Source organism: Ictalurus furcatus, chromosome 4 (genome assembly GCF_023375685.1).
Source record: "Ictalurus furcatus strain D&B chromosome 4, Billie_1.0, whole genome shotgun sequence".
Classification (NCBI taxonomy): Eukaryota; Metazoa; Chordata; class Actinopteri; order Siluriformes; family Ictaluridae; genus Ictalurus; species Ictalurus furcatus.
In genome coordinates, this window is record NC_071258.1 from 33,853,572 (window position 1) to 33,997,750 (window position 144,179).

Here is a 144,179-nt window from a genome sequence, read left to right on the forward strand (position 1 = left end):
TAATAGCTGCCGTAATCCGCTGATTGCCGGTGTGAACGCGTGGAGGAGAAAAAAAAAAAACCGAGACGCTGTTTAGGCGAATAAAACGCGAGCGAAGTTTCGCAAACAAACGGCACTCTCATTATCCTGACGGTTCCAAGACAAACGGTTCTTTCTTTTGCAGGCGGAATTCTTCGAGTTCGAGTTTGTGTGCGGCAAACGTTTGTTTTTGTTTTCGTGTGTGTGTGTGAATATTCAGACGGATGTGAATAAACACTGAGACGTATTTACGTCGTGTTCGAAGACAAACTGCACGAGCAAGTGCTAAACAACAACAACAACAACAACAAAAAATGACCATCAATTTGTTATAAAAATGCCACTGTCGTTTACTTCAACGTGAATAAGATTCAACTTGATTGTTTGTCGATTGTTGATTGGACTATGGAACCTTAAAACATGTCATACCCACCCAGTGTACGCCTTTTATTAATCCTTATTCATCAGTCTGTCAGTCAAGTGGCGTGTAAACGCTTTCGTACACCGAATCCGAGCTAAAACGCTTCTGCAAGTCTGATTTTCTTCATGATAAATTGACTATATTGATGCTTGCCAAACAGCCTTAAACTCCCAAGCTCATTTAAGGCACATTTAGATTTAGCCACTCCCACAAAATTCCATAAAAGGCAAAGCTGACAGAGAGCTGAACATGACCAAATGACAGCTCAGAGGTGAAAGAGCGCCCCCTTCCAGTAATGCAACTCATCCACTGCAGAGTGTAGACTACCATTCATAGTGTATACTAACTGTTTTGTTTTTTCCCCCCCCTTTTATAGGGTGCCATTAGTTTTTCATCGAATTGAACAGCTAGTACTATTTGTCTTAAACTACGGATTTTTTTCGGGTTTCTTTCTTTCTTTTCTTTCATCTCGTTTTTTTTTTTTTTTTTACACAGATTTGGGCCAAGACGTGTCATGTGACGTCGTCACAGCGATGAGCATGAACGTTTACCAACAAACCTCGCTCTGAGAGACCGTGCAAGACAATTTCGTGTCGTTGCGATTTCACCAATTCAAGCAGTTTTCTGCAAAAGAAAAAAATTTAAAAAATAAAATAAAGAAAAGCACAGAAATTCTGAAGAAGAAAAAAACACAGCATCAAATATTTTTGGTCGCAACGATCACAAAAAACAAACAGACTCCTGGGCGGACTGATATTCACATGAACGTGCAATTTAGCATGCATTTTTTGGGAGGTGGGAGGAAACCGGAGGACCCGGATGAAACCCACGCAGACACAGAGACATGTGAAAGTTCATACGGAGAGAAACCCAAGCCCAGGATTGGAGCAGTGATGACCTCGGCTACGCTCAGAAACTGTACACCTGCAGCATGACCTTTGGGGTAGATTACCCTGATAATACATGTAGTGAGTGTAGGGTTTAACTGAACAATGAATGCTTTCACGTTCATCATCCTCCAATGTACTGATGTACTGATTTTATATATATATATATATATATATATATATATATATATATATATATATATATATATATATATGCACTTTCCATACAGAGCTTGTGGGAAGATTCAGAGCTCCAAATAGGCACACGCCCACATCTCTCTCTCTCTCTCTCTCTCTCTCTCTCTCTCTGCTATAAACTCAGATGCTGAGTCGATTTCTCCGCCACACACCGGACACCGAGTTGCGCAACGCACTTTGGCACTCCTCCGCCGCTTGCACGCGCGCACGCGGAGATTTCTCGATACCCAAACACGCTGGTTCTCGAGGTGGGTTCTCTTGTTTTGCCTCCGTCAGGCGGGTGGTGCCCAGTCTCTCTCTCTCTGTCTCTCTGTCTCTCTCTCTGACACGACACGCGCGGATCCGTATAGAGAGATTAGAGATCAGCAGCAGATTAGACCACAGACGTGAGATTGAGCGGAAGCGGAACGAAGCGGAGCGGAGCGCGAGCGCGGCGAGAGGCGTGGATGTTGGAGCGCGTGCAGCCGAGCAGCGGCTCGCGCTCTGATGGTGCTGAGGAGAGGAGACGGAGCGCAGCTTCACTTTCTCTGCTCATATGAACAGGTCAGTGTGTCTGATTTCTACTGCAACTCCACACAAACACCTCGTCTTCGCCGCCCCGTTATCCTCCGGTGATCCATCAGAAACTATTACTGCATAGAGTCCATCCATTACTGCATAGAGTCCATCTATTACTCCATAGAGTCTATTCATTACTGCATAGAGTCCATCTATTACTGCATAGAGTCCATCCATTACTCCATAGAGTCCATCCATTACTGCATAGAGTCCATCCATTACTCCATAGAGTCCATCCATTACTGCATAGAGTCCATCCATTACTCCATAGAGTCCATCTCTTACTCCATAGAGTCCATCCATTACTCCATAGAGTCCATCCATTACTGCATAGAGTCCATCCATTACTCCATAGAGTCCATCTATTACTGCATAGAGTCCATCGATTACTCCATAGAGTCCATCTATTACTCCATAGAGTCCATCTATTACTCCATAGAGTCTATTCATTACTGCATAGAGTCCATCTATTACTGCATAGAGTCCATCCATTACTCCATAGAGTCCATCCATTACTGCATAGAGTCCATCTATTACTCCATAGAGTCTATTCATTACTGCATAGAGTCCATCTATTACTGCATAGAGTCCATCCATTACTCCATAGAGTCCATCTATTACTGCATAGAGTCCATCGATTACTCCATAGAGTCCATCTATTACTCCATAGAGTCCATCGATTACTCCATAGAGTCCATCCATTACTCCATAGAGTCCATCCATTACTCCATAGAGTCCATCTATTACTCCATAGAGTCCATCTATTACTGCATAGAGTCCATCGATTACTCCATAGAGTCCATCTATTACTCCATAGAGTCTATTCATTACTGCATAGAGTCCATCCATTACTCCATAGAGTCCATCTATTACTCCATAGAGTCCATCTATTACTCCATAGAGTCCATCTATTACTCCATAGAGTCCATCCATTACTCCATAGAGTCCATCTATTACTGCATAGAGTCCATCTATTACTCCATAGAGTCTATTCATTACTGCATAGAGTCCATCTATTACTGCATAGAGTCCATCCATTACTCCATAGAGTCCATCTATTACTGCATAGAGTCCATCGATTACTCCATAGAGTCCATCTATTACTCCATAGAGTCCATCGATTACTCCATAGAGTCCATCCATTACTCCATAGAGTCCATCTATTACTCCATAGAGTCCATCTATTACTCCATAGAGTCCATCTATTACTGCATAGAGTCCATCGATTACTCCATAGAGTCCATCTATTACTCCATAGAGTCTATTCATTACTGCATAGAGTCCATCCATTACTCCATAGAGTCCATCTATTACTCCATAGAGTCCATCTATTACTCCATAGAGTCCATCTATTACTCCATAGAGTCCATCCATTACTGCATAGAGTCTATCTATTACTCCATAGAGTCTATTCATTACTGCATAGAGTCCATCCATTACTCCATAGAGTCCATCCATTACTGCATAGAGTCCATCCATTACTCCATAGAGTCTATCTCTTACTCCATAGAGTCCATCTATTACTCCATAGAGTCCATCTATTACTCCATAGAGTCCATCCATTACTCCATAGAGTCAATCTATTACCCCATAGAGTCCATCTATTACCCCATAGAGTCCATTCATTACTCCATAGAGTCCATCCATTACTCCATAGAGTCCATCCATTACTCCATAGAGTCCATCTATTACTCCATAGAGTCCATCCATTGCTCCATAGAGTCCATCGATTACTCCATAGAGTCCATCTATTACTCCATAGAGTCCATCCATTACTCCATAGAGTCCATCCATTACTCCATAGAGTCCATCTATTACTCCATAGAGTCCATCCATTACTCCATAGAGTCCATCGATTACTCCATAGAGTCCATCCATTACTCCATAGTCCATCTATTACTCCATAGAGTCCATCTATTACTCCATAGAGTCCATCCATTACTCCATAGAGTCCATCCATTACTCCATAGAGTCCATCTATTACTCCATAGAGTCCATCCATTACTCCATAGAGTCCATCCATTACTCCATAGAGTCCATCGATTACTCCATAGAGTCCATCGATTACTCCATAGAGTCCATCCATTACTCCATAGAGTCCATCCATTACTCCATAGAGTCCATCTATTACTCCATAGAGTCCATCCATTACTCCATAGAGTCCGTCTATTACTCCAGTGTTTTCTCTTCTACAGTACACTTTAATCCGTTCAGTTACTCCATTACTCACAGTTCACTCGGGTTATAATAATAATAATAATAATAATAATAATAATAAAATAATAATAATGATAGTAATAATAATAATAATAATGATAGTAATAATAATAATAATAATAATAATAAAGTCTTGACAGTAATAATAGACTAATACATTTTTATTTAAAATGAGCTGATTCAAAGTGAGCGGGATTTTGACCGTTGGATTGTTGCCATGGAGATGGAGTTCGCCTTGCACGCGCGATATTTGTCCTAAGGAGAAAGTTATATACTAATTTGTTTACTATTTTTCTTTTCTTTAATTAACACGTTCAATTCATTCATTCTTTAAATAAAAATGTAACTCCGGTATTTATTTAATATCACTTTTCCACACCTCACATTATTAACCGCGACATAAAGCCATGAAATGTTCTAGCATGTTCTGCTAGTTTCAGTTTAAATAAATAACCATGTTAGCACATTTTCTATTAAACGCCATTACAGATATTCCGTTTAAAATACAAAAAAAACCCCCAAAAAACACAATTTATTAATGTATATTATCGGCTAATTGTATTTGTTTTGTTTTTTATTTTAATAATCACAGACGTTTGTTTCAACTTAGCTGTTTTAAACCGATTTTGACCGGTAGATTGTTGCCATGGAGATGCAGTTCGGCTTGCACGCGCGATAGTCTTCTGTGTGTAGCTAGCTGTACACAAGTTTCATGCTAGGTTTTTAGCTGTAACTCTAACGATACTGTATTTCATGGTTTTTCTTTAAAAAGTGGCCTTTAATCAATTCAACTGCTCCATTAGTAAAATAAAAAAATTTAAAAAAAGGATTTAATATTACGTAGTGGAAACTGTACATGTCAAAACACTGTTTATCATGACAAAAACTGCATATATATTAGTAGCTTGTTTAGTTAGTTAGCCTACAGTTAAAAAAAACAAAACAACAACATCACTTGACAATAATTTAAAATAAATCAAAATCTAAATTTAAAGATCTTGATACATTTTTTCCTTTTAATTGAACAGATATATATGGAATTTTGATTGTTGGATTGTTGCTACGGTGATGAAGTTGTTATTATGCCAGATATCTTTGTGCTAATCATTTCAGTAAATAATCAGACTAAAACTGAAGAGATAGGCTACAGATCAATGAATAGAATGTTTTCTTAATGATACCATAATTATTTGGCCTCATCAATAATATCATATGAAAAAAGCAGTTCAGCTAACTCTGCTTCTAACTCATAAACTAGCATAAACGTATTTAGCGAACTAACTTAGCTTAAAGGAAACATCCGCCCTGAACAACGTGATCTTTATAATCAACGTGTAACCTTCAGTGACGTCCAAAATGTATTTTAATAATGAACACCCGTGTGGACTTTCATCATGTCGGAGTATTTTCTCTTTAATGGTTTCCTACGTTACCCACAATGCCGGACGACTGACTAGCATCGCAAGCCAACGATCGCACCCGTCATCTCACAGATCTCTGACTAGCCAAGGAGGATCTCGTATTCCACTTCTTCACTACTTTTCACTGGATTTCTCATGAATATGACGCCGAATGTCGGTGGGACACGTGAGGACGTCACCACACTTAAGGCAAACATCATGTAAAAGCTAACGAAGGGGAATTATACATGAATACACTTACTTACGGTACATAATTATTTCAGTTATTGTTAGTATCCTGTCACCTTGCTCGTGTACAGTGTGAGTAGGTTGTATGTGGTGTATAATTACACAACTAAGGGAAAGTTAGCTGTAATTAATTGTGGTCATTTATAGCTCTTTCAGCCTTTATACCCAAGGGAAAGAAATCTGTAATTAAAAACAACACACCAACAAGCAGAAACGTCTTCAAGGCTCTCTTCTAGTGCACGTGGGATTTTCTTGCAAGAACTCCAGCGGAATATTAAATTTAACAGTGTCCAACTCACTTTAACAGCGTTTAATTGTGTCCAGTCGGATTTATTAAAAAAGATGCGAAAGTCCATGTGCTACTGTAATTACTGTAATAATCTGCACATGACCGCCATTAAAACTCGTAATTAAAACTCAGAGCTTTGGGACTAATTTTGATTTCGGAGCTTCGGCTCATCCGTGGTCGGTTGTAGTACTAAATAAAAAAAGTACTACTTTTATTTTCAGCAGTCACTGTTGTTTGGGGCGTAGAGACTGGGGCATTTTCATTTGGAGGAAATATTATGGTATTAATCGACCATTTATAAACGGTCAGAATGCAGGTACGGACGCGAGTGCAGGTGTTCGGTGTTTATTGTGAACACAGACGGAATCCAAAGTCAAAGTCAGTATTCAGGAGAGCGTCCGGTGATGAGCAAACAACGTCAACTAGACAAGGCAAGGGCGAAAACGAGAGAAACAGAAACTAAATCAAAACCCGAACGTGGCTTGAGAGTCCTTATATATAACGTGAGTGTGTAAGTGAGTCCAGGTGTGTGTGATCAGTAATCAGATGAGTGTGAACGTGAGAGAGTCGGTGGTGGCTGGGGCTGGGTCTCAATCTGATATCTAGCTCAGTAGTCAGGGCGCTGATCAGGGAGTCGGCCATTTTAAGGGCTGTCTCAATTGCAAAATCTTTCCAGTGCACTGAAACGTTCGGTCCGTAAAAAAAATCCCACAATGCACCACAAAAACCAGGACGCATCGATGCTCGGTATGTTCCCTTGGTGGGAATGACGTCATGTTTTCTGAAGCCGCTCAGCTCGAAAACAATGCCAGACGCACTCTCAGCCAACTTCGTCTACAGAAGCTTGTTATCGTCGTTGTGGCTCTCGAATGATGACTTTGAACTTTATTTGACGTTTATTTGATTTACGTTTTGTTTAAGTCTAACGATTTTTAAAAATCCACCAGCTAGTGAACGATCCTGCCTGAAGTACCATGACAGAAACACCCGTGATTAAACTAACAAATTTATATATCGGTCATGCCTGTTGTTGATGAATGCCAGTGGTGACAACGCGAGTATGTGGTGCTGTCGCTGGAAATTGAGTCATCAGTGTCCCAGTGTGTAGTGAGCCAGGGTCCTTACCAGCGCCCCAGCTCGTGTACACCGTATACTGACTCACCAGCTAGGGAGCTAGGAGCTGATTGAGACGCACCCTGGGTGTTTCAGTCCTCGGCAGCCATGTTTCTAGGCCTCGCTGTATTCTGGGAATTTTACTGTGAGGCCGATTCCAGCGTCAGCGTGACAGAATCACAGTCCGGTGGTGAAAATGAAAGGAAAGATGTAGTACAAAATCTTTTCACAAAAATGTTTTTTGACATGTTTGTACATATAACAAAAAAAGATAAAGTCCCAGATTGACATTTCTATCAAGTCTCTCACACTGTTGGTATCTATCACACTGTTGTTACAAGCTGAAAGAGCGAGAAGCTATGAGGAAGGGAAGTGTGCAGGCCAAAAATCATCCAAGATATGAACAGGCTAATAGTGAGAGCAGAGGCAGCAATGCAACGTGTTTACAACAGCAGTGGATTAAATACAGACAAAGGGTTTACAGTGCCGTCGTGTCTCTTGGGAACGGAGAGTAATGTGATTTAGGACACGTCCAAAGTGAGGGGGCTGTGAAGAATTGGAGAAAAGAGAGAACCGCTGGAGGAAGGAACTTGATGTGGTTTTAAAAAAAAAAAAGAACGGGTAGAGGGTAAAAGACAGAAATGCGTTTTAATCAGTATGTAGAAAAGGTCATCAGTGACTACGTTTACATGGACAGCAGTAATCTAATTATTGAGCTTATTCTGATTAAGGTAATAATGGGATTAAGGTGTTTACATGAGTCGCTTTTAGAATACTCCTGTCATGTTCCCGTTTTACACGTTATAGAACATAATTAGATTAACAGCCCGCGTCGTTACGTCACCGCCGTCCGACGTCCCTCCAGAATTTCACGTATCAACATATAGTTCGTCTTCGTTATGGGACCGTATATTGGGTGTTTTTATTTTTTTTTACGAACGCTTTAAGTGCAGTTAATTATTTGTCATGCTATACATGCTATACGTGCTAATACACAACTGCTTGAAGCCGTGGGCTGCGTCTCAAATCGCGTAGTTACCGTCTATATAGTAGCCGAGATACATGTATTTTTCCCCACTACAGGCCTATAGTAGGAAAGTATGCGATTTGGGACGCAGCCGAACTCTCTTGTTCGCCGTAAAACGTAAAACTGCCGTGTGTGATCGTGTCCTGTCGCAAAATGCGGTGAAAACTCTCACACGACGCTCATAATGTGATTAAGGTGTTTACATGTCTGTAATACACGTCCATAATGCGACTAAAACAGGAATACTCCACCTGTCTTAATTCGATTATGACCTTAATTAGATTAAGGTAAGTAAAAATGGCTGTTTACATGGTAGTTTCTTAATCAAAGTATGGTCTTAATCGGATTAAGAGTGGATTATTGTTGTCCATGCAAACGCAGCTAGTGATGTCACCGTCTGATGAAACACCGTGACGATCTGTGAAGCCGTGACACCGTGACACCCCTAGTCATGAAGATACCAAAACACACCAGGCTAGTTTGTTAGCTGAATGCAAGAAGCTTTAATTCCGCTTTTCACACAGGAAAAACGCTGATATATTTTTCCCGATTTTGCGGAGGAGCTGTGTAGCAGAGAACCCTGACTGATCCTAAACCCACCTTACACATTTATTATGGCTGCTGCTGGCTTCACATGAGAGCTCATTAGAAATCTTCCTCTCTTGAATGCACGCGAATCAACTGTTTTTAATGCATCCTGCTTCAGGCTGACTCTCTAGCCCACAGCCACATCCTCGCTGCCGAATTAAGTCTTTATTTAATTTTAATTCACTTCAATTAACTCCAGTGACGGCTGGCGGTGATATTAGACGCCGGGCTAAAATCTAATATGTCAACAGCTCGAACAAGTATTAGTGCTGAGCATTAAATCACGAGGTCGCATTGATGGCGTCATAAGAATGATGTGGTGCAAACACACACACACACACACACACACACACACACACTCAATAATAATCGGATTTATGATTTGTTCTTTACTTGGACACTGTGTGTTTAATGGATCTACTTTTAACTCAGGGATTTCACCCTCATCCTCAAACATTAGCTGTGAATTAAACGTGTCGGTTTCATTCGGACGTGAGCTGAGGTTTGGTTCAGGAGGGATGAAAATCCCACAGCTATATGGACAAAAGTTTGTGTACACCTGACAATCACACCCATATGTGCTTCTTCCACAAACTGGTGCCACAAAATTGGAAGCTTTCAACGTTGAAGGACATTTTTGTATGCTGTAGCGTTAAGATTTCTTTTCAAGCATGACGACGCCCCTGTGCACAAAGCGAGCTCCATGAAGACATGGTGTGTTAAGGTTGGAGTGGAAGAACTCGAGTGTCCTGCACAGAGCCCTGACCTCAACCCCACTGAACTGAACTGTAACTGGACTCTCCTCGACACCGCAACATCAGTGCCTGACCTCACTAATGCTCCTGTAGCTGAATGAACACAAATCCCCAACAGCCACGCCCCAAAATCTAGTGGAAAGCCTTCCCAGAAAAGTGGAGCTTATGAGAGCAGAATCTAGAATAGGATGTTCAACAAGCACATAAGGGTGTAATGGGGAGGTGTCCAAATACTTTTGACCCTACAGTGTATAACACAATATAACACCAATGTTTGCTAAAAAAATCCTAAATGAGTTTTGCTGTGCAGTTCTCGACATTACTGAGTAATTCTGGTGGTCTGTTATTTCTTAGCAGAAGCCTGAAACCGCTGATGAAATCATTTCGAAACAGTATTGTCTCTCAAATTAACCCCTAAAACCCCAAAGACCCATCTGAGGCACCTCATTTCCATTCCTCACTCTCTAACTACATTTTCACTGCATTTACTGAATAATTTATAGTACTTTCTGTATAATATGTCTTAAGATGAATAATTGAATACTAAGTTGGAAACATTTTCTTTGATAAGTAACTGTATAATAAGGAGCGTAATAAAATTCCTCCATTTCACATCGGGGTCATGATCACCCATTTGGGATTAATTATCTCTTAAATATGCACTAAAGAGAGTTTATACTACTTTAGCCTTACCCTAACAGTGTGAAGTAAATGCTACAAATAATCTGTAGGGTCACAAAGTCAAGGGCCTTAATCTGGTTCACCAAACACTGGAGGCCAAACGAACACTCAATACCAATTACATCCCAGTTCCATCCCAGTTACATATCAGGTACATCCCAATTACATCCCAGTTCCATCCCAGTTACATATCAGGTACATCCCAATTACATCCCAATTACATCCCAATTACATATCAGGTACATCCCAATTACATCCCAGTTACATCCCAATTACATATCAGGTACATCACAATTACATCCCAGTTACATATCAGGTACATCCAATTACATCCCAGTTACATCCCAATTACATCCCAATTACATCCCAGTTACATCCCAATTACATCCCAGTTACATATCAGGTACATCCCAATTTCAAATCAGGTACATCTCAATTACATATCAGGTACATCCCAATTACATATCAGGTACATCCCAATTCCATCCCAGTTACATATCAGGTACATCCCAATTACATCCCAGGTACATCCCAAATACATATCAGGTACATCCCAATTACATTCCAGTTCCATCCCAATTACATCCAAATTACATATCAAGTTATATCCCAATGACATCCCAACTACATCCCAAATCCATCCCAGTTCCATCCCAGTTACATATCAGGTACATCCCAATTACATTCCAATTACCTCCCAGTTACATATCAGGTACATCCCAATTACATATCAGGTACATGCCAATTCCATCCCAGTTACATATCAGGTACATCCCAATTTCAAATCAGGTACATCCCAGTTACATCCCAGTTACATATCAGGTCCATCCAATTACATCCCAATTACATCCCAATTACATCCCAGTTACATCCCAATTACATCCCAATTACATCCCAGTTACATCCCAATTACATCCCAGTTACATATCAGGTACATCCCAATTTCAAATCAGGTACATCTCAATTACATATCAGGTACATCCCAATTACATATCAGGTACATCTCAATTACATCCCAGTTACATATCAGGTACATCCCAATTACCTCCCAGTTATATATCAGATATATCAGGTACATCCCAATTACATATCAGGTACATCCAAATTACCTCCCAGTTACATATCAGGTACATCCCAATTACCTCCCAGTTATATATCAGATATATCAGGTACATCCCAATTACATATCAGGTACATCCAAATTACCTCCCAGTTACATATCAGGTACATCCCAATTACCTCCCAATTATATATCAGGTACATCCCAATGACATATCAGGTGCATCCCAGTTAACTCCCAGTTATATATTGGGTACATCCCAGTTACATCCCAATTACATCCCAGTTACATCCCAATTACATCCCAGTTACATATTAGGTACATCCCAGTCACATTACAATTACATTCCAATAACAGGGATGGACGCATCACTTGGACAAGCAGTTTACATCTATGAAATTTTTTTAAAAAGTCCCTATTTGCCAGGTGCTCATGTTTACTCGACTGCTCCTGTTTCATCTCGTCTCCAAAATCTGAAGAAAGAAAATAAACCCCAGTGCTTATGTTTTCAAAAAGTTTTCATTCAGTGCATATCAGTGCTTTAAACTTAAAGGAGTATTCTGGCATAAATCTAGAAATGAATAGATTTTATTTTGGCCATGGCATGTGGTATTCTGTTGCGCTGTATTATATCGCTTCTTGACAGTATTTTAACAGCATTCATCATTTTGTACTGTTTTCACACATCGATGTAGCAAAACTACAATACCCAGCATGCAACACGCCAATACTGTGACGCTCTGGCACGTCGCCCTGACACGTGACTCTGACGTTTCTACAGGAGTCCGTCACGTTGTGCTGTTGGGTGTCAGAATCAGAAACGTGTTCACAGACATATTCCTTTTACAAAGATACTAACAGAAGACGGTTGTAGTTACCTACGGTTAACCAGGTAACATCTGGTCGCTAGAATAATGCGTGTTTATTTGCGTGCATCTCTTTTTGTTTACAAACACTAAAGGAGTCTATACACTATATGCTTCATGATGGTGTGATGGCCATTGATACTGTAACTACACTCACCGAGCACCTTATTAGGAACACCTACTCATTCATGCAATTATCTAATCAGCCAATCGTGTGGCAGTGGTGCAATGTATAACATCATGTAGATACAGGGCCAGCAGTTCCGGGTAATGCTCACATCAAGCATCAGAATGGGGGGAAAATGTGATCTGGGTGATTTTGACCGTGGCATGGTTGTCGGTGCCAGACGGACTGGTGTGAGTATTTCTATACCTGCTGATCTCCTGGGATTTTCACACACAACAGTCTCTAGAGTTTACTCAGAATGGTGCAGTAAAAACAAATCCCGTGTGTGGCAGTTCTGCAGACAGGTCAATGGAGAACGGCCAGACTGGTTCGAGCTGACAGAAAGGCTACAGTAACTCAGATAACCACTCTGTACCATTGTGGTGAGCAGAAAAGCATCTCAGAATGCACAACATGCTGAACCTTGAGGCAGATGGTCTACAACAGCAGAAGACCACATTGGGTTCTAGTTCTGTCAGCCAAGAACTGAAAGCGGAGGCTGGAGTGGGCACAGGCTCACCAAAACCGGTTGAAGACTGCAAAAACGTAGCCTGATCTGATGAATCTCGATTTCTGCTGACGCACATAGATGGTAGGTGCCAACAGCACGGATCCATGGACCACGACCTACCTTGTGTCAACAGTCCAGGCTGGTGGAGGTGGTGTAATGGTGTGGGGAATGTTTTCTTGGTACATTTTGGGCCCGTTAACGCCAATCAATCACCGCGCGAACGCCACGGCCTATTTGAACATTGTCGCTGACCGTGCATGCCCCTTCATGGCCACAATTTACCATCTTCTAATGGCTCCTTCCAGCATGATAATGCACCATGTCACAAATAAAAAGTCATCTCAAACTAGTTTCACGAGCATAGCGTTCTTCACTAGCCTTCTCAGTCACCGGATCTGACTACAACAAAACACCTTTGGGATGTAGCGTGAAATCGCACCTGAAAATTCTGCAGGAATGACGGGATGCAGTCATCTCAGCAGGAGGTAGAATCTCAAAGGAATGTTTCCAACATCTTCTGAAATCCATGCCATGAAGAATTGAGGCTGTTTTGAGAGCAAAGCGAGGTCCTAATCAGTATTAGTATAGTGTTCCTAGTAAAGCGCTCAGCCAGTGTATATCACGCTTCTCAATCACAATCCTACCTCCTGCTGCACTACACACATCAGCCATCGTTATTAGAGAGATGTTGTTTTCAGAGTGTAGGTATGAAAGAGCGATGAAACCAGAACAAAGTGCTCGCACAACACGCCTTTGAACATACCGAGAAGAGAATTAAGACACTGACCAGACTCGAATAATATCTTTTACATGTGACGCGAGGACAGAGCACCACAGCTCATAAACATGACGTGCTAAAGTTGAGGGGAAAAAAAAAGTGGATAAGGATTATGACGACGCACAGATGCTCCTTTCCCGGGAATCTGTGTACTCATTATTTTCCCTTTAGTCTGTATTAAAGCACTTAACTAGCTTCGCCATGCCTTATTACACTACTCTTTAGCCTGGTCAGTTAGGTTTCCAGGCAACCAAAACACAGGACCGGACATGCACCAAAGCTTTCATTTTCCCGGTGGGCGAGCTAATACGTTCGTGATTTGTCCGCCTCTGCAATTATATGTGCACGGAATTTCAAAAGGCCAGAAGAAATCTCATCATCTTTTATTTTTCCGAACTTTTTCAGGGATTCAATATAGCCGGGTCTTACTGTAAAATCTCTCCAGGCACAACTTTATCATCAATATGAGCTGTTTTATGTTGTAGCTTTACTCTCCACACACACACACACACACACACACACACTGCCTGTGCGCTCTGAATTTCCCCCTTAAACACCACACGGCCACCAGAGGGCAGTGCGCAGCTGAAAGGTGTGCACAGGTACAGTAAATCTTCACACACACACATTTATTGATACAGCGTCCTATAAACACCCCTCAGTCGATAAGTGTTTTCCTCGTAGATCTAAAGTGGGTGTAAGATGATATTGTGGTAGGAAGTATGGACTGATCACTCTCAGACTAGATCATATATCCTTCACATTTCATCTTCTACTACTGCGCATCTCTATTCGATCTTTTTTCAGCATCGCTCATATTCACGTCCCAAAAACACATCATGATATAACCGTAAAAGAAGCAGGATGTTGAAGCGAATTCACCAGAAATCGACAGTCGACGTGCTCCGGAGCTTGTGCTTGTGATGTTTACACTCCCACTGTGCTGCATGTGAAGGAAGAGGAAACAGTGGATGGACGTTAAAAAAAAAAAAAAAAGAAGGTGTTTGGTTAATTTTGTGCAGCAGCAGTTCTGACAGTCGTGCAGCTGCAAATCGCAGGTTTATATGCTATTAACGCTCGTTCTGATGCACCTTCGTTTCCATAGTAACGGCTTACACAGGGACGTTTCGCTGGAATTACTTTGAGGAAACTCCTTGGTGATATTCCTGTTACATTCCTGTAAGGGTTAAGGATTATAAATTGTGTGTGTGTGTGTGTGTGTGTGTGTGTGCATGACATGACAGATGACGCTGCTCTACTTCATCACTGTCCAATCAGGTTACTGTCTAACCTGCTCTGCCTCAATAACACTGTCATTCCTGCTGAAGGTTTCCACTCGGTGACGTCCGTATCGGATATTACACACGTCTGTACGAAGACGCAGGAAACGCTCCTCGGGAGACAGGTGTCAAGGTCAGGACTAGACAAGTCAGGCATTTCCTAATGCAACATTTTACTCCTCTTTTAGCTGTCACTTCTAAGCAAAAAAAACCAAAAAAAAACCCCATAAAGTAAATGTGTACGTTTTAAGTAAATGTGTATGAGTTTCAAGCCGCATATTATGATCATTTCTGACTTTCCATTATTAGCATGTTTTACAAAAAATTAAGACTCAGCCTTATTATGTTACTGGCGCACTGTGACATCAGCTCATCATGGAGCAGAGCTTATTTTAAAGGATATGTCTGTAGGTGACCCCTTTTTCCTAGTGATACAGATGGTTTTTGGACACAGGGACATGAGGACACTGGAGTTGCTCGTTAAGGGCTCTCTGGCAGTGCTGGGATTTGAACTTACAACCCTCCAGTCAGTGATACAGAAGGGTTAGCACGTTCGCCTCACACCTCCAGGGTCGGGGGTTCGATTCCTACTGTGGCCCTGTGTGTGCGGAGCTTGCATGTTCTCCCCGTGCTGCGGGGGTTTCCTCCGGGTACTCCGGTTTCCTCCCCCAGTCCAAAGACACGCATGGTAGGCTGATTGGCGTGTCCGAAGTGTCCGTAGTGTATGTGTGTGTGAGTGTGTATGTGAATGTCCAGGGTGTACCCCGCCTTGTGCCCGATGCTCCCTGGGATAGGCTCCAGGTTCCTCGTGACCCTGAAAAGGATAAAGCGGTATAGAAGATGGATGGATGGACTATCACAAAAAAACTAGACGAGATCCTATAAGCAATTTACCAACAATTAGAATTTATTTATTAATTTAAGAGCCTGGAATTTGTACAGAAATCCATTTATAGTTACATTTAATGTCGTGGAACATCTGTGAAACAAGTTCCCACCGGTTCCCAGTGACGTTGCAGCAGCTGTAAATGTCACGTTACTGAGAATCCACAAAGCACACAAAGAACCGTCTGTCCTGAAGATGTGGGAGAACTTAAAACTACAGCTTTACCTCTGACGGTTAGAAAGCGCTGACACTGGAGACTCCTTCCCTAAATGTGCAAATGCAAGGTTGATGCAACTAATAAAGTGGCCACTGACTGTATGTTTGTATGAAAGTTTGTATACAGTATAAAAGATGAGATTTTGTTATTCAAAAGTAAAAATCATTTCTGAGCATTTCTGTATATCGCACCAATGCATGAAAACGGAATGGAAAGTGAAATGAAAGATCTTTAAGTAGCCCAACAGCATTCAGCCTCCTAGCTGAGCGTCTCCTTACAGAAAACTTCACCATATCAACATGTGTTTGTTATTAGTTTTTTAGTTCGTGTGGAGCGTCCGCTGTAGATGTCCCTGTGAATGAGCTGTTACTATAGATATGATTATGCATTTATAGAAATGTGCAACTATTGTCAGAGCTGCTGTTATAGAAAATGAATCAACGCCTTCTGACCAATCGGAATCCAGAATTCAACAGAGCTGTGGTGTAATAATATTAATACGCTAGCATAGGGACTGCACTAGCATGGGACTACACTAGCATGGGGACTGCACTAGCATAGTGACTGCGCTAGCATAGGGACTGCACTAGCATGGGACTACACTAGCATGGGGACTGCACTAGCATAGGGACTGCATTAGCATGGGGACTGCATTAGCATGAGACTGCACTAGCATGGGGACTGCACTAGCATGGGACTATACTAGCATGGGGACTGCATTAGCATGGGACTGCATTAGCATGGGGACTGCATTAGCATGAGACTGCACTAGCATGGGGACTACACTAGCATGGGGACTGCACTAGCATAGGGACTGCATTAGCATGGGGACTGCATTAGCATGGGACTGCATAGCATGGGGACTGCATTAGCATGGGGACTGCATTAGCATGGGGACTGCACTAGCATAGGGACTGCACTAGCACAGGGACTGCACTAGCATAGGGACTGCATTAGCATGGGGACTGCATTAGCATGGGGACTGCACTAGCATAGGGACTGCACTAGCACAGGGACTGCACTAGCATAGGGACTGCACTAGCACAGGGACTGCACTAGCATAGGGACTGCATTAGCATGAGACTGCACTAGCATGGGGACTGCACTAGCATGGGACTATACTAGCATGGGGACTGCATTAGCATGGGACTGCATTAGCATGGGGACTGCATTAGCATGAGACTGCACTAGCATGGGGACTACACTAGCATGGGGACTGCACTAGCATAGGGACTGCATTAGCATGGGGACTGCATTAGCATGGGACTGCATAGCATGGGGACTGCATTAGCATGGGGACTGCATTAGCATGGGGACTGCACTAGCATAGGGACTGCACTAGCACAGGGACTGCACTAGCATAGGGACTGCATTAGCATGGGGACTGCATTAGCATGTGTTCAGCCACTGAAGGTTTGGCATCACTGCTGCTCTTCAGTACCAGTAAATGTGTTAGTTCTTGTTAGCATGGTGCCTGCTACACCACCAGGCTCTGACGCATGACTCCTCTGAGAGCCTGTGAGCTCATTTGTACTCTTACCAAATGTGTGTGTGTGTGTGTACATTCAGTGTGATTGTTTTTTTATCTGTCTGTGTGAGAGTGAGAAATGTGCATTTGTGTGTGTGCTTTGAGAAATAAAATGTGTATTTTTTATTTGTTCATGTGATCTTGTTTGCACAGAGGAAGTGTGTGTGTGTGTGTTCGTGTGTGTGTGTGTGTGTGTGTGTGTGTGTGTGTGCTGAGACTTTCAGTACTGGCATAGTCCCAGCAGGCTGAAACATGCTCCAGCTCTACAGATGGCTGTGCCGGACGCCTCGCTCTCACAAACTCGGGACAGAACCGACAAGGTGCATGTGACGGAGATGTGAGAAAGAGGCAGAGAGAGAGAGAGAGAGAGAGAGAGAGAGAGAGAGAGAGAGAGAATATATAATAGATATTTGCCTTGCTTTTGTCTCCCGACCGAACAGTCCTGACCTTCTCTGATTGAGCCGTACAGTCCGACTATTAAAATAATCAGCCTCCAATTCAATAATCAGACCCACATTCAGCTGCTAAGGATGTATATTTTGTAAAGCAAAAGGAAAATAATGTTCAAGCACGAGTAACATTAGTGCTTCGCTCACCTGCTGTAATTTTACAGAAAATGAACGAAAAGCGTTTGGTGAGAAAACGCTTTCAGAACAAGGTTCATTATTCTCTTCCTCTTTCACACACAATTATCATTAAGTGCCTTTTGTACAGGATAAAACAAACGGTCGCTCCGTAAACGCGCGTTTCTTCATTTGACCGACTCGAACGATGACGTTTTAGAGACTTTAAGTAAATTAGGAAAAGTGTTACGAGCCAGAGCCAGATGTTTCCGGGCTCCTGGAGAACCTGAAGATCAGCGTTTTCCCTGCTCCGACTCTCCTGATTCAACTAATCAGAACATTCAACTAATCAGAGAAAGTCTCCTGTACACTCTGCTCAAACAGATCCGCTTCCAGAGTGAAGTAGAAAAGTCTTCAGGTCTTTCTAGGACCTAAGTTAATTTGATCAGTGCTTTATCGCAGATGTGGGCGTGGTTTAACGTGGGTCTGTACCAGCAGGCAGGTGATTGTGGACCAGCATGTTGTCGAGCTTATTTTGACGTGATATCTCTATTCTGTTCTAAAAACGTTTAAGGTTGTTGTCCACCGTACCTAGTGGGAGTAAAAACGCAGCGGATATTGTTCCACGGAATACACGCGGGAGATTTTTTATTAGACTGCGTGACATACAGCAGAGGCGATGCTCGTCGTAATAAAAGCCCATTTTAATGCTCCACAAAGTCCTCGGTAGCATCGAGCGTTCAGCATTTAGTGCAGATGTGGAGTAGATGGTCAGCTTTAGCTGTGCTGAACATTTCAGTGAGATCCTGTGAGATATGTGGTGTGATTTGAAATGATTTATGGATGTCGGGCCTTGGTGCATGAGCAGGACGCGGAGGACACCGCCTGAGTTAAAGGTCATCCCGGATCAGTGTGGGAAAATTCATTCCTACAGCCCTACTGTGGTAGTGAGTAATGAGAAACGAGAGGGATTCGGTGCAGATAGGGGTGTGCAATGTGACAGAAATATGATCTCGCAAAAGTCATCCTCAAAGGCATTTCTATGATATACAATACGTCTCAGGATATTTAGGATTTCTCACAAACCGCCTCCAAAACGCTAGACTTTGTTCCATGGGAACAAAAACGTACTGATGTTAATGTTTTTTTATATTTATGTCTGAATCGGTCACTCTGGGGTTCGATTTTTAAACTATGAAGCGTCACGCCGGATTAGCGGGTAACGTGGCTGCGTCACAGCTCCCCGGTTTGATCCTGAGCTCGCGTCACTCTCCGAGTGGAGCTTCACGCGTCCTCTCTCATCCGTGTGGGTTTCCTCAGGGTTCATCAGGTTTCTCAGGGAGGTGGAACGGCTATGCGAAATTGCCCCTAAGTGTGAATGTGTGTGTGCATGCTGCCGTGTGATTCCCACCATCACCCACGTCATCCTCAGTGTTCCCGGGCTCGACTCCAGATCCACTGCCACCCTGACCAGGATAAAGCTCTTACTGAGAGGGAGCGAGTGAGTGAGATCCCACACCTTCCATTTTTTCATACGTTACCGATATTACACCTGTTAGAGCGTCACGTGATACCCGATACCGCCGTTACAGCGATGTCCTCGTAGTAACCATGGCAACGTTCGGCTGCCAAGGTATTCAAATATCCCGAGATGTGATTGCAGCATGCTTTAAGACGAGTCGTGTCCTATATTCACAGGCGTCATGCTGTACGTGTTGTGTCAGCCGACATAAAACGCCTTCATGACATAAAGTACAGTGTGTTCGTGGATATTAGTGCAAAATATCTCAAATGTGAACCTCCATACGGAGACTCGGTACCGAACTTTAGACACGTGGCACGTGTTAAGACATCAAACTGATGACCGGCCCAGGGTCACACACACACACACACACACACACGTCACCTTTAGTGAGAATGAAATTGTTAATTATTCATCTGGAGTGTCAGACAATTCCGCAGAGAGTGACGAGAGTAAGAGGTTAGGAATAATGCATGAGGGAGTTCGTGACTTTCACCTTGTTTGCTTGTGTCTTTTTTCCGGACGCTGTTTTCTGACCCATAACTCTACCGGAAGTCCTTTAATGTCCCTGAGTCCAGCCTGGGATGTAACAAAGAGAATTATCCTTCGGTTACTTGATGTAGCTGAGCTGAAACTGGAATAGAATTAACCACACACACACACACACACACACACACACACACTATAACCACGGTGATGAACCCGTGTGAGGAACCAGCCATATTTCGAGGTGAATTAAGGAGACCATACGTCCTCTTTTTCCCGGACATGTCCTCCATCCAAGATTTCTAAAGGCGGTGGTCTAGATGCTGTCGAAAACCCTCGTCTCAGATTCTTCTACTAAACGTAGACGAGTGAATTCCACACCATAAATATGAACGGAGAGCCCGGAAACCCAGCTGAAGCCTGCGTGCACCCGACTCTGAATACACGTCAATATGAATGGAACTTTTCGATTTAAGTCACTAATCCTGAACACAGTCCAGCGAGAGGTATCTGTGTTGGGTGAGGATCTCAGCAATGCAGCAGCAAAGGCGAAGCAGACTGAAGAAGATCTAAAAGAGTTTGTGGCTTTAGGTGACGGAACGTATTACTCTTCATCGGTTACGTTAAGGTGTGGAATTACGATGTGAAGCCGTACACAGAGAGGATTATAGCGAGAATACTGGAACAATTCAGTAGAGACATGAGTGCGGAGAATCTATTGTATGGAGTCAAACCCCACACCGGTCTCCTTATTATAGAGCATAAAAGATCGATTTGAGGTGTGATGAAGACCGTTTAGAGTTAACAACACAAAACGAGATCGGTTCCCCGAGAGCTTTCTGTACCGGTTTAAAGAAATAAAATCTCAGCTCTCGACAGGAATGAAACTGTGCGTTACCTCTCCAGGTTATTTACCTAATGCAGAAGTATATTTATATCCATTAAGGCTAATGAAATGACACTCTCAGAAGCGAGAGCCGTGCTGTTTAGATGTGAAGACGAGAAAGCTTTTTGCGTCGTCAGGTGTTCCGCAGCACAGATTCCCCACGTGACGGTGTGAGGGATTTAGACCGGACTGCAGAGGTACGAGGTCAGTGAACAGGAAGGCTACAGCGGGTTTGAGAGAACGGACGGCGCCGTGCCTGAAAAACAGGGAGAAACAGCTTCTCTCGGCCACGCTGCTGAACGGAGAAAGCCGCGAATGTCTTCATTGTCACAACCTGAACGGAGTTTTCAATCCAGAAAATAAAATGGCGTGTTGTTTATCATGGCGACGTCACTATACAAGAATTCAGTAAACTACGTAGGATCTCCTCTGCCGCTCACCATAGAGCACACGGACATGTTGTTTATGTCATTTTATTCAAATTTTATACTGAACTCTATACTGAAATTTTATTCTGAACTCTATACTGAAATTTTATACTGAAATTTATAATGAAATTTTATACTGAACTCTATACTGAAATTTTATACTGAACTCTATACTGAAATTTTATACTGAAATTTATAATGAAATTTTATACTGAACTCTATACTGAAATTTTATACTGAACTCTATACTGAAATTTTATACTGAAATTTTATTCTGAACGAGTTCGACCTACTAACTAGTTACGTTTATTTACAATCCCGACGTTAGTGTTGCAGAAGTCCTGAAGACTAAACACAAATGCTAGCGATTGTAGCTACAGCCAACTCATAAATCATTCATATGTCTGACCACGCCCACTTCTTTTTCCCATCAAAGCCACAGGTGATACTATCATCAATTGGGGGCTCGTTAGAAAGATGGCATATTACACCTCATCTCACAAGCCTAGTGTACAAATAATTTGCTCGGCTCTTATTGTGACCTTAATAAACACTGGTGATATAACACACGTGTGATATTAATACTACGTACTGTAAGTAAGTAAGTAATTACACTGTAAGTAATAAAGAATAATTCTCAAAGAAATATCGGAGTGGAAAGCTTACTGACTGTGACAAAGTGCTGACACTGGAGACTCCTTCCATATATGAAAACTTCACATTTCCATCCTGGACATGAAATATTCTTGTCTCAGGTGTCCCAACTGCTGATTTATCTGTCCTTGTGTGTATTTGTGAGTAGTGCTTTTGTGTGTGTGTGTGTGTGTGTGTGTGTGTGTGTGTGTGTGTGTGTGTGTGTGTGTGTGTGTGTGTGTGTGTTCTATTCAGTTCAAAGCACCATCGTGGTTGCTGGCAGGGTGAAGGACAGGGACTCCTGTGTGAGTTTGCATCAATATTTCATAAGGGTGTAATGGGTTCACGGCTGCTCGGGGGTCACCGCTTAAACAGAAGAAGAATCTCTGCGCCTTTTCTCTCCGTGTCTGCTGCATGTGATCTCTCATTCCCTCTCTCTCTCTCTCTCTCTCTTCCTCCCTCACTCTTTCTTTCTCTCTGTGATGATCGGTCTCTCGCCCTTCCAAGGCAATCACAGTGAACACTCTGCTAACTGATTCCATTCAGATGCGGTCTGGCCAGCAGCGCTGCACTGGTGGAGCTGGTGCATGATGGGACTGGCTTCAGTTCTGTGAGCTGTAATTTAAAACCCCCCTTTTGTTCACACTGGTCCCTCTCCACGTGCCACCTGCAGTTCTCTAAAGCAGACAGGAACTCACATTGTTTTCGCCAAGTGTTTATCATGTGAATAGAGCGGTTAAGCACCACAGGATTAGAGCAACAAGCCTGTCATTTTAATTAAAAGTCTAATTCGATTTGTGGACGACGAGGAGACGTGCTGCTCAGTGAGTTCTCTCTGGGTTCTTAGAGGGACATTTTCAGTGTTTGCTGGCTTTAGCTGTACATTACGGGCAGTACAGTATAAACCTGTCATCTGCAGGTCCACTACTGTTAGAAAACAAATCAACACTGTATGGATGGAGAGTTTAGTCCAGCTGTGCTTGTGGCTCACAGAGGGTTAAATCCGCTCTGTTTTTGCTTTCGTAAGCACGAGTGTTTTAAATGTGATGTGAGTAGCTACAGGAAGCCGGTGGAGGGAACACAGTCGTGTGGTGATGGAGAACATGGGGGCGTTGAAGATAAGGCGTGCCGCTTCATTCCGGATCAGGAGCGGGACAATCACCTGAGAGTTCAACACAGGACTTTTCATGTGGTTTCATTTCCTTCACCAGTAAATATCATCTGCATAGAGATCCTACTCGGACTGATACTGGAGCTCTGCTTTTATTATGATCTGAAAATATCAGCGCAATAAGCTCTCGTGTCCAGTCAGCTCTCGTCTGGAGGAAATGATGTCTCAGTTCCTCTCTCTGTTTAGATCACGTCTACTGGATTCAGCTTTCATAGGCTTTGTTTTTATGGCAAGTTATAATATATTATGAAGGTTTCATACTTCTATCATAGGATTAAGGTCATTTTTAGCGGTTTTATCAAACACAGGAGTGGAGTGTTGATTTGAAGCTGCTTGCTAATATAATCTTGAACTCAACTCCTGTGAATGAATATAGAATATAGAATATTTTTATACACGTATGCAGTGGACTGAAATGTTGCTTATGCTTTTAGAGCTGATATAATTGCTAAACCCTGCTTTATCAATGACACTCACAGTTGTCAGTGTGGTGTGTATGTGTGTGTATGGATGAACATGATAGGCTGACCGTTTCCTCTCCAGGCAGGTGAGTTATTGATTATTTAAAAGAGACTTGATCAAGTTGCCTGTGGAATTGATTTTGGAGTGAGTCCACCATTGTATCATAATAATCTGTTTTAATACTGTAACAGTACTTTCAGCACTGTGTCTCATAAAGGTGTCACTGTGGCCAACGTTTCATCCATATATAAATAAAACTGAACAGGGTGCAATAGACTTGAGCCAGAGCCAGATCACCCTGCAGCTCTCGCCTGGTTTCCCACTGAAGCTAAGCATGGTTGTGCCTTGCCAGGATGGGAGACCTCCCGGGGAAAACTACGGTTGCTGCTGGAAGTGGTATTAGAGAGGCCAGCAGGTGGTGCTCACCATGTGGTGTGTGGGAGGTTCGTGTAGTGACGGGGACACTATGCTGTAAAAACAGCACCGTCCTTCAGATGGCTAAACCGAGGTCCTTAAAAATGTGGTCATTAAAAATCTCCCATTTGCCCTTCTCTATCATGGCCCCCTAATAATCTCCATTCCTGCGTTGGCTACATCACTCTCCTCTCCTTTCCACTAATAGCTGGTGTGTGGTGGGCGTTCTGGTGCACTATGGCTGCCTTCGCATCATCCAGGTGGATCCTACACACTGGTGATGGTTGAGGAGATTTCCCCCTTATACAATGTAAAGTGCTTTGAGTGCCTAGAAATTTATTATTATCAATAGACTCCAGAATCACCGCAACCCTGACCAGGTTAGAGCACTTAGTGAAAATGACTGAATAAATAAATTCATGTATTTCCTTTGCTATCAATGATTGAGCTTCATCTGCATACATCCACTTGGACTGCAGCCTTGTTTTTGAACCAATCACCTTGCTCTGTGAGGTTTACCTCTGTATCCTGATGCAAGGTTTACCGCTCGGTATCTTATGTATATGCACTATTTAACAGCTTGTCACTGGGATCCATTGCACAAAGTACAACAACAAAGTAACTTCAAGGCGTAAAAACCAAACAACAGACAAGAACACGCAACAAGGGAGCTACAAAGGCAGAGACCCACTGAACTAATAAATGGCTCAAGGAGACACAGATGAAACGGCGAGTGATAACAAAGGAACATAAAGCTTGGCAAGGTGGAATAACTAAAACACAAACACAACATGGCATTAGTATTCTGGGGAAGTGGGGCATTGCTGTGTGCTGTCGTGAGATGAACGTGTCATTTATCCAAATTCTACACCAGTTCCAATGTTATATAACTGTTGTGCTTCACCAAGGACGCCAAATGACTTCAATATAGGGAATGACAAAATGGTGGAGGGGGTCACAGAGAACAAGGACGAAATATGTTGTCCTCTAGTTATCTCTTGTACTCGCTTCTCGGGTCCAGTTTAGTGTAGAGTCATGATCGAGTGTAGTGGAGTCCACAGTTTTTCTTGTTTATAAGGACACCCCAATCAGTTCTCCCTTATCACATAACTGACTACTAACTGGAGAGGGTGAAGGCTAACACGTGATTCCGCCAAGACACATGAAGGCAGCCAATCGCATTTTTTCTAATTACTGCCCATGCTGCATCACAGGGCAGCACAACACACTCATACGCTATCTACCCGCTTCCACATGCCTGAGATTACAGTTGCCCATGATTGGCTAGTGATGTTGTGATTGACAGGGGAGAAAGAGTGCCCCTCCCAACCAGAGATCATGGTCAGTTTAATGGCTTTAGTAGTTAGTAGAGCTCCTTTTGCTGTTATGACCTGCTGCAAACAAGATGCAAAGCCAGACACCAGTTTCTGGCAGCGTTCCTGAGGAATCTTCTCCCGTTCCTCATGAGCAACGGCCTCCAGTTCAGTAATATTCTTGGGTTTGCGTGCTGCAACCGCCTTCTTCAAATCCCACCAGAGATTTTCTGGTGTCAGGTGACTGTGATGGCCCTGTAGAATCTTCCAGGACTTCTTCTGTAACCAAGCCTTGGTGGAATTTGAGGTATGCTTGGGATCATTGTCCTGTTGGAAGGTCCAGTGACGCCCAAGCTTCAGCTTCCTCACAGATGGCATGACGTTTTCTCCTAGGATTTCCTGATACTTCAATGAATCCATCTCGCCTTCCACACGCTGCAGGTTTCCAGTGCCGGAGGATGTAAAGCAGCCGCAGAGCATCACCGAGCCACCACCATGCTCGACTGTGGATAGAGTGTTCTTTCTTCATTCTTCTTCCTCCAGACGTACCCTGATCCATCGTGCTGAAAAGTTCCAGTTTTGTTTCATCGCTCCACAGAACAGAATCCCAAAACTTCTGTGGATTATTGATATGATTTTGAGACTTTTCTTGTGCTTTTGGGTCAGTAGTGGTGAACGTCTTGGAGTTCTGGCATTGAAACCTTCTGCGTTTAGTACGCACCTTACTGTGCTCACTGAAACCTCAGTGCTGTTACACCGAGTCTTTCTGCAGGTCTTTTACAGTCACTCGAGGGTTTTGTACAACCTGCCTTCTCAGAAATCTGCTTGCAGCCGCTGATAGCTTCCTTTTTCTACCCCGTCCGGGTATTTCATGCATTTTCTACCACTAGCCAGTTCAGGTTCATGTGAGACAACACCTGTTTTGCATATTCACGCTGTTTCTATGGATTCTATTTCTAGAGCTTCTATTTAGGGGGTGAATAATTTTGAGATTGGAGAAATCATTACAAGTTGCATTTTCAGTTGAATTTGTTGAAACCAATTGAAGCATTCGCTGTGTTGAACTATTTCAGTTGCTTTTGTTTTATTTGTTCATCGCAAACAGATGAAAGTCTGTACATTTTGACAGTAAACCTGATTTGCAATGGGGGTTGAATCATTTTGATTGCAACTGTACATGCTATACTCCTTTCTCATCAGTGATTATAGAGTTACAAGATCATATCTTATCCTGGATTTATTTGTGTCAGAAGCCACTCAATCTTCTTCACACTGTCACTCAGTGTCTCTGTGTGTGTGTGTGAGAGAGAGAGAGAGAGACCAGCACACATCTGCTTGCGTGACTTGTTAGCCGGGTGCACTGAGGAGGATTGATTTGTTCTGTCAGGTGTGTGTTACACATAAAGTGGGGGAAAACTCAGACACAGAGAGAGAGAGAGAGAGAGAGAGAGAGAGGCTGCATTAGGATTCTGATAATCATGATCTACACCTTGTACTCTTACTTTACCAGCAAAGATCTCGTCCCTAAAGTGATAAACCACACGTGATATTCACTCTGCTTCTCCACACCCAATAACCACTGACACCAGTGCTCTGGGATGTAAATGACTCCACCTTCCTCATGCTCTCTGGCTCTGCCTTCTCTACAAGTTGTGTGTTGGTGACCAGAAGGATAATTCGTTCCAACCTCAGCACTGCTAGCGAGCCTTAAGCTGTACGTTTTCAGCTGGATCGGATTCTAAAGTTTGGAACTTCATACAGAAGTGTCTGCTAAGTAAAGAAATAAAGGTTTATTGGACTCTGGTGTCTCTTACGACTGGCGTTCAGGAAATTTACCCTCGATTTGGTCAGTAGAAGCACACAGAGACAGTCAGCCCCAGTGGATCTCTCAGGAGAGAGAGTGTGTGTTAACGAGAGTGTAGAGAAGCTCCACTGTGTGCTAATGAAAGGCAGATCGAGAGGACGCTTCACTTACACACCTTTTCATTATTCCTGCTGCAGGAAGGGAACTTACAGTAAATCAATTAGAGGGCTGATAATACTGGCTTTTCGATGTGTGTGAGTGTGTGTGAGTCTGTAATTTATTCCTATTAACAAGTAGTCTGATTACACGCAATGTTTTTAAATTCTGAACGTGTAATGTGAGTAATATGATTTATTCATGGATGGGATGAGAAGAGAGAATCTCTGATTTTGTATCGGTCAGGACTTTCTGTGTTGGTCAAGTCATCGCTACGTCTTGCTGTGAACTCAAGCTTTGGGATGCCTGGTAGTGCCTACTCAGCGAGGCATGAGGTCCCTTTCCAGAACCTTCAAACTGACCCTCAGTGGTGGAATGAACTTCCAACCTCAATCCGGACATCAGAATCTGACACCATCTTCAAAAAAATGGCCCAAAACAGACCAACCTCTTCTGTGAACATTTAATTAACCCTGAACTTCTCCCAAACCCCTCCCCCGATAAAAAATGAATAAAAATTCTGCACTCACACTGGGTCTTACACCTCTACTCTGCACACTTCTCTTCTCTAGAACTCAGTCTAAAATCGAGTACAGTAGCACTACTTGTATTGTTCTCCGCTTGATATATCACTCCGCTTGTATTTCCTCGTTTGTAAATCGCTTTGGATAAAAGCGTCTGCTAAATGAGTAAATGTAAATGTAAATGTAATGAAATTCGGTGAGGGGAAGAGACAAAGGTTACTGCTCGGTTTCCTACAATCACTGTGCTTCGGTCCTCTTCCTCCTCCCATGAGCAGTCTTTTCATTGCTCCTGTGATGAGCTGCCAGCTGGGAACAATCGGGGAGGAAAGTGACAGTAATTTCCATCGAGCTTTGAGTGTTTCTTTGTGGTTTTGCCCCAGGCCATGTGCACTGTCCCATGTGCTTAGTGTGTCCCTGTACTTGGTGCTGAAATCCTCACATCGGCGGTCTGGACACAGGTGAGAGTGGAAATAAGAGATGGCAGGAATGATTACAGTCAAAAACAGCCATTTGTATATACTTTTACTTTAGCTGGTTGTTCTCAGGTTAAAATCGGTCTGATTTTCCATTTTCAGTCGATTAAAGCATGCAGAATTATAAAGGTACAGTAATTGAAAGTTAATGTAGCGTGTAACGAAACAAAAGTTGCTCATTAGAATGTAACGGAATTAAACATGGCTAATTAAACATTCGAATTCTGGCCAAGACAACTAATGTGCACTCTCGTGTAGAGTTTCCAGATCTCAGCAAAATTTCCACCTCATCTGCATCTCAAAAACCGCACGAAAAGCCCAGAAACTATCCCAAAAAAGTTTGGGAATGAGAAAAGGACGCTGCATTTTTCTTCCTATTCCATGTCTTTGCATTGGAAACAATTCTTATTTGCTGTTTTAAAACTAGACCAATTGGTGTAAACAACGCAACCCTGCTGGCGTGACTCTCGAGGGGGCGTGTCTGAAATCACACAGCTGTTTGTAGCTCCAGCGTGGTGTTTTTGGATTGGAGAATGTGTTATTCGTACGGATAGCATGTGAGCGTAATGGAAAAACATCTCCTGAGTCGAGATAAAGAGGAAGTTACTTTCTCAGGGAAGGCGGTGTAGGCCTCCATCCGTCCATCTACCTTCTCTCACAAGTCTAAGCACGTGACACGCACGATCAGCGTGAGTATAATCTGAATGCTCAATGTAATGCATCATTAATCCCATGATCATTTCTAATCTCTATCTGCTGGGTTTGTGTGGCTGTGTTTAACTGATCTCAGATCAGTAGAGACCTGTGAAATAAAGACAATTAGCTCTGATCTGTTTTTGATTAATGAGCCGTCTGTCTATCAGACTTCCTGCAGGCCATTAGCTGACTGACCGGCCGCTCCATAACACACACCTTTTTGTTGATTTTCATTCTGTTTAAACACGAGGCAGACTGGCAAAATCACAGTGCAGCCGGAGGCAATGAACCGACTCCATTTACTATTTAAAATGTGAAAGATAAAACGATTCAATGTAGACTTCAGATGACGAAGCACATGACTGTACACATCACGTGTGTAAGGACACGACTACTGCTAGAAGATGACGTGTTATCACGTGTATAAACAGGATTGTGAATGTGGGGTGTGTTTAATTTGGATAACAGCAGGGAATAACGGTGGCTTTGTGTCCACAGACAGCTCAGGTGAGGTGCTGGATTACAAAGGGACCGTGTCTTCACCAACATTCACAAGAAACAGCAGTGCACGAGATCGCGAAACCTGATTGGGACTTAATTGCTAAAAAAAAAAAATAATGATCACAGTATGAAATGAAAATCGACAGTTTATTTAAGATGCAGTGTCAGTACCACTAGGGATGCACAGATACCAGTATTTTCAGACTGAGTGCGAGTACATGTTTTTGGTACATGTCGATACTGATACCCAAAATGAGTAACCTACTTGGTATTAATCGGTCATGAGGCTACAAGGCTCATTATTTCTAACATGGGTGAGTGGATTTTAATAAAAAATGAAGTGCATTAGAGATCTACATTAATTGTCTGGGATCAAATCAAGTTGTAGTGGAGAAGAGCGAGTTTTGTTCCGCTTTGGGAACTCGCTTCTGTACAGCTGTATGTAAAGTATGTTTTTGTTCCCTTTCAAAGGAAACTCAACGTTGCGTGAGCTTCACACGGTGGGAAGTTCCCTCGCGCATTTCCGGTATCTGAAGTCTGTGTGCAATCATGGCTATTTGCAGGCCTGCCGTTGTCAGGTGATGTAGCATTTAGTGCGTCACGTGATTATGAAATGGCACCTGTAAACCACGTCACCAGCCTTATTAACTTCAAGCGAAAGACAGCATGTCAGTTGTTTGTGTGAATGCTCCTAAAAACTCTTCAGTCCCGCTCAATTTTTCAGAAAAGGATATATATATATATATATATATATATATATATATATATATATATATACCTCTGCGAGTATGTGTCAGAGAGAATTCAGAGAGTGTGTTACTCTGTGCTCCCATTTTATTTTGGGGATGGACCGAAACACTTTCTGTGTGAAGTGTTTGGGGGCTGACTGCATGTACTGTGAACGCTTCACATTTAGACAGCTCTGCTCTCAGCTCACTCTCTTCTCAGAGGAAGTGAGTTGGTTTCTGAACCTCACAGCTCTGGTCCTGGGGATCCCTTATGGATCTGGAGAACGAACCGGAGATGAGATCTCTTGCCCTGTCCTCTGGATCTGAATCTCCGCTTCCAGGTTTTGGAGCTCACATCGCGACTCCTCCTTCCGGTATGGAGAGTTAACCCACCCTCTCTGACTCCGAGGAGCCAGAGGGGGGAGCCAGTGCACCAAAAACGGAGAGCAGCTCTCAATCATGTAGCTGCTTGAAGTGATCACTAGGGCTGTAGAAAAGTTGAATTTAGACTGGCCCAGTGAAGAGGAAGTGGCTCGTAGCAGGCTGGACAAGTGCTTTCTCCCCCATGAAATTAAAAACTCCCTCACACTTCAGAAACCTCCCCTTTTTCAAGAAGTGCATGATGAAATATTGCGCTTCTAGGGAAAACCATACACCAGCCTTATTTATAACATCCGATTATTCGGCCATCATGGGAATGAACAGTACAGGTATTTGGCTATACTAAAGGTGGAGGAGGCACTTGCGATCTACCTCTCTCCATCGATGGCAGGGAATTTGGTAGGGGGGCTTTGCCATCCAATCCTTGTAAGGGCACCTCAGCGTTGGTTGGTCTCACTTGTGGGTCACTGCATACAATGTCAGTGTTGCAGACCTACCAAGCAGACCTGCTGAATGAGCTTGACAGCGGTGATGGAATTGGGCCTGAGGCAGTGGTGGAGCTTTGCCGTACCATAGATTCATCCCTTTGGTTGACCAAGCAAACGGTCCATCATATGAGGCACCTATGGCTCAACCTCTCAGGAATCGGGGATAAGGATAAAGTCTCCCCGCTGGACTCCCCTGTTGAACCTTCATACATTTCGCAGGGATCTACTATCTCAAGCAAGAGGGTTGATTTATCACCCTCAACTGGAACTATAGAAACTGTGGGTCTGGCGCCTGAGTGGCACCGTCTGGCCCCTGAGGGTCACCAGCTCATGGATTCTGTACTCTCAACCAAGGTTGTAGAGACCATGTTGAATGCTAGAGAACCATCCACGAGAAAATTGTATGTGCTCAAGTGGTGACTTTTTGTCTCGTAGTGTGAGAAATGTCAGTAGACACAGTAGTCCTGGAGTTCTTACAGGAACGTTTCTCAGCAGGTTGGCTCCTTCTTCAATTATGGATCTATGTGGCCACCATTTTGGCCAGTCACACCCCTATTTATGGAGCCTCAAGGTTTATGTGTGGTGTCAAATGGCTGAGGCCCATCTGCAGACCATGCATACCTTCCTGGGAACTCTCTGTGGTCTGTCAGGTGCCCCATTTGAGCCCTTAGAGCCAGTTTCAGAGAAGATTCTGACTCTAAAGGTAGCTCTTCTGCTGGCTCTGACATCTCTCAAGCGAGTAGGAGATCTACAAGCTCTTTCTGTTGCCTCTTCCTGCCTTGACTTTGCCCCGAGATTAGCCAAGGCTTTCCTATATCCTAGGCCAGATTATATTCCTAAAGTACCTAGGTCTGCTTCCCAGCCGGTAGTGTTGCAGGCTTTCTGTCCTCCTCCATTCCTCACACCGGAACAAGAGAAATTGCACCTACTGTGGCCAGTAAGGGCTCTCTGTACTTATGCTTGCTGCTCCAACCAGTGGCATAAGTCGGAGCAGTTGCTGGTCTGCTTTGGCAGCAACAGTAGAGGTGGTGCTGTGTCAAAAGAGCGCATCTCTAATTGGATAGTGGAGACAATCTCTAGCGCTTATGAGGCGTGGTCTCGCTACGCTTCTGGGCATAACGGCTCATTCCACTGGGGGGGCCGCCTCCTTGAAGGCTTTATCCAAAGGATGTGTGTGCACACAGGATGTGTGTGCAGGATGTGAGTCTATGCAGCACACATTCGTTCAACGTTACTGCTTGGGCATGGATTCCACCCCAGGCTCAAGTGTCTTGCAGTGACCCTCGGGCTCAGACCCTTTGAACAGGCCACACCCTTAATATGACAGAGTGGACACTCATTCTCACAGTGTGACGCTTACACAACGTTGAGTTCCCTTAGAAAGCTAATGTCTTGGTTACGCATCTAACCCTGTTCCCTGAGAAGGGAACTAGACGTTGTGTAGCTTTGTCATACTGGAGCATGCCTGTGAATCGCGTCTTTGCTTTAGTTAATAGAGGCTGATGTAGTGGTTTACAGGTGCCGTTTTATAATCACGTGACGCATGAAATGCCACGACACCTGACCATGGCAGACCTATAAATAGATGGGATTTCAAACAGACTTCAGATACCGGTCATGTGCAATGGCACTTCCCACAGCGTGAAGTTCACGCAACATTGAGTGCCCTTCTCAGGGAACAGGGTTACATGCGTAACCCAGACGTTTTTATTGCATCGTTGTCAATGACGAGAGCGGCTGATCGTCAACAACAACGTGCTAGAACATTTTCACTGTTATTTTCACTCACATTGCATCATCTGTCGGCACATTTTCTCACATAGTCTGCGTTTGCTCCTAGTGATGGACCCCTCAGCTTTATGTTTTATGTTTAAGATGTTTTTTCACTTGTATTGTAGGGAGATGATATAGTTCCTCCTCTTGATATTTTTACAGAGCTCAGTTTGCAGTCTGCTCTGCTTCGACTGTCATTATTAATCATGAAATATATCCAGATCACTATCTTTTTGTGTAGTTTCTTCATTAGTGTGACACTGTACACTAGGCTTACGTCACATGTCGGATGTTGGTATTGGATAATTTTTATAAGTAAACGACCAACACATGATAACTCACATCTTGTTTAACACGTGCAACCTCACCACCTGATTAGACACCGTCACTTTGTCTCTTCACCAACATCTTATTTCTCTCTCTCTTCTCATTTTCTAGTGTGTATAGCGATGCTGTGGGTGGACTGTAAAGTGCTGGAGGCTGTGAGAGGGAGGCGTGGGTCACGTCGGGGGTCTCGGCCAAAGCTTTCCTGCTCTTTCTGGTTTGTTCTGCTGTTTGGCGCAGGAGGTTTGGTGCTCTTCATCCACCTGCAGGATCTATCAGACATGGTGCAACAACAGGGACCAGGTCAGTTACTCAGTTAGCACACACACACACACACACACACGCGCGCACACACACACACACACACACACACACACACACACACAGACACACATGCAGTATTGAACCACCACTTTTTAGAAATGATTTCTTGAGCAGCCCTACTCACAGCCAGAGAGAGGGAAAGGATAAATGCCTCAGGTATCATCCCTTTGGTACATCCTCAAACATCCTCCATCACCTTGCGGCCTGATACCAAACCACGGCCCCATCTGCTACAGCGTGTGTTTCAGTAAATCAGGAGGCTACAACTTTTCTTTTTTTAAACATAATGGCAATGACAATCACGTCTGAACTGCACCTGACGCAGGTGAAACGTTACAGTGACAAGATTCAAACACATGGAAGTGAGGAGGGAAATGTCACAAAGTCCTACTTAGTTCAGTGTTTGAACGTAGCACAAAGAGAAACAAAGAGCGCACTCTCTGTCCTAAACTCACTGGAAACCCAATAGGCCTTTCACCTCGTTCTCTCTTATCGAGTAAATCCAATCTGTCACCTTATCCTGTTTCTGCTCTTCCTTCCTCTCTGTTGCTGCCACTCATCTGCCCCAGTCTCCTTATCTCTCGTTTTCTCCGTGTCTCTCCGAGTCATCAGCTGGAACGACCTGCTATTGACTCTCCTGCATTATGAGCTTGTAATCCATAAACACGGCTCTGCTCTGTTTATTCCTGAGCTTCTCTGTAAATTGGATCAAATGGAGAGTCTTTCTGAAATAAAAGCCGTGATTACAGCACAGGCAGACAGGATAAAAACCATTATGTACACTTTACATCTCACGTCTCTGATACTCAGTTCAGCTGGCAGTCTTTCAACCTACAGTCTATTCGTGTTATAAGGTCAGTTTCGTTTTGTCTGTGCTTATAGATGTTGCTACAGAACAAAGTTAAAGTGTGACTTCAACAGTAAAAACGTAACCTACTCTTTGAGGTTCTCCAGAACGGGATGAGAAGCTGCTTGTGGGATAAATACATCTGGAGAACACAGATTGATCATTTTTCTGCCAGTTTAAGTGGAATCAACAGTTCAGGGGGAAAGTACACAATATACTTTATCAACAGTTTGTCAATGTACTGTTTATTCTCTTCTGAAGTAATTAGTGAAGTTCATGTTGTGCAGCAGAAAAATTATGTGAATGAAATGCTGGTATCTGTAGCCTGCAGACACAAAGATAGAGAAAAAAGCAGCCATTCAGTGCCATCCATATTGTCTTGATGGACATCTGCCAGATCCAGAAGAGCTGAGAGGAAACAGAGAAGTTTATAACAGCATGAGAGAGAGAGAGAGAGAGAGAGAGAGAGAGAGAGAGAGAGAGAGAATAAAAGCAGATACTTTGAGTGATCAGACTGACAAAGTGCTGAAGAGAGATATGAGAAAGAGAAAGCGAGTGAGAGCTACCGCAGCTGGCACAAAGAAAGAAAGAAAAAACATAAAATAAAGAGAAAAGAGCCATGCTGGCATGACTGAGTGTGTCTCCTCTGTGATGATGGTGAAGAAGATGAAGGAGGATTTGAGATGGCTGGGGAACTTGGCGTTTGTGGAGATGAGGATGAGGATCCTCCATTACTATTAGATTCAGTTAACCTCTCCACCCTATTCCACCCTACCCCTCGACTCTACCCTTCCACCCTACCTGTCCTCTCTACCCTTCCACCCTACCCCTCCCTTCTACTCTTCCACCCTGCCCCTCCTCTCTACCCTTCCATCCTACCCCTCCACTCTACCCTTCTACCCTACCCATTCTCCCTACCCTTCCTCTCTACCCTTCCACCCTGCCCCTCCTCCCTACCCTTCCACCCTGTCCCTCCACTCTACCCTTCCACCCTGCCCCTCTGTCCCTCCTCTCTACCCTTCCACCCTACCACTCCACCCTGCCCCTCCACCCTACCCTTTCACACTACCCTTCCACCCTACCCCTCCTCTATACCCTTCCACCCCACCCTACCCCTTCTCCCTACCCCTCCACTCAAGCCCTCCACTCTACCACTCCACCCTGTCCCTCTACCCTACCCCTCACCATAACTTTCCAAAACGTACCCCTCCACTCTAACATTCCACTCCACCCCTTCACTCTAGCCCTTAACTCAACCCTCCACCCTGTCCCTCTACCCTAACCCTCACCATAACCGTCCAAATCCTACCCCTCCAACCTAACCCTCCACTCTACCCCCAACTCTACCCCTCCTCTCTACACCTCCACCCTACCCGTCCATTCTACCCCTCCACCCTGCCCATCCACTCTGACCCTCCACACTGTCACTCTAACCTACCCCTCATCCTACCTTTCCAAACCCTAGCCCTCCACTCTACCCCTTCACCCTAACCTTCCACTCCACCCCTACACTCTACCTTTACAACTTGTCCCTCTACCCTACCCCTTACCATAACCTTCCCAACCCTACCCCTACACGTTACCATTCCACTCTATCCCCTGCTGTGACCCTTTACTCTACCCCTCAATGCTGTCCTTGTACAATGGCTAAGTGTGCTAGGAGTTAGGGGAGTATAAGAAAATATCAACGTGAACACACACTTCATCCACTTCAGAATGAGAGATTTCATATTGATTCATCATTTATATTTAATTATGCATTGATTTGGAGCCACAGCTCAGTTTCTCTCTCTCTCTCTCTCTCTCTCTCTCTCTCTCTCTCTCACACACACACACACACACACACACACACACACCAGACAAATCTGTCAATCATTATCAAATCTGTCCCAAACAATCTCTTCAGTTTCACTTGAGTGAATGAACTGCAAAACACACCCAAATCAATCTGCTACAGCTGTTTACACTCAGGAACACACACTGCACTGTCAGGGTCAAGTGTTAGACACCAGGTTTATAGAAAAATGTTCTGCTCTAGGTAAAAATATCCGTTTTTTAAAACAGGATAATGGCTGCTGGGAAAAGGGGCTTCTCTGTCTCCACCCAGGCATTACAGGAAATCCTGTTGATGAAGCACAATCAATAATGAGACAATTAAGAGAACAGAGTGGAAATCTGTTCAAGTTTTAGTAGACTTTACGGACATGATTCAAGCGGTCAAATGAATCGACATGTTAACAATGCTTATGAATTTTGCTAATGGCAGCATTTTTGTTCCATGTCATCATTCTGTGAATGGTTAAGCTCACCGAGACAGTCTGTGTCAGCTATTTCCAGAGTTTATCTTCTCTCACTCTCACGGCAACACAGAGCAGAAAAAAACTCATTAACTGCACACAGGTGTAGACAATCACTTGTTACCCGGTCGTTCTCCGTATCCCACAGCAATGTGCCTGCAAAAGACGACTGCTGCATAAATTTATTTTAAAAATCTGTATTGCCATTTTTTTCCGTACAGAATTTTCCATCACTCTCTTAATTGACAATAATCCTCTTAATTAAGTAATAAAGATGATGGAACAGAAGACAGAATGTACAATAAAATATCGGCTATAATTTTGTCTCGGTGAACAACATCCAAATACCATCACTCACATGACACCAGTAAGAGCCCGCCTTTTAAATGTGCTGTAGCCTCCCGTCTTATACAGACCTTCATGGTAGGAGATGAAAGATTCATCGATATTAATAGTGATCATCACAGATTCTATTATCTACACATTTCTCAAGTATTTTTCCCCGTACAAAATCTCAGATAGCTTTTTATCAGCTGCTGTTTTGAAAGGAAAAATGACAGGATTATTTGTAAGAGAGAAAATGTAAACTGTGTTTGTTTTTGTTTTTCTTTTTCTTTTGATGACCTTGAGGAAATATAGGAGAAATAACTAATGAAACCGTGAAGCAGTGAGAGAAGAGTAAGCGTTGACAGTGACAGAGAGACCACCGGGCTCAGTGGCGATGTGGAACTCGGTGGAAAACCTCCTCAGTGATCTTCCACCAGAAAAAAAATTGAGCTTCACTCACCAACCTCTAAGGTTTTTGGTTCTTCTGTCAATATGATCACAGACTGAACACGTCACTGCTTCTCCAGGGTTAATGTCTCCATACAGACGAGACACAGATGCAGAAAAAGAGAGAGAGAGAGAGAGAGAGAGAGAGAGAGAGAAAGAGAGAGAAAGGAAAATGTGTAATTTAAGACATTTCCCTGAGGCTCTGCCCACATGTATACAGAAACATTTGAAAATTTAGCTTTCACCCTCCATTCCCATTTAAATGAAAAGCTTTTTCAAAAATATTCCCATCCACACACAAATGCGAAAGCCATTTGAAAACACTCTCTTGAGCAGCCAGCACAGTGATAGTGTGTCATAACCTGTTATGTCAAACACCTCAGGAATAACTATAAGAGCTGCGTAATGAGCTGCAGAGAAGTCCATACAAAGCATTCGCCTGAGTCTTGTCTGAAATCTCTGAACTGATCAGAAGTCGAGAGAGTCCTGGCACATTCACAACATGCAGAACTGCAGTGAACGTTCTCCGTGATGTCAGTGTTCACAACAAAAATTTCTCTCAAAACGTACAGTCGTGTGAAAAAATAAGTACACCCCATGGAAATGGGCTTTTTAAAAACATATTTGGACAAGCAAACATTTGATCATCTTTGAAACAGTGCCTATTGATGAAAACCACAAGGAAAACTGACTATCATTTATTCGACAGAAATATCAATAGATTTGATATTCTTCTGTGGAAAAAGTAAGTACACCCTTGACCTCGGAAGCTCGTATTGTCCCCTTTAGCAGAAAGAACTTCTTGTAGGCATTTTGCATAATTGTCCACCGATCTCTGACATCGGCTTGCTGGAATTTTTGGCTACTCCTCTATGCAATAGCCCTTCTCGCACGTTTCAGGTCCCTCCACAAGTTTTGGGATTCAAACCCGGGCTTTGACTCGGCCATTTCAGAACCCTCCATTACTTCTTTTTGAGCCGTTCCTTGGTGGATTTGCTCATGTGCTTAGGCTCATTATTCTGTTGAAACTCGTTGATATGATGCAGAATTCATAGTTGAATCAATGAATGCAACCTTCCGGTCCGTGAGGCAGTGAAGCAACCCCGAACCATAATATTTCCACCACCGTGCTTCACAGTTGGTATGAGGTGCTTCTCCTGAAAAGCTGTCTTTGGTCTGCGCCAAACATGTCTGCTGTTACTGTGACCAAACAACTCTATATTTGATTCGTTTTTACAGAGCGCATTATTCCAAAAGGCCTGGACTTTGCCTGTATGCTCATTGGCAAACTGTAGTCTTGCTTTAATGTTCTTTTTAGACAGCAAAGGCTTTTTCCTGGCACACCTCCTCAATCCAGAGCACACCTTTACACAGAAAACCCTAGTTAAACGCTCTAAGGTTCTCACAGTGTATATGTTTAATTAAAGCTGTATCCAGAAAACAGCATTCAGATGGAGGCAGTTTCCTCATGTGGAGCCTGTGAGAGAAATAACTGCAATGAAACCTGTTTTGAGGACAATGGAGGAGTGGAGGATCCTCATCTCTCTTTCCATCTCTGAGATATCTGTGCGTCCCGCCTCGTCTGGAAGGACAAAAGACGATGAGAGAACGAGCTGTCAGTTGGTGAAAGGTTCTTCTTCTGACAGGAGGAAGAGGAGTCGCAGGGCAAGAGTCTCTTACTGACGCTCACCTCCTCCATGGGCATGATGGAGAGAGAGATAATGATACAGAAAGAAAAGGAGCAAAAATGAAGAGAGAAAAATGACTGGGAAAGAAAAGATTTACAGCTATGTGTGAGCAGGCTTTATACCTCAGCTTTATACCTCGCTCGTTCTAATACCCTGATGTTTCTGTAGTAACAGCTCCTTCACATGGACGTGTATGGAGAATAATCAACTTTAAAGTGATAACAGTAACTCTGCTTCATCACTCCATCCTGTTGTTGATTATTTACCTATAATAGCATGACACTGAGTGTTTTCTTCCCTACATAGGCCTGTCATTAGTCTCAATCATTGGCTAGCTTACATGCTTGGTGTTTATATTTTCCAATTCCCTAAGACTCAACTTTGACCTCCTGTAGAGAGAGAGAGAGAGAGAGAGAGAGAGAGGGAGAGAGGGAGAGAGAGAGAGAGCTTTCATTACAAAGCTAAGACAAATATGACGTGATGAAATGTGATAGAAACAGATTGGAATAAATGCTGATGTAGCGAGTGTGTGTTCCCATCTCTCCATGACTGTGTGTGTTTTTGGCTGTAGCTCTTTTGATGACATCATCTTGACTCTCCTGTTCAGAATATTTAACAGAACTGTAGCTGGTGGTACCACAACGACTTACAACATATGCTGAAAATGTGTAAACTTCTAGGATGGAACTGATCCTATCAACTGTCTAAAAGTTTTGCAGCTGGTGATGTGAGGAAGCTGTGATGTCTCTCTCTCTCTCTCTCTCTCTCTCTCTCTCTCTCTCTCTCTCAGTCTTCCTCTGATTTCCTGTAAGGCGGCTCTGAGTCGCTCTGCTAACTGGCTCTGGTTCTCTTTAAAAGCCTCCGCATTGGCCTCATCATTTCTTCTAAAAAGTAAAAAAAGCTGAATACGTCTCAGACTGACCTGAGTGCAGATGTACTAATGGCTGTAGCTAAACCACACTGGATTCTGTGTGTGTGTGTGTGTGTGTGTGTGTGTGTGTTAGTGTAAATGTCATTTTTCTGCTCTACACTCATAAGAAACATCACTAAGTGTGGAAGTCAGTAAAAGGCGACATTCAGACTGTTTACGGTTTTCTCTCGCTCTAGATCCGAGGCTTTTCCCCGCGGACTCGGCGATATCGATCCTGAAACAGCGGCCATGTGCTATGAAATGGATGCGTTCTCTGAGTTTAGCGGTTCTCGGGTTTTATGATGGACCGCGTCGGCGTGTGACATTTTTATGATTCAGAGGCGAGCCGAAGAAAATAAATGACGCGGCCACTAAATGCTCGCTGAAACTTTCAGAGGCTGGCTGACAAATCCATCTTCACTAAACACGACATTCTCCCAGACGTCCGTCCTCCAAAGCTGTTTGGGCCGCCTCTGTCGATCCACCGGGTGTTCACGCTAAATCCCTTCATCTGTCCAGAAAAATCCATGCAGTGATGAGAACGTTGAGTAATCTGATTAATCTGAGTAAAGGTTCCAGGAACTAATCCAGGAATAAAACTTGAGAGAAACTTCTCATAAAGTGTTGTATCACGGCTCCGTTTTTTATGTTTGTATTGTTTATTATTTGAACTTCTGGAGTTTGGGTTCGTTCAGCTGATCAGAATCAGGAGAGCTGAAGATCTGTGATGGCTGAAGCTCTGGAGGTGAAGAGACTCTGCACAGAGTGTTTAGAGTAAGAGGATTTCTGAGCTTTGTGAAAAACTGAGTCGAGCTTTAAACCCAATATAATAGAGGGATTTGTCGAGCCTGCTTACAGGTGGGAGAGACATTTCAACTCGTCTATTTTTCAACACTGTGATGGGGCTGAATAAATATCATGAAGCTCTGAAAAAAACGAAATGCTTCTGGTCTTGACCCGTTTACATTTCTTTTTGATTCAGGTTTATCTTTCCTCTTACGTTCACTCACATCTGTGGTAAAGGTGTTTTTTTCTGTCTTTCTTCAGCTTACACATTTTGCAAGCAAATTCACCTGCATTAACAGCTCTGGATCTTAAATATAGTCCTTCAGCATCAAATCGTCTCTAAATACTCATCACTTTAGTCTCAGTAACAAATTCAAGTGACACTAAATTCTCCAGCACGCGCTCGTCTTCATGTAGCTCTAAACTGTGATTCGGTCGATGGAGCTGTCAGTGCTGAAGACAGCGAGGAGTGAGCATGCATTCATTATGATAGAGACAGTTAACCACACACACACACACACACACACACACACACACACACACTGTCAGGCTGCCTGTTGGTCTGATGTGTCCTCATGATTGACGTGTCCCCTCGATCTCACCAACTTTAGCAGAAGTTTATTCATGAACAGCAGAAAGATTGTTAAATGTCGGTTGCCGTAGTAACGAGTGCGAAAATGTCCACAGAATTTGTGTACGCCGGATCATACACAACGTGGACGAATAAGGGTTGCTGCGTTCCCAAATAGCATTAGCACTGAAGCTTCAGTTCCAGCGGCTCTTGAATCCGTTTAATGATATTATATACTATATTACATTACTACAAATATATATACTACTATATTACAATACTACAAATATATATACTACTATATTACAATACTACATATATATATACTACTATATTACAATACTACATATATATATATATATACTACTATATTACAATACTACATATATATATATATATATATATATATATATATATATATATATATATATATATGCTACTATATTACTATATTATATACTATATTACAATACCACATATATATATATACTACTATATTACGATATTATATACTATATTACAATACTACATATATATATACTACCATATTACGATATACTATATTACAATACTATATATATATATATATATATATATATATATGCTACTATATTACTATATTATATACTATATTACAATACCACATATATATATGCTACTATATTACGATATTATATACTATATTACAATACTATATATATATATATATATATATATATATATATATATATATATATATATATATTTATATACTGCTATATTACGATATTATAGATTACGCAGTGTACATACATAAATATTGTAGATGCAAATGAAGCTCCACTGAATGAGTCCGAGTTGAAATGGGGATTTAGAGAGAAGATGTTTCAGCGCTCATTCTCAAGTTTAATTGATGAATTTCGGGATCAGTAACTGAACGTTTGCTACATGATGAATTTCATAGCAGATATTTTATGTACTGGGGAAATTATTGTTCTTATTTATTTTTGTCTGTGAGTTTTCGCAGCCCTACAATCAGCTCTATATTTCCTATAGAAATAGACCACATCTGAAACATGTCACAATCTATTTCTCGTGCGTCAGTGCGATTCGATTAAACCTGTCGATTCGATTCAGGAGTTAAAAGAGGCGTCCCAACGCGACGGTTATTTACAGACAGCAGGTGGAAACGGCTCAGGATAACCTGATTATCTGTGAAACAGATTCACTCCCCGCCTTTTTAATCACAGCTCAGTGCGTTTCCTTTATTCTACACATTCCACATGACTGTAATCATTTGATCACATCACCAGGGTGTGTTATCATCAGGAGATATTAAACCTTCACTGTTTCTCTCATCGTTGTGTTTCTGAGAGTTCACTCGACTCCATCACAGTGACGCCTCTGAGACCCGCTAACGCTCTGTGCTAACTCTCAAACTGCCAGCAGAACTTACCCTGCAGAACGCTCAAGGTTAATTCAACTACAGAGACGTTTACAAATCATTGTCAGATGATCAGCTCAGTCCTCAACCCTAATCATGCTTATTTCTCAGACTCCGCCTCCTCCTCCACCTCTTTTTATCTTTCCCGGAGAAAGCGTTGGGACGATTCTCCTTTCAAAGGGAGCTGAAATCGTCTTTTTGGTGTTCCTCTGCTTGTATTTGTATTTATGTGTGAGGAGCATGTAGCCCCCGGCCCACTGCACTTCCCCCTCCACACTTACAGAGTGATTAGCCGTGTCCTGAATAATGCATGCTGGGACGCCGGAGGAAGAGACGAGTCTCTGTTGACCAGCGATAAATCAGCTTTTTATTGGAACGCCTTTTAAAAGGGCTGCCATTGAGCTGTGAATGCACACAGTATATCAGCAGGTGTGTGTGTGTGTGTGTGGACAGTGTTTCCAGTTGCACTCTTCAACATGTAATACTTTGCAATGACATTTTGATGATCAATTAACCTTTAAAGCTGCTGGATTCTGAGTGGTTTTTATGTTCTGTGGTTATTTATCACTCCAGAACTTTTAAAAGTGTGTAGAAATGGTTTGTGTTTCAGACCTGCTGAAAGCTCAGGGACAGTGGTTAGGGTTTACAGTTTCTCAGGGTGGGGTTTAGTGAAACTGCTGCTGGTCTGTTGAATTCAGAGAACCTCTGAGACTGAAAAGTCAGTTCATGTGAGTCAGACTTCAGTGATTCAGTGACTTCAGATGGACCGTGTAACAATAGGCAGTGTGTGGAGAGTTGGACTGCATAAAGATGGACTGTGTAAATTGATCTGTATAAATTATGCTGGGTAGAAATGGACTGTGTAATGGTGGACAATCTGAAGATGGACTGTGTAAAGTTGGACTGTGTAAAGTTGGACTGTGTAAAGATGGACTGTCTGAAGGTGGACTGTGTAAAGATGTACTATCTGAAGATGGACTATCAGAAGATGGACTCTGTAAAGGTGGACTATCTGAAGGTGGACTGTGTAAAGTTGGACTGTGTAAAGGTGGACTATCTGAAGATGGACTGTGTAAAGGTGGACTATCTGAAGGTGGACTGTAAAGATGGATTATCTGGAGATGGACTGTGTAAAGGTGGACTGTGTAAAGGTGGACTGTGTAAAGATGGACTGTGTAAAGGTGGAATATCTGAAGGTGGACCGTGTAAAGATGGACTGTGTAAAGATGGATTATCTGGAGATGGACTGTGTAAAGGTGGACTGTGTAAATATGGACTGTGTAAAGGTGGACTATCTTAAGGTGGACTGTGTAAAGATGGACTGAAAAGGTGGACTGTGTAAAAGTGGACTGTCTGAAGATGGACTGTGTGAAGATGGACTGTGTAAATATGGACTGTGTAAAGGTGGACTGTGTAAATATGGACTGTGTAAAGGTGGACAGTGTAAAGATGGACTATCTGAAGATGCACTGTGTAAAGGTGGACTGTGTAAAGATGGATTGTGTAAATATGGACTGTCTGAAGATATGCTGTGTAAAGGTGGACTGTGTAAAGGTGGACTGTGTAATGATGGAGTGTGTGAAGGTGGACTGTGTAAAGGTGGAGTGTGTAAAGGTGGAGTGTGTAAAGGTGGACTTGCTGAAGATGGACTGTGTAAAGGTGGACTATCTGAAGATGGACTGTGTAAAGGTGGACTGTGTAAAGATGGAGTATGTAAAGGTGGACTATCTGAAGGTGGACTGTGTAAAGATTGACTGTGTAAAGGTGGACTGTGTAAATATGGAGTGTGTAAAGGTGGACTTTGTAAAGATGGAGTATGTAAAGGTGGACTATCTGAAGGTGGACTGTGTAAAGATTGACTGTGTAAAGGTGGACTGTGTAAATATGGAGTGTGTAAAGGTGGACTGTGTAAAGGTGGACTATCTGAAGATGGACTGTGTAAAGGTGGACTGTGTAAAGATTGACTGTGTAAAGGTGGACTATCTGAAGATGGACTGTGTAAAGGTGGACTGTGTAAAGATTGACTGTGTAAAGGTGGACTGTGTAAAGGTGGACTTTGTAAAGATGGACTATCTGAAGATGGACTGTGTAAAGTAAATTCAGGAGGGTGTAAAGTGATCTGTATAAAGTGTGCTGTTAAAAGAAGGACTGTGCACAGATGTACTATGTAAAGATGAACTGTGTCAAGTGAGCTGTGTAAAGATGGATTCTGTGAAGTAAAATTCCGGACTGTATAAAGTGATCTCTATAAAGTGTGTTATGTAAAGATGGACTACCTGAAGATGGACTGTGTAATGTAAATTCTGTAAGAATTTGCTCTATCACGTTCAATTGTGTAAAGACTTCAGTGACTTCAGATGGACAATAGGCAGTGTAACAATAGGCAGTGTGTGGAGAGTTGGACTGCATAACGATGGACTGTGTAAATTGATCTGTGAATTGGTCTGTGATGAATTATGCTGTGTAAAAGAGGACTGTGTATAGATGGTCTGTGTAAAGGTGCACTATCCGAAGATGGACTGTGTAAAATGATCTGTGTAAAGATACACAAAGTCAGGTGAGCAGTGTAAAGTAAAGATGAACTTTAAAGTGAGGTGTGGAAAGATGGACTGTGTAAAGCTGCACCTTGTAATGTTAGAGGTGTAACGATCTACTGTGTACAGTGAGCTGTGTGAAGTAAATACGGACTCAAAAGTCAGCAGCGTACAGCTGAGCATAACCTCATACTTACATTGCTTCCACTCATTTGAAATCATTTTAGTGCATCAGTACTGAAGAAAGCAGCTTTTAAGGCAGAGGCCTGAAGTCAGTGCTGGTTGGTGAGCTGTATAGTGTCTTCAGAGAGAGTGAGAAATAGGGAACAAACGGAGGGAGATACACACAGTAAAGGAGAGAGAGCTGTTCTTGAAGGCCAGGCTTTCTAGGCATAAAAGCTCGAAAACCTTATTAGTCTCTTGACTGGAGACTTGATGTGATGAATTTTGTCATGGCTGATATTAATGTAATTGCTGATATTAATGTAAATCTCTCTCTCTCTCTCTCTCTCTCTCTCTCTCTCTCTCTTACTCACTGGCTTACACAAATAAATTGGACCGTGATTGGACACAAAAGGTCAAGACTTTTCCTCCATTACTGAATGGATTTCATTATTTACGTGAATAATGATCAAACGATGTGTGTTTCAGATGGTGGTTGTCGGACGTGGTGTAAAAGCTAAAGCTGATTTAAATTCTGTGGGATTGTCTCTCGGCACACTGACTGATATTCGCGCTCCAGTCTTGACCCTCTCGCGGCACGTGTTGTTGTACCTTCAGAGTTCTGTGGCTGCTGAACTTTGGAGCTCTAGGTGCAGCACTACTTATTTTCCTCCCCTAATTTGATCACCAGCCAATTCCCACCTACTAACCAGCTCTCCCCACATACTACAGTACCAAGCAGGTGAGGGCTAACACATGCTTCCTTAAAGACACGTGAAGCCCGCCAAAAGCATCTTTTTAAACTGCTCCTCATGCTGCGTCACAGGGCAGCGTAACACACTGGAAGGATATCGCTATCGGCCCTCTTTCGCATACATGACTTCACAGATGGCCATGATTGGCTAGTCTCGCTGTGATTGACAGGAGAGAGAGAGTATGCCCCTCCCACCCAGACAGCATTGCCAGTTTTGCTCCCTTGGGTCTCGCCAGGATTCAAACTGATTCAAATCAGTCCAACAGTCTCCGATACAAGAAAGAGAGAGCATTAGATCAAAACTTTGGAACTACTTCCACTAATGCGACTCTTACAACCTCGCAGACTTGCCGTGAAATAAACTGGCAGCATCACCAACTTTTCTAACACTCCTACAAAAACAGTAATGTTAACCAAAAGAGAGCTTTAGATGCAACAGCTAATGCTAGCATTAGCAGTTTCTTTCAGAGCTTGCTACCCCCACACTTCTAGCTGGTCGAAGGCAATAGCCAAAGCAATTGATGACTTTATTTGCAAGGACATGCGCGCCTATATTGTTAAATTCAGGCACAATAACGCAATCCCAAAATGAATCATATTAGATCGGACCTGAATCGAATCATGTCGGATCAGACGTGAATTGAAATCTTTCGACCCGTTACTTGCTTCCCTGTACTGTCCTTTTTTACGTTACGATGCTTATCGCATTCGTCTGAAAATGATGCCCTGAAAAGCCAGCAGTCCACCTCCAGAATACACGAATCTCCGTTCTTCATTCAAGGCTTTGTCTCCCAAGCCTTAGCGTCCGAAAAATCGTCAGAACTTGAAAAGCCGCGGACAGTGAGAGCTACGGAGAGGTGACGGGATGTTCAGTGCTTTGCATTTCATTGCCAAGGTGCACACTGATGACCTCACTGGTGAGAGTAAGACTAGGTGAATGATTCATTACTCAGAATGCATCAGGATGGTGGGCTCGTTATAGCAGGATGTGTGAGGCAGGATGTCTGGCTGAGATCAATATCGCTACCGACGTCAAACCCACAATGCTGCTGCAGCTGAAAATAAATGAGATTTCTGGAAGGTTCATTTCGTTTCACTTTAATCCTCCTATAACTGCAAGTACACAACTGTTCTGTTCATCTTTTACTGAATAAACACCAAAACTCTTGACTCAATTGACTCTGCTTTAGTTTTCTTTCTTTTTTTTTTTTTTTGTAAGGATCATTTGTGCAATTCGTCATCTTCCTGTGAGTATCTGAAATAATCGAGGAGAGAGAAAGAGAAACGGAGATCGAGTGAATGACATTTTTACGCCAGCCGCAACTGACCTTTAGTTCGCAAGTTCGCAACTCCCTGTGTGTTACTGAGCAAAATACACACCCCTTCTCAGCGATGCTCTGAGAAATCCGCCGTCGAAAAAAGCGGAGACAGCAAACGTTGGACGCAAAGTCCCAGAATGCAATGCGGCTGTATGACAGAGTTGCAGCGACAGAGTTAGTTACAGCGGAGACTCGGCTCAGCTAGCTCTAGCAGTCTACGAGATGAAGAGCACGGTCACGCTGACGGTGAAAGTGTGAAAGTTGATCTGCTTGAGCAGAGTGTACAGGTGAGGAGGTGAGACAGCTGGACCAAATCGTTAAAGGACTAAAGCACCGCCGCGTCGCTCTCTTTAGGATGAGGTGAAGCGATGGCTAAATCCCACTACACCATTATCAGCAGGTAGTTGAATGGCATTGTGGGAAATGTAGGAAACCGTTAACCAAAGCGAAAGTAGACAAACATTTTAATGAAAGAATGTTAGGGGATACGGTATGATAAAGATCGATTGGTTGATCATATTTAAATGACCTTTGATGTTGTTGATGCAGGAATTCATGTCACTCTGTAAAATCACTCTCTCCATCCGCACATCCATCCATCCATCCATCAGTTTTTCCATACCGCTCATCCTACACAGGGTCAGGGCGGAGCCTGGAGCCTAACTCTGCTTATTTTACTAATAAGAATTCATGGGATGTATGCAGGTCCTTCAGCAGTCCGAGTGTTTGGATATGTTTAGCTTCATGCTCGACATTTCGGTGAAGCTCTGAGCAAGGAAGCGTTTGGATTAACATTTCTGATTAATTCACATCTGCTGCAAATGATCAGAAATGAGAAGGTAATTAAATTAGGACAGGTTTTTCGCTAACACCGTGAGGAGGAATGGACGGAGCCAGTTATTCTCTCTCTCTCTGTTTCTCTCTCTCGCTCACTCTATTGCTCTCTCTCGCTCTATTTCTCTCTCTCTCTCTCTCTCTCTCTCTCTCTCTTTCTGTCCTGGAAGTGACAGGTGGCAGCTAAAGACTGGATGTCTCAGAAGCTGCTGATAAAAACTGACCTTTTTTCTTTTTGCACATACACACACACACACACACACACACACGCCCCAGATGAGCAGCAAGGGCACATTGTAAACTGAATGCATAACAGTGTGTTTGTCCCAAAATGAGGACTGGGAGGTAGCATCCAGTCCATCCAGTACACAAACAGTCACAACCCACCTTAGACTAAAACACCTTGTTTTATCACGTTTTATATCATCTGGCCTTTAGAGCAGCACACAGACAAACACTGAAATTTAGAACTGAAGCGTTCGGGAGTTTAACGTTAGAGAGAGACCGGCGTGTAACCGAGAGAGAGAGAGAGAGAGAGACAGAGATCTGTTCTCTCTTCATCAGCCGTGACTTTGTTCGACTCCGTCTCACTTTCAGTCTTTAATTGGCTGTCAAACTCTAAACCTCTTTCATTCACCTAGTAGCTGCTATACATTATAAATGAATCTGTCAGTCAAACAGCAAGGCTTTCTCTCTCTCTCTCTCTCTCTCTCTCTCTCTCTCTCTCTCTCGCACTCTTTCTCTGTTCTCTGATTAGCGCTCTGAAGTTAATTTACTGACGTGCCATATGCCAGACGCAATTAAATAAAGCAATAACAGAAGGAAGGCCACGCCCGCTCATTCTCATCCTTTTTGTCCGTCATGCAGATGAGATGATAAGTGACGTATGCAGGTTTTCTTTGTTATGAGTTTAGGAAACGATGGATACATTTGTGTGGTATATATCGTCCAATGACGTTCTCTTCTTGCACAGAGGGGGTGGGGTGGGCGACAACACTTTTTCTTCATTATTATGATAGTATAGTAATAATAATAATAATAATAATAATCATTTTTATTTTTTAATGATCATATATACATTACAGCGGAATTCTTTTCTTCGCATAAGCCAGCATGCCAGGAAGCTGGGGTCAGCCATGATACAGTGCCCCTGGAGCTGAGAGGGTTAAGGGCCTTGCTCAAGGTGGCAGCTTGGCAGTGCTGGGTTAGGGGAGGTTCAGGGTGCTTGAATGACAGACCTTCCAATCAGTAACCCAGAGCTTGGCAGTGCTGGGGCTTGAACTCCCGACCTTAACCTCCAAGCCACCCCGTCATGGTGGAGTCTCGTGTAGCATTGCCAGCTTATAAAGCTCCAGGGTCCCTGGTTTGATCCTGAGCTCCTGAGATCGGTCTGTCTCCCCATGTCCATGTTGGTTTCCTCTGGGTTCTCTGGTTTCCTCTCATCTCACTAAAACATTCATGTGGTTGGACTGTCTGTGCTGAACTGAATTGCCACTCGGTGTGGGAATAAGTGTCCTGTGATGGACTGCCATCCAATGTCATGGTGTCAACATGGTGGCAACATGGTGGCGGAGATGGTCAGTCCAGACTTCTCTATTGCTGGCTACAGATTACAGCTCTTTCGTTGGGATCCTCTGTAGGATTTACCCTCTCCAGCGGTTCCTGGGTCCGGAAGGCCATTCCTGATCCAGCCCTCCAAGGTTGCAAAGCATCAAATGGCCTCGACCACAAGACACGTGTGCCTCAAGGCACGCTGAAGTCTGAACCTCATCACCATTACAGATGTTTTTTGCTGAAATAATACAGGTGGTCAACTTTTTGGGGTTTTATTTATAGCCAAATATCTTCTGTCCTTTATACCGTATGTAGCCTGTAGATTCAAAAATAACAGCAGTCCTCATTGGACATGTGCTATGTGTAGAGTTGCTGTTACTATGGTTACCATGTGAGAAACACAAGGTATTTTTTTACCTGTCGTATCAAAAGCAGGAATTCTGTGGCGTGGTGAGAGATTTAACCGTCTGAGGTGTCTAAAGGTTTTCTGGCATTGGAATCAGATCAAGCCTGTTTGTTATTATTATTATTATTATTATTATTATTATTATTATTCAGTACTATTTGGAATCAGAGCAGTCGTAGATCGTCACAGCTCCACACTGCTACATCCTCAATGCAGTACTTTCATTAAAGAAGGGTCAAAGGAGAGATGGTGGAGATACATGTAAAGAAATGAGATACAGGTGGAGAGGTGATACGGAGATTGAGGTGGCTCTTATATCGGAAAGACTGGAATCTCATCTCAGCTGCTGCCTGGGTTTTACGGCAGCTCCTATACCGGGTCTCTTAATGAGAATAAATTTATTGGCGTGTCTCCTCGGCAAATTGGATCTCAGAATCTCAGACAGATTCAGTCAGAAGATTGATTCTCTTCCGGTGCGAGACACACTTTAATGCAAGTGTTCTATTTGCTGACTGTAGACAAAAAACCCCCCGAAGCGCACTTGTGCAGCTCGGTGTCATAATATAACACAACATCCATCTGAAACTGCCAGAAGAGTTTTATCTCAAGTCTGTTGTTGTAAACAAGAAAAACTTGACGCCTCGCGGAGGTAAAAAAGTTTCTTCCGCCTCTTTTCCTCGTGGTGTTTTGTACAGAGAGCCTCGGAGCGGTGTGTTTCAGAGGTGTGTGGGTTTCAGTCTGCAGCTGCTGTTCCTTAAGAAAACGCTCTGGAAAGATCCCTGCCGTTTCAGAGTGAGCATGAGGCATCAGTGTAGGGGTCTTATATACTGTAAGCTGGATCTCAGACCCTCAGGTCGTGGAGCTTCCTATACGAGTGAGATTTATTCGACAAACTTAAGAGCTCTCAACATAAATATATGAACGTTAATGTAAGAACACATTTAGATTCCCTTCAGAGGCTTTTCTTCGTTTGTAAGGGTCAAAGGTTTAAAATCCTTATCCAGCAATATGGTGCTCAATAAGAATCTAAACAAATAAAGTCATCGGTGTGTCAGATTTGCGTCTCTCCACCCCCATACCCCCCCCACCTCGCCAAAAAAAAAAAAACGACAACCCCAAACCGACAGGCTTTAGTTTGGAGTAATACTTTACACGGAGGAGCGGGGAAGCCTTTTAGTCACGCTGTGTGATTTTTCCATTTACAAAAGCAGATTTTTGTCCATTATGATGAACTCATTATGAGGAAAATCCGTACAGCACCATTAGGAGACATGACACACAGTCTCACACACCGTCTCTCTCTCTCTCACAAACACACACTCACACACACACACACATAACCAGAGCGTATTATTCCCAGAGAACCTCAGTGCTGATGTTCCTGTTCCGAGCGCAGGCTGGATAATAAGCTGTGATGTCACACTGTCATGGAGCAGGAATTGTCAGTTCTGATACGGTTTAGTCAGGAACTAAATCACAGTGATAGTGATACGATTCACACACACACACACACACACACACACACACACACACACAAACACACTCCATCTCCATCAACAATTGGATTATATTACCAAACACACACATATCACATTACTTGATCATTTCCTGTTGATTTGCACTGGTTTGAATGTGATTAATATTGTTGTTTCCATGGCGACACGCAGACACTAATATGAAGCCAATGTTTTATAACCTGACACTGAAATGAAGCAGTATTTTTTTTTTTTACACATTAAAGCCAACAATGATGTAAAGAAACTAAAGCATTTAAGACCTCCATTGATTGAGCAAAAATTAGAATGAATGTTCAGAATGATGTAATGAGATTTTTTTTAAAAAACATCTGCCCAGTAAATACTGTTACAAGACCACAGAATACCCCTGACTTTCCACTTTTAATACTAATTAATTCCAAAAACAATATTAATGATGATGACAGTGCCTCTCTCTCTCTCTCTCTCTCTCTCTCTCTCTCTCTCTCGATCATTTTTCTGTCTCTTTTTCTTGATCATTCTAACGATCCGAATGGTCCGTCCAGCGCGTGACCCTGATTGGCCGCTGGTGTTTAATTAGCATCTAATGGCAGATGAGCTGAGCAGAACGATGAAGGTGTAACGTGGAAAGCGCTCGGCTCTTCTTTAACACCCATGCTAATGAAACATGACTTTCACGCTTTATTAAGAATGAAAGCTTTGTTAATAACACGTGCGGGTCAAGTCTTTTCTGTGATAAAACAATATTTTCACTTTGTATAAATCACAGAGTAACACGTCTACCGGGAACGTCTTTAATTTGCTTTAAATTGAGTCGTATGGGAGGGGGAGAGAGAGGGAGAGAGAGGGAGAGAGAGGGGGGGGGAGAGGGAGAGAGAGAGGGAGAGAGAGGGAGAGGGGAGGGGGAGAGGGAGAGAGAGGGAGAGGCAGACAGACAGACAGAGATAGATAGATTGCTAGATAGATAGATAGATAGATAGATAGATTGATTGATATACTGATAGATAGATAGATAGATAGATAGATAGATAGATAGATTGATATACTGATAGATAGATAGATAGATAGATAGATTGATTGATATACTGATAGATAGATAGATAGATAGATAGATAGATTGATATACTGATAGATAGATAGATAGATAGATAGATAGATTGATTGATATACTGATAGATAGATAGATAGATAGATTGATTGATTGATTGATATACTGATTGATAGATAGATAGATAGATAGATAGATTGATTGATATACTGATAGATAGACAGATAGATAGACAGTGAACATCATGGATAAATAGACAGACAGACAGACAAACAGAATGAGAAATAGACAGGGTCACGAAAAAGGCAGGCAGACAGAGACACAGGCAGAGAGAGTGAGAGAGAGTGAGAGAGAGAGAGAGAGAGCATGGTGACATCTTTTCGTGGACTATAAGCGCATTGAACATGGTGGGTTCAATTTACCATTACCATCATTTACCTAATTCCTTCCTTCATTCATTCATTCATTCATATTCAGTAAACTCTTTCTCCTGGTTAGGGTTGCTGTAGTTTGAATGACTAATTTGTTTAGAATTTGGCGACTATCATGGCCGATGCTTGCGAAAATGACCGCGGAAGACGGGATTAGGATAATTACAATGACTTTTTCTTTTTTTTTCTTTTCTTTTCTTTTTTTTTTTTAAGTGTGCTCACACACACAAGGACATACAACAGCATACAGCACATAAGGAAGAATAGTATAAAAAATAGATACAATAACAATGTAATCGATAAACAGCATTGCACATGTGCAGCAGAGTTGTTGTGTGTAAACACTATTGCTCAACAAGTGCACCGTAGAAAAGATTTAGTCTCTGAATTAACTGACGGAGGAAATGTGGCAAAAAGCTCAACGAGTAAAACACGGCTTTGTCTAAGCGTTAATTGGTTTTCTCATCTCTCTGTCTGTCTGTCTGTCTGTCTGTCTCGGGTTGCTGTGGATGGTCTCCTCTCATTTCGGCACATCGAGCAGGTAAGCGTGTGTTTTCTGGCTCTTGTAATGGTCAGCGCTGCACTGAGGGAATAAAGCGATGTTCGGTAAAGGGGATCTTCTGCTTCCTGACCAGTTCCAAGCACTAATTTCAGCTTTCACTCTCCAACACCTTCGCTCAGTGAAAACACGACCCAGACACTCCACAAGGCTGTGATTGTTCCAGCGCTCTACTCTCCTCTGAACTCAGAGAGCGCGAGAGCGAGAGAGATGTAGAGATGTAGAGATGTGTGAAATGTCAAGGAGATTCAATGTTTCGTCCACAACAAAGGCCACGTCAGTGTCAGGTTCCAGAAATAACCGCATTTATTCCAGCGTAATGGTAATGTGTTCAGAACATTAACTGCTTCAGAGGCTGATGTAGCTCGCTCTGAGATCAGAAGGGTCATTTAGCCGCAAGCACTGAAATATTGCCAAGTTCATAAGAATTAGGATGTTTGATCCTAAAAAAAAAAAAAAAAAAAAAAGGGGCTGTTTATCCCAAAGAGAACATGAGAATAGTTTCGGACACGCTTGAGAAAAAATTCTCACTGCCACCCCCTTTTGAAGGCAACAAAGCAGTCTCTGTTCCCCCCCACCCCCAGAGAGAGGAAACGTCCAGCGCCGACGAGGCCAGTGTTTCTGCTTTGGCTTTGTTTGCTGTGTGAAATGTGGCGAGTGCCTGCGTTCACAGATAAAAGCCGAGCTGTTTGACGACCACAGATGAGTTCAGTCTGAGAACCACGGCGTGTTTTCACACCATGAAAGCTTTGCACAGCAGGCTCTGACCATCAAGTCGACGTTTGCGCTGTGATTTGTAAAAGTCTCGCTCTGGCAGCTCCAACGTCTGACGCTGACCCGAACGAGGTCCAGTCTTTAAAGGATAGGAGAAGATTAAACCTGAGTAGATCCATTGCTGTAGGCCATCTGGAACTCGGTCAGTAAGCCAGAAACAATGTGCATTCTTAAAGGCCACGTCTTTAAGTCATTAATTAAGTAAGTAAGTACATAAGTAAGAAAGTCTGAGAAGTAAGTAAGTAAGTAAATAAGTACCTAGGTATGTAGTTAAGTGAATATGAACGGAAGTAAGAAATTAGAATAGAAGGAAAGTAAGTAACCGTGTAAAATGTTTGTTTCACATCTCTGGGGTCGGGGGTTCGATTCATGTCTCCGCCCTCTACTGTGCAGGGAGTTTGCATGTTCTCGTCGTGCTTTGGGGGTTATCTCCGGGTACTCCGGTTTCCTCCCCCCAGTCCAAAGATATGCCTTATAGGCTGATTGGCATTTCCAAAGTGTCCATAGTGTGTGAATGGGTGTGTGAGTGTGTGTGTAATTGTGTACTGTAATGGGTTGGCACCCCATTCAGGGTGTCCCCCGCCTTGTGGGATAGGCCCCGGGGTCCCCGTGACCTCGTGTAGGATAGTCGGTACAGAAAATGGATGGATGTGTTAAAAAAAAAAAGATACAAAAGGAAGAAAGAAAGTGGACAATTGCATACATAAAAACGAAAGACATACAGCAGGAAATGTTTTAATCTATAAAGATGCCTGGAATTTACTTACGGCAGTGGTGGCTTGATGGTTAAGGCTCGGGGTTACTGATCGGAAGGTCAGGAATTCAAGCCCCAGCACTGCCAAGCTGCCACTGTTGGGCCCTTGAGCAAGGCCCTTAACCCTCTCTGCTCCAGGGGGCGCTGTATCACGGCTGACCCTGCACTCTGACGCGAACTTCCTAATACGCTGGGGTATGTGAAGAAAAGAATTTCACTCTGCTGTAATGTATACACGATCAATAAAGACTCATTATCATTTAGGAGGAGTACAGTAAGGCTTCAATCATTTTTTTCCCCCCACCCTCCAAACAAAAAGAAAGAAAGAAAGAAAGAAAGATATTCACTCATGGCGATGACTCAGCATTTTAATCTGCGAGTCTGAAGTCAGATGGAGCACCTGGTGTAAGAGATCTGATAGAGGCAAAAAAGGAGCGTCATGAAATATGAATGCATTCCGACTCAGAAAACATCGTTTCAGTAAACACGCTCTTTTCATTTCCTTTTTTCCTTTCCTTTTCCTTTTTATTTCCTTCTTTTCAACCCGACTCCTTTTTTTTTTTCTTTTTTTCTTCCTCCAAATAAATTCCATCATCACGACAGAGCTTCGGAACAGTTCTCTGAGGAGCACTCTGCACATATGGAGCTCTGTTGGATTTCATTTTCATTGTCCTTCACTGTACCAGCTCGGAAATCTTTTTTTTATTTATTTTTTTTTTCATTAGGGCGAATGTCTGACCGTGACCTCGTACGATAGATATGTCACTGTGCAGGACAGGCGCTCCATTCATTCAGCATGTGTGCACATCTGTAGGACGCTTTAGCACAGAGATGTTGCAATTCAAAAGCACTTACCGAGCTCTATCAGTCACAGGCTTTATAATACCATGTCACCGAGGATTACAGGAGCCTTAATCTCTCGAACAGGCTTCGGATCAGACATTTTTATCACGCCAAGATCAGACAAAGATGAGGGGACCATCACGGACGTTTACGCCGACCGACGCCAGGTGAAATGTACCGCACAAGGATCTTCTCCATAACTGCCTGTTAAAAGGCAGAACAGTTTGTTATTTCAGAGGATATACGTTTCTAAAAGTTTTGCTAAAAAAAATGTAAAAAAAAAAAAAAACAAACAAAAAAAACTGGACACTAGCAGGGCATTTTCACCTAAATTACCCCTTTAATATGATCTCAACTGAATTAAGGCTGCAGGTGAAGATCTGATGTTGGGTCCCTGTTCTTATCAAATCTTTCGTGTCAATTATTTCTCCTTTTCGTTGCAAAAAACGAGAAAGTATCATTTCCGGACCTTATTCTGTACTTGTGCAATGAAATACTCTGTAGAACGCGTGTGCCCCGCCCCTTAAACAATCTTCTACAGAGATATGTGGAGCACTAGCCAAGGAAAATCTCCCTAAGACGATATGAGGAAGAAACCTTGAGAGGAACCAGACTCGGATAGCGTGAAAGTAAAAGAAAGTTCATTAAGGTTTTTTATACGAGGCGCGTTAAACCTCTGGAGCATAAGATCCACACGCAGCCTTTGATGAAAGAGTAAAAGACGCCTTTAAGTGTCCCTACAAAGACCGTGTCTCTCTCTGTCTCTGTGTGGGTTTAAATCGTTCCTCCTATTCATCCGCTCATCCCGTCTAATATTTATCCTCTTACATGTGATGTGTGAAATGAGACTTCATTAAGCTTCTTCTCATTCAGAGAAGCCTTTTTTTTTTATATATTTTTTTTAATTACAGAACTTTATCTTCTTTGAGACAGACCTATTATTACAGATTTAATTAAGACTTTTTTTCTTTCTTTTTTTTACCGTTTTTATTTCCACCTCAAGAACTTGTAAAATGATATTAGTTCCCTGCAGCAAGGCCTTCCAGACTCTATAATGGGATTAGATCTCCTCTAAGGTTTGCCAGGTCGACGCGTTCATTATTCAGCGGCGCAGCGCATCACAGGCGCACGTACTAATGATCACCGTCGTAAACAGGTCACCTACAACAGCTCTAGTCTGTGTAGCTTCACAAACGCGCCCCCCCCCCCACCCCCACCCGGACCTCAGCGACGTGCAGGTCTCTCTCGTTTATAAAGGGTTTGACATTTTGGATACTGATTTCCATCAGGTCAGGAAAGTACAGAACCATGCCGTGTTGTTATTAATTCTCATTCATTTTCTAAGCTGTTAGAGAAGCCGGACTGTGGCGGACCGTGTTATCTCTTTATAGCGACGATTGAAATTGCCATAATACTGAAAAGCTATGATATAAATCTGCAAGAACAGCTCGTCGCAGTTGGGTGCAACGGCATCGCTTCCACTCCATATTCTGTAGAAATGAACGACCGAGTAATCAATGATCCATTTTCAGCCAGTCAACAAACACATTACGTTTGTGTAAATCTGTCGGGATGAGGAGAAAGACGTTCCAGGATTCGGTTATTATATATTCTCAGTCGTTCCTATCATGGAGGGCATGGTTAGCGATTAGCGCACTCGCCTCTGACCTTGTGTGTGCGGAGCCTGCGTATTCTCCACTTGCCTCTGGGTTTGCTCCGGGTACTCCGGTTTCCTCCCCCAAAGACATGCGTTGTAGTCTGAATTGTAGTGTGTGAATGTGTGTGCGATTGTGTCCGGCGATGAGTTGGAACCCCATCCAGTGTGTCCCCTGTCTTGTGCCCTGAGTCCCCTGTGATAGGCTCCACGCTTCCCATGACCCTCTGTCGGATAAGCGGTATAGAAAATACCAGATGGATGGATGGATGGATGGATGTTCCTATCGTTATAAGATTGCTTTATGTAGTAGAGGAGGAGCGTCTTTTTTACTGTCAGAAAGGATGAAAGTCCAAAATCGTACATCCTGTAGGTTTACGCGATTAAAAATAGTGATTTAGAAATAGCGCGCAGCTTTTGCATTTATTATCGGAATTATCTCAAAGTGCTTTAGTAGTTGAAGTTCAGGGATGAAATCAATAATGGCCAGAGGAGATGGCATTTACAGGTAGCTTAGAATGAGACCGTACCTTCAGAAAACAACTTTAAATGCGAAGAAGGGCAGTGATTTGTTTTATTTTTTTATTTTTTTATTTTTTTATGTGCGTACCGCTCTACAATCACACAGCATGGGATGATGCATTGGGGACAGCACACGTTTTCATGGGCGCTGAACGTTAATCGCAGCAGCGGGGAATTCTGAGTGCTTTTCTCATGCCGCAGCATTTCATTTGTCTTCTGTGGAGGCCGAGGTGCAGACGATGCATCCCAGAGACGCGATGAGAGTCGAAGAGAATTAATAACACGATTCATGGGAGGAGACAGGGCTTAACCTTGGAACGTACCAAACATCGGGACAACGATAATGATAAATGTGCTATTAGATAAGAGTTTAGAAGTGGACTTCCGGCTTCGGCAGGCACACGCTGATTAGTTTCAGTCCGAATAATACTTATTCACTTCATAGATAGATAAAGAAAGGAATTAAATGTTCATGTGCAACTGATATCAAGAGATGACATCACAGAGATTGTCTTATATACGTGCGGCCTTGCTTTGACATACACCACCCAGCTTTATGCAATTCTTTATGCAATGAAGGCAAACCTCCTTATTGAAGGTCAGACCTGAATTGTATTACCCAGAAGCCTTTTTTCCCCCCCTATGCATGTTCCTGTCTCTCTTAATCCCGGTAGAAATGGTTAAGTCCTTTCAGCAGTTCATTGCCATTCTGAGGCTGGTTATTGTTATGGCCTGATTTTTATTGCTATGCTGGCCAGAGTGAGTGCTGCATAACACCATAGACACACACACACACACACACGAACGCACACACACATCCAGGATAAATGACTATTATTGAATTAGATGTCAGTGAGCCTGGCAACCAGGGTTAAAGGGGATGTAACTAAACACACACAGAGACACACACACACACACAGAGAGAGAGAGAGAGCAGGGAACAGCGCACTCAGAAAAGACAGATTAATTTACACTCTCTGATAGAGTGTGATTTAGAAGAAGGCCTATTAATAGAGGTGTTGCTGTAAGATGACTTTTGTGTGAATCCTTTTATCGAGGTTTAAATTAACATAGTTATTACACCATTCCCCTTTCACCCAAGAAGTTATATTGTTCACGTATAATTCTGCACCTACAAACAGTCACGAACGAGTCCGTGACTGGAATCAGATGGATCCCGAAAGCCCAGAATGTCATTCGAACCTGCGCACACTCATGGTCCATGGTTTGCTGAAGGGTATCATTATGGTTCTGTTTCTCCTTCAGAGAGACATGAATTTCTGCCGTCCCACACTTGAGTCAGACACTCAAGATTATTTAAGACCACCTGCAAGATGATTAAAGGATCTCAAAAGGATGTTCCAGGGATATTCAGGGTATAGATTTATACCGGCACGGTATTTTTACAAACATCCTGTGGGCGCTGCTCATCAGTGAGTGACGGGTGCAGGAGTATTGAGAGCCAATCAAAACCTAATGTCTCCAATGCAAGGATAGGTTGGCAGGAAGTGGAGAACCTGTTTTGCACCTGTATTGATGGATGTGAAAGTGGTAACAACTGTTCCAAAATGATGCAAGAGCAGCCATGCTGATGGAAGAGGTCAAGCAGAGCAATGAGGAGGACACAGCAAGGAGCCTGGATAACATTCGGAGCATGCTGTTGGGAAGAACATCGAGTGGACTAGACTTGGTCCAGGCAGTCTATGATGTTCTCCTCAGAACTTCCAGCTTTCCCTGCTGAGGCTTACTGGATACACCAACATGCCCACTTTTCTAGGAATAGTGGCCCCTTCAGGCACATCCTGAGTGGCTGTCCAGAGTTGGTCGTGGAAAACCGATATCAGCAGTGGCATAATCAGGTACTCGAGACAATTGTGGAAACCATATGTAGCGGATCCATAATTGCAGAAATGCAAGACTGTGTAAAGCCACTATTGGGGTTCTCAGACATGATCTTCTTTTAATCTTAGAAACTGGAAGGAATATGGGAAGATAGTATGGGGGAGGCACTCAAACGAAAGAGATTGGTATAAGAAGACCTCCATCCATCCATCCATGTTCTATACCGCTTTATCCTTTTCAGGGTCATGGGGGAACCTGGAGCCTATCCCAGGGAGCATCGGGCACAAGGCGGGGTACACCCTGGACAGGGTGCCAATTATGAGAAGACCTGGCCAGTGAAAGTCATAGACAAGGTTAAAAGGTATGGTTCTTGACCATGGAGGTCAGATATAGAGGCTTTGCAGAACCTTCTCTGCCCTCAGCATCACAGTAGTAAAAGGTGGTCCATCATCAGCAACATGGAGGAAGTAAAAGAGCCTCCACGTGGCTCTGGCGCTCTGGATCTTTGGGAAATATTTAGCACAAGCTGAGACCTAATCAACCTCAGCTGGGTTTAAAGAGCTGACAACACCACAAGATCTCCCAAGTTACATGATTGATGGTGTGTCCTCATTATATGCATCACTTGAACCGAATGATAATGGCAGCTGAGCTTTAGATTCCCCCACAGAATCACCTCCTCTCATTAAAGAACTCCTTTCACTCTCGAGTCCAGACAGACACCGGAGCCTCCAGTCAATACCAAATCAATGACAGTGCTAATTTATCAATTAGCTTCATTAGGCTCTTTAAATAAACACACATCTCCCCTCCCTCCCCTCTCTGGGGGGTCCACACTCCACTCTCAAAGGAGCAGCAGAGAACAGCATGGTAAATGTTCAGTAATCAGCTGTGATCTGCAACTCATTAGTCTAGTTAACTGATCTAACAGGACTAAACAAGAAAATTAATGCTTTTTTTTTCAGCAAATTTGCTGGCTACATATTGAAGGTTTACATAATCTTCGTATTGCACGAATGTTTCATGAGACACCAGTTCCCTCAGGCCTGTAATATACACACGGTGTATACGATGAAGTGTTTGAAAGTGTAGATGAAAGTGCCATATGAAGACCCGGCCAATGAAAGTCATAGGCAAGGTTGAAAGGCTTGGTTTTTGACCATGGAGGTAAGATGTACATAGGGGATTTGCAGGATGGTCCTTCTGCAGAACCGACTCTGCCCTCAGTATCACAGGAGAAAGAACGTGGTCCGTCACCAGCAACATGGAGGAAGTAAAAGAGCCTCCACGTGACTCTGGTGCTCTGAATCTTTGGGAAATATTTAGCACAAGCTGAGACCCGATCGACCTTAGCTGGGTTTAAAGAACTGACAACACTACAAGATCTCCCAAGATCACTCAAGTTACATGACTGATGATGTGCCCTCATTAGATGTATCACTCGAACTGAATGAGAACGGCAGGTGAGACAGACACTGGAGCCTCCATCAGTGCCGGACGTTTCATCTCCTGTGGTTCCTGTGAATAACTATTTTTCTACTCATACTTTCTACTCTTCGGTCATGTTCGTTTCCCCTTTACACGGATCCATTTCGAATCCAGGCTGAGGCTTCACCTGTATCAGGAGCACAAGTCAAATGCTCTATTCAAACCAAATATGAGTGCAGGTTTACTGTCTTTTTCCCATTTTGTAGCTTTTCACTGTGACTGTTTCACAGAATCGCATCTTTTTAAACACAACGGCCTGAAAAAAACAAACAACAGAACATATAGATGCAAAATTACTTTCCCCATTATACACATATATACAATTTACTTTGTCTAGGAGAAAATGATAATGAGTCTTTATTAATCATGTATACATTACGGCAGAGTGAAATTCTTTTCTTCACACACCCCAGCATGTCAGGAAGTTGGGGTCAGAGTGTAGGGTCAGATGTGATACAGCGCCCCCTGGAGGGGAGAGGGTTAAGGGCCTTGCTCAAGGGCCCAACAGTGGCAGCGCTGGGGCTTGAACCCCCGACTGTCTGATCAGTAACCCAGCGCCTTAACCACTAAACCACCACTGCCCCCTAAACCACCACTGCCCCTGTCTAATAAACTGTCTATTCCTTCACCCTTCAAGTTTCTCTAATAGCATAGCTGTAAATATCGATATATCAACGCATACACATTATACTACGTACTATATCACAGTCCATCCTGTACGTAAGGAGGAAAAACGAAGCATTTTAACACATCTGGACCAGCAGTGTTGGATTCATGGCTCGTGAAAGGTCACAGCCGATGTCAGAGCAGAGATGATGGGTAATAAAGCTGCGCTGTCAACTTAAAAAAAAACATCACGCTCTCCGAATGAAATTCCGCCACTGCTCTGTTAGTTCGATTTTTGAGAATTTGAGTTTGGGAGTTCAGAACGAGCTGTACTTTTCTATTTTCTTCTGAAATGAAAAGAAAAGAAATGAAAGGAAAACGCTCGGTGACAAACCTGGTGGGTGGGGTGTACATTTATAACGAAAGAAGAAATAATTCATGCAATTAGACATGAACAGATGGAAGTGTTGCCAAATGGGACAGCAGCAACAACACGGGCTTGCTGTTCATTAACACCGCGCGGTAAAAGTGGACCGTTCACAATGGAACAGGTAAAAAAAACACAAAGGTGCGCATTAGCTTTTGTTTCACACACAAAGACTTGAATGCTGTTCACACTGAGACGCAGAATAACGGGGGGGGGGGGGAATAAAAAAAATAAGGGCTGAGAGGTTTCCTTTCTTTGTTGATTTTAAACAAGCACACATCTGTAGATGGATTTTGTCTGGGTTTTTGTTAAGATGTTAATTCTAAGCTACATCGAAAATTGGTTTTAGTCACAACAGATGGTTTTAGCACACCAGAGTGACGGGTGTATTTCTTTTCTTTTTTTTTTTTACGCATTGTAGTGATATTATATTTAATATCAACAATAGTTCTTTTATAAGAGAGGAAGAGAACATTGGTGCATTGGACCTCATCCGTCTGGATGTAAATAAAGCTCGACTCAAATTGTGACTCAGCTCTATGTTACTGTTTGTAACCACATGGATTGACCACATGGGGCAAAAGCTAACACCAGCAGGAGTGCTAAGTGTTTTATCCTGCTAGGTGTGACAAAATGAACGAGGCTCCTCTTTAAAGCTCTACCTCCACAAAGAAGGTCATGGCAGAGCGATAAGGCAGAGACGTGTCCTATAGAGAGGACGTGAAACTCGGTGGATAGACACATCAGATGGACGGATTAGAAAAGAGACAGCGGATGCACAAATCCTGTCTTTGATGTCACTCATCCTCTCGTGTATCCTGAACGGATCCTATTACCTGTGCTCCAGTAACCTGAGCCCATCTTGCTTTGATTTATTTATTTATTTATTTTTTAAGCATTCATATGAAAGATGAAGGACTTCAGTTCAGCAAAACTGAGGAAGATTAAAGGAATCCAGCAGGGAGAACAAATCAATAATCATTTGGTAGTACTTTATATGTTCGATATATGCTGCTTACAGTGTTCGCCTACCTCTGCTTTAAAGGAATTCGTTAGTTGTCGGCATTTTTAGGAAATCATGAAACTTTAAGCATGTAATGGATGGAGAAGAAAAAAAATGACATCGTAATACTTTGTTTGAGAATTCATTACTCCTCTTTCACGGTGCTTGGGGTTGCAACAGTCTGAGAAGATCAATCCGGACATCATCTTTGGGGATTCCCAAATGTTTCCAAGCCGACTGTGAGACCTAATCTCTCCAGCAGGTTCTGGACCTGCCATGGAGTCCCTGTCGAATGGGACGTGCCTGATACAGCTCTAAAATGAGTCGACCAGGGGGCATCCTTGTAAGGTGCCAAAAAGCACCTAAACTGTCTCCTGTTTGTTTGGAGGAAGAGTGGTTCTACTCCTGGATTGTCACAGAGCATATCAGAGGGAGCCTTACAGAAGAAGGTCGTTTCTCCTCGAACAGAGCACTAAACAAACAGACAAGCCTCTTGATTTGTGTGTGAAGAAAATCATGAAGGCTTAAATCAGATCAGACAGAGATGGGGCGGAAAGTGCTACCTACATGCGATGTCTACAGCGTGCTGGAAGGGTTACATCTGTTTGCAGTGTTTTTGCAGCATGGTGGACTTTCCTGAAAACTCAGAAACATGAACATAATTATTTAGTTGCAGGGCAAGCAGTTATCTGTTATGAATGTGTTGATGCAAATCTGTGTCCCCTTAGTGACTGCCCAGGAGGATCACGTTGAATTATTACTCAATAAATAATCTTCATGAACGCTCACGTTGAGTAATATGAAACTGTAATATGAGCCGTGGCGGATTTGACAAATTGAGGACGGTATTGATGATTTTCCCCAGTATGCTTCGCTTCTCTAATGAACCACAGCCACTGGACGGAAAACATGGTAACAGTGTCCCACCCTGAAGGGAGGCCAAGGCTCCTGCCATCTGCCATGTGCGTAACTGACGATATTTATTCATTCATTCATGGTTGGTAACTGATTGATCCTGGTCAAGGTCATGGTGGATCCAGAGCCTATCAGAACACTGAGAACACCGGGGGTGAGACAGAAATATAGCCTGGATGGGACACCAACTTGGGGAACACACATATTCAGACACTCATTCACACCTAGGGCCAATTCAACTTAACCCATCCACCTACTGTACCAGCGAGAACATGATAAATCTCTATACAGGCATTACGCCGAGCTCAGGATTGATCGGTTCTGCGTTCGAGAATGCTGACATTTGAAAGGTTGCTGATCATTAATAATCATAATAATAAAAAAAAAATGGTTCAGTACGAATCAATTCCAGATCATTAGTTGTTATAGTAATAGCTTGCATTAACAGAATACACCGATACTTTTTTTGGAACAAATGTCTTTACTGTATATATACTGTACCCGTATATATGTAATATATCCATTCACCACTTCCATATCCATCACTGAATATTAATCGGTGAACACGCAGCATGGTTCAGTGTGAGATTTTGGCCAGTACAGCTAAACTGCACCTCTAATTCACACCGTCTGAGTCATGAGAGCTCTGAATCACTGACTTCTAGAGACACGCTGCTTCAGCAAATACACCGACTCACAATATGTCCACCTCCATCTGGAGAGTTTGAAAAGACTTGGGAAACTTTAATAGGTGGGTTTTTTTTTTTAAAACAAAACTCAGCATAGGCCACGGTGCAAATTCTACTGACTAGCCATGAGTGTTGACTCGTGGAGGAAACTCTTTAAACTCAGTTGAAGTGTGAATTTAGTACACTCTACTTTTCCAAGTTCACAAACTTCTTTGATGGGTTTCGTTCAGACTCTCTGCCGACGTTCAGACAGTTTGGTACCAGATAAAACTCAAATGTCAGTGACTCATATAGGACTGATGTCAGTGTAATTCACTGATGATAACACACTCATTAAAGTTAAGATTTCCCTGAGATACTGGTTTTAAAGAGAAGCGAATCAGTAAATGAATCACATGTAAATGAATCACATGAAAATGAATCAACAAATTCAAAGAGAAAATAAAATAAAATTAAATTAAATAAATGAATAAAGATTTCCCTGAGATGAGCTGTACAATTCTTCAAACTGGGAAGCGTAAGAGATTTGAATGAGCACAGACCTAGTGCCGACACCCTTCCTGTTGAAGTTCCCTGAAAGATACTGTCAAGTCCCTCAGCCACTTTGGGAAACATGGGAACACTGGGATTTTGTGTTCTTTCCAAGAGGATACAGAATGTGCATTTGGCGTTAGTGAAGTCCCAGGGTTGTAGGATAGTCAGGAGTTGGCATAATGAGCAGACTCTCAGCAGTTGTGTCTAGAGAAAGGGAGGTATTACGATGAATGATGAGTCCACTCCTTAATGATCTGCTGTCCAAGGCTCATGCATTCATTCCGATCTATGAAGAACTATGAATTTCCCAAATGCCTTGCTGTCGATGAGCGCTGAAATAACAAGCATAGTGTCTAAATTATGCAACATAACAAGAATAATCCATGGTGTGATAGAGCTAGGTTGTAATATACCGGTGAATCAGCTGCGGACTTTCCCCCTCAATGAGCCTTTCCTATCCTGGGGTGTATGGGACACTGCGTGATAGTGTATGGGGCATCACCTCCCCGTTGTAAAAAGCCTGCTTTATTGGCGTCTCTGGCATTAAGGGCAAATTTTAATCTCTGCTCTAGCAACTTGTTTAGATGGATTGCTAAGTCCATGAGGCCATCTAAGGTGGAATGACTCTGCAGGCCAGCTGTATAACAACGTCCCTTCTGAGTCGTTGATGGAAAGCTGAAGTGAGAATGGTTTCGTTGCAACCACCGGCAGCAGCTAATGGGTACTTAAATGAACAAAGACACTGGAAAAAAGAGACCCAAAATGGTCACAAGACCATACGACCTCTTCTTAACTATTCCAAATGGTTGTAGGACAAATCAAAGCCTTGCCTATGAGCAACGAGGTCCTACCGGGAGACTTCTCGGGAGAAGGAATACAACAAACATTAGAGCAAAAGATCCTGACACTAAGAAGGGTTTATGTCATATTTATTACACTTATTAAAGATGACACTTGCTGCTGGAGCTCTTTAGACAATTTGCCAAACGTGGTGTGTATAGAAGAGAGCTGTTGTTGTTGTTGTTGATCTTTGACAACCCACCCTCTATTTCAACTCATGTTATCTTGCCGCTTCCATGGTAACAGTGATGCACAGACATGAGATATGCGAGTGCAGGATAGAGTTTATTAAAGAAACAGGAACATTGATCAAAACCAAAGGGTGAATTTGGAAAATGTGGAGAAAACAGGCTACAGTGTGGGCGATGTGCAACCAGCCTAGTCTTTGGACTTGGGGAGGAAACTGGAGTACCTGGAGGAAACCCCCGGGGCATGGGTAGAACATGCAAGCATGTATTTGTTCATATGACTAGACCTTGGCCATAAATCATGGCCAAAGTCTAGTTTTTCAGCAATAGTTTTATTTATTTTTTTCTCCTGGAAGGTGAGCATGAATCATACATTCCTCTCATTACTCCGCATATTTGGCTGAAATCCAACAATCTTTTATGTATTTTTTTATTATTACGTAAGTCCTGGACTGTATACAGCTTAGCTTCTACAAACCCAATCACTCTGTCTCAGTCTCTTTAAAGAATTAAAGCACCGAAATTCAGCTAAACGTCCTATTCGTCTATCTGGCGATCATTTCTAATAAATCAGTGCGTCTGGATGTACTTGGACTCAGTGGCACATTATTATTGTGATCAGTTCAGTGCTCACGTGCAGAGAGTGGACAGGATTTATGAGAGCAGCACAATGAGCTATAACCTGATTCAATTACTCCTCATTAAAGTTTTTACCAGAATGGACATCTCAGCCGTGTTGGGCATGTATACAAGAGCAGGGTCTGGTGCAGATCTTTTCAGTCAGACCGTGGGGCTACTGGTGAGCTTTCATCAAAACATCCTTTTAATAATGTTCTCGCCATATGACAGTGGGAGTATGAACAGGCTCAATCAGCAATTAACGTCACAACTACAAACACGGAGATTCACTTCTGCGTTAAATATATGAATTGACTGAGCAGTGGGAATGTATTAGTAATGCTAAGAGATCCAAAAATACAATATGTGTCACCGCTGCTCTTAGCATATAAAAGTGTGCCATTATTTAGTGAAAGAAGGATTGGGGGAAAAAAAAAAAAGTAGCAGTGGGTCACGTGGTCCTTTTTCATCTCGGGCAGTCAGGCTCTCGGGTTTTGATTTCGCAACGCCTCATCACAACTCTTTCCTATAGGTGTAAATATACCCAATATGGCTGCTTTCATTTAAAAAAAAAACAAAAAACAAACAAGACCAAAGTGAAAGGAGTGAAAGAAAGAATTGTTTTGTTGTTTTTTTTAGAATGGATGAAACGATTAAGATCTGCTGCTGGATGTACACTGCTTTTTTTTTCGGGAGATGTTGGAGAATCTTTACTGCAGGCCAGAGTGGCACTTCCTGTACCACCTTTCACCCCTTTTCCTATCCAAAACGAAGGGAGTGTGAATGAGTTCATGACCTCCAGAGAGAGAAACGTCAAACAGAATTTCTGCAAATATGTCAGAGTCGCTTTTTCGGTGACACGGTATCCAAACCTGACCGTCGGAGAACGACAGATGAAGCGAAACGTGTGTGTGTGTGTCAGTCTGTGTTCTGTCGCTCCAGATACGTAATGTATGTAATGGTGGTGGAGATTGGCTTTTTGAGATGAGTGACTCCTATTAACCGTGTTTTCATTTGGATTTTCAGTTGTGTAGCGATCATCTGATTACCGGCTGCTTTATCTATTTGTCTAATTGATTCTTGAGTCGACTCTCTGGTTCCCAGTCCCCTGAAATTCATAGGGTGCTCTCACTTACCCTGGTGTGCACTCCCCTTCAGTGCAGTTCTTTAGGCAGGTGAGAACACCACAATCACAGTCTGGTCTGAAAGTGTCTACTTGAGCTGGTCTTGGTCCACTTCCAAGTGAACCCCAGTTCGGTTCAATTTCGCTCGGAAAGGAATTCGACTCTGAATCGACTCAGCTGGAGGAAGTAACCCAAACACGCCATGTGTTTTGGCTTGCAGGCATTTTTTCAAGGATGCGAGCTGTTAAACTGAGCCAGAATTAGGCAGAATTATGATCTTGTCCAGAGACCAAGAGACAAAAATAAATGCTGGATATAGAGTAGTATGCCGTTTTACGGACGTTATTTATATCATTATTTAATCGTTTATTTAGCACCAGGTTCATGTTCTCTGTGATTTCAGGGTTGTTAAACCTTTTCCATCACCGTATTTCCGATCCATGGATAAAAATGATTTATGACTATGCTTTCAGCTCTATACAGTCCTATAAACAAAACTGTTATGTGTCAAAAAGCTCAGAGCGCAACCCTGGGTTATTTATTTATTTATTCGTCCATTCATTTCTGTATTCACTTGTAAGTACTTGCAAACTGTTTGGTCATATTTTATCCAAATGGGGTATCAGATTTGACAGAGCAGTTTAGCTCAGGATTTAATAAGAGTCAGGAAAAGCAGTCCAAATGGTCCAAAAGCTTTTAAGACTTCCAGCAGCAACACACTAAATACACCGCAGTGTGACCCTGCGGTGTTTGTGAGGCTCAAAGCCCACATTAAAGTCGAAGTTCTCCGCCGCCTGTGGCTAATAATAAACCATGAGGTATGTGTGTTTCATTTATAGATGAGATACGAAATAAAAACCTTTAACGAAAGACTTATTTTCATAGTTTAACGCCATGAACGCTTTGACAGCATGTTATATCGATATGAGCTTCAAATACACACCCTGAGTCATAGCTGAACTCCTGAAGATAACCAAGGAGCGAAATTACTCTATGTGGAAATCAAAAAAACTTTGCTCTGATTGAAGTACGTCTTTGCTACCTGACCACGTGTATTAGAGATGGACTACACGATATTCGGGTTACCCTGTATGCCCTCTGAGATCCTTTTGCTCGAAAGTGGTTTCTGATTGAGTTTTTTAGGCATCACAAGCCAGAAATAATGACACGGTAGCTACGTTCGCTGACACAGCACGCACTTCAGGACAGAAACCCACCACCTACAAACCGCCTCCCCTGCTCTCAGAGCTCAGTGATGGAGCCTTTTAACATTGAACCTCTTGGATATCGGGGAGCGAAATGAAAGAGAAAAGACAAAAGATGAGAAAAGAAAGAAGCGCTATTCTTCTAAATATAGGGAAAGGGAACACCGGAGTGAAAACCTTTAAAAAATGATTTCTCCTTTGCTCCAGTTCTAAGATTACCCTGATGAATCCTGTATTGAAAATCCTACTACACACACACACACACACACACACACACACACACACACACACTGGCGTTCATATTCTAGGAGTGGAACGATCTATATTTGATTTAGCAGCCAGTCATGGGGTCAAAAAGGAGTTAATGACCGCTTACACGCAGGCTAAAGGGCTAAATATTTTCGTCACCGATAATGGTGTGGATTTAAAGGGGTGTGTTTTATTGAAATTAGCTAACTGTCTGCTTGTCATGCTAAGCGTGGAAGCGATGGCAACTTCTCCTTTCATGGAGCAGCAGTTCTACTCTCCTCGAGATTATCACCCTATTACAGAGCGTAAGCCCCACTTCGGTGCAGAGGAACCTCATTTTATGTGCCTGCTATGCTATTCTTTCAGTCATTATCCACATCTCATGACCGTGGGTGAGCGTAGGGATGTAGACCGAATGGTAACCAGAGAGGTTTCTCTGAAAACTGAATTCCTTTCTACATCTCACACTCGCTTTCTCTTTCACCCATGAATAAGATCCAGAATTATTTAAAAGTCTTCACTAACTTAAGGTAGCGTCCCACTTTTTTTTTTTTCTTTCTTTCAGGATGAGAACCATGGCCTCAGATTTCTTTCCATCATTCATCTGCAGTAACTGCTTCATTCTGCTTAGGGTTCTGCTTATCCCAGAAATGGATGAGAAGCACTGCACTGTGAATGGGGAAAGCCAGTGGCAGTGCATGTGCAGACATTTTGCATGCTTATACACATTTCGGAGTAATTCAGAGTAGCCAAATCGCCTACCTGCATGTGGGAGGACGTATGGAAGGACATACAGGTACAACATGCAAAATTCCAGTACGGACAGTAAACCTAGCTCAGCATGGAATCGCGGACCTAATGCCTGGCGTCTGGTCGTAATTCTCATTCCTACTACTTCAGCTGGAGGTTCACGTATAGCAACATGTCCAAACACAGTAAAAGTCCACTTTAGATGGTGGGACAAGGACAGACAACATCATCTGCAAATAACAGGAATGTTACCCATAAGCCTCCATACCAGATGCCCTTCCAGCCTCAACAGTGCCCTTGATATCCTGTCCACAAGAACCACAAACAGGAACCGAGGAAAGACACCCTTACTGGAGTCAACACCTAGGGTTAACATTGACTTAATGCTAAAACACAACCCACTGTGCGGACCCAGTTACCTCATACCCCCATACACACTTCACAAATCTGCGCAGAATAAAAGATCTGGTCCGAATTGAAGGCATCCTATTATAGACTTTTCTTAAGTGTGATTCGCCTATAATTGGAGAAAAAAAAACAACAAACAAAAAATAAATAAATAGAAAATAAGTACCACCGTTTTGCCAGTCCAAAGACACAACCTGTGATATCCATGTGACGTTGAAGAGCGATGCTGAACACACAGCTCCAGTGTTGTCTAGTTCACTCAGTGTTGTCCAGCCAAATCTTGTGTAAAATGTTTCTAACCTTTGTTAGTAATTAAAAAAAAAAACATTCTAAATGTAGTTAGTCCTCTTATGTTTGTAAAGTAAAGTAAATTAAAGTTATCGGAAGGGAGACCAGATCTCCGGCGATGCCACTAAAAGAGAGAGCGTGTTCATTTGAATTCTCAAGTGCTTCTTTCACCGCTCAGCAATTTTCTTGCATTTGCATAGCACAGCTTGCACAAGGTCTCACGTCCCGCTTCTGAGGCGCCAGACAGCTTGCTGAAATATTTTTCCATGGCCTCTCCAAAGTCCTCCTGTGCCCGGCTTTTCGCTTTTCAGACCGCTTTTGTTGCAGCCCTTCTGGAGCTCCAATACCTCTCGGTTGAATCGAAAGTACCTTTTTTATTCGACACAAAGAAACGCATTGCTAAAATGTTGAAACACCTCACAGACAATCCTCAGTGTTGGGTATTACCTATTGAGAGGAGCAGGATTGTCTTGTGTTTCGGTTGAAAGTTCGACCAGGTTGCAAGAGAAATCGATCGATGGGACGTTGTAATAGAGCGATATTCTGCTCTGCTGCTCAAACACACAATTAGTTTAAGGTCGTGACTTTCGGCTCGGTGTAATTTAAAGAGATCGATGATATCCAGCGGGCAGCACCAGGTGGGCAGGAAGTGTTATTTTAAACATGAAAGAAAATGTGTTTCCCTGCTCTTTCGCTCGTTGTATCTTTCTCTCCCTCTACCTAGCTCTCTCTATCTCTCTCCCCTAGAGGAAGGAGAAACGGACTAGGTGAAGTCACGTGTTACAAACGAGGTCAGACAGGAACCAACCGCCGGCCCCCAAATACGTTCCGCACTCCCGAATGACTGCCGGCTCCAATCTAATGCCCACTGAATGAGTTTCCACATGACCGCCTGCGAATAGGAAGCTATCATTTTAACCTCACATGGCGTGGAGGAATGAATAATCAATTAGTCACACGGTAAATTGGATGGTGAGCTGGGAGTGGAGAGGAGGAGATGGGCGGCCGATGGTGTTCATCGACTGAAGAATTCAAATGAAGAGTGGTGTGCAACATGCTTTTGAGGGTAAACTATATGTAAAAACACACGCCGTGTACAATTTAAGGCTTCGGTGTTTCGGGACCGGTTCAGATCCGTACAGCGAAGGATTATCTCGAGAGATGAGCAACGTTTTCATTATTGAAGGAGTTAAAAAGCATTAAATGAGCAGATGTCTGTCACAGTGGTCCTTATTAATTGGCGAGTCTAGGCAGCGAACTCCCACGAATCTTCAAAAACTGCACCGGGAACGAGGTAGAAAATCTTCTGACCTTCATTTAGATGTTAAACAGAGAATACTGAAGACTGAATGCTGAATTAGAATACTGAAGAGCAGACCGAAAGCTCTCCTTATTTTGTCAGTGTCCCTCTTAATCCTTCACACTGTACATTTTGCACGGCATTCGTTTTGATCTCTTTTCCGTCTCTCCTACTTAACTCCCTTTATCTCTCAATCACACTGAAGTTTATTTTGACAGTAATTCCTAAACACGGTATTATTCATCAGACTGTTTTTTTTTTTTCCGCTTTCTCAGCCTGGCTCATCATCTCGCTCGTCGCTCGGTTCAGTAGAGTGAAGTGAGACTCGACGGTCATGAATAAAACAAAAGGGCCAGTAAAAAGCAGCCCTCTCTGCATAGCAGAACGAAAAACTGCAGATCAGAATGAAACAGTGTTCTCAGAAAGCGAGCGTGGAGACGGTTTAGAGTTTGAGTGCCACTTCTGAATGTCGTGGAAAGCAAACCTCGCCTCTGATAGCTTTGAAGGACGAAACACGACAGCAGCGGCACTGCGTCTCCGGATACCTGAGCGTGTTACGCGCTATGCTCGGGTGCCCTGGAAAAACACTCGATAATTCACCTCTGCCCTCGTCCAAGAACACCAAATTTAAAAAAAAAAACAAAAAAAACACAACAACAAAAAAAAAACTACTGATTTATATTTAGCCCCGCCCACAAATCTCCATAAAAACCAAAGCTTAAAAAGGGCTTTTATGCTGTTTGATAAATGAGGCCCAATGTGAGCACACCGGCCAGTAGTACAACAGAGACCTCGTATTTACGACAGACGTTAAGATAAGATAGACAGACGAGCATCCCACTGTCTAATCATCCGTCCTTCCACACATTCTCCGAGTCGCAGGGGAGCCTATGCCAAGGAACTTGACGCACAAGTTGAGGTACCTCCTGGATTGGGCTACAAACTCATCGCAGGGAACGATCACACATACCTTCACACACTACGGACAATTTGGAAATGCCAGTCAGCCTACAACACATGTCTTTGGACCGAGGGAAGGAAGCGGACTACCCGGAGGAAACCCTCAAAGCACAGGGAGAACACTAATGGAGCATTCTGGACACATCTCGCTGTGTGACACAAAGATAAAGACGTGAGAGTGTAATTGATTAAAAGAGAGCAACGTGGACAGGTGGACAAGTTTGTGCCAGTCGACCCTGCAAATGGCTACCTCTTAGTGACGACTGCAGACAGGAACTTAAATCCCTGACAAGACAACATCGAGTGCAGAAAACCAGTGAAAAGGAAGAAAAAAGTTTGTAGAGAGCTGGTGGTGGTGGAGACGGTGTTAAAAGTTTTAAAAAAGGGAAGGAACACCTGTGGACACACTGCTGCGCTCCATCTGCTCGGTTGGTCTTTATGTTTTTTGCTTTTTTTAACGAACTCTGCTGGTTTCCGCTCTGCCTCGCTGCAATCTGCGTGGAATACAGGGCTGTTCATGGCGTAGGGTTCGAACCCATCCAAGGACACACTGTGCGGTGACGAGCTCTGTCTGCTGCATCTGCTGCATTCCGCCGTCTCTCCGTCCTCTTGCTCCATGTGTGTTTATAGCCTGGTCGTCCAGGATTTTGGAAAAAAAAAAAAAAAAAACAGACTGGGGGTCATGTGGCAGGGCACATGGTGTAGTTTCTCACAGCAGCTTCAGCAGCGATGCCAAATAAACAAACCGATGCCAAAACGTCCTCAGAGACGCGTGCTACAATAACAAGCTCGGAGTTTGCCAAACACATGAATCCTTCACAAATTAGCATCACAGAAGACGTTCCACTTGTTCCGCAGCTGTGCCTCGATCTTTACAGCCACGTCCTCAGACAGAACCGTCATCCGATCCGCTTTGCTCCTTCAAATCTAAGCTTTGGACAGGACTGTGATTGGCTTAAGCTTGGCAGAGTTCTGCATGAGAGTCGGTGTAGTCGAACGAGATACCTTTTAATGACGAACCCTGCTGAGATGATGTTAGATTACTCATCGGTTGACATGCAGCTCATATCTAAGCGGGGAAAATAATCCTGGCAGGAAAAATCTGGTTTATCGGAGCTTCACAGCACGACTTCTTAAGTCTTTGAAGTGTAGCGTCGAGCTCCCGGCGCACTACAGAAACTTTTAGCGTCGACGAACATTGACTCTTCCGACCTTCACATCATAGGGACTGTTGACAAGCGACGGTGTGCTTATATCGTACCAGCAAACAGTCCGTCATCTAACAGTGGAGGAGCAGGACAGCACTGTTTCACCACAGTGGAATTAACCGATATAAATCTGAGGCCGCAGACAATCTCATCTCGGTGAGAACTCAATCAATGTCAAGTTTAGCTGAGGAGCCAAAAAAAAGGGCGAGGTTTTAAATTACGGGGCAATTTTGAGGTTATTAGTTTACTGACACTGGGCGGAAATGAATGTCCCTACAGCGACCGGCCACCGTTTTACGCTTCAACATGCCATGGGTAAGAACAATATTGCTTTTGAAATCCCTTTCTGCTACGTAATGAGCTGCGAAGCAATCGGCAATAATCTCCTCGATACTGAACTAATGAACACACAACAGAACAATCACAAAATTTGGAGCTAGTTATTATCGTTTCATCAAACTGTTTCGTGGAAAGATTCACGGGAACTACACTGGCATGTGAAAAAGCTGCCTAAGCACTAATCTGACGCCATTTCCAGACGTAAATAATGGAAGAAAAAAAAAGCTATCTCTGTATAAATCAGTGTCTTAACGATGTGCGCAGGTTAATCAGACTAGAAATTCCACGCATACAAAACACACCTCGTTAACAAAAAGTGGAGTGATTTGATCTTTATTATATGTGCCTGTTGTTGGGGGGGGGACTCAAGTTATGCTTGATCATGAGTATGAACATATCATGTCTGTATTTATACCTGTGCTTTTTTTTTTAAATATTTTTTTAGAAATGCTTTATGGTGTGACTTTTTACTTGGGAAGACAAAAAAAAAGCACAAACCCACTTTTCCCACCGGATATAACACAATCTTTACCAACATGTCAATTCAGACAGAATATATATATATATATATATATATATATATATATATATATATATATATATATATATATATTGCCTGGGGGTTATTTTCTACTGCTTATTTGGACAGGACTAACATACCATAGATACTGCAGTAATGATTGCATAACCCCACCTCTGGGGTGGCTCTGCAGTCTGAATAGGACTTATGGTGTGAATTTTCACCATTTGTATCACATTCCGCTCAAATTTAGCGCAGCAAACAAACCTAAGCCTGTTGTGTCTGCTGGAGGTTTTTCTGACGCGGTGCTTTTTGTCAGTCTGACGGACTATAATCCGACTTTAAAGGTAATCAGGGCGGGCGTAAAGCCCCGTTTGTCAGTGAGCGTCAGGAGCCGCAGCCGGCGTGCAGCGAGACAACGAAACGTTTCTTCAGGCACGTAGATAGGTATAAACTCTGCTCTGGTTGTTGAATGTTAAGGAGATTAAAACAGTGCCGCAGGCGGAGAAGAGGTGGAGAGCTGGCGAGAAATTTCAATTACAATAAAAGATCACCTTGGACATTTATAATAAAGGCAGAGGGACTGAGAGACTGAGAGGGTGTGTGTGTGTGTGTGTGTGTGTGTGTGTTGGCTGTTGCTCTCCTCATATATTTGTTCATGTTGACAGTGTGATGAGTGCTCTCTCTTTCTCTTCATTAGTAAGACACTGATTTGTCTCAGTTCTCTGCCGCGGAGAAATATTGCGAGCAACGAACGCCACGGGTGCCGCGCAATTCATTTCATTTCAGCAGCGGCTCTTCATAAATAAAAGAGGCCAATAAACAAAGCTGTGAAAATGATGAGAATATCAGCTGACGTGTGCGTAATGGCACATGAGTTGTTTGAGGATGAGTATGTAATAAAACACCAGTGCTTCATTTACATATTTATTGATCTCGACCTTTATTGTTATTATTATTATTATTATTATTATTATTATTTTTTGTGCATCGCTTGATGTAAGTCGGTGTCACAAACGCGTATTGGGTAAATAAACCCTTAGCTTTACAGAGCCAAAGGTGCTTCATTTCCAACCCACTGATGCTGAAGCTTGTTGAAATTCATCAACTAATTATCAAGCTTAATATGAAGAGCTCTCTCTTACATCCAGTCACAGATCATTCGATTCAGTTCAATTCAGTTTTATTTGTGTAGCGCTTTTAACACTGGACGTTGTCTCAAAGCAGCTTTACAGAAACATATAAACACAGGGTAGAGATTTTAAGCGTGTGAGTTTATCCCTATTGAGCGAGACGGTGGAGACGGTGGTGAGGAAAAACTCCCTGAGATGATATGAGGAAGAAACCTCGAGAGGAACCAGACTCAGAAGGGAACCCGTCGTCATCTGGGTAACGACGGATAGTGTGAACGTAAAAGAAAGTTCATTATGGTTTTATATGAAGTCTGTTTGTTGAACTAGTCCACTGTTCACTAAAGGAGACCTGAGTGTAAAACTGTACGTGGTAATCGAAGTCCCAAGGCCATCGCAGCAACCGTCGTCCCAGCAACCACAGCGAGAACGTCCATGTGGAATTGACGTCCAAAACCATTTCCGTGGTACTTCAAGGTAGGGCATCCGGAGAGCAGAAAAGATCAGGATCACTGGCATCTCCATAAAATCATGTGTGGCTCGACAGAAGGAGAGATTATTAGGTAAGCTTACTATCCCGTGATGGATAAGATTATGTACTTTGCGTAAAAGAAAGTCGATTCATGGTCAGCTTGCATCATCAACCTCAAAATCCCTTGATCTGGCCAATCCTGCAACTCCAACTATTGCATACTATTGTGTAATAATTAGAGGTTGTTTTTGTTTTGTTGTTTACTGCACATACAGTATCTCTAGATCTGCCCATGAAGGAGCCCATTAGGCTTTTTAAGTTCATCCTGATTCAGCGTGTCTTTTCAATTTTTTTTTCAGAAGACAGGCAGAGCTGTAAATAATCCTTCAACCCCCTCACTAAAGATTTATTTCATGAACGTAATTCTACTATTTAAAAGTTCGGCTTTTTATTTAAGTGCATATGATCATGAGCCTTGGAGCTTTTTTATTCCTGAACCTTCCACTCAGACAAAACATTTTCATTCAAACTGTCAAACTGTAAAACTGCCTACTTGAATTTTTTTTTTTTTTTTTTTTTTGGCTTGTGTATTTATTTAGTTTGGATTACACCCACTCAATTTAAGTGACACAGCATGATATTTTCCGAGACTAAAGAGGAAAATCATGTGCTGACCCTAAACAGAAAACAAGCAGAAGAATGCAGAAAGTGCTCTGCTTTTCTCATTAGTGTCCTGTTTGAATTTCTATTAATTCGACTCATATGGTCTGGTGGCAACAATGAAAAGCTTTGCCATCTGTTGTTGAATGAAATAATTCTCTCCAGATAAAAATGGGTAAACATGATGCTTTCGCAGTCGGCGGCAATTTCACGCGGTTTTGGTTTTTGTAATCGAATTCAGCATAAACTAATGATTTGTTTGAAAGCTCAGATAAAAAAAAAAAATTATAAAAAAAAGGGTTTAGAGGATAAACAGCGCACAAGAAAATGAAAAGAAGAAAGAAAAAAAAACACACACACACACCAGCGGAAATCACAAACAACAGTTCAATACATTTCAGTCATGAACGCACTTCATCATCAATAAGGCTTTTAACTTCACGGCTTTTTTAAAGTGACATTCGACGACTCGAATCGGTGTGTGTAGCCGTGTTTCTGACGGTCTTGTTTTTCCAAACCACGGTAACGTTTTCGGGCGGTCTGTTCGGAAATAAACGAATTATCCAGCGGTCCATTACAAACTACAGTGTGTACCAGCGTTGCATCATTCTGTATCAGTGGTCGGGTTTTTTCCTGATTCGCAAAACCTTCTGCACTCGCTGGCCTCAAAAACGAGAAAACAGTCGAGAGAGAGAAAAGTACAAAGGGCAAGGATTTATAAAGAAGGATGAACGATTTCCAAGAGTCTCTGTACTGATCTCCTCGTCCTCGCTACTTATTTATCCGAGGGTCCGACATGTTTATGGATGTCGGCGCTATTAGATTTTGAAAAGCCTTTTGTGTTGACATAAAAGCGACTGTTGTGGTTTGACATTTGCGTCACAAAGCACCTTCCTTCAGAAGCTGTTTCAGCGGCAGAGTGGAGACTGGCTCAAATGTCACACAAACATGCACCAACGGTGTAAAAGTCCTAACATTAGCCCAGCACTGACGGGGAAGCTTTTTACACCCTTCAAACTACAGTATAAACCTGCTTCTGAGCATTACAGTGAGAAGGAAAACCATTTTCTAAGTCTAAAACCGCCGTCGTGACTCTTTTCACAATTACCCTGAGCGTTCTGAACCAATTCGAGTAATATATAATGAATACCACTGAAATGAAAATAACCCTGTGTTTTGGCCTGGTTGATTTCCTATAAGATGATGATTTCCTATAATTCATCATATCAATGATTATACAGCGCTTAGGAAAAAGAAAGAAATCTGTATTATTAGTGTCATATATCAAGGAGGTAACTCTGGGCTTCATTTCCCAGCAGCCACTGCACCATACTACATCATTGTCACATGACCACCTGCACCTGTATCACGTTTCTGTTTAACGAGCACTCCTATATATAGCCACTGTTTGTACCGCTTTCTCGTCTTACGTATCGTCTATCTTGACCTGCGTCCCTGCGCCATGTTTTGTTTCATCGTTTATGTTTAGCCTTAGCCACGGTATTTTGCCGAGTTGTCTTAGTGTCTTTGTTTTGTTGTTAGTCTGCCTATTAAACTGTTTGAAGATCTGCGCTTGCTTCCGTATCCAACTTTGTAACGTGACAATTAGGCTTAGATTATGCGCCTTCCGCCGTACAAGTCCTCGTGACTGCATCGTTACAACGGAAACAGTAACATATTAGATCACATTAGATTATTTATGTCACAGCCAGAACTACTGTCAGAGCTGCTATTATAGAAAAATGAATCAACACCTCAGTATAATAATCCTTATTGTTTATTCAACAAGCTCTTCTCAACACTTACGTGTACCATCTGTTAGCATGGGGCTACAGAAACAAAATTTACCGCCTGACAGGAGAAACGGAGGGGACATGGCACCACTAACGTTCAATTTTTGAACACCAGTCATGTTCAGTTTTTCATTATGAAGTGTACAGTTTCATTCAGCGACTACAGCAAGTGTATGGAGTTCTGCGAGTGAGGAATGTAGGTCTGATGCCACTTAAAGATCAGCAGCAGCTTCGGTGACATTATGGTCCTGGTCTTATAACGCTACACCTACAACTGCAATGACAGCTGTTATATCCGACACACACACACACACACACACATCTTGCTGCAGATGTAATAAAACGCTGACTGACATCTTTCATATGTTTACTCCATCAGCTTTAAAGACACACGGGGGGTTTAAACACCATTTTGGGCTTTTACACCAGAGTAATAACCGCATCACACTCAATTCTACGTATAAAGCAGCCGCACAGAGTCACTACAGTGTCAATCGTCTGAGTTACGGTCTCTGACCTCCCCTGAATAAAGCCGTGAGTGTGAGTATGTTTCTCTCTCGTTTCATTGTGAATGATGGATGCTGAGCCTCTGAGTCACATAATTACCATTCACTCGCACTTGCTGCTCATATCAATCTCATTGCATGTGGTGTGTGGTACAACATGTAAGATCTGTCCCTGTAATCATGCTGCACCTTGAGGTTCTGCTCAGAGAACACACTCATTAAGTGGGTGGGGTCTCAATCCTCAGAGCTCTAACAGAATGAATGCATAAACGCTTGTCGTTTCCCAGAATTCCACTCACTATAATCAACACGGAGGGTAAATCTTGATGGGTGACGTTTGTGTAATCTGGATCGCTGTTCAATCGTGTGTGTAATTGTGTGCAGTTGCATTACACGTAATTGTTATGGAGGAGTCACATGGACATTTTCAATCAGCGTAAACAAATGAAGTGTTTTATTGTCGCAAGTCTGTTAAAAGATTAGTCAGGACACGGTTGGGTGTCTGTGGGTAGAGTATCATGACTCCGAATATCCCTACTACCCTACTACACAGTAGGCAAAAAGCAGTATGCCAAAGGAGTAGTATGTCCGAATTCTCAGTATTCATAAAACAGTAGACGGTACACGCCTTATCTTCAACCAGCCCCAAAGAACCCATGTTCTCATCTCCCTTCACTGGCTTCCTCTAGCTGCCCACACAAGATCTTGTCCGGAACAGCACCCCCCTACCTCAACACTCTCATTGAGGCTTACGTTCCCTCACGCAATCTGCGATTGGTTAACGACTGACACTTAGTAGTGCAGGGTCCCCTTCCAGAACCTTCAACCCGACTGTCCCTCAGTTCCTCAATCCGGACCACAGAATCTGTCGCTATCTTCAAAAAACAGCTAAAGACCCACCTCTTCCGTGAGCACTTAAGAAACCCCTTAAACCACTGGACACTGTGGATACCGCGCTATCCCGTAAGTCAGTGGATCTGGCGCGGAAGAGCTTTCAGAACTGGTGCCACGTAGTGCATCCGATTGTATTCATGCTTACAACTTATACTGATCAGTACTTACTGTATCAACGGCCAAGCAGAAGGTACTGAATCGGACGCAGTCGGTACTGTCACAGTATGCGGTTTCAGATGCAGCATCTGTGATTAGCTGCTGGTGAGCAGGGTGATGGGAATGTGGAGGGATAGAACTGCCGCAATAAAATTATAATATTTATTCTAATATGCTAGGTATCCCTGAGTGTCTACTTTCATATGAGCCACTACCGTCTACTAGAATTCAATTCTGAATACTGGCAGCCCCAGAACAGGCAGAAATTCCATTCTTTGGCCTCTGGTAAAAAGAGACAACAATCCACTGGAAGAGGAAAACTTCAAACACTTGGTGAAAGACAGAAGGTCAAAAGACGCAAACAACCGAGGAAGAGCAAGCAACAGGTGACAACGGGCAGGGAAGGAACCGGTCGGCAATAAACAAACAGAAAGCGGAGGTCAAAGACGGTGTACAGAGTTTGAACAGTCAAACAGGTCAGAATCAGGATGGATGTAATGGCACGACACACTTCTGTGTATAAATCCTATGCTCTGATGCACTGATGCCTTCTGGGAACTGAGTACAGCCACACTCGGGGGGGGGGGGGGGGGGATGTGGCTAAAATGAACATTTCTTTTCTAGGTCTAGCACTGGAAATCAAATGTATTCTGTTGAATAACGTTGGTGGTCCCCAAACTGAAAAAAACCCCCAAAAATGTTCAAGGAAAGAGGGCAGGAAAGCACAAAGTAAATATGAATAACGAGTGCAAGAAGTCTCAGGGGAGATGAAAGGGAGCAGCTGGATGGCAGAACATACGTGTGCGTGTGCGTGTGCTTGAGAGAGAGAGAGAGATGTAGACAAGAAAGATGGAGGAAGCTGAAAGAGAAATCAATTAGAAATTGCAAGTTTAAGTAGGTAACACTGGGTCTGTGACTAAATGGTGGGCCACCAGGATGGTTTTCTTTAGACCTAATAGATTCTTTCCACATGCTAATTTCCTTACCGAGAACAAATAAGGAAGTGACCACAACCTCTCGTGAGTAGTCCTTACATGAAGTTTATTCTCTGGCCATTCTCATCAGGCCAAGTGGCAATCTTGAAACGCCAGGGTGGGTTCCTTCAGAACTAGTGGACACTGGATATCAACGTCATGTGCACCGCGTCCTGAGAGTGCTTCCCCCAGTCAACGATGGACAGCACTTTTAAACATTCTTTATTTGTGATATTTAATGAAGAATTGCTCAAAGTGCTCTGAATGATACTGTATTCGGAATCAGAATAGGTAGCAGGTATAGTCAGTGACATTAACGACAGGACCAACCATGGTATTTTCTGCCACATTGGGGCGATAGTCTGCTGTCTGTGCTGCATTGTCATTCACGATAATGGCAGTGGCTCTAGCCCAAAGCATCTGTCTCTGCAACAGATGCAGAGTTACAATTAGTGGAATGAACTGCTTGTGAGTTTGCCAATCCCCAGGCACAGGATTTCTGCAAGGCATGATGTCTACTGTTTTGTTGTGTCAAGTCAGTATGTGGACAGCTCTTAGAGAATGTTGCATTGTAACTGTATGCACCCATGGTAGAGGATATAGTACACCCTAGGGATTCCTGAAAATTGTTGCACTACTAACTAGCAACTTTGTAAAGTATACTGATCCCCCCACAACATTGATGTGCTGATATCAAGCCTCAGGTTTTTATATATATATATATATATATATATATATATATATATATATATGCCTCCTGTCCTTGCAGCAGTCTCTGTCTTTGCAGGGGACACACATATAAGTCAAAGATACAACATTCTCACTTTCACTACTCGAGTTGCTGCTACTATCATTCCAGCTAGATGTAGTAAGTCTGCATATACAGTAGGCAGTGTGTGGGCACTTGAAATTTCATGACCACATCCATAATTGAGATAGCTCTGCATGGCATGTGAGTTGTGCTGAACATTCTGCGAAGGAGAAAAGTTACCTTTTCTGTCATTCACTTTTAGGACTTTTGCTTACACGTACGAGATCAGGAGCGTTGTCTTCACCAGCTCTCACACACATTGTGAACACCCCTGTATGCTAGAGCGAACCCAAAAACACAGGTGTGTTCCTCTGCTGTGAAAGCAGGGGGACTGTGTGTGTTCCACAGCAAATGTAGCGTGCAGTTTAATATTTGCACTGCGAATCTGGCGAAAGCCGTGTGAGAGAGAAAACAGTGCAAAAGTAACAAGAGTTTCTTGGAACTGAAACGGCATGGAGCTGAGAACGTTTGACAAGGCTTGCCCTGTGCTAATTTTTTGCTAACTAAGGACATTATGGACCTTTAATGCATAATACCCGATAGTTTCCGGCGGCTTCTGAGGTTTTCAAATCTCCTGCCTTGCCATTCTCATGAAACACAAATTCATTTGTATTAATAACTATCTTTCTGTCTCGTTCTTTCTCACAGGGGTTGAGTTCAGTGGCATGACGCGGCAGACAAGGGAGGTAAGTGAACGCGTTTATGTGTGTACGTGGGTTTTTATATGCTAAAGAAAGGGATCTTTGATCTGTTAGATTGTCCTCACCTGCTCTGCTGCATAAGTTTGTTTTCCTGTGGTGCAGGAACTGTGTGCCCAGCAGGACAGTGACATTAAAGGCGGTGCTACAGCAATTCAGTCGAGCAGACAGCACAGACCAGATGAACCGAGTGCTGATAACTCCATCTCGCCCATGCAGTTTCCCGCCTTTGAGTGGACCAAACCAAATCAAGCTTCTCAGAGGATCACCAAACGCCACCGGAAACTCCTGAAGACCAGCGCCGTGATCCGGCCTCTCTCTAATTCTTCTTCCTTCTTCTCCTCTTCATCGTCATCAGCATCATTGTCACACTCTACATCCGAGAGCTGGAGCCGACTCTCCCGTATCCAAGAGGCTCGCCGTCGCCTAATCAAGGAAGTGTGCGCCAAATACCGGAGCAACATCTCACGAACGATAACGCCACACCATGTGTCTCGCATCTATGTAGAGGACAGGCACAAACTACTCTACTGCGAGGTACCCAAAGCAGGCTGCTCCAACTGGAAGCGAGTGTTGATGGTGCTTGCTGGTGTTGCGTCCTCAACACGAGAGATAAACCACGATGCCGTCCACTACAGCAACCATTTAAAGAGGTTGGACAGCTTCGATCGGCGCGCCATGGCCGAGCGCCTCCGCTCCTACACCAAGGTGCTGTTTGTCCGAGAGCCGATGGAGCGTCTCGTCTCAGCCTTCAGGGACAAGTTTGAAAGCCCCAACTCGTACTACCACCCCGTGTTTGGAAAGCCCATCATCTCCAAATACAGGGTGAACGCATCCAAATCGGCACTAAGGACAGGAAGTGGCGTCACCTTCCAGGAGTTCATCCGCTACCTGCTGGATGTCCACCGTCCCGTAGGCATGGACATACACTGGGAGCCTGTGAGCCAGCTCTGCAGCCCATGCTTGCTTGACTACGATTTTATCGGCAAGTTTGAGACTTTGGAGGAGGAAGCGAACTTCCTGTTGCGCAGGACGGGAGCACCGAAAAACCTCACGTTCCCCACGTTCAAGGACAGGAACCCTGAAGCTGCCAGGACTTCCACACACATCACGCGGCACTACTTCACACAGCTCAGTGCGTCAGACAGGCAGAGGGCCTATGACTTCTACTACATGGACTATCTGATGTTCAACTACTCCAAACCCTTTGAAGACCTGTATTGACAAATCGGCGATACGTTTGGTTTTCGTTGTCTTGGCTATAGCTGTAAAACTGTCACAAACCCGAGGGTGTATAAAAGCTACGCACATTTATATATGATTAACTCATGCTAACTGTTAAAACTGCTGCTTCATAGCATTAACTCTTCGAATAACACCGACGGGACTGAAACAGATCGGTCCGATCACATATTAGACATGAACTTCTATCTTCACTTCAAATCCAAAACATTAAGGAGGTCCAGAAACAGACTGCTTCTCACTTTATAGATTGATTCGCCGTCATCCCATTTCATTCGCTAAACGTAACATCCCTCTCTTTGGAGTGCACACTTTCACAGCTTAATATTTTAAAGTATAAAAGTATCTCTAATATTCAGTTTTGTAAAAAGGGCATTCAGAGGATGATATATTTTTCTATGTATTTGTATAAGTATGGCTTTATGTTTAGCGCTGTGTGTGTGTGTGTGTGTGTGTGAGAGAGAGATAATTGGCCACGCTAAGTAATAAGAATTGTAACGTTGTACCGTTGGATCATGTAACACAGGGGTGTCAAACTCACGAACCCATTTTAGGCAACAGGTCACACTACACTGCAGTCCAGTGTCAAGTGGGTCGGACCGAACGACTCTTCAGTGACCAACATCAACAACGCCGCCGAAACGTGTTCAGATTGGTTTCACCATATACACGCAGCGGCTTGCTTAATCGTATGCGAAGTGTGTGTGAAGCAGGTGGCGCCGTATATGATAGTTTGCTAATTTATTAACGGAAAAAAAGAACAAAGAAAAATGTTGTGCATAAGTATTCACCCCTCTTGATGTGAATCCCCTAAACTAGCTCATTTGGAAAGAGACATGGATCAGCTCGCCAATGAAGAATGAAATCTTTAGCACATTTTTTCAGTAGCTGGGTTTACTGCCCTGAGTATAGCTCTGCCGCACCCCCCCTCCCCCCGTACACCTTCCACCCAACCCCCCCCCCCCACCCCCCAGATTAGGACCCGGCACATGGTCTGAATGTTTGACACCCCTGACGTAATAAACCCTGAAATCGGGACATATTTAGATTCAGAAAATCCCAGATGGTCCCGTAGGGTTTAAATTCCGCATAGTACCTTCTCGAGGTCTCTCTTGAATTTGGTGTTTGTCCTCCACATATTCTGTAGAACGCTTGAATTGGTAATCCAAGACCCAAAAAAAAACAAAAAAAAAAAAACCAACCAAAAAAACAACGATGTGGTGTTAACTAAAGTGATGTAACGACGTAATAATAACGTTATAAACCATGTAATGACCCTGTAATAACCCTGCAGGGGTTTTTTTTTTTGTTTGTTTGTTTGTTTTGTTTAAGACCTCAGCAGTAACTGTCCCTGTTTTGTTTCGTGGTGCCAGCTGATGTAACTCACAGCTATCATAACAGCTGTTTATAACAAGATTACAATATTTTCTTATTGATGTTATTTAAAAAAAAAAAAAGAATTAGAGATAAACGTAAAGAGATACAGAGCTTTATGGTATATGGACGTATATTAAAATGGTTCTAAAGAATAAAAATAAGTATTATAACAGATACATAGGTGTATAAGAAGCACATATTGTGATGCACAGGTGCGTTTTTTTAGGAGTAACGTGTTGAAACCCGAACGTACCGCTGAAGTGTGTGAACTCCAGCAGAACGACGGATCGCTTCCTTCATCCCCTGCCTCCACCGATCATGTGTATGAAGACGACCGTACAGTGAATGTAAATGTGTTTTCCAGTGCACACATGTACAGATCTGTCATCTGATGCCCTTTGCCTTATGTTTACACTGCCAATGAAGCGGCGTGAATCAGGAAGACATTCTTCAGGTGGTGAAGCTCTCTCTCTCTCTCTCTCTCTCTCTCTCTCTCTCCGTGTTGAGTGTCTATGAATAAATATTTATGCATTTATCTTTTACACTTGTGGCCCTTTTTTTAAAAAAAAAAGAAAGAAAGAAAGAAAGAAAATCTTATTCACTCTCCTAGCAATGTAACGATTTGAATACCGTTTTGAGCATTCTCCTTCGTCGAGGTCGTCACGTCTGCTGTATTATAAGACTCTATTTTTTTTTTTCCCCTGTGGTTCTATTTGATTTGATGTGATTTTATTAGTTGGTTAGTATTAGGAGGCGAATGGGATGACTTTTATGAGATGATTAGTTTTTTTTATATATATATACGTACACACTTGAGTAGTTTAAGTAGCCCACTGATAAGTTTCTTTCTGAGTGCAAGTTGTCAAAAAACCTGGAAATGGGCCTCATTTGGTGGGGGAAACTCAGAATATGTCTGGTTTAGTGGAGTTAATACAGAAACTGCACACATTCATATTCAGAGCACAGAAGTAAGTACAGATTTAAGCGCTGTCAGTAATGCTGAACACCGGGGCATTTAGCTTTCTGAAATGTGAGGATGCTGCAGAATGGGGACGCTCCTCTGGGACATTCCTGCTGGAGGATGGAGACAGTGTTAAAAAAAAACAAACAAATTCTCACTGCTGCAGTTTGCTAAAGTTTTTATGACCGAATCGCAACACTTACAGAATCCTGAACAGCTCATCTGTATTCTGCAGTGTGGCGTGACGCACAGATGCAACCCCGAGAAACGGAGACTTTTAACACATAATACCGCTGCCAATGCTGACTGACTCACAGGTTCGGTTTCCTGAGCGTTTGATGCCATGACTCAGGAAATTCAAATCTACTAAGAGAGTTTTAGCCTGTGTTTCAATCCTGTCTCCTCGTCGTCTCGTTATTGGATTGTTTCCCCTCGTTCGTCTGTATATTTATTCCCTCTGTGTTTCCATGTTGAGCTGAGAAGTCTAACCGTTAAGTCATTAAGTCTGAGCTGTGTTCTTGTTTCCATGTAATCGTGCTCAATTGGTTTTGTACTTCTGCCAATTCTTGTCAATTTAATATCATTGATTTGCCCTTTTTACCACTTTCCATGTGTAATCTGGGACATATAAATAATGATAAGAATCAAAGAATCTTAGATACATAAGACACATAAATGGGCAAACTACTGTAACCCCATTCCTTTTGGTCAATCTCAAATAAATGACAGCAGCCGGTCACAGGTTGAGTTCACCTGCTTTTATTTAGCCGGCAGAGGTTCTGTGGGATCCGTGAGATCGATCATGGGGGAACAGACACTCGGTTAAATATTCCCTCCACTCCGAGGCACACTTTACATAAAGTGTAAACATGATGTATCGTCGTAGGACACGTAGTCACACGGGACTAGCAAGGCTAGCCTACACGTATAACACGTTAAACTAGAATTAAAACGCGTATCATTTGGGATATAAAATGTAAAAAAAATGACACAAAACATTATCAATCATTTCTCCTGAAAACGAGTGTGTGACTATGATAGCGTGAAAATAAAAAATATACAGTTTTTAGCACTTATAGAGCGGAGCAAATTTTAACCCAAGTGACGGTAGGCGCGAGAAAACTACCTGAGGCGTCTCACTATAAGATCTAAAATCTTTTTATATATATATATATATATATAAAACAGTATCAAAACTAACATTTGAACAATTATATTTGTGAGTAACATTCTCGGTAGAAATTTAAATAATTTTTTTTCTTTTGGCCTCAAATATTTACTCTGCTACACTACTCAAGAACTAATACAGAACAGGTGCTGACAATCAGGTAACACGCAAATGATGGAACAGGGGGCGGAGACAGGACCAAAACCGGCACACAATCAAATGCGCGCACACGACACTTGCCGAGTTCAGTTACATGAGTTCACACAGGCATCGTCACCTTTAATAAGAATAAAAATGTCAGCTCATAATTATTCCGGAGTGTCAGACGATCCCCCAAGGAGTGCAATAAACGCTGCTGGGAATAATGCATGAGTTGTATGGCTGATGTCTTGTCTGATTTTGGAGACAAGTCTGCATTGAACCTCATCGCTATTCTCCAGAGATGGTAACTTTATCAGGCGCCGACGCTTTCAAAGGCAACCTCCTGTAATCGTATAAAAAATTCTTTATTTGTTTATAAAGCTTGATAACCAGGAATGCTGAGGGAAAAATAAAGCATGGGCCTTTTCCACAGAGAGAAAGGGTGAGCCTTGGAGCCTCCGGTTACCTGACTGAAGTAATGAAACAGGAATAAAACAGAGACGTGAGCTGGATTTAGAATAAATACACACGCCCGTGTCAGAGAATAGCACGAGAAACATGTTGAGCTTTTTCGACTGAGATAAAGCAGCTTTGTGTTGTCTTTACAGTAACACAAAATTCCCCAAGAATACTCCCTACGAGCTTAAAGAAGCAAATCTGTTCCCCAGACAGAACTAAAATGAGTTTTGTCTGTCTGAGCTCTTTCGGCTGATGAAAAAGCATATTTGTACCCATTAAAGCTAATGAAATGACGCTGGCAGAACTGGGAGATTGAGAGTTTTGTTGTTCACTTTCTGCATTGTCAGGAGTTCTGCAGCACGTACAGCTCTTATTTTCCTCGCACGACATTTTGTTTGTGTGTGTAGAGTGGGTTTTCTTTTTTTTGGTAACAGATGGCAATGTGCCTGGAAAACAAAAAAGGGATCTGGTTTCACTGTTTCCTGTCTCACTATCAATGATATACTCATTCATTTTCACTAAGTACTTTATCCTGGTTATGGTGGATCCAGATTCGATCACGATGATCAGAACACTCAACGTGAGGCAGGAATACACCCTGGATGGGACACAGTGGGACACATTTTGGTATGTTGCAGGCTTGTGCTAAAATGCTTTAAATCATTTTTTTTTGGATTTGTGGATTTTCTGTCATTCTTCTCTGCAGATCCTCTCAAGCTCTGTCAGGTTGGATGGGGACTGTCGGTGGACAGCCATCTTCAGGTCTCTGTAGAGATGTTCGCTTGGGTTGAAGTCCAGGCTCTGGCTGGGCTACTCAAGGACATTCACAGTTCTTGAGTTGTCCCTAAGCCACTTTTGCATTGGTGCTTAGGTTCATTGTCCTGTTGGAAGGTGAACCTTCAGCCCAGTCTGAAGTCCTGAGCACTCTGGAACATAACATCATAAAGGATATCTCTGTATATTGCTGCATTCAGATTTCCTTCTACCCTGACTCGTTCCCCCGGCCCCTGCCACTGAAAAACACCCTCACAGCATGACACTACCACCACCATGCTTCACATTTGGGATGGTATTGAGCAGGACCTGGTTTCCTCCAGACATGGAACGCTTGGAATTGAGAACAAACAGTTCAATCTTCATTTCATGAGAGCAGAGAATCTTGTTTCTCACAGTCTGAGAGCCGTTCAGGTGCTCTTTGGTAAATTCCAAGAGGAGAGGCTTCTGTCTGGCCACTCTGCCATGAGGCCCAGATTGGTGAAGTGTTGCAGTAATGGTTGACCTTCTGCACATTTCTCCTATCTTCACACATAATCTCTGGAGCTCAACCAGACTGACTATCTGGTTCTTGGTCATCTCTCTTACAAATGCCCTTCTCAGTCGATCGCTCAGTTTGGCCAGCTATAGGAAGAGTACTGGTTGTTCCAAACGTCTTCAATTTAAGAATTATGGAGGCCAAGGTGCTCTTGCGAACCTTCAATGCAGCAGAATTTTTTTGTAGCCTTCCCCAGAGGGTGTGCCTCAACACAGTCTTGTCTCTGGGCTCCGCAGGCAGTTCCTTTGACCTCACGGCTTGGTTTTCACGCTGATATGCATTTCCAACTGTTAGACCTTATACAGACAGGTGTGTGCCTTTCCAAATCATGTCCAGTCAATTGAATATGCCACACAGGTAGACTCCAATCAAAGCGTATAAACATCCCAAAGATAATCCAGAGAAATGGAATGCACCTGAGCTAAATTTCAATAGCAAAGGGTCTGAATACTTAGGTCAATGTGATATTTCAGTATTTAAAAAAAATAATAAAGATCCAAAGATCACGAATCTGGTTTTTGCTTTGTCATTATGAGGTATGTAATTGCAACAAAATTTGAAAAAAAAAACCAACAAAAACTGAAGGGGTGCGAATACTTCCTGAATGCACTGTATGTGTCCGATTGAGTCGTTCAGTAAAGCCTGCAGGACTTTAAGCGGTGACCTCTGAACGACCATGAACCTCTTACAACTGCATTAAATATTGATAGAAAATGACATTTCTGTCTGCCCACAACACACAAACAAACACACTATCACACACACACACCTTCCGAGTAGAAGACAAGCGTTAACTTTGACTTAACTGAACACGACACACTGCCGACTGTCAGGACTTGTCTCTTCCAATTTGTCCTGATCACAGCAGGCTAGAAATGTGCACTGGGACTTGGATCCTGTGGGACCCGATAAAAAAGTTGCGAGAGCGGGAGGTTTTTGAAGCTTGTGAGACAAAGAAAGGACACGTTAATGAAGGAAGGAAACGCACGGGACGCAGATTGATGCTCATGTGGCACTGCGCGACACATTTATTGCATTTATTAATTCCTGCCCACTGTCGGTGGTTTAAATGACTCATTTGTTTATATTTTGGGAAAATAGAATGCAACATATTAATCATCAGCTTTAATAAGGATACCATGCCGGCGTTAGACGATCCTCCAGGGAGCGAAGTGACCAGTGACTTATCACAGTGGTTTAAATTGCAAATTGCTTATTGCTAAAATATGAATAAATATTAGACATCATTTCCCAAATTCAAGGTCAGCATTGGTCAGTCTATTAACATTCAACCTGAATAAACGTCTGAATGTGACACGGGAAGAATGAAATGTAGTAATAATATTAATATGAATGATTGGGATGAAATCACCACACACTAAATGTAGATGTTTAAGCGTCACCTATTCTTTATATGGTCAGATTGGACAATCTGAAAACAAGTAACAACAGTGCTGTGGAGAAGAATTTACTGGTTTCTTCTGTGTTTGTGTGTATCTCGTACTAAATTGTTTCAGAGAATAAAACAAAATCGAAGGTAAAACAAAGGCGACCTGAGTAAACACTAGATACAGTTTTTTAAATGATAATGTTATTTATTGAAGCAAAAAAAATTATCCAGTACCAACTGGGCCTGTGTGAAAGTTTATTTTCTGCCGTAGTTACTAATTCCCCAAATCTGTGAAACTGTATTTATAACGGGGTTCAGCTGGACTAGACGCAATCAGATTACTGCAAACCCTGTTCAAGCACATCGACACTTAAATAGAACTTTTTCAGCAGCAGGAAGTTGGTTAAAAGATCTTACTCAGTAACACACTATGGCAAAGTTGAAAGAAATTCCAGAAATGATGAGGAAGAAGGTGATTGAAGTACATCAGTCTGGGAAGGGTTACAAAGCTATTTCAAAGGCTCTGGGACTCCAGAGAACCACAGCGAGAGCCGTTATCTCCAAATGGAAAAACTCGGCACTGTAGTGAACCTTCCCAGAAGTGTCCGACCTTCCAAAATTCCTTCGAGAGCACGGCGACGACTCATCCAGGAAGTCAGAAAAGAGCCGAGGACAACATCAAAGGACCTACAGGTCACTCTTGCATCAGTAAAGGTCACTGTTCATGACTCCACTATCAGAAAGACACTGGGGGAAAATGGCTTCCATGGAAGAGAGGCGAGGTGAAAACCGCTGCTAACCCGGAAGATCATTAAGGCTCTTCTGAATTTTGTTAAAACACACCTTGATGATCCTCAAACCTTTTGGGAGAATGTTCTGTGGATTGATGAGTCGAAAGTGGAACTGTTTGGAAGACAGGAGTCCCGTTACATCTGGCGTAAACCAAGCACCAAATTCCACCAAACGAACATCAAGCATGGTGGAGGAAGTGTGATGGTGTGGGGATGCGTTGCTGCTTCAGAGCCTGGGCAACTTGTAATAACTGAGAGAAAGATGAATTCTGCTCTCTACCAGAAAATCCTAAAGGAGAATGTCTGGTCTTCAGTCCGTAAGTTGAAACTCAAGCGCAACGGGATTATGCAGTAAAACAATGATCCAAAGCAGAGGAGTAAATCCTAGTCCTAGAAGTAAATGAAAGACTGATCTCCAGTTATCGGAAGAGTTTGCTTGCAGTTATTGCTGCTAAAGGTGGAGCAACCAGATTTTAAATTTAAAGGGGCAATTAGTTTTTCACATTGGTGATAGGTGCTGGATAACTTTTTGTTTGTTTGTGTTGCTTCAATAAAAAATAAAAACTGTATTGTGCGCTTCCTCAGGTCGTGTTTATCCAGGTCTAAAACTACTTAGTAGGAGATACACACAAAAACAGAAGAAATCAGGATGGGGCAAATACTTTTCCATGGTATGTTACTGTCCTTGTAACTTTTCTTCAATCGGAATCACGTCAGGTGTAATAAAGCCTGCTGGCAGCAGAATCGGCACAGCTGGCAGCAGAATCTGTACACAAAAGACCGTCTGATGTTCACCGTAAATTATTGATCAGGAAAACATTACACGAGGCCGGAGGCTTTTTACAGCGTCGGTACGATCTCTTCTGATATGCCGTTTATTCCGAGAGTCCACGATCTCCACGGAAATCGCTTCAGGTAGCGGCCCTCTCAGGCTTCACATGTTACCTGGAGAGTGGGGGTCAGATTCATAAACAGAAAGGAGGACACTTTTGAGAGTGAATCTCATGAGTACGTTGAATGAATATCGAATAAATAAAACAATTCTGTTGTGTAACATACATAGGAAAAGTATCATCGATGGGTGGTGTGATGAAGCGGAGATACCCCTACCACCCGAAGTGGATTCTTTTCCTGCGACGGCACATTCCGAAGGACTTTATTCCTCTTCTACCTCAGCATTCTGCCCAAATTTTGCCACACATATTTATTTATTGATTAAAGAACGGCTTGTCATACTTTTTATCTGTATATAGTTATATTTATCGCTGTGGGACATCCGTGAAAACGAGCTACTTCCTGTTCTCACTTGCTTTATAGCAGCTGTAAACACTCATGCCTTCATCAGCCTCTCTTTTCTACATTCTTACAGATAAGAAGACAAAAAGCATAGCCTGGCATGTTACAGAGAAACTGCGAAGAGGAAAGTTTACAGCGGTAAATTTTCCTCTGACCGTTACAAAGCGCTGACACTGGAGACTCCTTCTAGAAATGTGAAATAAACATCGCCGTACCGGAAACGTCACCGTATCGACATGTAGACTTTTGCGTAGTTAATTAACAGCCCGATGTTTTTGTTTTTTTTTATCTATATGTTATTAGTTTAGACTTTACGTAGATCATCAGAAAGCGTAACGTATCAGGACGAGCGCAGTAATTAATACAGAGCTGAGATTTGCAGCTGTGCTACTGTCAGAGCTGCTGTTGTAGAAACGAATGCACAAGAGCAGAGACATGGGAGCGATAACACCTGCGGAAAGAAAAGCGTCTTTATTTCGCTCATAAAAAGTGCATGGCTGCTCAGAGGTCACTGATTAAAGAAAGAAAGAAAGAAAGAAATACAAATACAAATACAAATACTCTCCCACTGTCTTTCTCTTTCTCTCTCTCTCTCTCTCTCTCTCTCTCACACACACACTCTCTCTCTCTGTCTTGCATGCTCTCTCTCTCTTCCACTCTCTCTCTCCCTCTTGCACTCTCTCTCTCTCTCTGTCTCCCTCTTGCACTCTCTCTCTCTCTCTCTCTCTCTCTCTCTCACTCTCTCTCTCTCTCGGTCTTGCATGCTCTCTCTCTCTTCCACTCTCTCTCTCTCCCTCTTGCACTCTCTCTCTCTCTCTCTCTGTCTCCCTCTTGCACTCTCTCTCTCTCTCTCTCTCTCTCTCTCTCACACACACACACTCTCTCTCTCGGTCTTGCATGCTCTCTCTCTCTTCCACTCTCTCTCTCTCCCTCTTGCACTCTCTCTTTCTCTCTCTCTCTCTCTGTCTCTCTCTCGCTGTCTAGCACTCTCTCTCTCTCTCTCTCTCTCTCTCTCTCTCTCTGTCTCCCTCTTGCACTCTCTCTCTCTCTCTCTCTCTTCCACTCCCTCTCTGTCTCTGTCTTGCACGCTCTCTCTCTCTCTCTCTCTCTCTGACTCTCTCTCTTTCTCTTTCTCTCTCTCTCTCTCTCTCTCTGACTCTCTCTCTCTCTCTTTCTCTTTCTCTCTCTCTCTCTCTCTCTCTCTCTTTCTCTTTCTCTTCCTCTCTCTCTCTCTTTCTTTTCCTCTAGAGTGAACACTCTGTGGATTGATTCCATTCAGATGCAGTCTGGCCAGCAGCACATTGCTGGAGCTGGAGCTGGTGCATGATGGGATTGGCTTCAGTTCTGTGAGCTGTAATTTAAAAGCTCCCTCTTGCCTACATTGGCCACCTGTTAAAGCAGACAGGAAGCGGCATTATTGTTTTGCCAAGTGTCCATGATGTGAAAACTCGACTTCCGCGTAGATCTCCGGCGCGTTCCTGAGATAACCACGATGTGCTGACACAAGAGCAGACAAAAAAAAAAAAAAAAAAAACGCAAGTCCTCCCCTCTTCTTAGTCCAAGTCAGAAGATTGTTCTACTGTATGTGTCTGTATACAGCGTCCCTTTTCCTCTGCTGTGAACAGCGCGGGACGTCCGGGTTATTCTTCGTCCGCCCTTGCGCCAACACGACACGCGTGCGGAAGAGCTACGCGGAAGTGAAGATATTTTGCGAATAAAGACTTTTCATTTTATTTTTTTTAGTTTTTCACACACAAAGCATTCGTATCGCTTCATAAAATTGGGATTAAACCGGAGGAGTCGCACGGATTCATTTTTACCATGCCTTCATGAACCTTTTGGAGATTGGACGTTTCGGTTACTTGGACTGCAAACAAAGGGACAGGTTTCGTTTAAAAATGTCTACATTTGTGTCCCGGAGATGAATGGAAGTCTTATGGGTTTGGAACGACATGAGGCGGACGAATCAATGACAGAATTTTCATTTTTGGGTGAACCCTTGCTTCAACTCGTGAAATCACAGAATGCGAAAATTGTTTCTGAATAAAAGTGTCAACTAGAGCTTGAAAGCTGAACCCAGTAGAGATGATCTAAACAAAGAGAAAGCGGGAGAGACAGAGAGAGAGAGACAGAGAGAGAGAGATCATGGGATTTCTGGTTTGGGAAGGTGAAGAGGTACAGGTATATGCACTCAAAGCAGATTTCCTTTGGGATCAGAGACATCATTTCCTTCAGATGAGAGCTTATTGGACACAGCGGTGGGGTGAGATTCAGATTTAGAATTGCACTGCGCTGATGTTTTCAGATCATAATAAAAGCAGAGCTCCAATCTCAGTCAGAGTAGGATCTCTATGCAGATGATATTTACTAGTGAAGGAAATTACATCGGTGTTGAACATCATATTTTTTCTTCACTTCTTTACTTACATACTAATACAAGTATTAGTAGTGCATATATACGATTTAGTAACACTTTCATGTTCAGTAATACACTATTACTATTAAAAAAAAAACAAGTTATACTGTATGTAGCTTGCTAATTGACTGTAATTAGTTTATTTCAGAATTCTGTAAGGAATAAGACACTGTGAGCAATATCACCCGAGCAAGAGTGCGGTTAGAGTAAATATATTGCCAATATTCATGATAATCACACGATTGTGATTGCGTTATTGCTTTTATACAACAGTTCTATAAACAAGACATGAACATCGAGCAAGTGGCATTTCAGACATACAGTAATATGGCCAAAGTGCAGTTATAGGAAATGTAAGCACTCTTGGAAAACCGCTCAAACAATTCAATCAGCAGATCGGAATTAACTGTTGTATCAAGGAAAATAATCGACAGCAGAAAGAACGGTGTGATGACGTGAAGTTATCGCTACGTTGCACGAAGTTGATTTTATTCCAATAACAGTATGTGATGAAGTGTTTTACTCCACAGCGATTTGCCAAAGAGTTACAAATTGCTGACATTGGAGACTCCTTCTCCTCACAGGAAACGTCACAGTATTGATGGATTATATGTTTTTTATATGGTTTAAAAAAAAAAAAAACGTAGCACGACCTCGTTTTACGACGTTCCTCACATGGTTAGTGAAAACTGATTTATTTGTTTGTTTGTTTATTTATTTATTTATGCATCTGTGACTATAGTTTATGAACGAGTAAATCAGTTTCCATGTGTGCGAATAGCGCAGCTCGGGTTTTACAGTGCCAGCATGTTACGTCAGTGTGTGTGGAAGTGTCTCGTATCAGCGCGTAACTGAAACCAGTGCTGGTGGCAAAAAAATTCAATTAAATTAAAAATCGAGCAGACAAACGGTGCAAAATAAGAACTATTACTCAGTAAAATTCGCCTGCCAATTGCTTACGTTGACATAGAAATCACACCAAGCAGAAGAATTAGAAATAAATTAAACGAATGACCCACTTATTAAACAACACGCTATCGGTTTAGTAAGTGTGTTTATGCAGGCGATATAACGGAAAGATCTGGAAATCCCGAGAAATAGAAATTGAGAGGCGCTCATGTCAAGGCTGGTAATCCTCTGAATAAGAGTCATGTCACGTCTCAGTGCTCATGACGCGAGTGATTGTGACTGTTATTGACCTACGTTTGATGTTCCCTCTCGTTCCGCATCTCTCTGGCTGTGTAGGTTCCTGTTCGAAATGACATCCACTGCTTCACCTTGTAAAGCCCTGATTGTCTGAGGAGTAAACAGGGAATAAAGAAGAAAGAATTCTGGTAACACTTTAGAACACAGATCCGTCATTAGTAATTAACTGCACAGGAAGAAATGAATAACGCAAGATTAACGCAAGCGTAACGCAAGATTAATATTCTAGGAACTACTATTAACTAACTAGAAACTAACTAGATTAATGAATTAGTAAGTAATAGCGCTCAGATGAATGCGGTAGTTCACTATTAGCTAATCAATAACTACTATTTCTTTCATGCCTCCTAGAGAAATTCGTTTACTGCATGAAAATACATGCAGTATTTTCTGCATGTGGAGAAAGAAGGAAGAAGGAGGAGGAAGAATCAACGCTCTGTCCACAGTCGAGCATGGTGGAGGCTCGGTGATGCTCTGCGGCTGCTTTGCATCCTCTGGCACCGGAAACCTGCAGCGTGTGGAAGGCGAGATGGATTCACTGAAGTATCAGGAAATCCTAGGAGAAAACTTCATGCCGTCTGTGAGGAAGCTGAAGCTTGGGCATCATCGGACCTTGCAACAGGACAATGATCCCAAGCGTACCTCAAATTCCACCAAGGCTTGGTTACAGAAGAAGTCTCTACAGGGAAGATTCTACAGGGCCATCACAGTCACCTGACTTGAACCCCATAGAAAATCTCTGGTGGGATTTGACAAAGGCTGTTGCAGCACGCAAACCCAAGAATATTACTGAACTGGAGGCCATTGCTCATGAGGAACAGGAGAAGATTCCTCAGGAACGCTGCCAGAAGCTCTGCATCTCATTTGCTGCAGGTCATAACAGCAAAAGGAGCTCTACTGAGTAATGAAGATGCTCGCCATGAATAATTTTGAGACTGGAGAAGTCATTATAAATGCATTTTCAGTTGAATTTGGGGAACCCACTTGAAACATTCGTCATGTCGAACTATTTCAGTCTGTTCATTACAAACAGCGTAAAATCTGGACATTTTGACAATAAACCTGATTTGCACTGGGGGTTGAATCATTTTTAATGCAACTGTATGTGAAGGTGCACTTGTTTTTCACTGGCCTTGGAATGTTGCCATAGGAAGCTGAGCAAGAGACCAAACCCTTCCAGCTAGATCAATCCAACACGGCATACTTTCACTTTTAACAATCAATCTAAATAAATCTGCAAGGATTAAAGGTCCGCAGTGGTTTGTGTGTAGAATTTATTGGATCACAGCACACACCTGTCTTAGGAAAGTCCTCAATATGGTGCTTGCTCATGAATGGTTTTTGAGGCCCTATTTTCCATTGACAGTGCTTATATTGGTCTGATGGTCCATGTCTTTGGTGTAGAAGAAGTAGCGAGCATTAGTGGTTGTGAAATCTCAGGTTTTGTATGAATGCTGTGTATAGTGAGGTGCGTTGCGTGTTCTGCATTATATGGGATCCTGCGTCTCAAAAAACAGTGTGAGTTCTCAGCAAGAGTCAGTGTTATCTTTACCAACAGAGGAGGACCTGACAGATAGAAAGGCAAAGATTCTCTCCTCTTCTTTCATCCATGAATAAATTACATTATTTGGATTAGAAGCAGTAATTGCAGAGATGAATATAATTATTTCAATTAGAATTTAATTAATAAAAGGCAGGTTTTCCTTCAGTGCTGTGTGTAATCAGACGGCATGTTAATGGAAATCAATTACAGTGTGATGTGAGGCTACATCAAGACCACACACACACACACACACACACACACACGAAAACATAAAACATATAAACACACACACACATACACGTCCCTTCATGTATAATGAAAAGGCATGTAAGTGTAGCATCTTCTTCATCGACCTTTCATTAGCACACAGTGGAGCTCCTCTAAAGTCTCATTAACACACTCAGTACAACACCATCACTCCTGAGAGATCCGGATCACTGCGGGTGATGTTCTCGATGCACTTCTGTTACACAAATCACAAAGGATCTATTGATTTGGCAGAATTAGTGACTAATAATAGGCTTCATAATTATTGGCTTACTCTTTCTGGGTCATGTGGTGCATCAAGAATGAGAATGAATATGTGGTCTTTGAATAGGAAGTGCATTATTCAGCTCAACTGACACCAAAAACCGGTTTATATTGGGCAGATCTTTCTGCCGTTTGAGCAAATATATCCCATGAGCAGCATGAATTGCACCTGTTCTGCCCCTCCCTGGTTAGCATTAGCTGGCTAGCCTGGCAAGACAATTCTTGGCAGAACTGCTAACGAAATTTGATGGGTCATTGTCGGAAGTGTTGAACAGTTAAGATGGCTTGCTAAGCTCATGGCAGTACAGTGGATATAAAAAGTACACGCACCTGTGTTAAAAATCGCAAAGTATTTTAATTTATTTAAAACAAACAAACAAACAAAAAACTAAGATAAACAATGTCAGATCTTTTCCCACCTTTAATATGATATACCAAGCAACAAAAGTCAACTGAAAAACAAATAGATACTGTTCAGAAGGAACTAATCACATTCAAACTCAAAAGAAACGATCGTAAACGTGTCATCAAGATAGATCACTTTATTTATCCCAGAGTCAGACGTATACTAAAAGTCACATTAACGAGTCATATGAGTGATTCTGATTCACTTTCTGTAGGATTTACCTGACATCTTCTCAGATTCATCTGACTACTAAAGCCATGGTCCATAAAGAGCTTACGAATCATGTACAGGATCTAATTATGGAAATATGTCAATTAGGAGAGGGGTACAAAAGAATCGCAAATGCATCGGATGTAACATGGAACATCATGAAAGCCATCATCATCATCATCAAATGGAGAAAATGGGGCACCACAGGGACATCAGCAAGAACAGGATGTACCTACAAAAAAAGAAGAGACCTTTGGCAACACTAAAATGAGCTGCAGGAATACCTGGCAAGTACTGATCACTCCCTGCATGTGATAACAATCTCTCGTATTCTTCAAATATCTGGGGTAGGGTGGCTAGATGGAAGCCCTTTCTCACAAATAATATCCAAGCCCACCTAAATCACTTCAAACCATGTGGGAAAATGTGTTCTGTTCCGAGGAGACCAAGGTAGAACATTTTCGGCATAATTCTAAAACTTATCACCTAAAGAACACCATTCCCATGATGAAGCATGATGGTGGCAGCATCGTGCTATCCTTCTCTTTAGCCGGGAGTGTAGCTCTAGCCAAGGTAGAGGGAATCATTGATAGCTCCAAATGCCAGTCTATTTTGGCACAAACTCTGCAGGCATCTGTTAGACAGCTGAAGATGAAAAAAAAAGGTTCAGTTTTTATTTTGTTACCTGCATGGGGGAATCATCAGAGTACGCAGTTTAGAGGGAACTGTATTGGATAAACTTGAGGTGTGCATGGGGACTGGGATCCCACAAACAACAGAAAAACAAAACAAAAAAAAGTCTGTTAATGGGAGGTTTTTACTTTCATCAAGGTGCAAGTGAGCTGTCAGATTTGAGGCTTAAATATAACCCATGTTCATTAACATTTTCAATGCACAATGAATTTATAGAGTTCATTCATTCATCCGTGTGGGTTTCCTCAGGGTTCTTTGGGTTTCCTCCTACCTTTGTCAGTAGGGGAGCTCCGACTCCAATTGGCCCCTTATGTGTGAATGTTTGTGTGTGGTGTTCTGTGATGGCCTGACATCCAGTCCAGCATGTATTCAACTCGTGTCCAATATTCCTGGGATAGGCTCGGGCTCCACTGCAACCCTGACCAGGTCAAAGCACTCTCTGAAGATGAATGAATAAATGAAAAATGAGAGATTGGTAGGTTTGCTTCAAAATCTATTCCACAGGCAACTCGATCAAGTCTCCTTCAAATAAACGGTCGATACCTCGCTTGCCTGGAGAAGAATGGGCCACGTATCGCTTTCATCCATGTACACAAACACGGATAACTCACTGTGACAACCATTAGCATTGATCACGCCAGGTTTGATGTTATAATATTGTCCCTTTCTGAAAATACGATGTGGCCCACGTTACAAGTTGACCTCTTTTACAGGCCAAATATTGATTTTGATTATTTGAATTTAATTTGATTTATTTGTAAATATTTATTTTGATTCATTAAACTCTTTTTTTTTTAGGGAAACTGTGTCCCTTGTTCCTTGGCTGCCTTGGTCCTGCACAAACAGTTTACCCAAATCATAAGTCTGCTGTTACGGTGCAGTGGTGGCTCAGTAGTTAAAGGCTCTGTGTGATTGATCAGAAGGTCATAAGTTCAAGCCCCAAGACTGCCAAGCTTTCACTGTTGGGCCCTTGAGCAAGGCCCTTAATTGCTCAGTTGTGTAAATGAGATAGATGCCGCTCACTCCGAATAAGGGTGCTTGTCAAATGTCATCGATGTAATGTATTATCTATTGATCATATAAACAATCTTGTCTATTCATTAACAGTAGTGGATTCTCATTAATTATGAAAATGTATATAGTTTCTTTGTACTTCCCGAGATGCATGAAAGAACTAGTAGTCATTAATATAGTTTTTTAGTACATTTACATGTATGGCATTTGGCAGATGCCCTTATCCACAGCGACTTACAGAAGTCCTTTGAAGTCTCTATCAATTAATACATCCCGATACTGGTTCGCTAGGTCACAGACTAAAAATACAATCAGTCTTTAAACTCTGTTGGGGGTTTAATATGTTAAGAAAACACACAGACAATTTTTAAAACTAAGCCAAATGACAGAGTTGTAGAACTGCAGGAATAACATGTTTTCAGGAGATTTGGGCTGATGACAAAAATAATAGGCCATTAGCTGACTGACCAGCGACTCCATGATGCAGTCAATATGTATTCTGCTCAAGCAGGTGGCAGATTAGCAAAATAACAATGCAGCAGGAGACAATTATCTGACTCGATTTTTATATGAAATGAAGAGAGATGAAATGAATAGTTCAGAATGAAACTTCAGCATATAATTAAAGGGCCAAAGTTAAGCCTCCTTCTAGCAAATTCACAGCAAATGTAATAAAACAAATGATAGAGTAAAAAACGTACAACATACATAACTTTTTTTGCTATGGCTAACAAAGATTTAACTTCCACACTGTACTTTGTTTAGATTTGCCTACACCACTGTAGGTATGCTTAAATTATATCGGTGCTTCCCTAGGCACTTCTTTTGATGCAGATGGTCACACTCCAAAAAAACTCAACACAAAAAGCCCATAACTAGCCAACCCCATTCCTTAACCTCACACTGGGTGTCACCTGTAGTGCTTATCGCGAAAAAGGATGGCAGGATTCGGTTCTGTGTGGATTATAGGAGACAAATACAAGGCATCCTCAAGTCACTCAGTGGAACAACAGTGTTTAGCTAATAACGCTTGAGAAGCGGTAGATTCACCTCGGTTATCCAAGTTAAAACTATGCCGTTTGGACTTGAAAATGTTGCCGCAACCTTCCAATGGATGATGAAGACAATACTTGATAAACTAATTGGTTGCTACAGATTCATCCACTTCAGTGACAGCAGTGCTTGCTGCACATTTTAATGCAAGAAGCATCCCATTGTTTGCATGATGCTGGACTTTGAACCTGAAAAAGTGCAACCGCTTTTACTGCTCTGTGGCCTTCTCAAGTCATGTAATGTCTGCGGAGGGCATTTGGAGTGAAGGTGGAGGCCAGAAGGACTTCTGTAAAGGAAGAAAGAATTTCAGTCCAGAGTATGGCTGCACCACAGGGTATTCACTACAGTTTGTCAGCCGTGCTGCAGTGTTGAATGCTTTATAAATTAAGCAACCTTCCTTGACATGGGCTAGAGAGTGAGAGTGTATTTGGAGTGGTTTTGCTGCAAGACATAGGGCCAGACACCTGAAGAGAACTATTCAGTGCCAGAGAAGGAATGTTTGGCTATGTTGTGGGCCATGGAGACGTGACAAGTGTAGGTAAAATGACAGAATTTTATGGTTATTACAGTCTACACGGCCCCTTATAGCTATATACATCTTCATCAGAAGGGGTGTATAGCTAAAAAGATGTAATTTTACTATCTGTTACTGGAAAGGGAAGTGTAATGTAGTTCCTGATACCTCCCCAAAACTGAAAATGGTGTCATGTTTGAACATCATGGTCTTTGTTTCCTATGGAATGGTCAGACATTGCCAAAGCTCAAGAACCCGACTCCTCCTTGGATCCAATAAATAAAGATACACAGCCGACTATCTGACCAGGCCACATTCCGTTACTTGTTTCTGATAGAGGAGCACAGTTACCTTCCCACTTGCTTGGTGCCAACAATAGGCATTTACCCAGAAACTAACCAGTGTTTATAAGCCTCACACCAACGTAAATAAAAGGGTTAAAAAGACATTGAAAACATGAACATCATCCTACATACAAGCACTGCAGTCGGGACCAGTGGCTCTCTGACATTTGGTTCACCGTTGACACTACTTGGTGTAAAAGTTGGATTTACCCCAGCAGAAGAACAAGCATGCCATATATTACAACTGGTGAAGTCATATGGCTGTCTACCAGTTTTAAAAATAGTGTGCACTTGACTTTTTGCAGCTGACAGACAGTTCTTTCAAATTTCATCTCAGTTCGAAAGCTAGAAAACTCAACAACAAACTGGGACAGCTATTGGTGTGGTATTTCATTTTAAGATAACTAACCAGGGAAGAGAGACTAGGAAAGCAAATACCAAGGCTGCCAACTGCAAAGAAGAACATTAACAAAACTGTAATGTGAAGGCAGACCCCACTGTATGCTGGGAAACATATCTCTGTATGCTATCTCTGCTAAACTTACAGGAAACTCCGTATGGCTTTCACCTCAATCTCTCTTATCGAGTAGATCTAACCCATCCCCTTATCCTGTTTCTGCTCTTCCTTCCTCTCTTTTGTTCCTTTCTGATACTCTGTCACTTTCTCTCTTCCTCAGTCACTGTTATCTTGCTTTCTCTCCCTGCACTACAAGCTTGTAATCTGTAAACACTGCTCTGTTTATTCCTGATAGTGTAAAGTGCTGAAAATTGGACAAGAAACAGCATGTCCTCCTGAAAATAATCTTTGTAATTGCAGAGCTGCAGAACATTGGGAAGACCAGAGAGACTCTCCAGTAAATGCATTGATTCCCCCATCAATTTCACTACAGAAAGAACTTTTTTCCTCATAGGGTTTATATTAAGGGCTCAATTTTCATGCAGGCGCAAGTCTGGTTAATGCTGACGGGTGGAGATTTGGGTTGGGCGCAAGCCAATGTCTCCGCACTAGCGCAGTGTCTGTGGTCATGAATTAATAAACCGGATGGGGCGACATAAAACATTCAAAATTCACTTCAGTCTCTATTTTCATCATCAGAGAGCAAAAACAAAGGCAAAAGATTGGCACACTGCATATACTTTGCAGAGGGAGACTGCAAGCGAGAAGAGAGAGAGAGAGAGAGAGAGAGAGAGAGAGAGAGATGAAGAAGAAGCAACACAATTCCATTGAAAAATAAATTAAAGAGCCACTCTACTTTGACTGAAAGCTTTGATTCGTGTCTCATCTGTGATGATGAGGAAGAGGATGAAGGAGGCTTTGAGATGCCTGAGGCGTGTGGCATTTGAGCAGATCAGCCTCAGATGATTGAAAGCTCCCTTTGAAGGCTCTGATGAGGGCTACACTGTGACTCGGTGCATACAATCTACCGCTCACTGAGACCCCCCTTCACCCTGGCCCTCCACGCTGCCCCTCCACCTACAACCGACCAAGGCACCACGACCACATCCATCTAAACTGTTTCACAATATGGAACTAGGGGAGGGGTCTGATAATATCCGAACATGAACGCTAATCGATCTACAAATCAATCAGAAGTTATCAGAGCACAAAGAAGTGGCGTGCCTCTGAGTCTCTCTCTCTGTCTCTCTCACACACAAACACGCACCATTCTATCATTCCCAGAGAAGATTTGCACATGTATATTTTAATTAATCAGCTCATATTGAAGTGTGTATTTAAATATACGAGCCTGTGTTGACGAGAGGAAGTGTAACTCACACTCTCACACACACTGCAGAATGAGAAATGAGAAATTTAACACACTCCATCTTCATCTTCACTCTTTATTATATTTAATTGTGTCGGTTTAACACTGGTGTATTTGTGAATATCAAGTACAACAAACATTACAGGAAACTGTTGCAGTTTCTCAACACAAAATACAGACATCGCAGCTATAGTACAGTGCAAAAGTCTTAAGCATATGCAAAGATGCCTTTCTTAGGTAGAACCAGTGCAGTTTTATAAGGAAATGAGCTGTAAGTTTTACTGAGCATCTTGCAGGACCAGCCACGGTTCTTCTGGAGACTTTGACCGTCGCACTTGCTTCTTATTTTTCTATAGCAAAACCCAGCAGCCTTCATTATGTTCCAGATTTCCTGCTGATCCAGGAGCCAACGCTCCTCATCCTGATCCGAATCCATCCCAGACATTACAACCCTTACACGTACCTGATTTCTAACACACCTGTTTTCTGTTTTACTTAAACAGCTCAATCATGCGTGTTCTTGACGTTCTTTGATTTATAACATTTGTTGTCTTTATGGTTTGATCCTGTTAAAGCCTATGTTGCTGTGTTTACCTGATCATGTGACCACTGCCTGTTTTTGAGCACAATTCTATCTAGTGCTTATGTTCAAGTGATTTTTATTTATTTATTTATTTATTTATTTATTTATTTATTTATTACTATTACAGTATTTTTGTCGAATTAAACACAGGAATGTTTTGGCTCCTTTTCATTTCCGATGACACTAAACTGCACAAATAATTAAAACCTCTGAAGTCAGTGGTACAAGTATTGTTGATGTTTATAAAATATTAACGATAATTGGTCTGTCTATCATCTACATCAATAAACATTCCAAGGCAATAAAACAACAAAAATCAACGATAGGCAATAAAAAAATCCTTGGGTGGAAAAATGCCTGCTGTCTTGTGTTAGCACTTTGTAACAGTCAGAGGTAAAGCTGTAAACTTTTCCCACAGAGCACCCCATCAATTATTGTCCCAATTCAAAGGGAACTATGTCCCTTTAAAAACAAAAAGAAAGAGAGAAAAGTGTGAGTGAGAGACAATTCAGGAAGTGTGTTATACCTTGCTCTTGTTTCATCATGGGGCGATGGACACACCTTCTGTGTGAAGTGTCTAGGGAGGGAGCACGCCAGGGCAGCTCTCGAGAGGTCTGACTGTGCGCATTGTGAATGCCTTACACACTCTCCTCTTGGCCCAAGGAAATTGGGTTTCGGAGCCTCGTGGATCTGGGCCAGCCGCTGCTGATGCAGCCAGCTGGCTCAGATCCTGGGGATCTCGTATGGATCTGGAAGAGGAGCCGGAGACGAGTGCTGTTCTATCTCTTGCTCTGTCTTCCGGCTCACATCATGACTCCTCCTTCTGCTATGGAAATAATTTTTTAAAAAAATTTAAAAAACATTTCCTCTCTGACTCCGAGGAGCCAGAAGGGTATGACAAAAACGAAGGGCAGCTCTCAAGCATATAAAGAGCTACTTCAAGTGATTACTAAGTCTGGTCAAGCTTTTTTCTCCCCAGTGAAAATAAATCTCCCTCACACCGCAGAAAACTCCCCTTTTTCCATAAGTGCATGACAAAATATCATGATTCTGGAGAAAACCATACATAAGTCGTTTTTATAACCCTGTGATGTCAGATTATTCAGCCATCATGCGGAATGAATGGCAGGGCTATTTAGCTATGCCAATGGTGGAGGAGGCACTTGCTTCTGGGTCACTACATACAGTGGCAGTGTTGCAGGCCTACCAAGCAGACCTGCTGAGTGAGCTCGACATACAGCGGCATTCAGCCCCGTCATGTCAAGTTCGCCCGGGCATCCATGAGTGTAGCCATGAGTGATCTCATATATCAACCATTAGGAAGGGTTACTTTCACGCCTCCTGTTCAGGCAGGCGCAACTAATTCTTCTCTTGTCAGAGAGTGCAATGTACATTCAGGGCAACCGAAATTGGGGGCAGACATGCTGTTGAGGCAGGGGCCTGTGGGTTGGAGGCTCCATCCTCAAGTAGATGTGGTTCGGCCGAGCGGAAGTGGATGCGTTCGCCTTCAAGGAGACAACACACTGCCTGCTGTGGTTCACCCTCACTCTTCCCTCACCATTGGGGCTGGATGCTATGGTGCACATGTGGCCAAGGTCACATCTGTATGTTTTTCCCCAGATCGCTCTGCTCCCACAAGTTCTACGAGTTCTTCTCCAAGACCGTCTATGTCTGCTGCTAGTAGCCCCTTACTGGCCAGCTCGAATATGGATCTCAGAGATAATATACCTGCTAGACGGCACTCCTTGGGAGATTACCATCCGCAGGCATCTACTTTCTCAGGCCGGAGGGCTGATTTTTCACCCTATGGAAACTGGGTCTGGCCCCTGAGGGGCAGCAACTCATAGATTTGGGTCTACAACTGAGGTTGTAAAGACCATGTTGAACGCTAGAGCACCATCCACAAGGAAATTGTATGCGCTCAAGTGGCGACTTTTTGTCACATGGTGTTAGGAATGTCAGCTAGACCCAGTGAACTGCTCAATAGCTACAGTCTTGGAATTCTTATAAGGACATTTCTCAACAGGGTTGGCTCCTTCTACAATCAGGATCTGTGTGGCTGCCATTTCGGCCAGCCACGCCCTTATTGAGGGAGCCTCTGTGGGGTAACATCCTCTAACTTCGAAGTTTATTTGTGGTGTCAGGCGGCTGAGGCCTATCTGCAGACCATTCATACCTTCCTGTGACCTTACTGTAGTCCTTGAAGGTCTGCCAGGTGCCCCATTTGAGCCCGTAGAGTCAGCCTCTGAGAAGCTTCTGACTTTAAAGGTAGCTCTTCTGCTGGCCCTGACATCTGTCAAGCGAGTAAGAGATCTACAAGCTCTCTCTGTTGCCCCTTCCTGCCTTGACTTTGCCCCTGGATTAGCCAAGGCCTTCCTATATCCTAGGCCAGATTATATTCCTAAAGTGCCTACGTCTGCTGCCCAGCCAGTAGCGTTGCAGACTTTCTGCCCTCCTCCGTTCCTCACATCAGAACAAGAAAAATTTCACCAAACGTGTCCAGTAAGGGCTCTCTGTACTCACGAACACCGCTCTGGGCAATGGGGTATGCCGGAGCAGCTACTGGTCTGCTTTGATGGTGACAGTAAGGGTGATGCTGTGTCGAAGCAGCGCATCTCTAATTGTATAGTGGAAGCAATCTCTATCGCTTATGAGGCACGCGGTTTTGCTACGCCTCTGGGCACAAGGGCTCATTCCACTAGTGGGGTCGTCTCCTTGAAGGCTTTGTCCTAAGGGGTACCCTTACAAGATGTATGTGCTGTGGCAGGGTGGTCTATGCCGCACATTTATTACAACGATATTACAACCTGGATATTTGTTCCAACCCGTGCTCGAGCGTTTTGCAGTGACCTTCTGGCTCGCACCTTTTGACCAGGCCATACCCTCAGTATGACGGAGTGGGTATTTTCGTTCCCACAGTGTGAAGCTCACGCAACACTGAGTTCCCTTTGAAAGGGAATGTCTGTGTAAACCCTGTTCCCTGAGAAGGGAACGAGACATTGAGTAACCTTGTCATACTGGCGCATGCGCGGTTCACAGGCGCCGTTTTTATATTACGCGACATGCTTAATTGCCACATCCCCTGATCCCGGCAGGCCTATAAATAGGCATGATGTTACATATGCTTCAAAGACCGGTCATGCATGAGGGTGCTTCTCACAGCATGAAGCTCTTGTTCCCTTTTCAGGGAACAGGGATACATGCGTAACCCAGATGTTTTCTTTTCATGGCATGACACAGAGTGTTTTACTTTTTCATGCAGGGAGAGAAGAGAGTTGGTGTTGACAGTGACAGAGAGACCATAGGGATCAGTGATGATGTGGAACTCTGTGTAAAACCTCCTGCACGAGAACCCCCCCCCCCCCCCCCCCAAAAAAAAAAAAAAACCAGAACATGTCGCTCGTTTTCCTCTGAGGTTTCTCTCCTTCCTCAGAGTTGGTTCTTCTGTCAGGACGATCGCAGACTGAACACATCACTGCTAATGAGTGCTCACCCTCACAGCCACTGTTGACGTCTCCCTACAGATGAGAGACGAATGCAGAAAAACAGAAAGAAAGAGAAAAAAGGCAGTAATGGTCTTATATAAGACATTTTCTCTTGAGGCAGGCAGAAGATGAAGAAGCGGAATGAGATCTTTCAGACACGTGCCTTATTGTGGGCCAAATCCTCTTTGTCAGCACAGCGGGGAAAAAAGTCGACTCCCATAATCCCAAACACACCTTTACACAGCAGAACCTAAGGAAATTAATTGGATGCTCGAATGGTCTGAGTATGCATTTGTTTAATTAAACCTGTATCCAGAAAGCAGACTTTAGATGGCGGCTGTTTCCTCATGTGGAAAGTGTGAGAGAAATAACTGAAAGACAGCACATCGGTGTGTGTCGGGTTTGTTAAGCTCGGTTGGAGGAAATGCAGCTCTGGAGTGGATCACTGATGCTCATCTGCTTAGTGGCCCCGATGGAGAGAAAGACAGATGCAGAGAGAGAGAGACGGATAGGAGGAAATAAAGAAAAGTAAAGGCAGTGGGAATAATCAAGAGCGTTGTCAAATAAGGGGAAAAGATGACAGAGTGACAAAGAGAAAGAGAGAAGGAAGCCAACAGAGAGGAATAAAAAGAGGAACGATCAAATTAAGGAGAGAAACGTGGAAAGAGTGAGTAAGGCACACAACGCATAAATGCAATAACCAATAAACCAAAATGCGAGCATCACATTAAACGGCTTATTTCCTTACACACGTTTCATTTCTTTTTACCTGCCTTCATGCGATTTTATAATTCAGTCAAGTAGAATCCCTTTTTCACTGCAACTGAACCATGCCAGAGTTCACATGGAGGCCAGAGACAGAGATGGCTTGGATTATATGGTTTCGGACCCAAGTGCGAATGCTGTGTTCACACCTACCTAAAGAACCATGCTGGGTGGACACACCAGGGTTCTGTTCAAACACACTTAACTCCGTGTAGGTGAAATATAAAAGCACACTAAAAGGTTTGCAGCTGGCACTGTGAGAAATGTGCTCTCTCCTTCTCTCTCTCTCTCGCTATCTCTCTCTCTCTTCTTGTGATTTTCTGTAAGTTGTTCTGATAACTGGCTCTGGTTCTCTTTAATAGCCTCCACGCTGGCTTCTGTTTTTGTTTTTGTTTTTAATATGAGAGTGACTGTGCTAATGGCTACATTATGTGTATGTGTAATGTAATGTGAATTAATTTCCAGCTTTACACACACAAAAACCATCACTGTGTATATACGAGTGTCCGTGACAGCGACGACGAACGAGTCACTAAAAGGCGACGTTCAGACTGTTTACGGTTTTCTCTCGCTCTAGATCCGAGGCTTTTCCCCGCGGACTCGGCGATATCGATCCTGAAACAGCGGCCATGTGCTATGAAATGGATGCGTTCTCGGAGTTTAGTGGTTCTCGGGTTTTATGATGGACCGCGTCGGCGTGTGGCGTTTTTATGATTCAGAGCCGAGCCGAAGAAAATAAATGACGCGGCCACTAAATGCTCGCTGAAACTTTCAGAGGCTGGCTGACAAATCCATCTTCACTAAACACGACATTCTCCCAGGTCACGGCGTTTGTTCTCTGAAGCTTCATCTGTCCAGTTGAAGTTGGTCTCCTCCTGAATCTTCTTTTAAAACCTGTTAATAATCCCGTCTCTACATCCTCTACTTTCTCCACCTCTAACCACTTCAACACCCCATTAGATTTTCACGCTTTCACGTTCACTGCACTTCAGATGGATTTCTGCTAAATTTCCTCCATCTTAATATGTTAATAGTGCAAGCACGTTCACCTGAAATAACAGCCTTAGAGCTACGACATAGATCTTCACCATAACATTGTCTCTAAATACTCATCGCTTTAGTCTAAGTGTTTAGGATCATGCTGTTCTGGAAAACTCGGTAAGAAATCTAAGCTGGAAGAGCAGCACTAAATTCTGCAACATGCTCTCGTTTACATGGAGCTGCCTCTAATCTGTAATTCAGGTCCGATGGATCGGTCAGTGCTGGAGACAGCGAGGAGTGAGCGTGCATTCATTACGATTGAGACGGTTAACCTTTGCTGTTATTGCTCACAGAGACATTTGGGCAAAGTGGCTGGTTTCGAGGCAGGTCAAAGCTTTTCACACACAATGGAGAAACGTGAATTTGATTCAGGCTGTGAACTGATGTGTCCACATGTTCGGCGTGTCCCCAGATCCCCCCAAAACTCACAAATAAAGAGCAGTAAAAGTGTCCAATGTTCTATTTGTTCTATATTCTATTTATTTGTGCAGCAATTTTAACAATAGACATTGTGATAAAGCAGCTGTATAGAAATTAGGATCTACATTCGGATGTAGATTTGGATCCCAAACAAACAAACAAACAAACAAACCAGGGGTGACAACTGCAAGGAAAATTTCACTGAGGAAAAAACTAATAAGTTAATGATTGTCATCATCTTATATTATAACGTTTGTAATGTTGCAAGCTACGACACCTCCACACCAGCAGAGGACCTGAAGTTCTGAACTGTACATTCATTCATTCATTCATTCATTCATTTCCTGATTCATGAACTATTGTTCACCTGGGAAGTGGGAAGTCAGACCGCTGAATTAGTACAAAGTGAAAAAAGAAAAAAAAAAAAACAACATGGTCCAAGTCTTTTGTAAGCAACAACCTAGACAGCTAACTGTGATGAGTGATGTATCGTGATGGAACTCTGAACTACAGTTCCCAGCAGCCACTGCACTTCACTGCATCAGTCACATGACCACCTGCACCTGAATCACGTCATGTTAACGAGCACCTACTGTATGTGCATATAGCCACAGTTTGCACTACACTGTTTGTCTTACGTTTGTCTTTCCTTGCCGTCGTCCCTGTGCTGTGTTTAGGTCTTTGCGTTATGTTTAGTCTTCGTCATAGTGTTTTGCCACAAGTTCTGTAGCTATTGTTTTATGTTTTGTTTGCATTCACATTACACTTGCATCCGTCTCTGCCTGAAATCGTGACGTGTATATTTTCCTCCTCGAGACACCAAACTGTATAGTCAGAGTTATAGATTTAACTATAATACTTGTATACACAGTATAACTCCACTCCAGCCATGTTGATTTGCCATCACTTGCTGAACATAGGGGTCGAGAAGACCGCCATGAATTCCCGAGTAGGAATTCCGAGTTGAGGGGGAATTTTCTTTGGGCTTTCCTAGTCGGAAGTAATTAATGAATGAATGAATCTTTTGGGATTCTGATTGTTTCGTGGATTTCTGCTTGCTCTTTGTATTTTGTTTATGTCATGTGTGCGCTCTTGACCATACCCAGAAAGTTCCCGGTGTACGTTTTGGCTATGAGTCGTGGTGTTCTGTCCTCACGTTGCACTTAAGAGAAGAGAAACAAAACAAATACGAAATCTGACATCAGATATGCTCGTCCTGGGGGCTAGACTTTGCGTTTACGTATATACAGTGTGGTACGTCAGTTTTTCTGATGTGAGACAAGACAGGATGAGACTCCGTTAGAGTCAGTGCCTCCGGGATTTCGCGATCGCAGAAACGAACACAAAATCGAGCAAACTCCGCGATGTTCGGGGAAGCGTGTGATTTTTCAAAATCACCACAGATCTTGGGCTGAAATGTGACGTCGTAACGATGCGCATCGAGCCAAAGCCCTCTTCGATTCACATGTGCGTCGAATAGGAGTACAGCTAAAAGGTCTCATTTACCAGCAAACATCACTGCGAATTGCAATTTCGCCAAGTCGAGTAGTTTTCCACAAAAAAAAAAAAAAAAGAACCTTGGCCACAACATTCAGTCTTCTGGATTTAGCCGGACCTTGCTGATCACCTCAGTCACATGTTTATTAATTACCCTGATTAAATCTGTTACACTTGATATGTAGATATTGCTCTTGCTAATTAAACCGTGCATTTTAGCTAATCTAACACTTAAGCTAATGAAGCTTGGTGAAAGTAAGTGGCTGCTCTGTGGAAGATCACTTACTCAATAAATAAATATAAATATAAATCGAAGAGACTGAATGACAGCACACAGATCTGAACAGATGGCACAGGGAGACAGAGCGAGCCGGATAAACTGATTAGGAGCTTTAATATTTGGAGTTGTTAATATGGACGCAGATAAGCGAGGATTGGATTCGTGTTCAGCGCTCGGCTCTGCGGGTTTATCGGGGTGCGAAATGTCTCAGCTTACGTCAGGTTTGTGAAACGATCTGCTTCATGGACGCACTGTTTATCTGATATTTCCTGCTGCTGTAAAGCTGCACTTTTAAACGTCACGTTATATTTATCGCTCCATTTTGGTGCTTGCGATACAAGTTGGGATTTGTGCAAAATTGATTTAAGTATATTAAGCTCTATCACCTGGGGCGGATGTGGCTCAGGTGGTAGAGCAGGTTGTCTAGCACCTGAGCCAGCCTTAATCGTAGTGTTGGCGGTTCAATTCCCGGCCCACGTGACTCCACATGCTGAAGTGTCCTTGGGCGAGACACTGAACCCCAAGTTGCTCCCGATGGCAAGTTAGCGCCCTACATGGCAGCTCTGCTACCACTGGTGTGTGTGTGTGTGAATGAGACACAGTGTAAAGCGCTTTGGATAAAAGCTCTATATAAGTGCAGACCATTTAAGTATATAAACCTGTGATTTGCAGCTGCACTACTGTCAGAGTGGCTTTTAATCAGCCTTCAACAATCATCGTCAGATGATCAGCTCAGTCCTCAACCCTAATCATGCTTATTTCTCAGACTCCTCCTCCTCCACCTCTTTTTATCTTTCCCGGAGAAAGCGTTGGGACGATTCTCCTTTCAAAGGGAGCTGAAATCGTCTTTTTGGTGTTCCTCTGCTTGTATTTGTATTTATGTGTGAGGAGCATGTAGCCCCCGGCCCACTGCACTTCCCCCTCCACACTTACAGAGTGATTAGCCGTGTCCTGAATAATGCATGCTGGGACGCCGGAGGAAGAGACGAGTCTCTGTTGACCAGCGATAAATCAGCTTTTTATTGGAACGCCTTTTAAAAGGGCTGCCATTGAGCTGTGAATGCACACAGTATATCAGCAGGTGTGTGTTTGTGTGTGTGTGTGTGTGTGTGTGTTGTACAGTCACAAGCTCCAGTGGCCTCTTTAATCTGTATTACTTCATACTAACATTTATTATGAACCGTTGATTCCGATTTAAAGCCTATGGATGTGAGTGGTTTCATGTTCGGTTTTTATTTATTGCGATAAATATTACATATAAATACATATTTATTTGATTTATTTAGTGTGAAACTGTTATTATTGATTTATATATATATACTCAGATCATCTAAAACCTGAAGGGTTCGAGGTCTGCAAATGCCCACGTATTGATGTGGCGGTCAGGTGTCCAGATACTTTTGGTCACCGTTTATTTCAATACTTTGAATCCAATGTGTTTTCGTATTTCGTTCTTAGGCATTGTTTTGTCTCGGTTTTGCTTCTACACGCTAAAACAACCGCAGACGCTTCCTTCGAACAGGATATCGGCATGTACGCTGTGAGCAAAAGCCATGGAAATCCAAAAATATGAAGGGGATTTAAAGATGGACAGAACAAAACGTCCTAATTTTCCCCCCAAAGAAAAGCTTGAGATGCTTCTCTGCTGCTCGCCATGAGGTGATGACTATTTGTGACAGAATTAAAAAGACGATCATATTAATTAATATCGGGTGAAGATTAGCAATAGGTATTTAGTCGCCTCAGAGTGTAGCTGTGTTTTGAGAGTTTTGTGGTCATGAGATCTGTATAAAATGGTCTAAAACTGATCAGTGGTGTGTATCGCCGTGTGACGACTCGTGGTCCTTTTTTCATAACACTTAAATTGGCACCATTATTATTCTCTCAAACCGCAGTCGTTCGAAGTTTTTCAAGACTTTTGTTTAAAGTGCTGCTTTCTGAACTCTAATTGGCTCCTGTTGCCGTTGCCAACTTGTGCGTGCTTCGTTAAAAGCGAAAGAGACGAATGAGACGAGCTCTCGTTAAAAATGAAAAACCATTAAAATTCTCATTTTCTCCTCAAAAGCATTAAGCGCAGCGATGTTCGCATCAGTAATTAATCTGAACTCATTTTCACTAACAGATCTCATCACGTGTGTAAAATAATCGAGTGTTTCTACATTCATACGCTCGCCAGTTAGTTCGGTTCACGTGTGTGGAGTAAATTCACCGCCGAGCAACAACGTTGCGCAGTTTCGCTAAACCTTGTTATTTATAGGATTTAATTCCAGTAAGTACCTGAAATGATTACACGCGCACACACACACACACACACACACACACACACACACACACACAAACGCAAGGCGTCGATGCGTATCGTTTCGAGGTTCTTAACGTTCACGCTGATTAATCCTGAACTGTCTTTCACCTGCTGTTAAATATACCTCGCTGGAGTTCAGAGAGATTTGCTCCTGAGTGGATGATGCACCACATCCTGTTAAGGAGGAAATTATTTTGAATGTAATGTCTCGATCGAGTGAGTGGCCACCTGGGAAATCACCTGCAATTACGGATACACCACCTGTAATTTCCTGGAGAAAACAGTCATCATCCTGAGAGAGAGAGCGAGAGAGAGAGCGAGAGAGAGTGAGAGAGAGAGAGCGAGGGAGAGATTAAGAGAAAGCGAGATTGAGAGAGAGTGAGAGAGAGAGTGAAAGAGAAAGAGATTGAGAGAGAGTGAGAGCGTGTGAGAGAGAGAGACAGAGAGAGAGCGAGAAAGAGAGATAGAGAGAGAGAGTGAGACAGAGAGAGAGAAGGGAGAAAGAGAGAGAAAGAGAGAGAAGGGAGGAAGAGAACATTTGTGTGGCTGTTGTCCATGGTGCTGAATTACTGGAGCTTTTAGTCACAGTGGTGCCTTTATCTGACAGACACACATATACATATACACTTTCCACCCAGCCTGTGTGTGTGTGTGTGTGTGTGTGTGTGTGTGTGTGTGTAGGTGTGTGTGTGTCTGTGCACATGTGTGTGTGTGTTCAGCTTCACTAATGAGTCCCTGATGTCCTGAAACCTGGGTATAGCCGAGTCTTTTTTCTCCTGACGGCTTCTCGTTCGGCTCCCTGGGTTTGCAGGGTGAAAAATCTGGATAACATTAAAAGCAGACGATAATGAGAGCATTTCCGAGGTGACAGGCTGGCCGGTGCTTAGCATTTTAATAAGCGGCCCCCTGGGCAGGGTGCGTACTGATGACCTCACAGGTGACAGACTATGTAAATGATTCATTACCCAGAATTCATTAGGACGGCGGTCTTGTTAGAGAGACATCTGTGTGTGATCGTGTCCATATATCACCCCTGATGTCAAATCGGCCGAAGATGCATCGATTATCAGAAAAGTAATGAGATTTTCCGGAGGTTACGTTAAACACAAAGCAAAGCATCATTAGGAGACGAGACGCGACGCTGCCTCGGAGAGAGTCATTATCACCCGGCAGAACACAGACAGAGCAATGCATTGTGGGTTTACAGAGAGCTAGCCAACAAGATCACACTCATTAGTACAATTCTGCTTGGAGAAAGCACAAAGAACATGAAGAGACACGCTACTAAAAATGACCTTCATGAAGCAGCAGGGATCGTGCAGAGCTTTACGCTTGGGCTTTACGTAAGTGTGATAAAGCAGAGTTACTCCTACCTCCCTGAAGTTGATTATTTTCCCACAGCAGCACAACGTCAAGCGTTTTATTCCTCTTACACCACCACAATTTGCCAGTGATTATCAAAGAACGGCAAATCCTACTGTTGAAGCATTTATAGTTACTTTTAATGCTATGGAACGTCCATGAAACAAGTTATGCCTCCCGTTATACCGTAGCAGCTATAAATGAATCATTCCCTCACCAGCCTCAGCTTTACTCAACTGTAAACTCCTCTGTCCTCATGATTTAAAGTTACAGCTTTACACTGGAGACTCCTTCCATCAATGTCAAATAAACATCTCCTTCTGATAAATAAATGTCTCTTTGCAGAAAGCTTCGCCATGTTTTTTAACATGTTCGTGGATAATCTGCGCTACTGCCAGAGCTGCCGGTGTGTAAGGAATAACACTCTCCAGACCATGCTGTTGTACAAAGATAAAGCATGCTAGGGGTGTGCGACGATATCTCTCCTAAGTGCATTGTTTTTGTGTAACAGAATGTTCTGGAGTGTGGGATTCCACTTATACCACCAACATGTTTCGTTTGTTAATGTACGAAACGGTGCACATTTTATCGGAGTTAGATTTAATGTTGTGGAAGATCCGTTAACGCCAGTGTTATAGCCACAATTAACAATCCTTCCCTCACCAGTATCTCTCACTCTCTCTCTACTCAGAAAACAGAAACACTGTGGGCAGGTGCCGAGTCCTGCTGGAAAAGGAAATCAGTATCTCCATCAAGCTCGTCGGCAGATGGAAGCATGACGTGCTCTAAAATCTCCTGGTACACGCTGAATTGTCCCTCGACTTGAGAAAACACACTGGACCGACACCAGTAGATGACATGGCAACCCAAATCATCACCGACTGTGGAAACCTCACACTGGACTTCAAGCAGCTTGGATTCTGTTCCTCTCCACTCTTCCTCCTGATTCTGGAACCTTGATTTCCAAACGAAACGCAACGTTTACGTCCATCTTCCCCGTGATTGTGCGTGTGTTCTGAACCAGACTGAGACATTAAAGCCTCAGGAAACCTTCGCAGGTGTTTTAAGTTCATTCGCTGATTAGAGTCTTCTCAGGTCATCACGACATTTCTGCATTATTAATTCTTTATTCGAATATTTTGAGATACCGGATTATTGATTTCCGTGAGCTGTAAGCCGTAATCATCGAGGTTAAAACAACAAAAAAAGAAGGTCTGAAATATTTCACATTATGTATAACGTATCTATGCGGTACAAGTCCCTGTGTATGAGCTGTTGCTATAGAAACAATAACATATTAGAATGAGCACATTAATAGAAACCTTTAAAATCATTTAGGAACTACTGTCTAAACTGTTATACAAAAATAATGCATGGACCAATCAGATTCGAGCACTCAACCGCACTGTGGTACTGTACTGTATAATACAGATGGAATCTATCTTGTAATGAACATCGTATGACTGTGATGTAAACGCCTCCAGTGAAGCTCCACCCATCTTGTCACATGGCAGTAAAATCAGCATGTGGGTTGGACCTTCTCCAATCCTGAAATGCAGTTTAGAGGTGATATTTGGTTTATTCCGTAGTATTTAAAGATTTTATATCAGATTCACTCCTGAGTATTTTGGAGAGAAAGCTTCGGTGAGCTGAAAATGATTAGAAATTAGAAGATAATTAAATTAGGACACATTTATTACGAACACCATGAGCAAGAATAGATTTAGAGACTGTTATTTCTGTGTTGAGTTAATTACTCTAATATTGAAGCTAATTGGCAAGTATGAGAAAAATCTCTCACGGTCTGTCTGTCTCTCTCTCTCTCTCTCTCTCTCTCTCTCATACTCTCTCAGGTAAACAGGTGGTTGCTGATTAAATTATATATTCATTCACTTTGCACACACACACACAAACACACACACAGGAGTCTGTGATGGGAAAAGATTTTGACTGATTTAAAATGGGCGTGGTTATGTTTCAGTTCACGTCCTCACAGGCAAAAAAACAACAAAACAAAAAAAAAAGACCAAAATGCCGGATGCTATTTATTCAGGAAAAGGAGAGTGACCTTATCATTTAATAAAAGTGTTTCAGAGCTTCATATCAAATTCAGAGAGAAGTGATGGGGTTTTTTTTTTTTTGGAGTTCAGAAGAAGGGCAGAGAAACAAAGTCTGCAGTCTAAAACAACAAAAATTAAACAGCACTTCTTCTCACACTAACGTAATATGATCGAGCAACAGCAGAAGCAGGAGAGAAAATGTCATCAGACAACATGAAGCACCCTGCAGAGGAAAAAATGGATGTGTGAACATGAAGAAAATGAAAAGGTCAGAGCTCATATGAAGTCCAGTGTCTGACTTTCACACCAGCTTGAATCATTACACCTCCCTGCCAGCAGAGGTCTCCATCCCCTGAGTTCTAGCATACAACTTCCACGTAGCTTTCTGTTTGAGACTTAGTCATCGCAATATATCTTTGCAAAGTCTTGCCATTCTCAGTGTTTGTGTACCTCGTGAGTCACGTTTACTTTCATTGCCATTATTGCGTTTTGACGCTTGCTTTGCTTAATTGTTTACTCTTTGAATGCGCTCTCCATTTTGGAAATGTTGTGTGTATCTTGATGTTTTTCCCTTGCTACCATTCATAGTTGGACCGATGTTGGCTCTTTTAATAAACCCTCCTGTACATGGATCCTCAACTATGTCCCAAGTCCTGTTTGTTCCAGAAGACTACCATTGCCAGAGTCATTTCTCCCTGCAGTTCTCACCTTTTTTCCCACTGGTGCTAAGCAGGGTTGAGCCTGGCCAGTACCTGGGGAAAACTAAGGTTGCTGCTGGAATTAGTATTAGTGAGGCCAGCAGGGGGTGCTCAACCTGTGGTCTGTGTGGGTCCTAATGCCCCAGATACTTGTAAAAACAGCACCGTCTTTCGGATGAGACTTTAAACCGAGGTCCTGACTCTCTATGGTCATTAAAAATCCCAGGACACTTCTTGTAAAGAGTCGGGGTATAACCACGGTGTCCTGGCGAAATTCCCCTATTGGCCCTTATCTATCGTGTGCCCCTAATAATCCCCATCTCTGAATTGTCTACATCACTCTCTCCTCTCCACTAATATCTGGTGTGTGGTGGGAGTTCTGGAGCACTAATGGCTTCCATCCCATCATCCAGGTGGATGTTACACACTAGTGGTGGTTGAGGAGATTCCCCTGCCCCCCTCCATACAATGTAAAGTGCTTTGAGTGTCTAGAAAAGTGCTATATAAATCTAAGGAATTCTTATTATTAACCATGACTTCAGAGGAAGTTCAGGACCGATGTTCAGCAGTTGCCAAATACTGACTACGAGGATAGTTCACCAGGGAAAAGCAAGAGATTGTTTAGAGTAAGGGGATGAGTGGAAGACAGGCTTTATTACCATGACTACTTGGTAATGCCCTACGGTTTGCTCGATGCTCCGTCTTTCAAGCTTTTCTTAACCAAGTCCTTCATGAGTTTTCTTAAACCATCCTATACAGTGATAATATTATAAACTTCTCAGCTTCAGAACCAAACTAATGGAAAATGGCCTGTACATCAAATTGGAGTAAAAGAAACGAGTTCCACTAACCCTCAGTTAAGTTCCTCTGGTAGATCCTAGGTGACCCGTGAGTAGAAATGGACAAGATTAAGGTGGAAATGGTAACATGTTGGCTGCAATCATGAACAATCAAAGAAACTGCAGAAGTCTGGGTGGTTTGCCAGATTCTACTAGAGGTTCATACATCATGCATCATTTTAGACACTAAAGTTGGCTGACTCAACAATTCACACGTTTCATATCCTTAAAGATTACTTTACCAGTACCTCTATCTTTCATCACCCTGATCCTGTGCTGCCCTTCATGGTGGAAATAGATGCCTCCGAGAACAAACAGCTCAGGTGCAACCCTTTCTCATCACCATGGAAACCCCTTTAAAAATGGTGCTAAACTGTACATTTCCTCGATGCTGTGGTGGTATCCTCAAGGGTACGGCATTTGGGAATATGAATATAGGGTTCGATTAAAAATTATTTGGACTATAATTAGTTTTTACAGAAAAAACCTTTTGGTAGGTTACATGAACCTGTCTAGGTAAAAGATGCATACTAAAGGTACAAAGTATGTAACCTTGAGGGAACGACCTCAGCAAGAAAAAAGGAGGTGTATCCTAGAAGGTGCATTTTACAAATGATATCGGAAACAGAGCATTACTAGTAGTCCACTAGGCTGTCCAAAAGGAGTGGAGGCATTGGTAAGATGGGATAGAGCATTGTTTTTGATCCTCACTGACCATAGTAACCAAAAAAAAGGTCAACTCTGCTAAGAGGCTGAATCCTTGCCATGCTTACTGGGCACTCTGCTTCATCTGATTCAAGCTGACACCCACTTGTACTGCAGGCATGTCATGTGTCCAAGAGTGCCAGGAGAGATACAAGCGAAGAAACAAGAGACAGGTGTAGAAATGAAACAAACGATGCCGGTGGAGAAATGAATGAAAGCAGGTTTGGAAGTGAGGAGCAAGAAATACAGGTGGCTGTTGTAAGTCTGCGACATCGTGCTACAGTCAGGAATCTTGTCTCAGCCGCTGCCTGAGTTTTCTCTTAATGGGAATAAATTTATCGCCGTGTCTCCTGTGTAAATCGAATCACGGAATCTCAGAGTCAGTCGGAAGATTGATTCGTTTCCGCTGCGAGATTGGGAAGACGCGCTTTAATGCAAGTGCACTGTTTGCTGACTGTCGACAAAATCCTGAAGCGCACTTGTGCAGCTTTTGTGCCATAATGCAACGCAACATCCTTCTCAAACAGCTACAAGAGTTTTAACTCGATTTTCTCGCTGTAAACAGAGTTAAACTCTACTTTTACCTCGTCTTTCCTCGTGTTTTGTACAGAGCGCATCGGAGCGGTGTGTATAGGAGGTGTGTGGGTTTCAGTTTGTAGCTGCTGTTCCTTAAGAAAAAGCCCTGAAAAGATCCCTGCTGTTTCAGAATGGTATACTAAAGCATGAGGTAGCCAGTGTAGGCGGCCTATATGAGCTGTATCTCATAAAGATAGGGTCATATCTCAGTGACCCTCGGGTCATTGAGTTCCCTACAAGTAAGGCACTTATTCAACAAACTTAAGAGCAAGAATTCTCAGTGAAGATCAGTTTTACACTGTATTGATCTTAACAAACAAAGATTAAATTCTTAGAGTTTCTTATCAATTCTTAAATTGTATAGGTCTCAAAGCATGGAAAGCATGTTGACGCTTTAAATTTCTTACAGATCCAGTGAATTTGGATTATTATTATTATTATTTTTTGGCTAGCTACGGTACGAATACAAACTATGACGTGATAAATAAAGGAGAGTTTTAGCTTCGATTCTGGCCACGAGTGTGATTTAGAGCTCGAGTGCGGTTGAAACTGATGTATATAAACATCTCACGATATCCAAACAAGCTCAGAGGAGTAAAATATTCCCACGAGAAGAATAAGATTACACGTGTTCTGTTTTTTTTTTTATATCACGTCTCAGCGTGAAAATGGAAATCAAATTCCGTTGGAGAATATTGTCTTGTGCTTAAGTGGGGTGTTAGAGTCTCTAAAAGCAATTTCACTGTCTTGTTCCATGCACGGGCGAGTTTATTTTTGTCACTGTAATTCACTTTCGTTTTATTTTAGATGCCTTTGCCTTAGTCCACCCATCCCCCACCCCCTCCCCAAAGAACAACATTGCTAAACGCTGCAAAAAGTTCAAATACTTTTAACCTTGTTTTCACATTATAAGGGGACTAATTTTTGATACCCTGTCAGTTTGTCTCTAATGCTTATAGTATGTTGTTCCTGTCCACTGCTCAGATTGCTAAGTTCACTATAAGACATGGTTGAAGCTAAACTGTTTAAGCTTCTGTATAAGCGCTGCTCAATTCTTCAATCTGATTGGTCAGAATGTGTTGATTCGTTTTCCATCACAGCTGTTCTGACAACAGTGCAGACTACAAAACAAAAGGTTTGTGTATATCGATGCCTGCGTTGTAATGTACGATCACTTCTATAGGAACGTATAGCAGATGTTCCACATCATATAAGCCTAATAAAACTTAAATACACCTAAAGACGCAGTTTGCTTTTATATTTAGCGTTAATGAAGCGGCTATCGTGAAGCAGCTAAAACAGTATTCATAACGTCTTCTGTTATCGTTGATTAATCTGAGCTCAATCCTGATGACTTTAGGGTTCAAGTTAGTTATAGGATGACTATCGGGAAGTTCAAATCCCAGCAGTGCCTATCTTCCACTGTTGCGCCCTTGAGCAAGGTCTTTAACCCTCAACTGCTCAGCTGTAGAAAGGAGAAAAATGTAAGTCGCTCTGGATAACGGCGTCTACCAGATGTTGTGAAAAATATCCAGGGCTTGTAGGAAAACAAACACAAGTAGGAACTGTGTTAAATTTGCGTACGTTGCTTTAGACAGCCTTAAACCTCGTTCGGACGGGATTCGTTTTCAGGAAGTATTTCGGAGAACTTTACCTAACACGGTGCCGCGCCTCAGTGTTTTATAATACGACCTACGACTTGAAAGACGGAGCAAAAGAAAAGCCGCAACTGGACGAGAGCTGAAATTTTGTGTTTAGTTTCAGTTTGGGGAGAACAACGTTATCAAACGCTGCGTGAACAAACGGTACATGATCCTTCCGTGTGGGAGGAGCGTTTTCGGGACATTCGCGTCAAACGCCCCTCTGTCAAAGAGGTGTTTGACGACCGGACTGAAACGTCGAGAATGATTCGACTGCCTAAAAAAATACAGAGAGAGTGCGTCCGGACAGGATTAGATTATTTATTGGAGGTAAAAGAGGCTGTGATTTTCACCGGCTCAGGAACGCGCAGTCTGGAAAAATAACTGACATGACCAGTTTGCACGGATTAAACTCACAGAGAAGCTCTGGTAATTACCCCACCTCCCCATATAAACCTAGCCCTGTCCGAATAACCCTTCAGCCAGAGTTTGTTCACGAGTTCCCCTTCCCAGAATATGACACATGCACTGCATGCGTTTGTTCTTTCCCCTATTGTTTAATTTATGCTTTGCCATGTACCTTTGTTTTGGTTTTGGTTCTGCTTCCGCACTGTCATGTGATTGGTTTGTTCCTCGAATGTGTGCACCTGTTCTGTGTTTAGATTGTCTAATTATTCCCTACTCTTTCTGTTTCTTTCTGAAACATCATTTAATGTTTTAGAAGTTTTTTTTTTGGTCTACAGGGTGTCCCAAAAGTCTCAATACATAAAGAAAAATGGACATCTTTTAGCAAAACGTCTTCCGAATGTCACACAAGGAGGTTGAGGACGGAAGCAAGTGCAGATAAGAGTTTAATTATAGGAGATATAGGCAGACAAATCCAACTTATGAAACAATAGCGTGGTCAAAACAGGCAAACAGGATAAACTAGACAAAGACAAGACTCGATTAACGAGGACGAGAACCAGATCATAGAGCTAAGAATAAAGGCTTGGTGCACGATAGAGACTACGGCAACGGAGCGTAATACTTCGCAAAGACATTGTTTGAAAGCAGTCTCTTTATACGGTGGAGTGAGTGTGTGAGATTGGATGCAGGTGTGCGTGATTAGAATGAAGGTGAGCGTTCTGAGAGTTGCGGTCCATGGCGGCCATGTTTGCAGGCCGCAGTGCAGGATGGGAAATGTAGTCATTGGTTTGCCGTGATATGACACCGAAATTTTTCATACTTGGTTTATATTATACGCGGTATTTTTTATTTTATTTTTTTACAGATAGCCTTTACGAACGCCTTTGAAAAAAGATGGACGTATCGAAATCGTTCTCGTGTCCGGATCGGGAAGCTGTCGCAAGGTTGCGATGGACTTTTACAGGAAACATGCCGAGCACATCGCACACGACGCTGTTGACAAACTTTTCAACAAATTCATAAAGACTGGACGTCTATGGAGACTTTTCGGACCACCTGCAGTTCATGTTCCTTGTTGTTGTTGTTGTTTTTTTTACATGATTTTACACACTAGTGTCCTGCCTCCAACTATCGTACCGTACAATATTATTTGAATTTGTCATTTCGAATAATGTCTTAGCTAATTTGCATGCTATTAATTTACTATTAGAATCCCAAGCACCTACAGGAAATAAATAGTCACCTGTCACTTCATCTCTTGTTAGTTTTTCTGCAGGGGATTTAGAGATTTAGAGTGTGGGGTTTAAGGGTCAGAGCTTTAAATGTCAATGAAAGGAGTGAGAGCTGAATGTTTTGCTGCTGGTGGGATCACGTAGCGTCGGAGCTAAAAGCATATTCTCATTAGAGCTGAATGGGTCGCTGAGCTCAGGCGCTGTGCGGTGACCCTCTCCACCGGATTACTGGGCATCAGGGAAACAATAAATCTGTGAATACAAAGAGGAGAGAAAATTCTGTTCCGTTTTTTTCTTTCTTTCTTTCTTTCCCTTGGGCTAAGAATCTGAAATATAAATCTTCTATTGTTTATGTTTATGCAGTGCCGTGTGAATGCATGCAGATTCTCCTCAGAGGCTGATTTGTTCTATTTCAGGCTCAAAGATTAAGAATGAGGTCTTTTTCAGGCTCTGAACGTTTTTAACGAGCATCAAATTACATGGAAGCTACGAAATAAGGTTGTCAGTGTGTCGGATTTGCTTTTTCGAGCGGACTGTATGAAAAATCGACAGGGTTTGGTTTGGAGTAATTGGCAAAACGCTGTGCACAATGATGCAGGGAATTCTTTTACTCAAGCTCTGTGATTTTCCATTTAAAAAAAAAAGAAGAAGAAGCAGATTTCTGTTCATTATGATGAATTCATTATGAGGATGATCTGTATACCACTATTAGGAGACTCTCTCTCTCTCTCTCTCTCTCTCTCTCTCTCACATTATTCCCAAAGAACAGCTAGTAGTCAGTTAGATGAGAGTGTGGAAGTGGACATTGACATTGTGTAGAGCTTTTGCACAAGCTATCTGTGAGAATTCCTGTTGTTAAATGTGCCGGTAAAATAAAACCGAATTGAATATCAGCACCAGTACCTGGCGTCCATGCAGCCACAGAGGCACTGGAGTAGAGAAGACGAGCGACGCTGGCTCTTATTTCGGTCTGGGGTGAAGCAAAGGTTCCAGCAACAATTTGAAAATGCAATAAATGCATAATGAAAGCATACGACAAGCATCCATTTTTCATTTCGCAACTCGGGAAGGGTTTAATATCTGGGGGAGGGCCACAGGTACGCGTGCGACGAGATCGTATGCGGCGTCTTTTCTTTTTTTCCAAGGTGAGGCGACAACCGCATTGAAAAATCACAGACGTGGGTATCTAGACAGGACTGACATGATCAGACTAGTGCTGATTTTGAAAAATATATATTTGGTTGGAGATAAACACCAACATGGCTGAGCTGGACAGTACCCCTGTGACAGAGTCAGTGAGAAATGTAAATGTAATCCTGTCCGGAGAGGGCTATAGTAGTGTCTCCATCACTGAGCTATATTTAATTCAGTCGATGAGGGAAACACGATAATTGAACCTTGACTGTTATTACTCATCGAGGAGATGAGTCTTTTCTCTTTGCTCTCTCTCTCTCTCTCTCTCTCTCTCTCCCTCTTTCCCCGCTCTCTCGCTCTCTCGCTCACTCCTCTGAGTAATAGAATAGGACAGAAATAGCTCAGCCTCTCAGTTAATCCTCCTCCTACCGAGGCTGGTTATTGTTATGGTGCAATAAAGGTTGGAGCGCTGCGTAATAACACACACACACACACACACACACACACACACATCCAGTACACAGTGAATGACAATTATTAAATTAGAGCCATGTGAGTCAGAGGACATAATTACACACACACACACACACACAGACACACACAGAGAGAAAGAGAGACAGAGAGAGAGAGAGTGATACTCTCTGTTCTATCATTTTTCCCAGAGCGAGGCTATCAATAGAGGCTCGGCTGTGAGAAATGTCTTTTGTGTGAATCATTTTGATGAAGATCTCATTGTTTGAACAGGCACAAACGCTGGGAAGTTAGCCACATGTAACACTACTGATGAGTCATGCAACATATCACAGGGCTGTGAATATTATAGTAATCTTGGTAATGTGATTTCTTAACGTAATTGAACTCGGTTTATACGTAAAATGTTATACAGCCACGATATGGTTCTGTGCAAATCGACGCGATTGAGTCCGACGGATCCCGAGGGGAGAGAATCACAAAATCAGCTCGCAAAATCAAGGTCCTTGAAGGAATACTTCGAGTCATTAGAAAAAGTTTGTGGCTTCTAAAGCAGACCGATTAAACCCAAATTAAATAAAAAATCTGGTTCTTTTGATTGATACGTTATGGGCTACGCTTTGGAGTGACTCCATTGGCAGATTAGCGAAACTAGCTAACTGTGCTAGCTATGTACACTCACCAGAAGCATCAATGATCTTTCTTCCAAGCTTTTTTTTTTTCTTTATAATGTCTCTACACACATTTAATGAGAGGTTGTCTATGACAACCATGGTAAATAGTGAAACATGGGAACTAATTGAAGGTAGGGACTCGAGTTCATGTAAAGAAACATCGGACTACATTTGGCATAGGATTGGTCCGAAGAATCATTTCATTTTCAATCGTTTAGATTTGTCACTTTATTTGCATAGAATTGGGAAAATCTGCATTGAATTGTCGCTTGCCATTAGGCTGAAATTGTGGCTCAGTGTCATGGATATACAGAGAGAGCGAATTTTCCATGGACATACCATAGGAACATGTTTCCTTGATGCTTGCTATTGTGAACTTGGGGTCATTCACTATGTCTATCAAGGAGCTTCATGAGCACTGCCTTCTATGGAAACACCTACAAACCGAGACCCCTCCTGAAGTCCATTGAAGTCTTATGAGCAATGGAGGGTACCGCAGAACTGAGAGTTAATCTACCCTTGATTAAGACTGGAGCAAAGATAGTGGTCAAGACTGGTTGGAAGTGGAGAGCAGAGGCTACTTTGGAACAATCAGACTCATAACTACACAAGAGAAATCCAGTGGGTCCTTTGTCCAGAAGAAGATCTTGGACTTTGATCACTCACAAGCACCTGATACAACATAGATTAGGGCAAAAGTGGCAACAACTGGTCCAAAGAGGTTGTCATGTGGGGAATAACATCAAGTGGCAAGCAAAACAACACTGCACATCAAGTTCTTAGGTCTTTTACAATGTTTTCCCCAATCCAACTAGCCCGGACTGTCTTGCTGGATACACCAGTATGCCCGCTTTGTACAGGAAAAGCGGACCCGCCAGCACATCTTCAGCTGCTGTACAATTTGAGAAAGGCCTTAGCAGATATCATCAGTAATGTCAGGAGGTGAAATCCTTCAAAGCAGCCCCAGCTTCATCAGAGCTGGAAAAAATGCAGCACCATCTAAAGCACCTACTGGCCTCCTCAGCATTACATTGGCAAGCACCTTCATTGTTTCGAAGGCAAGTTTCAAACCTGACCTCATTCAACTCTATGAAAATGCAAGGAATATACACTTCAGTATCAGCTTCATCAATACTGGATAAAATGTAGCACCATATAAAGCACCTACTGGACCCCTGAATAGTGCAATAGTACCATAGTACCAAGGAATCTCAATATGCTACAGCTCTATATAGCTCTATCAAGATGCTATATAGCTCATGCTATCCTGGGAAGACTGGAAAAGGCCTTCTGGTCTGGTCATGCCTGCCATAGACAAGGCTGGATGGTACAGTGCAGGGCAGTCCATCTGCAGAACCTACCCTGAGTTCAGCATCACAGGAGAAAGACACTGGAGCTCCTTCACTCTGGAGCCCAAACTAAGACAAACTACACTTAATACTGAATCAATAATGGTGCTAATTTACCAAGTAGACTAATTAGGCTCTTTAAATAAACACGTTTCCTCTCTCTGATGCCCACGCTCCACTCTCAGATGAGCCTCAGGAGTGGATCTCATGGTTATCCAGCTGTGATCAGCGATGAAACTGACCAAAACAAGGTAGTTAATCGGTTTTATTTCAGAAAATTTGCTACATGAAGTATGTTTACATAATCTATGTATTGCATGAATGTTTGATGAGACACCAGTTTGCTCAGGCCTGTAATGTACACACTGTAATGGAAGGGTTTATGTGTAAAGCTTTAGGCTTTTGCAGGTCGAGCAAGACCTCAATCAATGCTGGAGGTTTCATCTCCTGAGAAAACATTTCATTCAGCAAGGTTTTCCCTACGATGTCAGGGGTCTTCAGAGATCAAATTCCCACAGAGCTTTTGTTCATGCAGTAGATAAATTTAGAAAATCTTTTCCTTGACCTCACTTGCGAAGATCAGAGAAGAAAGGCGGAGAGCTGTGCATGCGTCAGCATGCATCCTGTGGGACAGGGAGAGGTCTGTTCATCAAGAATTCCAAAACTCAAGTTACACTGATGTTCTTCATTCATTTTTCCAAGCTGGTGCTCGTTCCAAGATGCTCATGATCTCTGCACCAGCATGTCGGTATCTCTACTTGTTTCACGGAGATGATCTTGTTTGCGTTTATACGGAGCCAACGTTGTTCTTCTCTCTCATTTTTAAAATGAGACTCCGGTCGAGTTTCAGGGGCTCGATTCAGACCCCGCACCTTCGTCTCTTTTCTTCCGCTCTTATTTTATCAGTGCTTTCCGAGGACAAAATCAACTATGTTTATCCGTTCATGAAATGTAAGACGTGTAAGGAAATATGAATGGCAGTGTGGACAGTGAGCGTTGGCTGTGAAGCAGGGAAAGAGTCACGTGAGTGACAGAGAACGAGTGAGTGACTACATCTGTGTGTGTTTACTGGGACATTCGTTTATACCCTGTGTTTCTCAATTTGTTTACCTCCTCAATCTCGTCCTATGCACCAGGGTGTCACAGGCAGATAAGCAGGACTTAATCGCAAAACCTCCAAACGTGGTGACCTAAGAACCTCCAAAATATAGCACCTACCTATCAGCATCGAATGGCATTGGCTACGTGAGATTCTAGAAGCACTTTTACGTGTCTGTAAGTTCTGTTCCCGGGACCTTTCACGTGTTTCCCGACCTGCCAGATCACTACACTCTTATTGTTCCGGGACCTGCAGATTTACAAAGTAAGGACGAAACGGTTCCGTCATGTTTTACAGAGACGTGTACGCACACACTGTAACGAGACACAAAGGTACTTTAATACAAAAACCGTGCTGGAAAAATGGAATAACAATCCAGCTCAAAGTCAGTAACTAGGTAGTAATAAAAACACAGGAAAGAGGCCGGAGGATAATTAAGTAAAAAAAAAAAATCCCCAAGAAAGCTCACAAAGTGTCAACCAGAATAAAGGATCAAAAGAATAACAAAGCTCAGAATGTACAGCACTGTAACACCTGGGAAATAAAAAGCTAAAGGGAGGAAGAGCGAGAGATATTCGGAGCTGGTGAGATCGAAAAATCATCATCATCGGTCCTCTACATGCGGATGCACTGGCAGGTGAAGGAGCATCAGTCTTGGCTTCATGGCTCATCAGCGAATAGAGATGTTCAGTGAGATGTCGACGCCATCAACCGTAACGAGAGCTAATATAGCTGCGCTGTGAACGTATACAGAATGACGTCGCACTCTCATAACGAAATGAAATGCCACCGGTGGTTTACAACTGAGAATGAAACAGAGTTCAGAACAGACTGCCAGGTTTTGCTTTGTTTTCTTCACACTACATACGCAGTAGCTTTATACGTAGATCACACACGCGCACGCACACGCACACGCACTTCGACGTGATGTGTACGGTTTTACATCCTCCTTTGCTGATTTGGAAGATGTTATTTATTTAGTTACTTGTCATTTATATCGTCTGGGCTTCACAGCCATCCTCAACTAAAAGTGTGATTTAAACTTGTCACTGTTCCATCACTTCATGGTGATGATTTATTTAACTACAGCAGCTTTGCCACATGATTTGACAAATTCAGCTACGCTTCTTTTCACAGTTTTCTTGACATGACATATTTTTATGGGAGACATTTTGCGAGGAATAAATATAGTGACTTGTTTGCAGTAAAAAAAAAATATTAAGAATATCCGTTAATAGTAATTTCAGCAAAACGTCTGCTGTGTTGGATCTTCAAACGTTCACTGGATAACGTGCGGCTGTGGATCAGGTGGTAGAGCGGGTTGTCCGCTAATCGTAGGGTTGGCGGTTTGATTCCTGGCCCACGTGACTCCACATGCCGAAGTGTCCGTGGGCAAGACACCGAACCCCAAGTTGCTCCCGATGGCAAGCTAGAGCCTTGCATTTCAGCTCTGCTACCATTGGTGTGTGTGTGTGTGTGTGTGAACCAGTGTAAAGCGCTTTGGAACTGCTAAGCGCCATATAAGTGCAGACCATTTACCATAATTAAGGGTTCTTAACCTCCTAAAAGGGTTCTACTTGTAAGGGGTTCTATAACAAACCTTTAAGTGGACCCTAAAGGAGCAACCAAAGACGTCACAAGTCCATACAGTATTGTATAGCGCATAGGAGAGAGTATGCTTGGAAAACTTCGCCTGCAAAGTAGTACAACTTTTGTGCTGTCACCACGTGTTTTCTCGATTACAAATACAAAAGTCACCCAGCACGGTTTCCATGAAGAGCGCGGAGAGGAATTAGTGCTCACACTCATTAAAATTCCTACGCAGACTGGCCAACACATAATAACAGCGCATGAACCGTTACGATTGATAAAGAATAAAGGGGCTTGCGAGCTTCTTTTGTAAATTTGCCTTTATTTCCTAGACAGAACAAACGGGACGGATTTCCGGGCCGGGCTGATTCGTGTTCAAATATTTTGGCCCCTGTGGTGCTGTGGAAATTGAATAATCAAACACGGACTGGAGAGAAGAGACTGGTTCTGCTTCCATGCTGATATGCACATAGAAAAGGATGGATGGCAAAGAAAGAAGAACGAGAAAGCTTCTGTCTGTCTCACAGAGAGAGAGAGAGAGAGAGAGAGAGAGAAGAATTTAATTGCGCATTATAACTCATTACATATTCACACAGCTCCATTAGAGGGTTTGTAATTATTTAAAAGCTGCATGATGTAAAATTAACGGAGGACGCTTCTCACTGGCAGTGGAGTTATAATTTATAGGCGGCGGAGTGAATAAACATTGCTCTGTAAACATAGTTAAATTCCTAATGAAGTATGTTACAACTTACGGCCTGCTTTTTTGTGACTAAAACAGACTAAAAATAGAATAAATGTACCATTACTCTCGTGTAGGTTTGTTTTTAGAACACTTCTAATATAACGGAAGTGGAATAGTAGTGCAATCGTAACACTTGTATCTCTCATACCACTCATTTAAAAAAAAAATGTATTCATTGAAATAAACAGCACGTATACTTCCATCCATCCATCCATCCATCTATCTTCTATACCGCTTATCCTTTTCAGGGTCACGGGGAACCTGGAGCCTATCCCAGGAAGCATCGGGCACAAGGCGGGGTACACCCTGGGTACACCCATATCAGTGATTACACACATTACGTTTCTGCGGTGCATCCATCACGCAAGTCCCTGAGCCTGTGATAACATATTAGAACGCATTAGTGCGTTAATATGAAGCTAATATGATTTACAGCGGTACTACTGTCAGAGCTGCTGTTATAGAAAACTAATCAACACCTTCTGACCAATCACGAGCGAGAATTCAACAGCATCCAGCAGAAACCAAGGAAGTAAAAGCGAGGCTGCGGTATCTCAGGAGCCGCTTCCTGATCTAAAAACCTGATGCGTGATGGATTAAACGACCAAACCTGCAGCAGTGCTGAGCGTTTATCCTGCTGCACGTGATAAAATGAGTGAAGATCTTCAAGTGCTGCCTCCAGTGTAGAAGAGCAGATAAGGCAGAGACGGCTATCTGTGTCCTACAGAGATGAAGCGCACTCAGCGGATGCACACTTCAGATGGACGGCTTAAGGAAGACAGAGCAGATGCACAAACCCTGTCCCTGATGTCACACAGGTTCCGGTGTTTCCTGGACAGATATCATTACCTGCCCTGCAGTAACCTGAACCGCTGCTGATAAATACAGCGTCCGTATAAAAAGACTGAGGGAGATCGAAGAATCCAGCAAAAACGAATGTATTGTCTGTCCCTCCAGGATTTCATGCTTTCGTGATCGGGAAATTGACGTGAAATCAAGCAAACGCCGTAATGTTCGGAGGAGCTTGCGATTTTTCTGTATTATCGCAGATTTTCCGCAGGTTCGGGTCGAGACGCGTCATGTGACGTCATCACAACACAACAAGTACGGCCAAAAGGTCTCGTTTACCGACAAACCTCACTGCGGGAGACGTTTCGTGCAATTGCAATTTCGCCAATTCATTTACATTTACATTTATTCATTTAGCGGACGCTTTTATCCAAAGCGACTTACAGATGAGGAAATACAAGCAGGGCGATATATCAAGCGGAGAACAATACGAGTAGTGCTACTGTACAGGATTTAGAACTGAGTTCTAGAGAAGCAAAGTGCGCAGAGTAGAGGTGTACGAGCCACATTAAAGGGTAATGTGCGGTCGGAGTTTTAGGGGTTAGTTAGGTGTTCATGGAAGAGGTGGGTCTTTAGCTGTTTTTTGAAGATAGTGACAGATTCGGCAGTCCGGATTGAGGTCGGAAGTTCATTCCACCACTGAGGGACAGATAGTGTGAAGGTTCTTGAAAGGGACCTTGAGTAGGTACTACTAAGCGTCGGTCCTTAGATTATCACAGATTGCGTGAGGGAACGTAAGCCTTCAGGAGAGAGTTGAGGTAGGAGGGTGCTGATCCAGACAAGGTCTTGTACGTGGCATTAAGGCCTTGAATTTGATGGTACGAGGGAGATGAAGAGGAGCGTGACATGGGTTATCTTGGGCTGGTTGAAGACGAGGCACGCTGCAGCATTCTGAATCATCTGAAGGGGTTGGATGGTGCTGCTGGGAGGTCCAGGAGTAGTGCGTTGCAGTAGGTCCAGTTTTGAGATGACAAGAACCTGGACTAGTATCTGTGTAGCCTGTTCAGTGAGGTAGGGTCTGATTTTCTTGATGTTGTACAGAATGAACCTACAGGACCGTGCAGTTGAAGCAGTTTTCTGCAAAATCCTGTACAGACTGATGTATAGTGTTTAATCAGTTCTTAAGGAACATCACACTTCTTTGCTCAATAATCATGACTAATTTTAAGCAGATAGCCAATTAATTCCAAAAGTACTAGCTTGAAACTACCAGTCTAGCTTTGGTATTGGGTTTGTTGTTGAAAAGAAGATATAGTAAGTTAAAATGTCGTCAATAATCTTATAATATCATCATATATTTTAATGTAACGTGATAATATTGTTATCTTTATTGTTTTTTTTGTTTTTGTTTTTTTTTACATAGCCCACAAAAGGCGTCGATGATGACGTTTGTTTGTTTGTTTAAAATAAATCAAACGCTTTTTAATTTTATAAACTGAATTGTGTTTTCGTGCATTTTTGGATCCAGCGTGTCGATATATTCACATGGTAAACACATGGGCAAAATCAAAAGCATACACAGATAGCCAAAATAGCCTCAAACCTCTCAAGGCTTAAATGAATTCATTTCAGACATAATTAGGAAACTGTGAGCGCCTTGTGTATGAAATAACAACCTCGTTCCACTTCTACATGCCAAACATCTCTGAGAAGCGCTGTCACATCCAGTTATTGCTCATTAAAGTGATATATATATATATATATAAGCCACATCTTTTTTTTCTGTATTCAAATCATCGAGCTTCAGATGCAATTGAGGAAGTAAAAAAAAAAAAATATCATTACAGCGAAACCACCAAGCGTAAAATCCCCCTTCCTGAAGACTACAGCCGTATCTCTGACTATTACAAAGCTCTAACACTGGAGACTCCTTCCATAAATCTTAAATAAGCATCTCTATACCGAAAACTTCCCCAGAACGACAATTTCTACAGTGTTTTTAATAAACACACGTCGTGTATATATTTTACCCAGTAATAACTACTACTAATAAAAAGTATGACCAGTATACTGAGCAGCTATGCTAACAGATGAGAAAGAAACTGACTTTATCTCTCAAAAAGCAACAGTCTGTTTTTACTCACAGTCATGATGTGAATCGTGCTGCTCTAAAGGCTGATGAATGTCGACGAGAGGCGATTTATTTGCACCATGTTTACTATTATAGAGCGTTTGCCTTTCGTTATTCGCATCTGAATCCAGGATCGTTTGCTAAAGCATTATATTCATCTGCACTGTAAGACCTGATCAGTTCATTTAACTCAAAAAATTAGAGGAAACTAATTACCTCCAAATTTTTAAGTTGATAAAGGAATTTCTTTAAGCCAAATACACTTAAATAGAACAAGCATGAGTTTTTGTTATGTTTAAGTGTATTTGGATTTTGGTGATTTCTTGAGTGAAATGAACTGATCCAGGTTTTACAGTGAGTGTGTATGGGTGTGTATGAGTATATATTTGAGTGTATCAGTGTGTATGTTATCCGGTTTTACAGTGCGCTGACCCGGATGGCACACTAACACCCTTTCTGGTTAGTGGTGTAATTATTCGTAACCCAGGAGAAAAGCTGGCTGGGTTTCTTTTCTTAAAAGACCGAGGAGTCTCTAAGGGAGTCTCTGAGGGTTCATCGTCTCAGGGAATGCACGAGGACCAGGTGATTTGTGGTATTTTTGCTGTTGTATAGCACGACAATGTATTGATATAATAACCTGCATTGACTATTACAGTCACATGATTAAACCAGCCACTGATACCAAATTTGAACAATCCTTATTATTACTAGTGAGATTTTAACCACGGGTGTCTTTTTTCTTTCTTTCTACTCCTGATTTGTTAGTGTTCAAGTTTCTTCCGGTAAAATACCGGTAAAGCCGAACTGCTTTCCACATCCGCATAGTATTATTCATTCAGTACGAGGTCAGGATCGCAGCAGCAAAGCTTTCTGCATTTTAAATGTGCTTTGGTGAAGAATTCAGAAAGCATTTTCTGAGTGAAGATGGCGGGGGAAAAGAATATCCGTCTTCCTTTGTGTTGGAATCGGCTGAAAAGCTGAACCTTCAGGGAGAATTTGAGCTGCAAAGTGAAGCTCTGTAGCAACCAATGAACCTTTAAAAAAGTTTTCTTTTGAAGCATTTGCGTTTGTCAAGACTTGGCATAACTTTAAATATTCAAGTTCATTCATGTTGAGGTGGAGATTATGGTTGCTGCTTATTTTTATTGTTATTATTATTATTATTTAAAGGAGTCTACTTCAGCAATCTCATCAAAATTACATCAAAAATGAGCACGAGCATGGTAAAGATTAGCTTTTTCTCTGCTATAGCACACAAACAAAAACCTCATCACAAAGACAGGAAGAGACCGATTCAGTATGCTACAGCACGCAGGAAGTGTTCTACCTGTCTGATTATAGAAAGATTGTAGAGTCCTGAATTTATGCAAAGATGGTGGAATGAGGAAAAGTGTATAACCGAGGGGCATGTATTAAAACCAAACACACATACACACAGGTTTGAACGTGACTTTGCTGACCATGCTTAAACATGAACATCTGAATCTGTCACATTAATTTCCAAAACGATTTATTATTATTATTATTATTATTATTATTATTATTATTAAATAATCATCACAAATAATCACTTTGTACAATATGTGAAGATCTAATGACCGTGGTAGGTTTGGTACAATAAATAAATAAATAAATGGACTGGGGGAGGAAACCGGAGTACCCGGAGGAAACCCCAGCAGCACGGGGAGAACATGCGAACTCCGCACACGCGTGGCCCCGGCGGGACTCGAACCCCGGACCCCTGACAGATATAAAGAAGCAAAAATACAAAATGTGTTTGATGATGTTGTTTGATAATCACCATCGAATTGGAGGCAGTTACATCATTGAACTGGAGGTTACTGATGGGAAGGTCGGGGGTTCAAGGCCCAGGTACTGCCAGGCTGCCACTGTTGGGCCCTTGAGCAAGGAACTTAACCCGTTCTGCTCCAGGGGGCGCTGTATCATGGCTGACCCTGCACTCTGACCCCAGCTTCTTAACATGCTGGGGTTTGTGAAGAAAAGAATTTCACTGTGCTCTGACCAGTAAAGACTCATTAAACTCCATTAAATCCCATAGTTCTTAATGCAAAGGCATCATCACATGACAAATTGCTAAGGGAATGACTATTTATTTTGCTTTTTACATATTTATGTATTCCAAAAAAACAGTCTGGTCACTAAATAGATATTTAAATAAAAAAGAAATATATTGTATTTCCATGATCAGTTGTCGACATTCTTTCCCGATCATGTGGTCTTCACTATGTACTGTAGGATTTTTTTTTTTCTATATAAACTTTGAGTTTATGCACTCAATCGGTCAAGTTCAACAAGGCACAGCCATTTTTTTTTTCTTGTTAAGTCTGGTTGGTTTGGGAAATTGTGAACTGTAGCTGCTTTTCCCAGCAGGCTTTGCTTCTCTAATGAACCAGAGCCAATGGACAGAAAACAGATGCTCACACCGTCCCACCCCGAACAGAGACCGGGGATCCAGCCATCTGCCGTGTGCATAACCGTAAATATTTATCCAACTGGAAAATAAAGAGGGATTTTCTGAGAACCTCTCCACTGTGAATTAACAAGCTGTCTTTCTTAACTTTGAGTGATATGAGAGTTGAAGAAAAGCTCGACGTCTTTGAATCGACCACTGCATATTTAATAACGGGAAACGCAGCACGTTTCAGAGCGAGGTCTTGGCTAGATCTGACGGATAAACTTCTCCTGTAAATCACACCGGCTGAGTCACGAGAGCTCTGAATCACTGATTTCTAGAAATACAACACCCTCCTTCAGCAAACACGCCGACATGCAGTATGCCCACCTCCATCTGAAGGGGTTTAGAAGATTCTAGCAAATCAAATAAGCTTTTATTTTTTAAACCAAAATCCAAGTCATGGTATAAATATCACTGTTCTGCGGAGGAAATTCTCTATTTTTTAGTCTTGCTAAACACACACACACACACACACACACACACACACACCCACACAGTACATCAGTATTCAGACCTCAGACATTACTACAGACTTAAGTATCAAATATTCAGAAGTTATGTGAGCATTAAGCCCACAGGTCCATGTTTGTCTGAATCAGAGGTGTGTATCAGTCATGCACGATTCTTCATTTGAACTTTTCGTAGATTTTTAACGTAGTATGATATCAGCAGGCTTGGGGAGTAACGGAGTACGTGTAACTTTAGCATTATGTAATTAGGATATAGAAAAAACGAGTAGCTGTAATCCGTTACAGTTACGTCAAAAAAAACAAGTAATCAGACTACAGGTACATTTTGAAAAAAAAGGAAAAAAAAAAAGGAAAAAAAAGAAAAGGGAATACTATCAGGATTATAATTTTGTTTTTTGTTTTTCATTTAAAACCAAAGAAATGAATCTTTTGACATAACACAATATAGACAGCTGCTTGGTTATAGTTCGGGTTCTCTCTCGCCAGTCGTGATTCAGATGATGTTATCAGGTAATGTTACCCGCATCAGTGACAGTGAACTTTTAGTCATTTATTTATTTAATTATTGAATTCATTTAAAACAAATCCAAACCTTGAACATGCTTTTAAGCTCTAAATAAAAGTATTTTAGATCGTATTGCTTTTCTCTTGACTTTATTTACATCTTTATTTGACCTTGAAGTAATCAAAAAGTAATCGGATTACATTACTTTCACGTTGTGATACGTGGATTGCGTTACCGATTACTTTTGTTTATGAAGTCGTTCTTACCCTCCCAACCCTGGATATCAGCTCGACTGAGGAGCAGTGTGCACAAATATCTAACCACAATATATCACACTGAGATGGATATTTTGCTTGTAAATATACTCAGCAACGCTATAACATCTAATAACATCTAATACCTCTAATAACATCTAATACATGTAATAACATCTAATAACATCTAATAACATCTAATACATGTAATAACATCTAATAACATCTAATAACATCTAATACCTCTAATAACTTCTAATACATCTAATAACATCTAATACATCTAATAACATCGAATACATCAAATAACATCAAATAACATCTAATACATCTAATACATCTAATACATCTAATACATCTAATAACATCTAATACCTCTAATAACATCTAATACATGTAATAACATCTAATAACATCTAATAACATCTAATACATGTAATAACATCTAATAACATCTAATACATGTAATAATATCTAATAACATCTAATAACATCTAATAACATCGAATACATCTAATACATCTAATACATCTAATAACATCGAATACATCTAATACATCTAATAACATCGAATACATCTAATACATCTAATACATCTAATAACATCTAATAACATCTAATAACATCTAATACCTCTAATAACTTCTAATACATCTAATAACATCTAATACATCTAATAACATCGAATACATCAAATAACATCAAATAACATCTAATACATCTAATACATCTAATAACATCTAATACCTCTAATACCTCTAATAACATCTAATAACATCTAATAACATCGAACACATCAAATACCATCAAATAACATCTAATACCTCTAATAACACCTAATAACACCTAATACATCAAATAACATCAAATAACATCTAATACATCTAATAACATCTAATACCTCTAATAACACCTAATACATCAAATAACACCTAATAACATCTAATACATCTAATACATCAAATAACATCTAATACATCTAATAACACCTAATAACATCTAATACATCAAATAACATCTAATACATCTAATAACATCTAATAACATCTAATACATCTAATAACACCTAATAACATCTAATACATCTAATACATCAAATAACATCTAATACATCTAATAACATCTAATACATCTAATAACATTGAATAACATCTAATAACATCTAATACCTCTAATAACACCTAATACATCAAATAACACCTAATAACATCTAATACATCTAATAACATCGAATACCATCTAATACATCTAATAACATCTAATACCTCTATCAACACCTAATAACATCTAATAACATCTAATAACATCTAATGCATCTAATAACATCTAATACCTCTATCAACACCTAATAACATCTAATAACATCTAATACATCTAATAACATCTAATACCTCTAATAACATCTAATACATCTAATACATCTAATAACATCTAATACATCTAATAACATCTAATACCTCTAATAACATCTAATACATCTAATAACATCTAATACCTCTATCAACACCTAATAACATCTAATAACATCTAATACATCTAATAACATCTAATACATATAATATTAATATGGTAGTATTTTCATATTTTTCAGGAGCGCGTGTTGAATGAACAAAGACCTTGGCATTATTTTATTAACTTACCAACTCAAAATAGCTCATTAAAAGCATGATAAAGTAGCCTACATCCTGCTCTGCATCCTGCTCACACATTACACCTTCAAGTTTGCGACAGTTAACAGTTATCAGTGCAGGATATAAAACAATAACAGTGCTGGATAAAAGTGGTATTTTACAGTATGAACTGCTAAATAATGACTGTGGAAGCCACATTGTCAAATAAGCCAGAGAAATTGTGTGTGAGTGATGAATGTGATCATTACAGCCAGCATTGTTCATACAGGAATACAGCGTTTTTAAATTGTCAGTTGTGTTTATGGCACATAAAAACGAGTACGTGTTATATTCCACAGCAACAAAACAAAAATATTTTCTCCTTCAGCCTGCACTTTCTATTCAGCCCGGGGTTTTTTTTTTTCTTTTGGTTTGTTTGTTAAAAGGTGAAAAAGGTGTGCCTAGAAAAACCTTGTCTTGTAGGAGGGAAAAAAAAAAAACCCTTGGATGCTTCTAGAAGAAAAGAAGAAGAAGAAGAAGAAAAGTCTGTCAAACTCGGAGGCATGCGCTGCATGCAGGTCATTTTAATAATCAGAATGGACAGTGCAGAAAATGGCTTAATTAGGCGCATAACCTGAATTCTTTCCCAGTGTCGAATGCGAATGTAACTCTGAACACAGTCCATTCAGAACTCCTCAGAACAATTCCCACACAATTCCAGCATCACTGAACCGAATAACATTTTCATTCTGTCACTAGCACATGCACGGTAAATCCTCAGCTCTGGAAGCCAGCTGTCAGAAAACACACCAATTATTGTGGGGTTGTTTTTTTTTTTTTTAGAGAGAGAGAGAATGCTGTCACTTTCCCGTTTCTATTATAGTCACTAGGCATTTAAGTTTTATGGATGGACTAGTTTGCTCTCCGGTGCTCCAATTCCTTCCTGCTTCGGAGGGTTCCGAGGCCTATAGAGGAGCTTATTATCCTGCTCACTCAGTGAGATCGGAGTTCAGCACCATGCCCAGCTTCGGTGATGCTTGTTAGGATAAATGACTAACGGTTCCATTGTGACTGTCCGGCAACCTCACAGCTCAGTGACGTATAAGCATTACCGCTCGAGCGGTCCAAAATGAATCGATGTTGAAGAAAAGTCTGCGTATACACCTTTTATTCTCTTCTCTGGCGTTTGCTTAGGATGAGAGGTGTCGTGTAAAGCTGTATCTGGGGCAGAGGCTGCGAGAAAAAATCAAAGCAGCAGGTCTGACAGCGAGAGACGTGACAATGCCCGGGAGAAAATTGTACATCTCTCTCACTTTCTCGCTTTCTCTGTGTGTGTGTGAAGGCTGCCGTGGGAAAAGAGATACATACCGTTAATTAAATTCCCATACACGGTCGTTCAGGACCCAGACTGACATCAGTGAGCTGTGATTGCGTGGGTGGCTTCATACTTTAGTTCTTCTGTTATCAAATCCTCAATTTTGAGCGATAAAATATTCATAGGTTGCTTTATTTCTGTAGGAGGTCTGTCGAATCTCAGGTAATGAACTGAAATAGTAGTTATATATGGAGCTATAATTCTACGAACCCCAGATGACATGTGACATGCGGAACAGCTGGATACCAGCTGCGGATGGTTATAAATGTTCTAGCACGGCTAAGTCTCTCGGTGTAAAATACAGTTGAAAGTTTTGTGATTATTTATTTATTTTATTTTTTTCTTAGCGAATTGTATAAAGAAGCGAGAAGCGAGGCTGATTTCTTTCTAGCACAGCCTTTAGATTTGTGCAGCCAATCAGTGATCGGTGATTACACAGAGTGACACGATCTCCCTTTGGGCTGGTATTATTCATCATTTATGAGTCATCTCTATCTATCTATCTATCTATCTATCTATCTATCTATCTATCTATCTATCTATCTATCACCCTATTTTCCCAAAATGCCATTGGAGGAGGAAGTTAAAGTCGATAGACTCCGCATACAAAATAACAATTACAATAAAAAACAGATAAGATGAATGCAGCTGTGTGTAATAGTTTGCCCTGTATCATTCGTATTTTGCCGTCAATGAGATAACGCATTGCTAATCATTAATAGTTTTATTGTCTAGCTAGTGAAAGATATGAGATGTTAGCCTCCCATGTAATCACTGGTTATGAGCTCTGTGTAAGAAACACAGCAATGCAATTACATTCCTTAAATGCTTCGATTTGCTGATCAGCGATAAAGAATCCATGCATTTAGATTGCAGGTTATTGCGACAGTTTAGAGAACGCAGGATTTATGAGAGCAGCACTATCGTTTGCTGGTTTAAAGCTTAAGCATACTCGTTTAAGATTTTTAACGGTCTGGAGATGGTTTCATCTCAGTTGCGTGGTTATCTCTGTTTAGGTATGCAGGAATGTTTTACACAAATGCCCATAAACCGTCTTCTGATTAGGGCATCATGTCTGGGTCATGACCAGTTAATGGGACGTCAAGGCTGTGGGCTACTTGTACTTTGTAGGCCTTTTATGAAAGCATTGTTTTAATGTGTTTAATGTCATGGCCCCCAGGGACAATTCCAACTGTGGCCACGAGAGGGCACCCTGATTACCTTTGACAGAACTTCTTCTTCTGTTGTCTCCTTCCATTTTGTGTCTTAACCATTCTCATGTGTTTTCAGTTTCCTGGTTGATTGGTGATCTATTTAAGTTGCCTGTTTTTCCTCCTCACTTGCTGGAGCATTAATTCTAGTCAGGTCATGTTTGATATTGGTTTTTACGCACTGTATTTTGATTATTTAGCATTTTTTCTTAGGATTAATTTTTCCTATGTTTCTGATAATGCCGGTGCCCTAGTCTTCCCTCATGGTTGTGTTCTTGAGTATGTTTCCCTG

The 144,179-nt window shown here is 42.3% G+C and overlaps 1 protein-coding gene across 1 annotated transcript; it reads left to right on the forward strand.

Annotated features, from left to right (window-relative positions):
- Positions 1 to 1,649: 1,649 nt before the first annotated feature.
- On the forward strand, positions 1,650 to 86,165 carry chst8 (carbohydrate (N-acetylgalactosamine 4-0) sulfotransferase 8). Its single transcript, XM_053623712.1, has 4 exons — positions 1,650 to 2,067; positions 33,534 to 33,722; positions 84,229 to 84,266; positions 84,384 to 86,165. Exons 2-4 carry the CDS (start codon positions 33,545 to 33,547, stop codon positions 85,500 to 85,502), a joined length of 1,335 nt encoding a protein of 444 aa, XP_053479687.1. The 5' UTR covers positions 1,650 to 2,067; positions 33,534 to 33,544; the 3' UTR covers positions 85,503 to 86,165.
- The last annotated feature ends 58,014 nt before the right edge of the window (positions 86,166 to 144,179 follow it).

Bases quoted from the DNA above. Each gene is read 5' to 3' on its own strand.
- chst8 (XM_053623712.1), top strand. From the start codon at position 33,545: ATGCTGTGGGTGGACTGTAAAGTGCTGGAGGCTGTGAGAGGGAGGCGT. The intron at 33,723-84,228 runs GTCAGTTACTCA...TCTTTCTCACAG, and splicing joins GGTGCAACAACAGGGACCAG to GGGTTGAGTTCAGTGGCATG. The intron at 84,267-84,383 runs GTAAGTGAACGC...CCTGTGGTGCAG, and splicing joins TGACGCGGCAGACAAGGGAG to GAACTGTGTGCCCAGCAGGA.